Source organism: Mercurialis annua, linkage group LG5, assembly GCF_937616625.2.
Source record: "Mercurialis annua linkage group LG5, ddMerAnnu1.2, whole genome shotgun sequence".
NCBI lineage: Eukaryota > Viridiplantae > Streptophyta > Magnoliopsida > Malpighiales > Euphorbiaceae > Mercurialis > Mercurialis annua.
Genome location: NC_065574.1, coordinates 13374754 through 13515739, shown reverse-complemented (window position 1 = coordinate 13515739; position 140986 = coordinate 13374754). Strand labels below are relative to the sequence as shown.

General features: G+C 36.3%; 15 protein-coding genes across 24 annotated transcripts in view; 5 read left to right on the top strand and 10 right to left on the bottom strand.

Moving 5' to 3' along the window:
* Positions 1-2995, top strand: part of LOC126680327 (probable galacturonosyltransferase 3) — a 4916-nt gene extending 1921 nt beyond the window's left edge. Inside the window, exons 4-9 of one of the 3 annotated variants that reach the window (XM_050375440.2) lie at positions 232-288; positions 357-494; positions 765-875; positions 966-1300; positions 1399-2344; positions 2645-2995. In XM_050375440.2, coding sequence (XP_050231397.1) covers positions 232-288; positions 357-494; positions 765-875; positions 966-1300; positions 1399-2344; positions 2645-2920 — 1863 coding nt within the window. In that variant the 3' untranslated portion in view covers positions 2921-2995. Of the gene's footprint in view, positions 1-231; positions 289-356; positions 495-764; positions 876-965; positions 1301-1398; positions 2345-2644 lie in introns of those variants that run through there. The other 2 variants (XM_056105762.1, XM_050375445.2) reach the window with 2 other exon arrangements.
* Positions 2996-3092: 97 nt separating this feature from the next.
* LOC130014723 (pentatricopeptide repeat-containing protein At2g17210-like) lies at positions 3093-5361 on the top strand. The gene has a single exon (XM_056105761.1). The coding sequence runs from the start codon at positions 3097-3099 to the stop codon at positions 5317-5319; it is 2223 nt and encodes a 740-aa protein (XP_055961736.1). The 5' UTR covers positions 3093-3096; the 3' UTR covers positions 5320-5361.
* A 454-nt stretch (positions 5362-5815) lies between these two features.
* On the bottom strand, positions 5816-10183 carry LOC130014551 (uncharacterized). Its single transcript, XM_050375447.2, has 9 exons — positions 9679-10183; positions 8887-8935; positions 8713-8779; positions 8572-8617; positions 8381-8479; positions 7889-7957; positions 7500-7809; positions 7234-7385; positions 5816-6821 (listed from the first exon to the last, which is right to left on the bottom strand). Exons 1-9 carry the CDS (start codon positions 10144-10146, stop codon positions 6102-6104), a joined length of 1980 nt encoding a protein of 659 aa, XP_050231404.1. The 5' UTR covers positions 10147-10183; the 3' UTR covers positions 5816-6101.
* Positions 10184-16775: 6592 nt separating this feature from the next.
* LOC126680332 (uncharacterized) lies at positions 16776-21125 on the bottom strand. The gene is made up of 5 exons (XM_056105861.1): positions 20662-21125; positions 18779-20498; positions 17589-18692; positions 17318-17512; positions 16776-17221 (listed from the first exon to the last, which is right to left on the bottom strand). The coding sequence occupies exons 1-5, from the start codon at positions 20667-20669 to the stop codon at positions 16928-16930; spliced, it is 3321 nt and encodes a 1106-aa protein (XP_055961836.1). The 5' UTR covers positions 20670-21125; the 3' UTR covers positions 16776-16927.
* A 5163-nt stretch (positions 21126-26288) lies between these two features.
* Positions 26289-29112, bottom strand: LOC126680333 (EC protein I/II-like). Its single transcript, XM_050375455.1, has 3 exons — positions 29014-29112; positions 26691-26943; positions 26289-26610 (listed from the first exon to the last, which is right to left on the bottom strand). The coding sequence occupies exons 2-3, from the start codon at positions 26771-26773 to the stop codon at positions 26442-26444; spliced, it is 252 nt and encodes an 83-aa protein (XP_050231412.1). The 5' UTR covers positions 26774-26943; positions 29014-29112; the 3' UTR covers positions 26289-26441.
* A 1842-nt stretch (positions 29113-30954) lies between these two features.
* LOC130014550 (probable galacturonosyltransferase 3) lies at positions 30955-35466 on the top strand. Of its 5 annotated transcripts, none has more exons than XM_050375442.2 (9): positions 30955-31175; positions 31360-31418; positions 31654-31711; positions 32706-32762; positions 32832-32969; positions 33240-33350; positions 33441-33775; positions 33867-34812; positions 35119-35466. In XM_050375442.2, the coding sequence occupies exons 2-9, from the start codon at positions 31363-31365 to the stop codon at positions 35392-35394; spliced, it is 1977 nt and encodes a 658-aa protein (XP_050231399.1). In that variant the 5' UTR covers positions 30955-31175; positions 31360-31362; the 3' UTR covers positions 35395-35466. The 5 variants fall into 5 exon arrangements, with proteins under 5 accessions (XP_050231399.1, XP_050231398.1, XP_050231393.1 ...); XM_050375441.2 differs by having other exon boundaries at positions 30955-31178; XM_050375436.2 differs by having other exon boundaries at positions 30955-31242.
* LOC126680326 (pentatricopeptide repeat-containing protein At2g17210) lies at positions 35435-37847 on the top strand. 2 transcript variants are annotated; one of them, XM_050375435.2, is made up of 2 exons: positions 35435-35736; positions 36124-37847. In XM_050375435.2, the coding sequence occupies exons 1-2, from the start codon at positions 35541-35543 to the stop codon at positions 37761-37763; spliced, it is 1836 nt and encodes a 611-aa protein (XP_050231392.1). In that variant the 5' UTR covers positions 35435-35540; the 3' UTR covers positions 37764-37847. The 2 variants fall into 2 exon arrangements, with proteins under 2 accessions (XP_050231392.1, XP_050231389.1); XM_050375432.2 differs by having other exon boundaries at positions 35435-37847.
* Positions 37848-38247: 400 nt separating this feature from the next.
* On the bottom strand, positions 38248-43696 carry LOC126680329 (uncharacterized). Of its 2 annotated transcripts, none has more exons than XM_050375450.2 (9): positions 43190-43696; positions 42418-42466; positions 42240-42306; positions 42099-42144; positions 41916-42014; positions 40316-40384; positions 39933-40236; positions 39661-39812; positions 38248-39253 (listed from the first exon to the last, which is right to left on the bottom strand). In XM_050375450.2, exons 1-9 carry the CDS (start codon positions 43637-43639, stop codon positions 38534-38536), a joined length of 1956 nt encoding a protein of 651 aa, XP_050231407.1. In that variant the 5' UTR covers positions 43640-43696; the 3' UTR covers positions 38248-38533. The 2 variants fall into 2 exon arrangements, with proteins under 2 accessions (XP_050231407.1, XP_050231405.1); XM_050375448.2 differs by having other exon boundaries at positions 39927-40236; positions 43190-43695.
* Positions 43697-54344: 10648 nt separating this feature from the next.
* LOC126680331 (uncharacterized) lies at positions 54345-55470 on the bottom strand. The gene is made up of 2 exons (XM_050375453.2): positions 55228-55470; positions 54345-55147 (listed from the first exon to the last, which is right to left on the bottom strand). The coding sequence occupies exons 1-2, from the start codon at positions 55468-55470 to the stop codon at positions 54470-54472; spliced, it is 921 nt and encodes a 306-aa protein (XP_050231410.1). The 3' UTR covers positions 54345-54469.
* A 6672-nt stretch (positions 55471-62142) lies between these two features.
* On the bottom strand, positions 62143-65628 carry LOC126681503 (uncharacterized). The gene is made up of 4 exons (XM_050377045.1): positions 64700-65628; positions 64273-64483; positions 62923-64134; positions 62143-62802 (listed from the first exon to the last, which is right to left on the bottom strand). The coding sequence occupies exons 1-4, from the start codon at positions 65626-65628 to the stop codon at positions 62143-62145; spliced, it is 3012 nt and encodes a 1003-aa protein (XP_050233002.1).
* Positions 65629-73043: 7415 nt separating this feature from the next.
* LOC126680334 (EC protein I/II-like) lies at positions 73044-73670 on the bottom strand. Its single transcript, XM_050375456.2, has 2 exons — positions 73471-73670; positions 73044-73402 (listed from the first exon to the last, which is right to left on the bottom strand). Exons 1-2 carry the CDS (start codon positions 73551-73553, stop codon positions 73234-73236), a joined length of 252 nt encoding a protein of 83 aa, XP_050231413.1. The 5' UTR covers positions 73554-73670; the 3' UTR covers positions 73044-73233.
* A 9595-nt stretch (positions 73671-83265) lies between these two features.
* LOC126682323 (protein EXORDIUM-like 5) lies at positions 83266-84631 on the bottom strand. Its single transcript, XM_050377968.2, has one exon. The coding sequence runs from the start codon at positions 84434-84436 to the stop codon at positions 83390-83392; it is 1047 nt and encodes a 348-aa protein (XP_050233925.1). The 5' UTR covers positions 84437-84631; the 3' UTR covers positions 83266-83389.
* Positions 84632-91073: 6442 nt separating this feature from the next.
* LOC126682997 (amino acid transporter AVT3B-like) lies at positions 91074-92684 on the bottom strand. The gene has a single exon (XM_050378806.2). It carries the CDS (start codon positions 92577-92579, stop codon positions 91284-91286), a length of 1296 nt encoding a protein of 431 aa, XP_050234763.1. The 5' UTR covers positions 92580-92684; the 3' UTR covers positions 91074-91283.
* A 22698-nt stretch (positions 92685-115382) lies between these two features.
* On the bottom strand, positions 115383-118192 carry LOC126682617 (UDP-glycosyltransferase 92A1-like). Its single transcript, XM_050378354.1, has 2 exons — positions 117602-118192; positions 115383-116416 (listed from the first exon to the last, which is right to left on the bottom strand). The coding sequence occupies exons 1-2, from the start codon at positions 118190-118192 to the stop codon at positions 115484-115486; spliced, it is 1524 nt and encodes a 507-aa protein (XP_050234311.1). The 3' UTR covers positions 115383-115483.
* Positions 118193-127788: 9596 nt separating this feature from the next.
* On the top strand, positions 127789-136632 carry LOC126680808 (alpha-1,3-mannosyl-glycoprotein 2-beta-N-acetylglucosaminyltransferase). Of its 2 annotated transcripts, none has more exons than XM_050376006.2 (19): positions 127789-127969; positions 128073-128123; positions 128247-128334; positions 129094-129156; positions 129575-129603; positions 129699-129775; positions 129860-129905; positions 130720-130782; positions 132874-132940; positions 133011-133079; positions 133154-133223; positions 133336-133397; positions 134131-134221; positions 134323-134416; positions 134738-134800; positions 134894-134932; positions 135015-135185; positions 135547-135679; positions 136179-136632. In XM_050376006.2, exons 1-18 carry the CDS (start codon positions 127901-127903, stop codon positions 135661-135663), a joined length of 1329 nt encoding a protein of 442 aa, XP_050231963.1. In that variant the 5' UTR covers positions 127789-127900; the 3' UTR covers positions 135664-135679; positions 136179-136632. The 2 variants fall into 2 exon arrangements, with proteins under 2 accessions (XP_050231963.1, XP_050231962.1); XM_050376005.2 differs by having other exon boundaries at positions 127790-127969; positions 136104-136632.
* The last annotated feature ends 4354 nt before the right edge of the window (positions 136633-140986 follow it).

The following is a 140986-nucleotide window of genomic DNA, read 5'->3' as shown; positions in this document are numbered from 1 at the left end:
AATTTACAATGCATTTATTAATTAAGAGGGTTATACTAGTATTTACTCTTACAATTTAAGACAAAGCACCCACTATCTTAATATGTACAATTTTGGCTAAATTGACAACTAAAAAAAACGGAGGGAGTAGTATATTTGGATAAATACAATTCTGTGTCAATTGACTATCTAGATTTATTGTGGGTGGCTGGGTGCACATTTGTTCCAATTTGTTTTTTCATGGGTGCACAGGATCAGGTCCGTCCTTCTGAAGTCAGAGTGGGAGCTGGAAATACTTTGGAAGATAAGGTAATTACTAGTATTTTAGCCGTGACTAGCTGTTAATATTGATACTTATTTGTCTTAGTTTTATCCAGGATATTGACATTATTGCAACATACAGTGACACTTCCGGTAGCATTCAGATAAGGAGGGTGAAAATGAAGGACCTGTCTGCTTCATGGATCCTGAAAAACCCTATAACTAATAACAATGGTACGCAAAAGGCATCCCAGGTAAAACATAGTGATTTTATCATTGATATTTCAGTAGAAACTATTGAACGAATTTACAGTGTATATCGAGTTCAAGAAATCTACAATGATTTTGTGACATAAGATGAATATCAATTTAAATAGTTTTGGAAGCAGTGTCTGAAAGATGATTAAATGAAAAGCTTCAATAATTATTCTGTTATATAATTATGGTTAATGGATATCATTACTTAAATTTTCAATTCATTCATCTTAATGGGCTTTTTATCTTTTACCCCTTGCTTCTCACAGATTGTGGAAAACTCGTTTGCATCTGATAATAAAATTACTGATGACGTCGAGGATTCTAGGATCCACCATTTTCCTAAGTTGGCAATAAGTCCAGTGAAGCTGCAGCGGAGGGTGAACTATCAAGCCTTTTCTTAAATTCTGCTTACTATTTATGATAACTGTAGTTAAATCAGCTGTTTGACAATTTTTCATGTGCTTCAGGAACTACGAAAAAGGAGAAAGGACCTCCGAACTGCTTTGCTACTACAACAAGATAAGGAAGCAGACAACCATGCACGAGCATCTGCAATAAAAAGCTCTGAAAGCCTGGATACCACTGTCAAGGAAAAGTACAGTATATGGAGGAGAGATTTTGAGAATCCAAATTCTGATTCCATGCTGAAACTGACACGGGACCAGATTATAATGGCTAAAGCATATGCGAATATAGCCAAGTCCAATAACGAGACCAGTCTTTATGACTCACTTATGAAACATTCTAGAGAAAGTCTACACGCAATTGGAGAAGCTACATCAGATGCCGAGCTTCACCCTAGGTACTATAGCTACTCCATGATTCTTGCATTTATTTTCTACCAGTCACGCCTCAGTATTTGGTTTTCATGCAACTTATGTTTTTTTTCTTAATATCCAGTGCACTTGCTCAAGCAAAAGCAATGGGTCATGTGCTCTCTATAGCAAAGGATCGATTATATGAATGTACTACTATGTCAAGGAAGCTGCGAGCCATGCTTCAGTTGACTGAAGAGAATGTTAATGCTCTGAAGAAGAAGAGTGCCTTCTTGATTCAGCTAGCTGCCAAAACAGTTCCAAAACCATTGCATTGCCTTCCATTGCAACTTGCAAGTGAGTATTTCATGCAAGGTCATCAAAATAAAGATTATACAAACAAAGAGAAGCTAGCTGATGCTTCTCTTTACCACTATGCCATCTTTTCTGATAATGTACTAGCTACATCTGTGGTTGTCAATTCCACCGTGCTTCATGCATTGAATCCCGAGAAGCACGTTTTCCACATAGTCACTGATAAATTGAACTTCGCTGCAATGAAAATGTGGTTTATTATGACACCCCCGGCAAAAGCAACAGTTGAAGTTCAGAATATTGCTGATTTTAAGTGGTTGAATTCATCTTACTGTTCCGTTATACGTCAGCTTGAATCTGCCAGGATTAAGGAATACTACTTCAAAGCAAATCATCCTTCATCTCTTTCTGCTGGGTCTGATAATCTAAAATACAGGAATCCAAAATATTTATCTATGCTCAATCATCTCAGATTCTACCTCCCTGAAATTTATCCAAAGTTAGACAAGATCCTCTTTCTGGATGATGATATTGTAGTTCAGAAGGATTTGACACCACTTTGGTCTATTGATCTGCAAGGAATGGTTAACGGTGCAGTGGAGACTTGTAAGGAGAGCTTTCATAGGTTTGATAAGTATCTTAATTTCTCTAATCCAAAAATCTATGAGAATTTTAATTCGGACGCTTGTGGTTGGGCATTCGGCATGAATATTTTTGACTTGAAGGAGTGGAAAAGGCGAAATATCACTGGCATTTATCATCATTGGCAAGATCTGGTAAGTATTTTTTGTTTTTTCTTGTCTGAAATACACATATGAGCATTTTATGTTGGGGTTTGAAATACCAATAGTATACAGTATCACGGAAGCATTTTAGATATTAGTAAAATCCTTCTTGTTTAGTTCTATTTAACTGAAGGAGCATTTTAGTTATCTAATACCTAAAAGTCATGGAATCAGCGAGTTTTAAAATTCACTAGGAAAATGATTACTTTACCGTAACCTCAATTTCCGTTTTTATTAATTTAGCTTCCAAGTTACTTGTGTTAACATTTGATGGATGTTGTGAATTTGCAGAATGAGGACAGAACACTCTGGAAGTTGGGGACATTACCACCAGGATTGATCACTTTCTATAAGCTAACTTTTCCATTGGATCGGAGCTGGCATGTCTTGGGACTTGGTTATGATCCTGCTCTCAACCAAACCGCGATTGAGAATGCTGCAGTAGTTCATTACAATGGAAACTACAAGCCATGGTTGAATTTAGCTATTGCTAAATACAAGTCTTACTGGTCTAAATATGTACCGTTTGATAACCCTTATCTCCAACTTTGTAACATAAGTGAATAATTTCTCCCGTAGATATTAGAATCAAATTATCATTTTCAATTTCTTCAGTAATCAATTCTTTCCATTTTAGATTTTGCTTCAGTACTATTATTGTGGCTATTTCATACTTAAAGCCAATATATATAGTGATTATTACGGTATGATAACGAGCCAATCAGTGCATCATCTTGACAACAATGCGTATTCCCGCATTTCTATCAAATCCAAAGCTATCAAGTTGGATTTCAAGAATCAAAGAGCTATCATCCAGTGAAAAATGGCATGAAGTAATCTCACAGTTTCATGTAATAAAAAATGCAGAACCTCATCTGCTTGATGTCACTCTGTTCCCTCATATTCTCAAAGCATGTTCCTATTTGTCCATGAACAATGGTAAGTGTTTTCATGGTTGTCTGATCAAGACAGCATTTGATTCATTTACTTCCATTGGTAACTCTATTATGAGCTTTTACCTTAAATGTGGAGAGCTGGAAACTGCTGTGAGTGTGTTTGATTCCATGAGAAGCCGAGACTCGGTTTCTTGGAATGTTTTGATTCATGGGTATCTCCATCATGGTCATTTCTTGGAAGGGTTGTGGGAGTTTAGAAATGCTAGGGTTAATGCATTTGAACCCAATATTTCTTCCTTGGTGCTTGTTATTCAAGCTTGTCGTAGTCTTGGAGCTAAGCCAGAAGGGTGGCAGATACATGGTTATGTAATTCAGAGTGGTTTTTGGGCTAGTTGTTCAATTCAAAATTCATTTTTGTGCTTTTATGTAGATATTGATATGGGATATGCGCGAAATCTGTTCGATGAAATGCCTGAGAAAGATGTCATCTCTTGGAGTGTGATGATTAGTGGCTATGTCCATAGCCTGGAAGCTCAGGGTGGATTGCAGATGTTTCAAAAGATGTTATCCATGTCTGGGATTGAGCCAGACGGAATGATTACGGTCAGTGTTCTTAAAGCCTGTGCTAGTTTAGTGAACATAACTATGGGAAGGTTGGTACATGCGTTGTCTATTCGAAGAGGTTTAGATTGTGATATGTTTGTGGAGAATTCTTTGATTGATATGTATTCTAAGTGTAAACATGTGGATTCTGCATTTGAAGTTTTTAACGAGATGTCGACAAGAAATAATGTCTCGTGGAATTCTATGATATCTGGATTAATCCTTGATGAAAAATTCCCGGAAGCTCTATCGCTGGTTTATTCTATGGAAAAGAAGGGTATAAAAGCAGATGAAGTGACATTGGCAAATTGTCTTCAAATATGCAAGTTCTTTGCTCTACCTTATCAGTGCAAAGCAGTTCACTGTGTAACTACCCGCTGTGGTTTTGAATCGAATGATATTGTGATTAGTTCGCTCATAGATGCTTATGCCAAGTGCAATCTTATTGAACTTTCATGGAAAATCTTTTCTAGGACGAGGAGAAGAGATGTAATCCTGTGGAGCACCATGATTGCTGGGTTTGCGCATTGCGGGAAGCCTGACGAAGCGATAGCTGTCTTTAGAAATATGAGCGATACAACAGAGAATCCTAATGTAGTTACTGTCTTAAATCTTCTCGAGGCGTGCTCAGTTGCAGCCGAATTAAAGAGATCAAAGTGGGCGCACGCGATTGCGATTCGAAGAGGTTTGACAGAAGAAGTGACAGTTGGAACTGCAATTCTTGACATGTACTCTAAATGTGGGGAAATAGAAGCCTCAAGAAAGGCATTCAATCAAATTCCCCAGAAAAATATTGTGACATGGAGTGCCATGATAGGTGCTTACGGTATAAACGGTCTTGCTCATGAAGCCTTGGCTTCACTTTCTGAAATGAAATTGCATAAATTCAAGCCCAACGCCTTGACTTATCTGTCAGTGCTTACAGCCTGTAGTCACGGTGGATTAGTCGAATCAGGGCTCTCTATTTTCAAATCAATGATTGAGGAAGACGGGGTTGAACCCGGGTTTGAACACTACTCGTGTGTGGTTGACATGTTAAGTCGTGCAGGAAAGCTCAATGCTGCATTGGAATTCATCAGGATCATGCCTGAAAGTTTCAAGAGTGGTGCAAGTGTCTGGGGTGCTTTATTGAGTGGTTGCAGAAACTATGGGAACACTAAGCTCGGTGAAGGAGCTGCGTTCCGTGTTCTTGAGGTTGAACCTCTAGACTCAGCTGGGTATTTACTGGCATCAAGCATATATGCGGCGAGTGGCTTGTGGGATAATGCAGGTAGGATAAGACTATTAGGCAGGGAGAGAGGAGTAAGGTCTGTTGCTGGTTACAGCTTAGTACATATTGGTAGCAAGGCGCATAGATTTGTGGCTGGAGACGAGTCTCATCCTCAAGCAGGTGACTTGTATTACATCCTCAATCAACTACATTACTGTATGAAGATTAGTAAAATTGACAACATATGTTTATGCTGATGTTAACTTAAAATTGGACGTGAGATTTGTTTTTTCTTTTAATTCATTCTTTTGTAGATAAACAACGCCATTTTTGGAAAACTTGCATAACAAGAAAATTCAGTATTGAGGGTGCAAAAGCAAAACCCTCCCAATCACAAAATATATTCACCCAAATCAGCAAGAAGCTAATTAAACCCAAAAAACAATCAATCAGCAATCAATCTTTGGAATTCTGTTTTGTAAAGTTACTACTCCATGAACCAAAAGCAAGGAATAACTATTCTATACGAAATATCTATTCTATTTCGGATCTATTCCATCAACCAAATATAGCCTAAGATCTGGAATCGTACCAATAAGAATATTGGTTCGGTTTTAAAAATGTCAGTGGTCAGTATATACTTTTTAATTCTGAATTCTGTTTTCAGTTGGGGTTTGTGGATCTCCAAGACCCATACAAAGCCTTAATTTGTAGTACATTTTTCTGCAAGGTTTGCCAAGCAATAGACACATCTATCAAATAAAAGTTATATTTATGTATTAAGGTTACAAGCAAATGGACATGATACATCTAATTGCAGAGATGTGGAAGTCAATGATAACTATTTTAGCCCTATAAAAATATATGAGTTAGTTTTCTGCAGAATTGTTTTACCGGATTTCTGCAGAAATTAATTCACAACACTTGTACACTTCTGCAAATATTTTCTAAGCGCTTCAGTGTATCCTAAAGGTAAATAATAGCTTTAGGATAGTGGCAATAGATACATGCCTTGGAACAGATTATTATCTTCACATATTTATCTAACACTAGGAGAACCTGGAGACTGTGATAGTGCATTCAGGTCAGGTAGGACTTGCTGTGGCGACAAACCTGAAACCGATTTTGGCTGTGGTGATGATCCTGGCCGGAATGGTCTTACAACTTCCATTTCCTCATTCCTACCATTAGGTTGTGCACCACTGGAGGGCTCTGAGAGCTTGAAATCTTCCGAGGTTCGAGTGTTTGCAGTCGGTGGATGGACAAAGTTAGTATTAGCTTTAGAGATTCTGTCAATCATCTGAGCTGATGTAATGTTGTTGAAACCGTTAATTCCAGGACGAATCTGAGTGGAAAGCCTTCGCCTGATACTAGCACTGCTGTTCACCACATTAGAACCACCTTGAGAGTTTAATCCGTCAAGTGCTTCTGCTCTTTCTGCTAGAGGTTCAGATTTAATATTCCGTGTCATGTTATTTTCAGGCTTTAGTGACAGTTTTTCTTTTGATTCAACAATGGAAGATGTAGCACCCATATTTACAGGAGACGATGGTGATGGTAGACCTGAGGAGTTCAAAGAAAGAAGCAATGTCCTCTGAGGTGGAATGTCATTTTCTCCAACCCATCCAGGCCCAAATTTTAACTCAGGTGGCAAAGACCTCTCTATCCTGTTTGAAGCAATTTGCCAAGCAACAGTGCCAACTTTTGCAGCAAATCGAGCTAAGCTCCATGCATAACCATACTCTGTCAGAAGTCCTACCTGGTTCATATGAAAGCAACATCGATCACTTAAACTACTAAAGCATGGACCGTTTCAAATGATTTGGCAGCGTATAATGTGGCAGTTGCGGATACTTGGATGATTATATTCAAAAGGTAAATTCTTAACAGAAATGCTTGGCAAATTTTCTTAAGAAATAATGTTACAACTATTACTTCTTGTCCCAGTCATTTCTTTGAAACTTAAGAATTAGCATCAAAGGTGATCAGAATCCAGTACCAAGCTAAATAACCTATATTTCTTTATTTTGCTTGTATTTTTCTGATGATGTATGGGTCACATGCATGGCTAACTTCATTTTGTATTCTTATATTAATATTAAATCATACGCAAAAGAACATAAATAATGATATATATGACTTAAAATAATAATAAAAAATGATATACATACAGCCATTAGCTGCTTTCTCTCTGAATCGAATGTAGTCAGCACAGATGGCTCTCGTCCACCAGCTGATAGTAGCTTGTATGTGTTACGCCTGCTCTCATCAACTACAACTTGCCTTTTCCCAAACTCCAATGAGTTACCCTTTACCATAGAACCTGCAATACAAGTGAAATCAAGACTCTCTACTTTGAAACATAAGGTCCTTTTTCTCAGATCATATGACAACAGATGAGGAATTTAGGGAGAAATCCAATGTGAAAGTTTCAAACCTGTAGCTTCGTCATTCCTCTCATCATTGCGAGGACCATGAGATCGTCCTGATGAATCTGGAAAGCCATACTTGTCTGAAACATGATGCCCTTTTCTAAGATCAATAGCGCTCTCTCCCCCAGTAGCAAGAGTTGCATCCAACGAATACTCTGAACCAGCACGATCCTGTGGAGGCCTGCCAAGTGGTTTTTTCAAATTTTTGGTTGGTGGTCTACCTCTCCTCACTACTGTAGGTTCTGGTTCATTATCATCTCTGTTTTGCCTAAAATTTTCAAAATTCCTTTTCGCCAACTCTTGTATAGTTCGTGCCTGACAACAGCAGCAATAATTCAGACAAAACTTCTTTAATATTCAACAATGAAAGAGAACGTTTAAGGGCTGAACGTACCTGTCTAAAGTATATGGTATCTGGGGCATTATACTGCATTGCGTTGGAACTTATCAAGTGGACATCTTTCTGCAAGGGAACGAGACAAGATTTCAATCTGTACTCCACAAATCAAAAAACATTTAAATCATTTTTCAGGCCATCTTCTCAAAGCATGTGTTTTATTTCTTTTCAGTATGTAAAGGAAGAGAAAATTCAAAATACTTCACTATCAAGAATAATAATAAAAAAAACATCTATATCATTTGTGTCAACATCAACTTGTCTCTGAATCATGGCAAGGAGTAAGAGTTTATGGTGTAAAAGGTGTAGACAAATGGATGATAAGTAATCATGAAATCAATTGTTAGTACATATCATGTATTCATTGGAGAATTACGCATCAACATCTTTAAGATTAAAGATGCTAAAATAAGCAAATAAGGTAACTTATAATTCTAACAAAAGGAAATAGTAAATTATATAAAGAAAAAAAAGGAGCTCTAAACAAACCTCAAACTGTTCCAAGTTTCCATAAGCACCACTGGAAAGTTTCTTCCTAACAGTCCCAAAATCCATAGGCTGTTCAATAACTTCAAAGTAATCTGGAAGCTACATAAGTATCATAAATAGTATGAGATGGTTAAAGATAGTAGTCTTACATTCAAAATATATAAACCCAACAGATTGTTTTTAATACAGACCTCGTCTGGGTCTACAGGTTCAGAGTATACACCATATGTGTCCTTCCTGCAATCGTGTTGATATTCCAAAAAACACATCACTTCACACTAATAACTAACACAAAAAAGAGCCATATTGAACGAATCAACAACAAAACATACTTTTGAAGTCTATCAAGGATGAGTACTAATAGCTTATTATCAGGTAAAGGAGTCGAGGATCCCGAGTCTGCACATAAATGAACCATAAAAAACATTTACACCACAATCTTTTGTTTATATAAATTTACCACTTTTAAGCAAATGGGCATTGAAGATTATCATCTAGTAACTGACCTTGTACATTATTTGTTGGGTTGGCAGCTGAAACAGTCTCATCATCTTCCTGAAAAATTAATTTACAAAAGCAGAAAGATCACTTCTTTTTTCTTTTTACCATAGTAGTAATAATAAGTGACCAAACATCCATATAAGCCAGTAAAGCAGCTATTTAAGGCCAAGTAAAGTTGAGTTCAAAGCGCCAAAAATGAATATAAAAAAAATTATTAAAGAAAATTAGAAAAAATAATATAAGAAAATATAAGTTTATTAGTCTTTTTATTTAGGGTTGTTTTTACTATATATCTCCACCTTTCGCATTTTTTTTTCCTATTTAAGCACAGTCTAGAAAACGTAGCACCATATATCTCGCCATTTTATTTTTTTGGCATATCTAGTCTATGTATCTTATACGATATCGTTTTGATCACACGGCCAAAAGCCACATCATTTTTATGGAAAATAACGCATTAAACGCAAACAACGCGAGATGATATTTTTTTAGATTGTGCTTAAATCGAAAAAAAAACACTAAAAATGAAGATATACAGTAACAATAAATTTTTATTTATAATTTAAAATATCTGACAGTTTAATCTCATTTTTGAAAATTACAAAGGAAGTTGACGACTAAGTCAACGCACTTATTATTACTGAAAATCTGAAAAAATATCTATTATTACAAGGAGTTGGTTAATCAAAGTGAAATGAATAAAAAGCTGTCCTAAAAATTACAAAAAGTTTCGCGCTTTTTCCATTTCCAAATAACAAAATTAACTGAAATTTAAAATCTACAAAAAAAAGAGTTACCTTTTTAGTGACACATCCATCCGCGACGGAATTAACTTTCCTCTGTCCATCAACCGACGCCGTTTTATCCTCATCAGGCTCCAAATTATCATCATCATCATCATCACCACCATCATCATCATCATTAAAAACCTCCGATTTAGAAGGAGGCAATTTGACTACAAGCTTGAGCTTCTTCTCACGACGTCGTTTCCCATTTTTCAATTCAACATCTTCCTCAGACTCCTCCTCGTCCTCGTCCTCGCCGCGTTCGCTTTCGGCAGAGGAGGAACTGGTTTGTGGCGGTGTTGTCGGGCTGTGGCGAGTGGATCGACGGAGAGATGGAGGAGGAGTGGCAGAGTTGTAATTATGTGAAGAATGAAGGGTTTTTTGCTGCTTTTTTCGACGATCTAAGAGAGAGAGACGGCCCTTCTTCTTCTTGTTGGTGTTAGTTTGGTAATTGTTAGTCTTCTCCACTATCTTCCCCATCTTTTTTCTTCTTCTCTTTCCTTTTCTTTTTTTCTCTCAAACATGGTGTTATTTCTTTTTCTTTTTTCTTCACCAATTTACTTTTAGGCTAATTCTCCATTTAAGTTCTTCACTTTTATATGTATTTCTCTTCATATCCCTAAGCTTCTAAATTATACTCTAAAACCCGGTTTACTACTAATTTTATGACTAGTGGGTCAAACCGGTCTTTCAACTTGTGATTTGGAATCAAATAACTCATTTTCAAACATTTTCATTAATTAAATACAATTTTCTCTATTTTTCGATTAATTAAATACAATTCTTATTAAAAATAACCCAGTCGTTTCTTAATTTTTTTGTCGTAGTCCTCCGACTTCCATCACCACCGTTTTTCGGCCGCCTTCACCATTTTTCGACCGCCCCCACCACCGCCACCACTAACTATCTGTATTCTCCTAACGTTCTTAGGTCTTCTAGAATATTCTTTCTGGACCTTTTGAAAAAAGAATTCGGCGGCGGTCGTGGGACGACCGAAAAACCGGGGTGGCGGCCGAAAAATTGTGTCGGTGGTGAGAGTTGGAGGGCTACGATAAAAAATTAAGAACAAACCAGGTAATTTTTAATAAATTTATTTAAGTTTGAATGAATTATTTTTTTAATTAATTTTAAAAGTTAAGTTGAAACGATCTAAAGTTTGAGTTTATATATATTTTGTAAAAAATTTAAGAATTTATTTGCACTTTTAACCTAGTGTTTTCCATGATGGCATATGTTGGCATGCCACGTCAGCTTCACATAGGCGGCATATAAGCAAAAGTGTGTGCCTTTTGAGGGTGGGATATTATTGAAATGAAATGCTGCGTTTGAGGACGATACAAATAAAATTGAAGGACTTGTATGAATTGTTTTCAAAATATTGATATTTTTTCGTCATTTGTCCTTTTTTTATTATTGTATACTTTTTAGAAAGTACATACATAGTGAAACAATTAATTTAATTAATTTTTTTAAAATATTTACATTAACAATTATGAAATAAGATTAAATTAATAAAAAAATTATAAAAAATATAGAATAGATTTTTTTTTCTTTTGCCCTTTTTATATTTTTCTATAGAATTTCAACTTGCACATAAGCCTTAATTAACAGCAAAAAGAATAGATCAAAATTTATCCGTGAATTTTAACAAAAAATTAAAAAATTCGTATTACGAATTGAAATTTAAGAACATTGGTGAGAGAGGAAAAAAGCTTGAGAATTTTATGTTTAAGAACATTGGTAGAAGAGGAAAAAAATTATTTTAAAATACTTAAGAGAATGAATTTATATAAATGTCTCATCATATATGTTTTTTTATTTTTTAAAACAGTTAGAAAAAAATTATATCATTTATGCAAATATTTTAAAAAGACTATGAGAAGATTATAAAAAAAATTAAATTACATAAAGAAAATTATGAAAAGATTATAAAAACGATTTGAAGATTTTTTATATGCCTTTTATAACATGTTTTTTATTCTTATTTGCAAATCAGTTACTTCATTATTATATGAAACTAAAATGAAAATATTATAAAAAATACATTTTTTTTCTTATACAAAAAATATTTTCCCTACATAGAATTATTTTTGCTGCAAACTTGTAAATTTAAAATTGAAATAATCATTCATAATTAATTTCGAACTGAAACGGATATTATAAATTTACATCCAAAATGGTTAATATGAAATTATTAGAGAGACAAAATTGCAGAAACCAGTTTTGGAGCAGTTTTTTTGGATATGTGATTATCACAGGTTGAGAAAATCTCTACTAGAATTAAGTCGGAACTAAATCAAAATTGTTATGATTAAATTGTGAGATAGAAGACAATTGAAAAAATTGTATTGAAACTTTATAAGATAAATAAAGTTGACAAAATAAATTTTAAGGTGTAAATTATGTATTTTAAGGTTGATGTCATAAAAAATTTACCAACTTTATACGTTTTCTCAATTTAATCACGTTCTTTAAAACTTCTCATAAAAATATACAAACTTTTATTTTTTTCTCAAATTCATAAAGGATGCTGTGCTGACGTATCAGTCATTCATTGATAAAAATAACTTACACCTTAGTAAGTTGCACGAACAAATGTGTGACACGTCAGCACCGTGTATAAATTTGGGAAAAACGAAGGTTGGTGTATTTTTATGAGAAATTTTAAAGAATATGATTAAATTGAGAAAACGTGTAAAGTTGGTGAATTTTTAACATTACTTTTATATTTTAAGGTGACAATATTATATTTTTCAATTCCATATTAATATTTTTAAAGAGACTCAAAATTATAAGGTGGGCAATTGCCGACCATACGTTCTTCCTAGGGACTCAAAAAATATAATTGATTTTTCAAAAATAGCTAATTCCTATAGTTAGAGTAAAAATTTAATTTTTTAATAAAAATAATAATAGATTTAAATAAAGAAAATGTGATTTTTTTTAAAATTTTAATTTAATACATATTTGGTTCCATACACTATAACAAAACAATTACTAAAATAATTTCCGTATTTAATCCCTACATTATTAATTTCATTCAAATTAGGTATTTTCCTCCAATTCTTACGGACAAATATAGGGAAGGACTCTTTATTTGCAATTGATAGTATAAGGATTCAGTGTGGAAGTATTTTACTATAAAAATTTAATCATTACAAATGTGATAGTGTACGCAGATATACATTATGTCAAAAAAAAATTATATCAAAGATATGTTTTGTTAATAATTTATAAGTAAATATGTAAAAATCTCATCTAATTTTTATAGGGAAATTGCAGAAAATACTCTGTTTTTTAAAAATATTTGTAAAAATATTCCGTTTTTGAAAATGCAATTTTTTACCTTTTTTTTCTGAAAATTTATTTTTTTGCTCTGAAAATTTGTAAAAATACTCTGTAAACTGTTTGAAATTGTATTTGAAACTGATCTTTAATAACCGTTTGAAACTCTATTTGAAACTGTTTTTGAAAACGGTTTTAAATTATTTTTAAATAAACCGTTATAAACCGTTTGAAACCCTATTATAAACTGTTTTTGAAACGGTTTATAAAACAGTTTTAAATTGTATTTTTTTTGAAACCGTTTGAAACTCTATTTGAAAATGTATGCGAAAAGTTTTGTAAAACGGTTTCAAATTGTGTTTTTTAAAACTGTTTGCAACTGTTTAAAATTGCGGATTTAGGTACGTTTGGAAACTTTCACTTTATGAGTTAAATTTTGCAAATATTTTTAATTTTTTAAGATATTTTGCTAAACTACCCATTTTTATAATCAAAATCAGCCTTAGATATTGAATATGTGCAGAATTAGGTCATGTTTTTGGGTTTGAGAATTTTTAAGTAAAAAAGTATACCTAATATTGGCTTGGGTTTCGGCTAAATTTGACGGGCCAAGTACACAAATCATCCAAATAGGTCCCTTTCTTTCATAAATACATCAGTACATAAAAAAATGCAAGAATCTCCCAAAAAATAAAAACACTTTTCATAAATACATAAAATGATAAAGCACGGAAGTTTCATTTAAAAATAGGACAAGAATATCCTTTTTTAACTATAGTCAATTATGAATGAGGAACTTCTGACTCGTGATTATCTCTGAACTGTTTTGTTATCTGCAATAATTCCCTTGTTTGATTGGATTTATTAAGAGAACTTACTTTTTTTTTCTTCTCTAATTTATTAACTATGATGGTTTGGGAGCGCCTTGATTTTTCTTTCAACTACAAAAGCTATTCTTGAATTGGACAATCTCTTGAATGGGGAACATCAAATTTCATTTATCATGAAAATTAATTTCTGTTGCATTTTCTGGACAAGTCAATATGAGATCTTCCGATTCGCTCACTCTCATTTCCGTCTTCTTCTTCCAGTTCATCTTCAATTCCTCATCACACACAGTGAAAGAGGGGGAAGAGATTGCAAACTCTAACCGCCATAATTCTTAATGAGAGATTGCAAACCCTAACCGCCATGATTTGCCATCATCGTCATCGGAAAAAACTATGGGCAACGCACAAATACCAATTTGGTGATGGACTGAACTGAATATTCTGGCCCTACTCAATCCCAATCAGATGAGTTTTCTTTGCCTTTTCATTTTCAATGGTTTTGAAATTGTGAATTTAAATATGCATTGTGTTAGATTTCAAAACTTTATTCTGCATATTTCGTTAAAGCACAATTACATTATTTTCTTTTGTTTCAAATTGTATTACTTATTTTGAAATAGTTTAATATCTCCAGTAATGGACAAGATCAATGGTCTAATTAAGATTTTTTATAATTATTTATTGAACAAAAAATAGATAAATTTATCATAAGGAAATTGATCAATTTTTTTTGGTAAGATGGAGACCATATGAACACAAATTTAAAAGGATATAGCCTTTTATCATTATTGAATGGCAAAAATCATTCGGTTTTTAATGATATCACGTGATATAATCAAAATCTCATCAAGTTCAACAATTAACGATGATGGCAAGCATGTGGGTTTCATGCATCCTTTGTGTTATGTAATGGAAGTGTTGAAATTTAAATTGAATGTTCTAGTTATTGGATTGTTTGTGCAACTCCCTTTAATTGATTAAATTATATTTCTGACATACTTCCAAATTTAAACGTTTTAAAAGGGTTTCATTGATGTCAAAAATCCTATAAATTTAGTGATGTTTATTTAGGTTCCTTAAATTAAAACTGATTATTTTAAAATTGGTTTTGGTCGCTCATTACAAAAATGGGATAGCCAATTAGGTACATAAAATTTGTCATTTCAATTTGTGAGGTTAAAGTACTCCTTGTGAGGTTAAAGTACTCCTTGTGAGGTTAAAGTACTCCTTGTGAGGTTAAAGTACTTCTTGTGAGGATATTGTACTCCTTTTGAGGTTAAAGTACGTTGATGAAGGCCTCTACCGTCTGCAATGTTCAAGATAAGTTCTGATGCAGTTATAATATAGTAACAGTTGTTGGTATAATTTGTATGGATATTTCGAGTTTTATCACTTATTGTAGTTCTCGTTGTCTTTCAGGAATAATATCACCCGAAGTTGCGAAGACACTGGAATAAGTTGAGAAAGATATTCCTTCAATAATAGAAGTCATAATTTTTATACCGTTCGCTTACTTTGCATATGTTAAGCGAATGTGTACTTGGATGGCCCATGAAGTGGCTAAAAAGTCCTTAAAGCCTCCTTTTTAGGAGTTATTATTGTAATTTCTGTTACCTAGTTCTCACAAACATTATGTACTTCTATTTACCGAAATTAATAAAATTGCTATTTTGCCAAAAAAAAAATTATGAATGAGGAAATAATTCATTTCTTACTAAGTATCATTCTCAAAGCATAATCACGTCAATTTTCTTATTACTATTTCTCTCAAATTATATAGATACATGTTTCCTTTCTTCAATTTCGTTTATTTATTTATTCAGTTTGCTTTCTTTCCGATTCATAGATCCTATTATTTTTGTTTGTTGTTGATCTTTTTTCATTTTTAGGGTTATAGTTATATAAACTTTCAATTCTGTTATTTTAAAGAGGGATTGTTGCCTGATCTGTAATTTTAAGCTTATATATTAAATTTTTCGAGGTAAAAATTGTCGAGGTTGTTTTTTTTTTATTTCTTTGAAATTTTGAAAATTTACATTTCGTTTAATTATGATTTTTATAGGTATAACTAAACTTTTGGTGTCTCAACTTTTTAAAATATGACATTTTGGTGTCTAAACTAAAATTTATCACAAAGAGGTAAGCTAACTTGTTTAAAAATTACTAGTTAGTGTTTATTGCCGGTTTCTAGCAGGTAGCCATTAAAGACGTGGGGTATGTGGCAGGTATCATTTTACACGTGGGCAATTTAATTAAAACACAAAATGACGTGGATTTTAGGGGTTGGGTAATTTGAAAATGACAAAAGAAACCCTTGCAACGGTAAAAAAATTTAGGGTAAATATCAGACATTCATAATTCTTTCTCAGCCAATTCTTCTTGTGGTGAAGCTCTTCTTCTACCTCTGCAATTCTTCACTTTCTTGTTACCTCAAAAAATGGAGCTTTGTTATTGTGACAGAAGAACCATAGAGAGAACTTCATGGACGAATAAAAATCCGGGTCGGAAGTTCATGACATGTGAGATGGGAGATTGCAGCTACTTCAGATGGATGGATGATGAGATGTGCGAGAGAGCTACTCGAATTATACCTGGATTGCTAAGAAAGATTGGAAGATTGGAAGCTGAACTTGCCAGTAGCTGGAAAAGGGAGAAATTTTTATGGGCTTGGGCAATTTTTTCTATTCTTGTTCTTATATTTAAGTGATCTGTATTGTGGTGTGTTGAAGTATGTAGTATTGTTAGATTTGTGAAATGTGTTGAACTATGTAGTATTTTGGGTGTATCAGATTTTGTTTGCTGAAATTAATGGAAATTTGCTTTGTGTAACTGTTTTTGGTATAAGTGTTTGATGAAATGTCTGAATGAGATTATGTTAGCAATAAACAGATTTCGAAGAATTAACAATGTAATGCGTGGAAAAAAAGGTACAAAAAGCCATACAACAAAATCAAATTACTCACATAATTCATTTAACAACTGCAGTTTCACATTTGAAATAATAAGTAGTGAAGTTTAATACAAAAGAAGAATGACATTTGCTGTTTGTAAGCAGTCACAACAAAATCAAAATACCTGGACATATACCCAAGGTAAGCAAAAAACTTAGCAACAACCTAAGCTAGATAAAATGGTTCAATACATAATCAAGCAATGGAGTCTTCTGGCAAAGTATCTGGAGGTGGTTTAGACCTGGTACACTCTTCAGCAGTCACAGTTGGGTTTGAAGCACTTTTTTTTGACTTCTTGTTGACTCTTGTTGCTGCAGAAGCATGTCTTTTAGTTTGTGTACTTTTCTGTGATGCTTCACTTGTAGTTGCAGCTTGTTTACCCCATTTCTTAAATGCCAGATTTCTGTTAGTCATGAAAAGAGGCTCAGGTTCACCTCCAACCCTTTTCACTCCTTCCTTATAAGTTACCCTTTGACTGGTTGTTTTTGGCTGCAAAGACATATACATTTTGCACATAATAAGTCAAGTACAGCAACAAAACACAAAAAGTTAAAGCAAATAAGTAACAATAAACAAGATAATTACATTTTGCACATAAGTGTTTGTGTGAAAGTCATTGTATACCCCATATCCCCTGGCAGGCTGTGTATGTATTCCTGGAATATAAGTTGGAGTCTTCCTCTGAAATGTTTTCACATGTTTGCCAAAATCTCTAGGAGTGATGGTTGGATTGGTCTGTGATGCTTCATCAGGGTGTGGCCTATTTCCTGCTCTCACAAACTGCAAAATAAAGAGTCCATATCAATAACACATAAAAAAGGTATAAACTACCAATTAAGCACCAAAAACAACTTACAGGTAACTTGTCAACCCTAGAGGGTAAGGTAGGTTCTGATGCACCAGTTCCTTGTGTTTGAGCCCCTGTATTACAGTCTACTGCCCCTGTACCAGATTCTTGAGCCCATGTACCAGCTTCTTGAGCCCCTGTACCAGCTTCTTGAGCCCCTGTACCAGATACTTGAGCCCCTGTATCTTGTCTTTGAGGGCATTTTTTCCTGTTATGACCCTTCCCAAAACAGACTTGGCATGTCATCACCCTACCCTTTCTAGACAATTTAAACCCACTGGATCTCTCACCCTCTTCTTTTCTTCTATTTTTGGCAGGTCTACCAGGCATTTTTTTATATGGAGGGGGCTGAGGTGGGTCATAAGGACTCTTGTTCCAAAACTTCCTACCATTCATGGGTTGCATCATATACATATAAGCCTTCAAATAAGTTTCCTTTGTAAACCACTGATCAATGTAGTTGTAAGGTGTGATGTTGGGTTTGTCCAAGTACTCTATGGCACATACTGCATGAGGGCAAGGTATCCCTGTCAAGTCAAACTGCCTACAAGCACATGTCCTAGTTTTCAAATTAACAATATATGTGTCTCCTAGGTGGCCTATTTCAAACCCATCCTCTCCATTCCACAATACCTCACATGCCTCACTCTGAACTTTGCTGTCATGTAGCTTCTTCCTAATTCTATTCCCAAAGTTTCCTATCCAATTAGATGCCAAGTCTCTATTAGTATGCAGCCTATTCATAACCAAAGACCTTATGTCCTCTAACATAGAAATAACATTTTTTGTCCTAGCTTCTATGATTTTCCCATTAAATGCTTCTATCAAGTTATTGTCTACAATGTCACACTTTACCTCAGTTGTAAAGTATGCTCTGCACCAATGCCTTGGATGTGTCACTAGCATGTCATCAAACCCCTTCTGTGTAAGAGCTCTCATTGCCTCCATGTTTTTGTCAAAATCTGGCATATTAGAGGATTTTGCACACCTCCACCACAACTTCTGCAGATCTTCTCTTCTTCCATTTTTCTTCTTCCAGTTGGCATATAAGTGTCTGGCACAACACCTATGCTCAGCTCTAGGCAGCAAATCAGCAACTGAGTCCAGCAGTCCCTACATATAAGCATATCAACACAAATAAGCATATAACACAAATAAGCATACAAAACAATCAGTAAGTCAAAGGTTAGAATGAGTACCTTTTGTTGGTCTGTGATAATGCACCATCCTGCTCCAGTACCCAATTCAAGACCATCAGCAAGCAATCTGATAAACCAATCCCATGTCTCCCTCCTTTCTGTGTCTACTAAAGCCCATGCCACAGGAAACATTTGATTGTTTCCATCCCTCCCAACAGCAGCTAAAATTTCTCCTTTGACAAGGCCTTTCAAAAAGCAACCATCCAGCCCAATCACCCTTCTACACCCATGCAGCATTCCTTTCTTCAAGCAATCAAAAGAAATAAACAGCCTCTTGAAAACTGGTGGAGACTCTGGCAAAGGTCTTTCAACCTTCATTAATGCTGTGCTTCCAGGATTAGACCTAATAATCTCCCCAAGATAGTCCCATAGCACAGCAAATTCTGCCTTAATCTCACCTTCCTGTAATATCTGAGCTTGAGAAACAGCCCTTGAAACCTTGGTCAAACTCATGTCTAGCTTAAGATCTGTCTTGATAAGGGATTTTAAGTCAACTAACCTCATGTGACCTATACACTTGTACTTATTCAGGTAATTCTTAGCCAACCACTTGGTTCCAACTCTCCTATTCTTGAATGTCACCAAACAGGTATGGTTTGGATTGTAAGTTTTCACTAAGAAAGCTTTGGTTTCTGTTTCTTCTGATGCATATATGTTCCAAGGACAAGAAGCTCTAGCACATCTAGCTCTAACTTCTGTTCTAGTGTTTCTGACAAGCTTCAATTCTCTTCTCTCTTGGATTGAAAATTTAGTAAGGGCCTCCTTAAACTGTGCTGGTCCAGTCAGTTTCATACCCAATGAGAATGATAACTTAGCTGCATTGCTCTTGAACACAGGATATGCAGATCTTCTTCTCTGTGCATGATCACCATCTTCCTCATCTGTGGTCACTGGACTATAACATTCTTCTTCTGAATCTGAATCCCAGTAGTCAGTTTCATTTCCAGTTTCCTGGTCTGCTACTTGATCCTCAGCTGCTGCTTGAACTGATGGTTCCCCCTCTGAATTGGTGTTATTTGCTTTAATTTTATCATAAATCTCCTTCTTCTTGTTCTTGAACTCCCTTAGCTTTGCTCTAGAATCTACTAACTCTTCATCACCACTGGACATAAAAGCACAGTCCACAATCTCCTCGTCAGAAGGCTCATCATATTCCACATTTTCAACATTCTCATCATCTCCAATTGCTTCACCATCTCCTACTACCTCTTCATTCTCCTCTAATCTAATAGTTGAGCCAACTTCATGGTGTTCATTCTCAGTATTAATACCCTCATTAATAGGTCCAACCTCCACATCTACAAGCCTTATCTCTTCTGCTTGGCTTCCCTCTTTGTAAATGTCATTTATGCCCTCATCATTAGGTACATTACCTATACTACCCTCTGGTCCCCCACCCTCTGGTCCCCCTTCCTCGTGATGCTCAATGTAAACCTCTATACCTTTATGCTTAAATAATAAGCTTTCCATGTCAACAAATGACCATGAACTCACCAGCCTCAACCCATGTGCCAAAGATCTGCCAGGATACCTAAAGTGCATCTTGTTCATTTTTTTTTCCTCTAACACTGTCTGTGCAACATCAGTCAACCACTCAAGAGAGAATATTCCAAAATCTACATCCACATGCCACAATTTTCCCCCAACATAACCCTTTTCACTACCCTTCAAGTCCCCAACAAAATGACCCCCAAAGTTAAGATCAACAACACCCCTACCACTGAAAAATAAAAAAGCAATTCAATATAAAATTACTGTAAATGGGTTTTAAAATACATATATTCACACATTTTCCAATCCCATTCGAATAAAACAACTATAAACACAAACACTAACATTTTTTAATTCAGAAATTCTTTAAACTACATATAAAATCTACATACCTCGTCATTATAGGAGACAACTCATACAAGAACAAGAAATTGTTCCCAAAACGCGCACAACAATTCTTCTAAGAACCCAGAAAACGCGGTTTAGTTCCTGTTCAATCTTCGTTCTTCTTCAATTTTTTGGTTCAATTCAGACAGTAATTTTAACCTAATTTTCACTTCAATTTTTTACTCAATCAGAACGCAGTCCCGTTTCAATAGTTTAGGGGTATAAGAGGTCATTTACAAGGTCATGTGTTTGTCACATGTCTCCATAAAACGAAAAATAAAAATTACAATTCCATGTCATCTATTTTTCTCTGCAACTAAAAGCCACGTCGTGCTCCAGGTCACCTATTCTGTCAGAAACCGGCACAATACACTAACTAGTAATTTTTAAACAAGTTAGCTTACCTCTTTGTGATAAATTTTAGTTTAGACACCAAAATGTCATATTTTAAAAAGTTGAGACACCAAAAGTTTAGTTATACCATTTTTATACACCAAATATTTTCTTTTTGTCATTCAGTTGATAGATAATTTTCGAACAAAGGATCAAATCGCCCCCTCAACTTGGCACGAAATATCAAATAAGTCATTCTCGCCGCTTTTGGTACAAACAAACCCAAAAGTTGCGTTTTTAGCTCAAAAAGCTCCTCCCCCACTCTCACCCAAGCAAGTGTGTTACACTCTCCATAAAAAAAATGAAAAAAGTTTAAAAAGACCCTTAATATTTAATTTATCTCTTAAATTAATTCTCAATAAATTTAATTTTCATTTACATCTTTTAATTTTTAAAAATTCAGTAATTAATTGAATTTTTAATAAAAATTTAAGGGATCTTTTTTTCTCTTTTTCCCATTTCTTCTTCTTCCCCCTTCTTCTTCTCCCTTTTTCTTCTTCTTTCTCCTTCTTTTTTCCCTTCTCCGGCCACCAACCACTAACCTAAAACAGATTGTTCATCTTTTTTGGGATGAACAGATCTGTTCATCCCAAAAAGGATGAATAGCTCGTTCATCCCTCTTGGGATGAACAAACGAGCTGTTCATCTCAAGAGGGATGAACAGATCTGTTCATCCCTCTTGGGATGAACAGTTCGTTCATCCCAAAAGGGATGAACAAAATGAGTTCATCCCTTTTGGGATGAACTCACGCTGTTCATCCCAAAAGGGATGAACAAAATGAGTTCATCCCTTTTGGGATGAACACACGCTGTTCATCCCAAAAGGGATGAACAAAATGAGTTCATCCCTTTTGGGATGAACACACGCTGTTCATCCCAAAAGGGATGAACAAATAGATCTGTTCATCCCTTTTGGGATGAACAAGTAGGTGAATTTCGGTGGCGGCGGGTGGCGGTTTCCGATGTGTTAGAATTAGGTTTATTTAGGTTTAATTAGTGTTAAATGGGGTTTAATTGTATTTAATTAGGATTTAATTAGGATTAATTACATTTAAAAATTATAATTAGTAAATCCCACTCTCTTGAGGGATCTTTTTGATATGAAAATACAAGTTGCGGGTTTTTTTGATACGAAAACGCAAGTTATGGGTTAGTTTGTACCAAAAGCGGCGAGAATGACTTTTTTGATATTTTGTGCCAAGTTGAGGGGGTGAATTGATCCTTTGTTCGATAATTTTCACTATGTTGCTGCAATTAATTTCATGAATTTAATTGCCTTTTGCTTTAGTTATCTATGGTTTTGTTCTATTTCAAATTTGGCTAATGTCTTTTAGAGGCGTGAGCAGTGGCAGTGACAAGTTTATTGGACATTCTTCTTGTTTATAGTGATATTTTTCTTGTTCTGGCGTTTTATTACTGAAATAAAGGTCCTATGCAAATGGTGTCCATAATGTGAACAGTTTTCAGAAACATATGACATAGTTTTATTTTGTGGTTGCTTTTATAGAATGGATGATGAAGGGATTGTGCATTTTTTCCTCTTCAGAATATTCGCAAAGAACAAGTTACATGGACTAGAGAAATTTAATACAAATTTTGTAGTAGGTTCAACCAAATCAAGAAGTTGTATTTAGCATAACAATATTAGAGATCAAGTTGTAAATAGATGGAAAATGATGGCTTAATTTAGCCTTGTCTACTTATTGTAATTGTTGTTCATTTGTTTGGTTCAGATTTTGTATATTCTGAAGAGTGTTTTGGTCCTGAACTGCTTCCATTTCTAGCACCAAGCTGTAATCTAGTTTTGAACTGTTTCATGTAAAAAAAAAATCAGGTACTTGATTGATTTTTGGGTGACATTTGGTTGATTTTAATTGATATTTTATTGATTTTCAATTGACATTTGACACTTGTCGATCTTATAGTTTATTTTTTGAATTCACTGTAGTAGATCAAATACAAATTTTAGAAATTATAAAAGTACGAAATCCATTTTATTCTTTTTTGTAATTTCTTAATAAAAGGAGTCCATTAAAATTGAAAAACGATGACAACCATTTTGCATTATGTTACAAAAGAAAAATGAAAATTTAATTTATCGATATTTGGTCGATATTTAGTTAATATTTAGTTAATTTTCGGTTGATATTTGGTTGCTTTTAGGTTGATTTTTAATTGATCTTACAATGATTAAATCCACACTATTAATTTACTCTCAAAATATTAAAGTTGCACAATCCAAATTGAAACCAAATCGTGTCCTCACTTCTATACCAGTGAAAAAATTGACACTTGATTGATTTTCAGTTTGACATTTAGTTGATTTTCGGTTTATTTTCGGTTGATTTGGCAAGAGATATTCAAAGATACTTTGTTGTTAGTTCAATCAATAATTAATTATGTGTTTTGATATTTTCTAGCATTGTTTGTGAATCGTGAGAATTTTTTAGTTTATTTTGATATTTTGTTGATATTAATTTGATATTTAGTTCATCTTAAAATTCTCTAATGTGCACTATTAATTTTCTATCAAAATATTAAAACTGTATAATTAAAGTTGAAACTGGTTTGAGTCCTCACTATTGTTAGTGAAAAATATTTGACATTTGGTTGACTTTCAGTTGACCTCCGATTGATTTGCAGTTGACGTTTTGGTTGATTTTCGGTTGACATCCAGTTGATATTTGGTTGATTTATAATTGAAATTCAATTGACATTCAATTGATTTGTAAAATTACAAACTCTTATAGATTTTTTAAGATATATGTAAATTTATGAACATTCGCCAATGGAGTTTGCAATTTAAAAAAGATAATGAATAACAAAGGCAACAATATAATGAATATACTGACAATCAACCACTTAAAGGTGAATGCGAGAAATAATGAATACATTTATATTTAAATTTAAGGGTTAATTGCAAATTAATACACGAACTTTACCCTAATTTGCAATTACAACACGAACTTCGAAACTTGGCAATTTAATACACCAACTTTCATTTTTTTGGCAAATTAGTACACCGACCAATCATACAACAACACGTGGCTGTATATGACAATGTCCACGTTAGTGTTTTTCCAGTTCGGTGTATCAATTCGCCAAAAAAATGAAAATCGGTGTACCAATTTGCCAAGTTTTAAAGTTCGTGTTGTAATTGCAAATTGGGGTAAAGTTTGTGTATTAATTTGCAATTAACCCTAAATTTAAAGTTGATAACAGGTTGATTCATGATTACTTAAAAATATAATGAATATACTGACAATCAACCACTTCAAGATGAATGTGAGAAATAATGAATACATTTATATTTAAATTTAAAGTTGACATCGAGTTGATTCATGGTTATATTACACATGATAAATCTTGTTTAAAATTTAAAGTTGACATCGAGTTGATTCATGGTAATATACATATGATAAATTAATATATATAAATTTAAAATTTAATACTGACATCGAGTTGATTCATGATTATAAAAAGACATGATAAATTAATAAGTGTATATACAAAATCTAAAGTTGATAAGAAGTTGATTCATGATTACATCAATATTATCAAAATCTATTTTAGAGTAGACGATGAGTAGTTTCATCATTACAAACACACATGATAAACTAGTAAATGTATATTTAAAATTTAAAGTTGACCAAGAGTCGATTCATGATTATATAAACACACGATAAATTAATAAAATGCAAATTTAAAAGTTAAAGTTGATAATGAGTTGATTCATTTTTATTTAAACACATAATAATTTAATAAATGTAATTTAAAATTCAAATATAACGCCGAGTTGATTCATGGTTATAAAAACAAATGATAAACTAATAAATGTATATTTAAAATTTAAAATTGACAATAAGTTGATTTATGATAACAAAAACACTATCAATATTTATTTTGGAGTTGACAATGAGTCGTTTCATGATTACAAAAACACATGATAAATTAGTAAATATAAATTTAAAATTGACAAAAAGTCGACTTATAATTACATATACACACGACAAACTAATAAATATATATTTAAGAGTTAAAATTGACACTCCGTTGATTTATGGTTATATAAACTCATAATAAATTAATATATATATTTAAAATTTAAAGTTAATAATGAGTTAATAAGTTAAATAAATAATATCAAAAGTAGAGAACGAACAACCACCATAAACAAGGAACGAAGAGAGAATTAACAAATTTTGTTCCAAATTCATATTTGCTATAAATTCAAATCATCAAGTGTTCTTTTTGTTGATATCATCGGGTATAAAAAAACCTTAAAATAAAATAAAATGTTGTTGAAACAACAAATACTTTTTAATGTTAACTTCATGTGGCAATAAAATTGAAAAACCAAGATCAAACTAACTCAAGCATTACCATTATAAAACTGGGTTTAGAGTAAATCTCAGAATCATCAACATTTGCAGATCGATAATTTTAAAAATATAGATAATCATATAATATATTATCTACACTATCCATAAAACAAACAAAAACGAGAGAAGAAGAAAAATAATTGAGAATCATAGTAATATCCAGATCCATAAAACAATAAGAAAGAGCCACCGCGATTCATAATTGAACGATGATTCGAGTTTCGAGAGCCACCGCAATCCACCGTCCGATGTTGATTTGAGCTTGAAGAGAAATCGGCGATTCACCATTAGAAGATGATCTGAACTTCAAGAGCCACTGTGATTCACCATTGGACGCTGATCTGAGTTAACTTACTCCGCCATCCATTTCGCCGCCTTCTGCCGCAAAACCGGAGTTAGTTTCGCTCTTTCTCCGCCGGTTAGTAAGAAATTATAACCTTCTCTATACAGTTAGGGATATGTTCTTGGTGAGTCACATGTAATGTGAAGAGAAGAGTATTAGCAGGTGTATATCGTGTCAACGTGAGGGTAAAATAGAATTAAAAATGTTTTTAGGTATAAATGAAAACACTTAAAGATATTATGAGAGATTTTTGCATAAAAGAAATTTATGAGTCACTAACGTATAACTTTATAAAAAGAAAGTGAGTCATATAGAGTGTAATTTCCTCAAGTTTGATAGTGCAACTAAGTGTTCAAATCTTGTCTAAATTGGACAGGTATTCGGCCCATTGAACAGGTGCATGGTGTGGTGTGCTTGTGCTTGTGCTTTATGTGTGCAGCAAATTTCTCATTTTAATCCCAATTTCCAGAGGCCTATAAGTTAAAGGCTCAAACGATTCTGATGCTGCTACGCATACACATAACTGTCTCGTCTAATTAGAATAAAAATATGATTATATAATATTACAAAACCAAATTTTATTTTATTGATCTGGTAGTTGAAAACTAGCTAGAGATTAACTCTATTGTACACTATACATATATACGAGGGGTTTGATTTAAAGCAGTTAAGCGGCACAAGTAGCACAGGTGCAGCCAGGACCACACTTGCAATTAGCCTTCCCAACTCCGACTGTCTCCGACGCCCTTGCGCACGAGCACGGGTTGCACCCGCAATGCTCCCCGCATCCGCATTTTTTGTGGTCATCTCCCGCTCCACTTCTCATGGTTGAGCACCTGCATCCAAGCAAACAATTTTCACAAACTCTATTTAAGCTAGTAACAAAATAATGATGATGATATGTAATTGTAACAACCTGCAAGCAGTACCACCGGGGCAAGGAACGGGGCATCCGCACCCTTCATTACAGGCCATACCACTAGGTTTAATATCAGCCATTTCTCTGTTTTCAGTTGCTTTGCGTTTCAGAATTAAAAGAAATGGGCATTTTGATACTTCTTATGCAACTCAGACTGAGGGTGGGTCGCATGACACATACACATTTATATGGTGCATGTTTGCCTCGTTTATACACTTTTCAGCTGCCACGTGTACTATAAAAACAACATCTGTAAACGCAAAACAAATAAATTGAGATAGGCTTGGTTTTAAATAACAAATTAAATCAATCAAATTTTATTTGTTTGTTGAATTTTTTCTATTGTTTTTAATTTTTTAAATTAAAGAGTATAATGTATTTCTAATGAAATTCTCATGTCTTCTACTTTCATTGGATGTTGTATAGTTTTAGAAAACATTTAAATATTTAAATTTTAACTGTTTAATATTTAATTTAGAATAATTTTTTTAAATATGAAAAAAAATGTGCTAAACAATGTGGGAGACTGATTTGAATCGGTTCAATATTTTTTAAAAGCGGAACCGTCAACGATATCAGTTGCAAGCAGTATGTTTTCATAAAATATATTTTAAATTATCTACTATATATATATATATATATATATATATATATATATATATATATATATATATATAATTAACTAATCACTTACATAAAATTTATTTTTTAATTCTAATTAAATTAAATTTTGTCATGATTTTAAAATGGTCCGAAACCATCTAAGTAGCAGCTCGGTGCCAATTCAAGTGTTTCTTGAGCGTACAAGTAATGGTTACATTTCTTTTGCAACTATTGACAGGTTGAACCAAATTGTGATGTTGTTGAATTTTTAAATTAAAATGTATAACAGTCTTTGGAATCGTCAGAAAAAAAATTTAATCAGAGAATTGTGTTTTTGGAAAGCCACTTTCAATAAAGAAAAAAAATATCAGAAAATGTTTTTTTTTTGTGTTCTTCGACTATAAATTATAATATGAAAAATTATGAAAACAATTTAATAATTTTAAAGTCGGAAAATATTATAACTAAACACCAAATTCTGATTTTCAATTTTTTTTCGATTAATATTATGAAAACATGTATTGTTTACCATAATTAAATAAGGCTTAGTTGTAAACATTGTAATTTTTATGCAGATTTTTAAGTATGCGCTAATGCCCAATGATAATAGTTAAAGAAAAATTGTCCAACTTAAAATAAATGGTTTTCTAAAAATAATTTAAATTGAACTCAATTGAATATTTTCAAAGTTTCACAATCATTCACAAATTTACAAAATGATTTGATTTTTTTAGAAAAGTTAGAGATCAAATTGCAATTTTGTGCATTTAAATGCAAATTTTTTTCAAATTGGAGTCAATTTGTAACTAACAAGCTTTAAAATATTTGATGGGTCAATTTTAAAAGCATCTATTTTTTTATTTTTATTTTTATTATCTAATTACTTTTATTGATTAATTAATTAATTAAGTTAAAATTAGGTTGCTTTTAAAAGTTAAATAAAAAAGATTATCTTTAATTTAGTTTTTTGAAAGGGTTTGTTTTTTGTTGAAAATATTTTCTCAACAATTTTTTTTTAGTATTATTAAAAAAATATCTCACAACAATTTTGCTACGCCCCAAAATTATAACTCTATTTGAAACTGTATACGAAAGAGGTAGCATTCCATGTTGGGAAGGACTTATGCATGCCTAAATTGCCTTAGGAAATGTAAATGATCAAGCTTATGGAGAATTAGGTGGAAAGAAGCTGCACAAGCATTTAGCTAGGCAAAAACCCAATTAGACTAGGAGAAATTCTTGTGTGAATCTAATTCGCCACGTAGGATTATGAACTATCCATTAAATACATGACATGTGGCGTTATTAAATGTTGTATCCAATCAATAAATATCACATTAATTAATGATATTTTAATTAGAATTAAATACACTTTATTGATTGGATACAACATTTAATAACGCCACGTGTCATGTATTTAATGGTAGTTCATAATCCTACGTGGCGAACTAGGTTCACACAATAATTTCTCACTAGGATAGAGAACCCAATTTGGCATTAAAACTTTCATTTTAAGCACAATGTAATACCAATATGGTGGCACAATACAGGGATGTTAGAATGCATTCACTATAATAAAAGGATAACAGCATGACTTAGACATAAGAAATATCACAACCCAACATGTTCCCTACTTACAATACAAGAGCAACCAACCAAAAAAATTAAAGAGCATTTTCCAGCAATATATTTGAGTTGAAGATAGTTAGAGACTTACCTCTTTGTAGACATCAACCGGAAGTGGTAGCCTAAGAAATGAAATCCATACCTTAGTGAACTTTAATTTCATCTTTTTGCTGATCTTGACAGCAGATAAACCCTGAATGTATTGAAGGCACAAAAGAATTAACACAACAAAGTACATACCTAGGACCTTAACAGAACAATTATTTTAATTGCATTAGAAATTGCTGAAAATCAGAAAAGAGGAACAGAGTAGAAAAGGAGTCACCTGAGCTGCTCCACATCTCATAAACAGAATTCTCTTTTAGGGTCATCTAGTGCGGGGACGCATGATAAAATTTGCTGTATCTTGTGAATACATTGATCCGTGCTGCAAGAAAACACAAACTGTTGAGTGTTCGCTAATGCAAACGATGGTCCACTGGGAAAACACAAACGATGGTCCACTGGGACAATCGTCCCTGATGGCGATGGCCCTTAAAAGAAATAAAAAAAAAATTCTTTTTTATTAAAACAGTTAAAAACGAAAAAAATTAATTATTGGAGGTTCCCATCTTTTATCTCCCGTCGATTGCGACATAAATCGGCTCCGGTTATCGTCGTGATTTTAGGTTGAGTTTGAGAGATTTTTGAGTTGAGATGATTTTTGTTTTTTTGTTTTTGAATTGAAAATATGATAGGGGCATTTCAGTCAAAATTTGGGCCTAACATGGATGTCTTGTACAGACTTAAAAACAATACACATTTTTGTAATGACTAAAGTACCCTTCAGCTAATAAAATAATGGGAAAAGGCTCATTTATACCCCTAAAGTTTGGCTTCGGGATCAAGTACGCTCTCAACGTCCGAAAAGGTTTAAATTTACCCTCAAAGTCTTAAAAAGTGAACAATCGGGTCTTTCGATTTTGACAATTAGACTTCAAAGTCTCATTTAGTCGTCGAAATTGGGGCTTGGTTGTTTACTTTTTAAAACATTAGGGACATAACTGAACCTTTCCGGACGTTAAAAGTTTAGTTGATCATAAAGTCAAATCTTAAGGGCATAAATGACCTTTTTTTAAAAATAAGTAAGGCAAAGGAACAAAAAGAACTTCATGTTTCTCTAAAAGGACAATTAGTCCCTAAACTTATTTTGGACTCAAAAAAATCCTCTTAATTTTTTTATCGAACAAAAACCTCTTCCGTCCATGAACTTCCGTTAACGTGCTGACATGTCCGTAAAATGCTTCCCTCTTTCATCTAACGTTAACATTTTGTTGACATGGCATAACAATGAATGTATTGTTAGCAAAAACATTACCGTTGGATAATAAAGACAAGAAAAATCAATTTTCACTTAATTCAAATCCTTAATTTTCCTCTTTTCTTTCATCTCTTTCTTTTTGGTTGATATTTAACTAGTGAATGCCCTAATTCGCTGCCTTTCTTTACGATATTAGGAATAGAAGACCGATCGACTCCCTCGGAATAGATCCAGATGGATATGTTCATCTTCTTTGTTGAAGATGAACAGACCCGCCGAGCATGTTCATCATTTTCTTGATGAACAGACTCAGATGGGGTTGTTCATCATTTTTATGATGAACAAACTCACCCATCTTTGGTTTGGATCTGCTCCTCGTTTTGGCGAGGAGCTGTTGCTGCTCCTCTGAGAATAGGAGCAACAACTCCTCTTCGAACTAGAAATTTTTTTTTGGAAAAGATTTAAAAAGACTCTTAGAATAATTAAAATTTAATTATGATTAATTAGTACTTGAATATGATTAATTAGAGTAAATTATGATTAGTTAGAAATTTATTCTTGAATTAAGGTGTCACGTCAGAATAGGAGTATTTTTAACCCGGTCAAATTCAAAATATAAGTGATCCAATTTTTCAGTTTTGGACTTTGTTAATATTTTGTGCCAAGTGGAGGGGGTAAAATGATTCTTTGTTCATTTTAAAACAAATTAAGACTAAGATGATTAAAATAATTGAAAACAAATTAAGCAGTAGAGAAAGAGTAAAATACGGAATCGGAGAAAGTAGGAGGATCAGTGGCGGTGATCGGAGAGAATCGAGGCGTCAACGACAAATACCACTTTATCGGCGCTCTAATTACAGCAATCACTGATTTTAGTTTGCAAAGAAATAAGAATTGTAAGGCACCGGAGAAAAACAAGATCACAAAACTCACACATACGGCGATTCCGAGTTGTAGTATAATTCAGTTTTAATGGAAGTTAGTAATATGCTATTCCGTTCTCTTCTACTAATCGCACTGGTATATATCTCTGTTTTTTTTTTAAGTTATTTGTTTCATTTTAACTTCCATTTCTGATCATTACTTTGAATCTTCAATTCTGAATTGTTCTTGTTTGTTTTTCTTTAAAATTTACAGGTTATGCTTCATTTGCTAACACTTGCTGCAACAGAAGAGTCATTGCTTAATCCACGCATGTATGATTTTTTTACAGTAGTTAATCTTTTTTTTTTCCTGGTAGCAGATTTCACTGTATAGATTTCTAGCATTCCTATTTGGAATTACATTCTTACATTTTAGACTGTCCGAACATACCGTTGTTCTTTTCTGATACACGTAGGGCGAGATGGATTTTGTTGTATTCTTGGATGTTTACTTTCTTTACTGTTTACTCTAGTGATTATTTTTTTGGATTATTGTTCTCTATTTCAGTCAAAGACAGCTACGAGTAAACCAACGTTTGCATGATTGCGACGGTGATGATGAAAAGGTTGGAACATGAACCTTATCTTTGCTTTTATTCATTTGCATAATCTTTTTTTATCTTTTCAATTCCATTATTTGGTTCGATAGTTTCTAATTTTTTTGAATGACACGAATTTCTGCTCATTTTTGTGTTTCACTTTGTATCTTGTATTTTCGCTTTATTTGAATGCCTTATCTGTGACTCTACTCATGCTCTGCTCTTCTTGTAATGCACATCTTGTTTTTCCTTATCAGTCCTTTTATCAGATGTTTTGTGTTAGTATTATCATTTAAAGGGCTCATCATATTAATGTTAGATATAATTTCTTTGTCAAAGCTAATCTTTTCCTTGGTTTAATCATAGACTAGTTGTTTTGGTGATGCGAGCTGGATAGGGCGGCATAGAATTTCTTGTGTGTTTTGTTATAAAGAGCATTGGACTTGTTTATAGCCTTTGGGAACCTTTGTTTGAGGAAGTAGAGAGGTCTAGGTGGAAAAGTTAACTTCTCATAAATTCTGCTTTTTTGTGATTTAATCGAGTTTTTAGAGGGGATGAAATTTGTTTTTTTTTATATCAGAGATTTCCTTTCATTCTATTTGCAAGTGTGAGCTTTTGGAGGAGTATCTTTGTTATCAACTTGAAAAACTTTTTGAAGACCCTTTTTTGGTTCTGTTTGTATATGTTATTTATTTCTTCATGCTGGATGGATAAATCTTCCACCTTTTTCTCTATAATGTAATACCCTTCCTAATAAACTTCCTATTTTCATATCAGCTGGATATTACCATGATTTAGCTAGTTGGCTCTGAACTCTGAAGTGAATGTAGTTGCAAAAGAGAACTTTTTTGTGGCTGTATCTATATTGACTTGTTAAACATTATCAAGCATGCATCTTATTTAACTTTTAAATGCTTTTTATCTGAAAGTATATTTGGATAAATACAATTATGTGTCAAATTGACTATCTAGATTTATTGTGGTGCATATTTGTTCCAATTTGTTTTTTATGGGTGCACAGAATCAGGTCCTTCCTTCTGAAGTCAGAGTTGGAGCTGGACATACTTTGGAAGATAAGGTAATTACTAGTATTTTTAGCCGTGACTAGCTGTTAATATTGATACTTATTTGTCTTAGTTTTATCCAGGATATTGACATTATTGCAACATACAGTGACACTTCCGGTAGCATTCAGATAAGGAGGGTGAAAATGAAGGACCTGTCTGCTTCATGGGTCCTGGAAAACCCTATGACTAATAACAATGGTACGCAAAAGGCATCCCAGGTAAAACATAGTGATTTTATCATTGATATTTCAGTAGAAACTATTGAACAAATTTACAGTATATGTTGAGTTCAAGAAATCTACAATGATTTTGTGACATAAGATGAATATCCATTTAAATAGTTTTGGAATGAGTGTCTGAAAGATAATTAAATGAAAAGCTTCAATAATTATTCTGTTATATAATTATGGTTAATGGATATCATTACTTAAATTTTCAATTCATTCATCTTAATGGGCTTTTTATCTTTTACCACTTGCTTCTCACAGATTGCGGAAGACTTGTTTGCATCTGATAATAAAATTACTGATGATGTCGAGGATTCTAGGATCCACCATTTTCCTAAGTTAGCAATAAGTCCAGTGAAGCTGCAGCGGAGGGTGAACTGTCAAGCCTTTTCTTAAATTCTAATTACTGTTTATGATAACTTTAGTTAAATCAGCTGTTTGACAATTTTACGTGTGCTTCAGGAACTACGAAAAAGGAGAAAGGACCTCCGAACTGCTTTGCTACTACAACAAGATAAGGAAGCAGACAACCATGCACGAGCATCTGCAATAAGAAGCTCTGAAAGCCTGGATACCACTGTCAAGGAAAAGTACAGTATATGGAGGAGAGATTTTGAGAATCCAAATTCTGATTCCATGCTGAAACTGACACGGGACCAGATTATAATGGCTAAAGCATATGCGAATATAGCCAAATCCAATAACGAGACCAGTCTTTATGACTCACTCATGAAACATTCTAGAGAAAGTCTACATGCAATTGGAGAAGCTACATCAGATGCCGAGCTTCACCCAAGGTACTTTAGCTACTCCGTGATTCTTTACCAGCCACGCCTCAGTTTTTGGTTTTCAAAAGGTATTTTCTTATGTTTTTTTCTTAATATCCAGTGCACTTGCTCAAGCAAAAGCAATGGGTCATGTGCTCTCTATAGCAAAGGATCGATTATATGAATGTACTACTATGTCAAGGAAGCTGCGAGCCATGCTTCAGTTGACTGAAGAGAATGTTAATGCTCTGAAGAAGAAGAGTGCCTTCTTGATTCAGCTAGCTGCCAAAACAGTTCCAAAACCATTGCATTGCCTTCCATTGCAACTTGCAAGTGAGTATTTCATGCAAGGTCATCAAAATAAAGATTATACAAACAAAGAGAAGCTATCTGATGCTTCTCTTTACCACTATGCCATCTTTTCTGATAATGTACTAGCTACATCTGTGGTTGTCAATTCCACCGTGCTTCATGCATTAAATCCCGAGAAGCATGTTTTCCACATAGTCACTGATAAATTGAACTTTGCTGCAATGAAAATGTGGTTTATTATGACACCTCCGGCAAAAGCAACAGTTGAAGTTCAGAATATTGATGATTTTAAGTGGTTGAATTCATCTTACTGTTCCGTTATACGTCAGCTTGAATCTGCCAGGATTAAGGAATACTACTTCAAAGCAAATCATCCTTCATCTCTTTCTGCTGGGTCTGATAATCTAAAATACAGGAACCCAAAATATTTGTCTATGCTCAATCATCTCAGGTTCTACCTCCCTGAAATTTATCCAAAGTTAGACAAGATCCTCTTTCTGGATGATGATATAGTAGTTCAGAAGGATTTGACACCACTTTGGTCTATTGATCTGCGAGGAATGGTTAACGGTGCAGTGGAGACTTGTAAGGAGAGCTTTCATAGGTTTGATAAGTATCTTAATTTCTCTAATCCGAAGATCTATGAGAATTTTAATTCGGACGCTTGTGGTTGGGCATTCGGCATGAATGTTTTTGACTTGAAGGAGTGGAAAAGGCGAAATATCACTGGCATTTATCATCATTGGCAAGATCTGGTAAGTATTTTTTGTTTTTTCTTGTCTGAAATACGCATATGAGCATTTTATGTTGGGGTTTGATATACCAATAGCATACAGTATCACGGAAGCATTTTAGATATTAGATTACTGAAATCCCTCTTGTTTAGTTCCATTTAACTGAAGGAGCATTTTAGTTATCTAATACCTAAAAGTCATGGAGTCAGCGAGTTTTAAAAATTCACGAGAAAAATGATTACTTTGCCGTAACCTCAATTTCCGTATTTATTAATTTAGCTTCCAAGTTACTTGTGTTAACATTTGATGTATGTTGTGAATTTGCAGAATGAGGACAGAACACTCTGGAAGTTGGGGACATTACCGCCAGGATTGATCACTTTCTATAAGCTAACGTTTCCATTGGATCGGAGCTGGCATGTCTTGGGACTTGGTTATGATCCTGCTCTCAACCAAACCGCGATTGAGAATGCTGCAGTAGTTCATTACAATGGAAACTACAAGCCATGGTTGAATTTAGCTATTGCTAAATACAAGTCTTACTGGTCTAAATATGTACCGTTTGATAACCCTTATCTCCAACTTTGTAACATAAGTGAATAATTTCTCCCGTAGATATTAGAATCAAATTATCATTTTCAATTTCTTCAGTAATCAATTCTTTCCATTTTAGAATTTGCTTCAGGTACTATTAATACTGTGGTTATTTCATGCTTAAAGCCAATATATAGTGCATCAATTTGACAACTATGCGTATTCCTCCATTTTTATCAAATTCAAAGCTCCCAAGCTGGATTTCAAGAATCAAGGAGCTATCAACCAGTGAAAAATGGCACGAAGTAATCTCTCAGTATCATGTAATGAAAAATACAGAACCTCATCTGCTTGATGTCAGTCTGTTCCCTCATATCCTCAAAGCATGTTCCTACTTGTCCATGAACAATGGTAAGTGTTTTCATGGTTGTCTGATCAAGACAGCATTTGATTCATTTACTTCCATTGGTAATTCCATTATGAGCTTTTACCTTAAATGTGGAGAGCTGGAAACTGCTGTGAGTGTGTTCGATTCCATGAGAAGCCGAGACTCGGTTTCTTGGAATGTTTTGATTCATGGGTATCTCCATCATGGTCATTTCTTGGAAGGGTTGTGGGAGTTTAGAAATGCTAGGGTTAATGCATTTGAATCCAATATTTCTTCCTTGGTGCTTGTTATTCAAGCTTGTCGTAGTCTTGGAGCTAAGCCAGAAGGGTGGCAGATACATGGTTATGTAATTCAGAGTGGTTTTTGGGCTAGTTGTTCAATTCAAAATTCATTTTTGTGCTTTTATGTAGATATTGATATGGGATATGCGCGGAATCTGTTCGATGAAATGCCTGAGAAAGATGTCATCTCTTGGAGTGTGATGATTAGTGGCTATGTCCATAGCCTGGAAGCTCAGGGTGGATTGCAGATGTTTCAAAAGATGTTATCCATGTCTGGGATTGAGCCAGACGGAATGATTACGGTCAGTGTTCTTAAAGCCTGTGCTAGTTTAGTGAACATAACTATGGGAAGGTTGGTACATGCGTTGTCGATTCAAAGAGGTTTAGATTGTGATATGTTTGTGGAGAATTCTTTGATTGATATGTATTCTAAGTGTCAACATGTGGATTCTGCATTTGAAGTTTTTAACGAGATGTCGACAAGAAATAATGTCTCGTGGAATTCTATGATATCTGGATTAGTCCTTGATGAAAAATTCCCGGAAGCTCTATCGCTGGTTTATTCTATGGAAAAGAAGGGTATAAAAGCAGATGAAGTGACATTGGCAAATTGTCTTCAAATATGCAAGTTCTTTGCTCTACCTTATCAGTGCAAAGCAGTTCACTGTGTAACTACCCGCTGTGGTTTTGAATCAAATGATATTGTGATTAGTTCGCTCATAGATGCTTATGCCAAGTGCAATCTTATTGAACTTTCATGGAAAATCTTTTCTAGGACGAGGAGAAGAGATGTAATCCTGTGGAGCACCATGATTGCTGGGTTTGCGCATTGCGGGAAGCCTGACGAAGCGATAGCTGTCTTTAGAAATATGAGCGATACAACAGAGAATCCTAATGTAGTTACTGTCGTAAATCTTCTCGAGGCGTGCTCAGTTGCAGCCGAATTAAAGAGATCAAAGTGGGCGCACGCGATTGCGATTCGAAGAGGTTTGACAGAAGAAGTGACAGTTGGAACTGCAATTCTTGACATGTACTCTAAATGTGGGGAAATAGAAGCCTCAAGAAAGGCATTCAATCAAATTCCCCAGAAAAATATTGTGACATGGAGTGCCATGATAGGTGCTTATGGTATAAACGGTCTTGCTCGTGAAGCCTTGGCTTCACTTTCTGAAATGAAATTGCATAAATTCAAGCCCAACGCCTTGACTTATCTGTCAGTGCTTACAGCCTGTAGTCACGGTGGATTAGTCGAATCAGGGCTCGCTATTTTCAAATCAATGATTGAGGAGGACGGGGTTGAACCCGGGTTTGAACACTACTCGTGTGTGGTTGACATGTTAAGTCGTGCAGGAAAGCTCAATGCTGCATTGGAATTCATCAGGATCATGCCTGAAAGTTTTAGGACTGGTGCAAGTGTCTGGGGTGCACTATTGAGTGGTTGCAGAAATTATGGGAGCACTAAGCTCGGCGAAGGAGCTGTGTTTCGAGTTCTTGAGGTTGAACCTCTGGACTCAGCTGGATATTTACTGGCATCAAGCATGTATGCGGCGAACGGTTCGTGGGACGATGCAGGTAGGATGAGATTATTAGGCAGGGAGAGAGGAGTAAGGTCTGTTGCTGGTTACAGCTTAGTACATATTGGTAGCAAGGCGCATAGATTTGTGGCTGGAGACGAGTCTCATCCTCAAGCAGGTGACTTGTATTACATGCTTAATCAACTACATTGCTGTATGAAGATTAGTACAATTGACAACATATGTTTCTGCTGATGTAAACTTAAATTTGGACATGAGATTTGTTTTTTCTTTCAATTCATTCTTTTTGGAGAACTTGCATAACAAGAAAATTCAGTATTGAGAGTGCAAAAGCAAAACCCGCCCAATCACAAAATATATTCACCCAAATCAGCAAGAAACTAATTAAACCCAAAAAACAATCGATCTTTGGAATTCTGTTTTGTAAAGTTACTACTCCATGAACCAAAAGCAAGGAATAACTATTCCATACGAAACATCTATTCTGTTCCGGATCTATTCCATCAATCAATTATAGCCTAAGATCTGGAATCGTACCAATAAAAATACTGATTCGGTTTGGTTTTAAAAATATCAGTGGTCAGTATATACTTTTTATTTCTGAATTCATTTTTCAGTTGGGGTTTGGTGATCTCGAAGACCCATACAAAGCCCTAATAACAAGCACGTTTATTTGTAGTACATTTTTCCGCAAGGTTTGCCAAGCAATAGACACATCTATCAGATAAAAGTTATATTTATATATTGAGGTTACAAGCAATCGGACATGATACATCTAACTGCAGAGATGTGGAAGTCAATGATAACTATTTTAGCCCTATAAAAATATATGAGTTAGTTTTCTGCAGAATATTTTTACCGGATTTCTGCAGAAATTAATTCACAACACTTGTACACTTCTGCAAATATTTTCTAAGCGCTTCATTGTATCCTAAAGTTAAATAATAGCTTTAGGATAGTGGCAATAGATACATGCCTTGGAGCAGATTATTATCTTCACATATTTATCTAACACTAGGAGAACCTGGAGACTGTGATAGTGCATTCAGGTCAGGTAGGACTTGCTGTGGCGACAAACCTGAAACCGATTTTGGCTGTGGTGATGATCCTGGCCGGAATGGTCTTACAACTTCCATTTCCTCATTCCTACCATTGGGTTGTGCACCACTGGAGGGCTCTGAGAGCTTGATATCTTCCGAGGTTAGGGTGTTTGCTGTCGGTGGATGGACAAAGTTAGTACTAGTTTTAGAGATTCTGTCAATCATCTGAGCTGATGGAATGTTGTTGAAACCGTTAATTCCAGGACGGATCTGAGCGGAAAGCCTTCGCCTGATACTAGCACTGCTGTTCACCACATTAGAACCACCATGAGAGTTTAATCCGCCAAGTGCTTCTGCTCTTTCTGCTAGACGTTCAGATTTAATATTCTGTGTCATGTTATTTTCAGGCTTTAGTGACAGTTTTTCTTTTGATTCGACAATGGAAGATGTAGCACCCATATTTACAGGAGAAGATGGTGATGGTAGACCTGGGGAGTTCGAAGAAAGAAGCAATGCCCTCTGAGGTGGAATGTCATTTTCTCCAACCCATCCAGGCCCAAATTTTAACTCAGGTGGCAAAGACCTCTCTATCCTGTTTGAAGCAATTTGCCAAGCAACAGTGCCAACTTTCGCAGCAAAGCGAGCTAAGCTCCATGCATAACCATACTCTGTGAGAAGTCCTACCTGGTTCATATGAAAGCAACATCAATCACTTAAACAACCAAAGCATGGACCGCGTCAAATGATTCGGCAGCCTATAATGTGGAAGTTGCGAATACTTGGATGATCATATTCAAAAGGTAAATTCTTAATAGAAATGCTTGGCAAATTTTCTTAAGAAATAATGTTACAATTACTGCTTTCTCGTCCCAGTCATTTCTTTGAAACTTAAGAATTAGCATAATCCAGTACCAAGCTAAATAACCTATATTTCTTTATTTTGCTTGTATTTTTCTCATGATGCACTAGGTATGGGTCACATGCATGGCAGACTTCATTTTGTGATCTGATATAAATATTAAATCATATACAGAAGAACAGAAATAATGATATACATGACTTAAAAAAATAAAAAATAATGATATACATACAGCCATTAGCTGCTTTCTCTCTGAATCAAATGTAGTCAGCACAGATGGCTCTCGTCCACCAGCTGACAGTAGCTTGTATGTGTTACGCCTGCTCTCATCAACTACAACTTGCCTTTTCCCAAACTCCACAGAATTACCCTTTACCATAGAACCTGCAATACAAGTGAAATCAAGACTCTCTACTTTGAAAGGTAAGCTCCTTTTTCTCATATCATATGACAACAGATGAGGAATTTAGGGAGAAATCCAATGTGAAAGTTTCAAACCTGTACCTTCGTCATTCCTCTCATCATTGCGAGGACCATGAGATCGTCCTGATGAATCTGGAAAGACATACTTGTCTGAAACATGATGCCCTTTTCTAAGATCAATAGCGCTCTCTCCCCCAGTAGCAAGAGTTGCATCCAACGAATACTCTGAACCAGCACGATCCAGTGGAGGCCTGCCAAGTGGTTTTTTCAAATTCTTGGTTGGTGGTCTACCTCTCCTCACTACTGTAGGTTCTGGTTCATTATCATCTCTGTTTTGCCTAAGATTTTCAAAATTCCTTTTCGCCAACTCTTGTATAGTTCGTGCCTGACAACAACAGCAATAATTCAGACAAAACTTTTTTAATATTCAACAATGAAAGAGAAAGTTTAAGGGCTGAATGTACCTGTCTAAAGTATATGGTATCTGGGGCATTATACTGCATTGCGTTGGAACTTATCAAGTGGACATCTTTCTGCAAGGGAATGAGACAAGATCTCAATCTGTGCTCCACAAATCGCAAACATTCAAATCATTTTTCAGGCCATCTTCTCAGTGCATGTGTTTTATTTCTTTTCAATATGGAAAGAAAGAGAACATTCAAAACTTCACTATCAAGAAGAACAATGAAAATTTCAGGATGTCGTTTTCTGTGGCAACTACTCCGCCAAATTAATGGCCTGGGGACACGGATTCATTGATTTAGTAAATTTTTGCTCTAATGTAAGAACAAGAATAAACAATTAAGCATTTCTAACAGACCAACAATAAAACTATGGAATGCAGCAGGTGTAATCAAATTGAAATCAGTAACAAGATTAATAATACATCTATATCATTTGTGTCCACATCAACTTGTCTATGAATCATGGCAAGAGTAAGAGTTTATGGTGTAAAAGGTGTGACAAATGGATAATTAGTAATCATGAAGTTAATTGTTTGCACATATCATGTATTCACTGTCATACTACTCCTGGACTTGCTCAAGCCAAAAAATGACGCAGTGATAGATGGAATTACTGAATCTATTATTGTAAAACATTTTTTTTTGAGCATGCAAGCACAAAAGCGAAGGCTCTAGATAGTCTGCAACTCTATCAAGGACACTAATAATCTAAGCACATGTTTATCCCTTTAATATATTAGCTAAAGGTTCAACTATCCTTCATTAACATCCCTCCAAAGCCCAATTACTGAACTCAAGCATCACAACAGTACTAAAAGTTAATGGCAACAGAGGTTGTGATTCCGACGGTTCAGTAAACTCCCTCAAACAGCATCGATAATGACATTAAAAAAATAGTAAGCTCAAACTTTGTATTTGATTAAAAAAAGTTTCAAACATCAGGAGTGAACTTTCCGTCAACTGGCTAAATATAGAATTGAAAGTACCAACCATACTATGATGGCTAAAAAGGAAAAATCTTCCATTGCTTAGTTAAAGTTCAATCATCCAGCAATTAGTTAGGCGACATACGAATTCTGAGATCGAGAGCCCAAGGCATTCATTACCACGAGCTCAAGAAAAATAAAAAATTCTCGAGTCCCCATAGCATTGCACCATGGCTCATCCTAAATGCAAACCTAGTTAAATCCACACCACACCACATCTTCTGATATTCTGGCATTTATTCGTGTAATTAAGCAGATGAGCTTCTCCAATCATCTTAGGATGTTTATGTTATCATACAAAAATCAATTCCGAAGCTCAATAGAACCAAAAATTCTCTACTTAATTTTTTACGCAAATGTAAGATTTCCATCATTCTACCGGGGAAAAAGTACTCGAGCATCACTTTGGGTTTCAGAATAAACATGTCTAACATATATATATATATATATATATATATATATATACGCACACACATTCAACTCTCATTGGAGAATTACGCATCATCGTCTTTAAGATTAAAGATGCTAAACAAAGGAAATAAGGTAATTTATAATTCTAACAAAAGGAAATAGTAAATAATATAAAGGAAAAAAAAAAGGAGCTCCAAACAAACCTCAAATTGTTCCAAGTTTCCATAAGCACCACTGGAAAGTTTCTTCCTAACAGTCCCAAAATCCATAGGTTGTTCAATAACTTCAAAGTAATCTGGAAGCTGCATCATAAGTATCATAAATAGTCAGAGATGATTTAAGTTTGTAGTCTTAAGATCACCCGACTAAAAGAATTTGATACAGACCTCTTCTGGGTCTACAGGTTCAGAGTATACACCATATGCGTCCTTCCTGCAATCAAATTGATATTCCAGAAAACACATCACTTCACACTAATAACTAACACAAAAAAGAGCCATACTGAAAGAATCAATAACAAAGCATACTTTTGAAGTCTATCAAGAATGAGTACTAATAGCTTTTTATCAGGTAAAGGAGTCGACGATCCCGAGTCTGCACATAAATGAACCAGAAAATAAAAACATTTATACAACAATTTTTCGTTTACATAATGTTACTACTTTTGAGCAAATGGGCATTGAAGATTATCATCTAGTAACTGACCTTGTACATTATTTGTTGGATTGGCAGCTGAAACACTCTCATTATCTTCCTGAAAATTTAGTTCACAAAAGCAGAAAGATCACTTCTTTTTCCTTTTACCATAATAGTAGTAATAAGTGACTAACCATCCATATAAGCCAGTAAAGCAGCTATTTAAGGCCAAGTAAAGTTGAGTTCAAAGCGCCAAAATTGAATATAAAAAAAATTATTAAAGAAAATTAGAAAAAATAATATAAGAACATATAAATTTAGTCTTTTTATTTAGGGTTGTTTTTACTAATATATCTCCACCTTTCGCGCTTTTTTTTCTTATTTAAGCACAGACTAAAAAAGGTAGCACCAAATATCTCAACATTTTATTTTTTGGCATATCTTAGTCTAAATATCTTATACGATATCGTTTTGGTCATTCACACGGCCAAAAGCGACATTTTTTTTTACGGAAAATGACGCATAAAACGCAAACAATGCGGAATGATACGTTTTTCTAGATTGTGCTTAAATCGAAAAAAAAAACACTAAAAATGAACAATAAGTTTTTATTTATAATTTAAATATCTGACAGTTTAATTTCATTTTTGAAAATAAAAAAGGAAGTTGACGACTAAGTCAACGCACTTATTATTACTGAAAATCTGAAAAAATATCTATTATTACAAGGAGTTGGTTAATCAAAGAGAAATGAATAAAAAGCTGTCCTAAGAAATTACAAAAAGTTTCGCGCTTTAACAAAATTAACTGAAATTTAAAAATTACAAAAAAACGAGTTTACCTTTTTAGTGACAGATCCATCCGCGACGGAATTAATTTCCCTCTTTCTATAATCCGACACCGTATTATCCTCCGAATTACCATCATCATCGTCATCATTGTCGACCTCCGATTTTGGAGGAAGCAATTTGACTACGAGCTTAAGCTTCTTCTCACGACGTCGTTTCCCATTTTTCAATTCAACATCTTCCTCAGACTCCTCCTCCTCCTCCTCGTCCTCGCGGCGTTCGCTTTCGGCAGAGGAGGAACTGGTCTGTGGCGGTGTAGTCGGGCTGTGGCGAGTGGATCGACGGAGAGATGGAGGAGGAGTGGCAGAGTTGTAATTATGTGAAGAATGAAGGGCTGATTTGGCGGTGTTCTGGTTTTGTTTTTGACGATGTAAGAGAGAGAGACGGCCCTTCTTCTTCTTCTGGGTGTTGTAATTGTTAGTCTTCTCCACTATCTTCCCCATCTTTTTTCTTCTTCTCTTTCCTTTTCTTTTTTTTCTCTCTTTAACTAACTACTACTGCCAGGGTTTTGCTAGGGTTACTTTGTTTTTAAACAAAGTAACATATTTTTGTTTTTTAATCCAATGAAAAAATTACGTGTGTCTTGAATTTTTAAAAGCAACTTGTTGACCTGTTTAATAGATTTTGTAAAGACAAATAATCTATTTAGGTCACTAATTTTTCATATAAGATTTATTTATATTTTTAAATTTATTTTTAATAGTACAAAAGTTTAAATAAATATATAACATAAAATTAAAATTTATGTAAGATGTTATTATAAATTATAATGTTATCATGCCATAAAATTAAAAGTGTTTGAATATCATAACACTGCAATATGATAAGTAGATGAATAAAGTATGATAAAATTAATGATAATTATATGATAACTTATGTGAAAAATAAATTACAGAAGGATTTATAATAATTAGATGATAATAGAGCAAAATTATAAATATTTTAATACCCAAAGTAAAAATATAAATTTGAGAAAAAATATGAGATATCTTTGTAACTTTTCTAAATTTCTAAATTTCTCTAGAATTTTGGCTAATCACCTATAAAACTACCGACCTTTCAATTTTTTTCAATAACACCCTCACCTTGTAAAAACTTCAATATCACTCTATTTCGTATTTTTACGTTTCAATAGCACCCTAAATTTGAAAAATAGATAATTTTATTATTGTGAGGATTAAATTTTGTAAATTAACTAAATAAAATGATCATTTTATATCTTTTTTTAATTGAATAAATACAAACAAATCCCTTAACTTAAAATACATCCAAATAAACCCTCTTCTCCACTAATTTAAATAAAAAACTAAAAAATTATTAGAACTTTCTTCCCTACTTTTATTTCGGAATCATACTCAACCCGCTGCCGCTTCTCCTCCATCGTCCTCCATGGAAGGACGAGATTCGTCTTCCATGGGAGGACAAGAACAGCTCGTCCTTCCATGAAGGACAGATTTTTAAGGAAGAACAACAGGTCTTCCTCAAGAACAAGGAAGAACTGTTGTTCTTCCTCAAGAACAATGTTCTTCCTCAAAAAAATATATCGAATCGTGGTGGCGATGGGTCCGAAAGAGTCGGTAACGAATTCGAGGGAGGTGGCGATTGGTCGGAATTTAATTATTTCAATCAAATAATTTTTTTTGTTGTTATTAATCTTTAAATATTGAAAAGATAGTTTTTTCGTAGTATTTATAACATTAAATATTATTTAAAATATGTGGTAAATATAAAGGACTTATTTTAAATTTTATCCAAATAAAAAAAATCAATTTAATGCTTTAGGTTCAGGGTGCTATTGAAATGTAAAAATACGAAATAGAGTATTATTGAAGTTTTTATAAGGCGAGAGTGTTATTGAAAAGAAGTTGAAATGTCAGTAGTTTTACAGGTGACTATCCGAGAATTTTTATGTGAAAAAGTGTACCTAATATGGGCTTGGGTTTCGGCTAAGTTTGATTGTGCAATTAAGTGTTGGGCTAAGCACACAAATCTCCTAAATAGTCAATTGGTTTTCATTTGTACCTCACATATTAAAAATATGCAAAAATCTCTCAATTTTTTTAGAGATTTACATAAATACATCAAATTATAGAATAAGTTGATTTAATATTATAATAGGACAATTGTGCCCTTTTTCTCAACACGCATCAAATTTTCTAAGTCTTCTTCTAATTTTTCTTCTTTTCACTGCGTTTGTAATTGTTTGTGGGAATCGGCAAGTAATGAATCAAAGGTGGAGGCGGAGCATAAATTTCTCATGAGACGAGTGATCGAAACAAGACGGTGTGTTTAAAATCTTTGAGAGAAAGCAAAAGTGACAGTCCGGTGCGGTTGTAATGAAAGGCACAATGGAGATCCGGCGACAATCTGATGCTATTGTTATGGAAGATGCGGCGGAGATCGGCGACAATTCGCTTCCTACTTGTTGTCCCTTAGATTCCTACTGAAACATGGAGGACGAAATGGGTAGCTAAGGCTTCATATTTTGGTATATCGAGAATGAGTCCGACTAGTAATTTGAAATTCGCGTTAGCACTATGTTCGCCTGGAAATATTCCGGACTCGAATCTTTGAATTTATAATCGGGATCGGTTTGAGGTTTGATACTTTAACGAACCTATGCAGATATTCACAGGGCTTGTTTGGTTAAAGACACTTAACCACGTGATTTAAGAAGTAATAATCTGGGAGTCACGGACTCAGGCGAGATTAATACCGAAAACTACTCCTAAATTAAAACAATCCGGAGATTGCGGGATAAAAGCACTGGGCTTGGTTTTTGATTGATTGATTTGTTGATACAAAAATAATGAAGTTCTGAGCTATTTATAGCTCCTCATAACTAAGACTCCTAATTCAACTAGGACTAAAATTCTAAAAGATAAAATACTCCTAATGAGTTACAAACTCCTAATAAGAAGAAAAAGCAATAATTAAAAGACTTTTCGTTGGGCCTGAATCCCTTGTAAGCCCACATGAAGCTCCTATCCAACAATTATTTGGACCGGTGTAAACAATGCCCCCAACAAGCTTAAAACATTTATTTTTGGGCTTGTTCTTCACTTAATCTTTCTTTTGACGCGTTCAAGCCCATTTCTGAGGCCCAAATCATTGCAGAGAAACTCTAAAGGGGTGCGCATCTATCGACGTTTCGGTACTCCCTTCATGCCACGTCATCACCAACTGTCCCCACGATGTGACCTCCACGACCTTTCGGCTCCTTTTGATTTTCACTTTTAAGAAAAATACCATCTCATTTACTCATTCACCTACTCTCTCTGCATTTTGCCAAGCTTTCTCTCTCTTCAGCAACTCCAAGTCTCTTGCAAAACTTCCCTGGTAAGCACTCGCCTCTCTGACCTCGCCTATTTACTTTATTCGCCCGACCTGACCGATCCATTTCAGGAATCATGGCTGCTCCCAATAACCTCGCCGAACAAGTGACCGCAAAAATAGACGAAGTCCGAACCAACGCACCGAACACAGAATTTAAGGTAATTACTGATGCGGGTTATGGCCAAATATGCGTCGGTCCTGATAACGTAGCACATCTAGTAGGGGCGAAGCAACCTCGCCAGGAACGAACATCGCTAAGTCAAGCATTTCACTGACCTGGTAACAATGCCCGACCTTCTTGAAACCATAGAACGCATGACTTGGGGGGTCACCGGATCGATGGGAATTCAAACATCATCTGAGACAATCATGCCTGATAAGGTCGGACCAAGAATCTCACCCGAGCTCTGAAGTATGTCTAATTCAGACCTAAGCCGAGCTCCGAGCTCCTGAGCCCGAAAGACTGGAACATCTGGTCGGAGCTCCGAGCTGCTCTCAGATACAGGAACCATGATAACTTGACTCCCAAGTTATCCGGGCTCCGAAGTCCTGCCCGAGAACGCTCACTCGTGTACCAGATCCTGGGACCACAGAAGATCTTCTGACAGGTACGTGAGGAATGTTCCCTCTGACACACCTAACAACCCGTGCCACCCGCAAGGATATTCCACCACGTCAGCATAACTGATTCTTGGGACCACTGGGCTCACAGCCTGCCAGCAAGGCAGGTTTGTCCTTGAACCCTAACTATAAATAGAGGGTTTAAGGACAAACCCTAGGTAATTTCTTTTTCTCTACTCTAAGCACTCTCTTTTCTCTTCTTCTTCTTCCTCTACTTAAAATCTTACTTGAGCGTCGGAGTGAACGTCCGGTGACCCCCACCGGAGTTCTTTCTGACCTCCGTCTGCTTGTGGTGTGCAGGTCACTACAGCTCGGATCTATTTTGGTGATTCATCACTTGGCGCCGTCTGTGGGAAACGTTTTGTATTCCCTTGTTCTACTCTGGTTCTCTTGACGTTGCTGATCAGATCTTGACAAGAAACAATGGCTGATGATCCTGTTTTGGACAGGGTAGATCCTCTGGGAACTACGGTTGCCGACGCTAACTTGGTTGGTGGAGTCTCTGCTAGTGGTCGGACCTCTGTGATCACTGGCTTAACTCCTCCGGCGAATGCTCAGGTGGGAGGATCCAGGGCTTCCGGCAGTGGAGCTGGATTTGTGCCTTTATATGGGTTGGAAAACTATCCAAGGGCGAACCCTTTTGCTTCAGATCCAAGTCACACCCACTTATCAACCCCAGGAACCACCGTGCCTCAGAGTTTCCTCCACAATACCTTGTCTCCCACTCAACTCAACTTCCCGGTAGACGCTACACTGGTGGCTACGGGAACGGGAACAACTTCTGGGCAGGATATACCTCCGGCGGTCTTACAAGCTCAAGAATATTTAGAATACATGGCTCGCCAGCTGCACCAGGCGCAGCAGATGCACTTTGCAGTCATGTCCCAGTATTACCCAAGTTACAATCCCTCGGCCACCCCTGTGGCCCCGCCGCCCCGGGCTTCTGAGTTTCAGGATGGTCGTCTTCCGAGAGAAGAAGGTCGGAGCGATCACCCACGACCCAGACCTAGGGGTCCCACAGAGCATCAAGCACCCAGAGGCGAAGATCATCGTGACACTAATCTGCCGAGAGACGAAGGTCGGCATGATCGCCCTTTTCCGAGAGACGAAGGTCGGAATGATCCTCCTCCTCCTCGAAGGGAGGGGGTTCAAGACGAGAATCTACCACCGGGGACACAGCGCGGTGACGCTGGTTTGGGGAGGGGAGACCCAGACCCGGAGGCAGATCCTCTGCGGACCGCGAGGGCAGGAGTCCCACCGGTCAGGAGAAACGGGGCAGAGAGTGTTCACAGCTCGGGGGCAGCATCTCAGCATCAGAAAACTTTGCATGACGAAGTTACTCGTCTAGTCCAGGCCGAGCTGGATAGGCATAAAGGGCACAAGGCCGAATCTCGACCTTTTACTACCTGTGGCATTGCTAGCCCTTTGTCAAAGGCTATATGGGATGACCCATTTCCAGATAAGTTTAAATATCCGCCCATTGACAGATATAACGGTAAATCCGACCCGATGACTCATTTAAGTTGTTTTCAGGTTGCCATGGGAGTTCAAAGTGTCTCGGACGCAACAGTGTGCAAAGTGTTCCCCTCGACGTTGAGCGATGCGGCGCAAAAGTGGTACCAGAACCTCAAGGAAGGCTCTATTACTAGTTTCAGGGAGCTTGCTATGGCTTTCAAAACTCATTTTGCCCCGAGCATCGAACGAAAGAAAAGATCCAGTGATTTGAAGAAGTGTTTTCAAAAACCGGGAGAAAGTTTAAAAGCTTACATTGCTCGGTTCAATGCCGAGGCAATCATGATAGAAGATTTGAACGATGATACCGCCATCGATGCTATGAAAGATAACACCAGCATGCAAGTCTTCCGAGACAGCCTGATCACCAACCCGGTTGACACTTACACCGAGTTGATGGACAGGGCTTGGAATTATATCAATCTTGACGAGGAAAGGCAGAGGAAGTCTTACGGGACGGCTAGCCCGGTTCCCAGCAAAACGCAGAATACTCAGGGATCTAACCGTAACCAAGATCGGTACCGACCTCTGAACGAGACTTCGGGGTACAGAGGAAACAAACCATTCAATGCTCAGACCAGTCCGCCGAGTACGGGGCCTGGTACTAAGCCAAGTTTCAGTATTGGAGGAGGAACGGAAGGATATGTAGATCGAGCAGGAGTACCGAGACAGTATGTACCACTCAATACTCCGAGGGAACAAATTCTATCCTGGATCAAGCACAACAACGAAGAGATTCGTTACCCGCCGAGGCTAGTGAAAGATGGAGACCGATCCAAGTTCTGTGATTTTCATGATGGTTATGGCCACGAAACAGAGGAGTGCGGACGTTTGCGAAGTGAAATAGACAAGTTGGTCTGCCAGGGGCGATTACAACATTTTGTTGTGGCCAAGGAGGGCCAAGACCGAGGAAATACGAGGGTCAACTCGGTCAGGTCGGAGCCCGGGGGGAGTAGGGAGGCCCAATCCCCATCAAAGAAAACACAAGTCACGGGGGTAATTAACACAATCTCGGGAGGAACCTCAGAGTCCGAATATGGTCGCAAGCGCAGAAAGAAAAAGCAAAAGATGGTCATGTCGGTATCTACTGGGACGCCATGGCCTAACATTGTTTTCGGGCCAGAGGATGCGAAAGGAGTAGATTTTCCTCATGAAGACGCCTTGATCGTATCCGCCATCATTGGATCGAAATGGGTAAAACGATTGCTGGTAGACGATGGAAGCTCGGTTAACTTGTTGACTCTGTCAGTCTTTTTGACAATGGGAGGATCCAAGACTGACCTCAAGCCTGTGAATATTCCTCTCCTGGGGCTGGGGGGAGCTCCAGTTACCCCAGAGGGCATGGTCGAGCTGGATCTGGAGCTCGGCATCGAAATACCCCAGGAGGACGGAACAGAGGGAATCCTGGCGGAACCAACACGGAAGGTACGTTCACTGTTCATGATAGTTGACATGCCTCTTGCTTATAATGGTATTCTTGGTAGACCTATGTTGTATAGCACAGGTGCAGTGACTAGTATTCGTTACTTGATGATGAAAATCCCAGTGGAAAACGAGGTCATAACTATCAGGGGAAACCAAACCCTATCTAGGCAATGTTACATGGCCACTATGGGCAGCACGGTGGAAACGATGAACATCGATACACCCGAGCTGCTCATCAGAGAGAAAAAAGCTCAGAAACCCCGAGAAAACTTAGAAACGATTGAACTTACAGAGGGATCCGAGATGTATGTAAAGCTGGGGGTAGATTGGCCAGACGAGCACCGGGAGGCTATCATAGCTCGGATAAAACGGTACGTGGAGGAGTTCACCAACAAGCCAGAGGATATTGGGGGGGTAGACCCTAAGATCATCTCGCACAAGTTAAATGTGGATGCGAAATGCAAACCTGTCAAGCAAAAGAAAAGAACTTTCTCTCTAGAGAAACAGATTGCCATCCGAGATGAAGTGGAGAAGCTCTTGAAAGCCGGGTTCATCAGGAAAGTGGACTACCCTGAATGGCTGGCTAACGTAGTCTTGATCAAGAAGTCCAACGGTAGATGGAGGCTTTGTATAGATTTCACAGATCTAAACAATGCCTGCCCGAAGGACAGTTTTCCTCTGCCAAACATTGACCAACTGGTGGACGCAACATGCGGGTTTGCGGTCTATGCCTTCTTAGATGCTTCGCAGGGATATCACCAGATCCCGATGAGTAAAGATGACGAAGAAAAAACAGCTTTCACAACGGATCTGGGGACCTATTGCTACAAGAAAATGCCTTTTGGTTTAAAAAATGCTGGGGCAACCTATCAAAGACTCATGAATCATGTTTTTAAAGATCAACTGGGCAAGAACGTCGAGGTTTATGTGGATGACATAGTCGTGAAATCTAGAGGAATCGAGGAACATGCAGCGGATCTGGCAGAAACTTTTGAAAAGCTGAAAGGTTTTAACCTTAAGCTGAACCCGGAAAAGTGCGTTTTCGCAGTACGCTCGGGGAAATTTCTAGGGCATCTCATCTCGGAGAAAGGCATTGAGGCCAACCCGGAGAAAATCGAGGCAGTAATGAGCATGAAAGCACCCAGCTCGGTAAAGGAGGTACAAAAGTTGAATGGGAGAGTAACGGCATTGGGCAGATTCATGAGTTGCTCGGCCAAACGATGTTTGCCATTCTTCAAAATCCTGAAGAATACAAAGAATTTCAAGTGGACAGAGGAGTGTAACGCAGCTTTTGAAGAGCTGAAGGTTTACCTCAGCACACCCCCGGTGTTGGGTAGACCTGAGCCTGGGGAAATCTTATACTTGTATCTCTCGGTGAATGACGAGACAGCAGCGGCAGTCCTGGTGAAGGAGGATAAGGGTCTGCAAACCCCGGTTTATTATCTCAGCAGGGTCTTGAAAGGCCCGGAGGTCAGATACCCAAAAATTGAGAAATTTGCTTTGGCATTGAAGGTGGCGGCGGAAAAACTAAGGAGATATTTCGAGGCTCACATCATCGTAGTACGTACAAACCAACCTCTGAGAAAGGCGCTGCAGAGGCCAGAGATGTCGGGACGGCTAGTTAGCTGGTCGGTCCAGCTGGGAGGATATGACATCCGGTACGAACCAAGACCGGCTCTGAAAGCACAAGTACTGGCAGATTTCATAGCTGAGACCACTGCAAGCGACCAACCTGAAGAACCTGACGAACGACTCCTACGGTGGGTCTTAGAAGTCGACGGGGCATCAAATCTGGATGGATCGGGGGCAGGCGTAGTTTTGAAAGGCCCTCACGGAGTCACACTCCGAAGCTCGGTAAAATTTGATTTCCCGGCATCCAACAATGCCGCGGAATATGAAGCTCTGCTGATCGGATTGAGAATGGTAAACGTGGTCAAAGCCGAACACGTAACGATAAGGAGTGATTCTCAGTTAGTCGTTTGTCAAACTCTGGGTACTTTTGAAGCTCGGGATTCGGAAATGAGGAGATACGTGGACAGAGTCAAGTTCTTCTTGAACAAGATTCAGGAGCTCGGAGGAAAATGGGTAATAGAGCAAGTTCCTCGTTTGGAAAATCAAGAGGCCGATGTATTGGCCAAAGCAGCAACAGTGAACGAAAAGATGCCAGGAGTCCATTTCTCTGTTCAAAAGCATTCCAGTATCGACAACTATGAAACCATTTTTCTAACTCAGCCTTTGGAAAACTGGATGCAAGGTATAGCCCACTACCTGATGGATGGAACTCTGCCAGAAAACAGAGATAAAGCCTACAAAATCTTGCGACAAGCTCCGTACTACGCGTTCCTCGACGGAGTCTTGTACAGAAAGTCATTCACCCACCCGTGGTCGAGATGCTTGACAGCTGAGGAAGGAGAGTATGTGTTGAGAGAGATACATGAGGGTATTTGCGGGGCACACATAGCTCCTCGCATGTTGGCCAAGAAAGCAGTGTTGCAGGGCTACTACTGGCCCCTGATGGTTAAGCAAGCAGAGGAGATAGTAAAGAAGTGTGAGAACTGCCAGAGACACCAGAATATCCGACATGCTCCTACTACAGAGCAGTGTCCTATTACAAGTCCTTGGCCATTTGCAACATGGGGAATTGACATCCTGGGGCCTTTCACGCCAACCACGGGGCAGAAAAAGTTCTTGATAGTGGCAGTAGATCACTTTACTAAGTGGCTCGAGGTAGAGGCAGTGAGCACCATCACGGAAGCTCGGATTCGGGATTTCTTCTGGAGACAAATTGTGTGTCGTTTTGGTATACCCAGAGCGTTGGTAACTGATAACGGAAAGCAGTTCAACTGCCGAGCCTTCAAGGAATTTTGCAACGACTTGCACATTGACCTGCGCTTCACGTCAGTAGTTCACCCGCAGAGCAATGGGATGACTGAAGTGACCAACCGGACGATCCTAAAAGGGCTTAAGGCCAGACTAGGGGAGTTCGATAGACAGTGGCTGGAAGAGCTACCGAAGGTCATTTGGGCTTACAGAACCACGCCAAGGGCAGGCACAGGAGACACCCCTTTTTCTCTAACATATGGGTGCGAGGCAATGATACCGGTGGAAATTGGGATGCCAACTCTAAGGGTCCAGTTCTTCGATGAGGCTAAGAACGAGGAAGAGCAGAAATTATGCCTAGACCTACTGGAAGAGCGAAGAGAACAGGCAGCGCTAAGAATCGAAGCATACAAGCAAAGAATGGCTAAGTATCATAACAAGAGAGTTAAACCCTTGAGTTTCCAAGTCGGCGATCTGGTCCTCCGACGGGCAGACATTGCCAAGGGAAATGCTGGAGTAGGAAAGCTCGAACCTAACTGGGAAGGCCCCTATCGAATCACGGAGGTCGGACGAGCTGGAGCTTATAAAATAGCGCACATGTCGGGCAGAGTGCTCCCGAGAACTTGGAACTCCCAGGTTCTTCGGAAATACTATCAGTAGTTACTTGTTTTCATTTTCGAGGTACCTAGGGGTTTTTTCACTTATGTTTGAGTTAGGCTTTTGTAAAACTCAAACATAAGTTTTTCCCCTCAATGAATAAAAAAGATTAAAAAGAATTCATGTCTTTTTTAAAACCCGAGCACTTTACTCGGTAAAAAATCCACGGGCTATGTGCCATCTACGGGCTATGTGCCATCTACGGGCTATGTGCCATCCACGGGCTATGTGCCATCTACGGGCTATGTGCCATCTACGGGCTATGTGCCACCAGCGGGCTATGTGCCATCCACGGGCTATGTGCCACCAGCGGGCTATGTGCCATCCACGGGCTATGTGCCATCCACGGGCTATGTGCCATCTACGGGCTATGTGCCATCTACGGGCTGTGTGCCACCAACGGGCTGTATGCCACCTACGTACTACGAGCAATTCTCGACCCCGAGCTATGACAATCCCGGCTCATCCCAAGACAATAGGCTATCTACGCCGAGCAACTTGCTTAAACTTGGTCCATGAAAAACTAAGAACCTATCCTCGCATTTTTTAATCCCACACCTAAGTCAAGAACCAACATATGAAAACAAGAGACTAGGAAAAAGCCCACACTACTGGAACCAGCTCGGAAACTAGTCTGAGTCAAGTATGCAAACGTATTGTCACATACTTAACCAAAATTTTCAAAGATAAAGAACAAAAACATCATTCAAAGAAATTACACAAGTATAACAAAGAAAACATAGGCAAGTAAAGATCAAGATATATATACACAAAGGAATAATTCATTCAAGGAAGAAGAAAATATTCAAACTTACAAAGAGAGAGCTCGAGGCTCAATATCCCAAAAATTTACAAAGGAAAAGAAAAATTGTTCAAACTATTACAAGAAATTAACTGCTGCATCAGTTCGGCCCCTGGTCTTGATCATCAGCAAGATAATCTTCGATATCTGCTGGCATGTCGTAATCTTCAGGCAGCTCTTTGGCACGGCGGTGCAACTCAAGAACGTCCAGCTTAAAATCAGAAACATCGACATTAGCCCCGAACCGACCTCTCACGAACTCGCCCACCTGGACCTCGCCAACATACAGCATCTTCCGGAAGTCCTCATATAAGTTCTCTTCTCGGACCGTGCCTTCCGCGGCTTGGGCCTCAGCTTTCTCGGCTCGCTTCTCGGCCTCAGCCAGTTTCTGTTTCAGGACCTCCACCGAATCCCGGAGTCCCTTGGAGGCCAGCTCATTCCGGCGAGTGACATCAGCGAGCTGCTTGGAGAAATCTTCTTTCTCAGCAGCCTTCTCAGTCTCTAGACGACTGATGTCACCCCTCAGCTTCTCCAGCATCTCCAGGTCTTCCGACCGTCGATCCTCGGAGTTCTTCAGCTTGCCCTCCAACTGAGCTACCAGCGAAGCCCCGTCCGAAGCCTTTTGTCCGGCCTCCGAGGCCCTTTGCTCGGCTTCGCTGGCCCTCTTCTCTGCATCCCGGGCTTTGGCCGCCTCAGATAACATTAGCTTCTTGGCCAGGAGCAGGTCGTCCTCGTTCTGACTAGCACGCCGGTCAGCCCGGTAAGACATTTGAGCCGCCTAAAAAACAAACAGCAAGTTATTTAAAACAACAAGGGAAATAAAGCAAGTAAAACAAGATAAAAAGTCGAAGAGATTACCTGGATGCAGAGAGCGGAGACCGTTGCCAGCAAGTTTTCGGGCTTGTAGGTCTTGTAGTAGGCCTCATCCTCGGGTAGTGTGGTTACCCGAGCAATATCCCCAGCAATGGGCAGCTCGTGAATTGACACTCGAACGCCCGGGTTGTGCTGCCCAACCCACTCGGCAAACCTTGCCCGAGTTATCCCCTGAGGGCAGGAGGCGGTCGTGCTGGAATCCGAGGACACGTCCGGCAGATCCGGCATCCGAGATCCCACTGCCCGGGCGCTAGGACCCCCAGCTTCAGGAGCAGCCCGTCGAGGAACATCCTCGGGTTGTCGAGGTCCCACCACGGTCTCCGCCGAGTCCAGGTCCACGAAGGGAACGTCCCTTCTCGGTTCGGCAGCAGGGGGAAACTCCACCTCGCCAGGTCTTTGAACTCGGAGTGGAATGGCATCCAACCCCGTTACTTGAACGCCTTCCGGAACCTCCGGAGACTTGGGTTTAGCAGCAGCCTCGCCCGCAAGGGAAGGCCGGGGAACAGCCGGGCTCACAGCAGGTGCCGCCCGCGGGACTGTAGGGGTCGCAGCCCGGACAGCGGGCCTTTTCCTCTTCTTCCCGATCAGTTTGGCGGGATCCAGACTATTCACTGCAATCACATCAAAACATAAACAAAGTTAAAATATAACACAAACAGTAAGCAACCCCTTCACATAACAGATAACAACAAACAAGAAGAGAAAACAGCAAACAGACCAGCGCTAGCCGCAGCTGTGCCCTTCCAGTAGTCAAACAGGAGTTTAGGGCACAGGTCGTCAGCCTGTGCTTTCTCCCCAGCAGGAGCAGCATCCCGGAGCTTGTACATACTCTCCCACTCCAAGGGGCCAGGGGTATGGAACCACTTGTCGGGCTTATAACACTCAGCAACCCAAGTGGTCACCATCCCCTGGAAGGCAGTAGGGTGAGACACTTGAAAGAAATCCTCCTTGAAGTCCCTCAAGGAGTCAGTTATCCCTGACACCAGTCCTCCAGCCAAGTCTTTCCTCTCACCCCGGAATCGCAGATAGGCGAAATGACTCTGGTCCTTCAGCGACATCAGGTACATACAGCAGAAGATTCGCATACTGTCGGTCACCCCAGTCTGTCGACACAGCTCCAAGAAACAGGAATAGTGCCGAACTCCATTAGGATGAACCTGGGATAACGGCACTTCAAAGTAGTTGCTCAACCTCTTGAACTGCTCGGATAGGGGAAAACGGATGCCGGACTGGAGATGCTCCAGGGTGAGCATAATCGTGTTCTCGGGTGGAGCGTCATTCAATCTCTTCCCCTCGGGAACCAGTGACAGCTCGTACTCCTGCGGGATGTCGAAAGCTTTTCGCACGGCCCTCAAAAAACCCAGGGTGCACCGCGACGCCTTGAGGTCCCGATCGTCAGGTTTATCACCCACAGTTTTCCTCTTTTCTTTCCCTTTCCGGGAAGGACCAGCAGGTACCGAGGTCCCCACCTCTCCCACCTCGGCAAATTCATCAGGTCAGGGACGAACCACGTAAAACTCAGCAGACGGCTCGTCCGTACCCACATTGTCATCATCATAACCCACCCCTTCCTCGCGATCTGATGGATCACCCGACATACCTAAGGACAGGGAAACAAGCTCGGATGAGACGAGTTCCACTAGACAAACAAGACAAATTTACTAAAACTTGAAATTGCAAATCAAAACAGATTTCCTAGGGGTGAAACCATCAGAACACGAAGAACACCGTAAAGAATTTCCAGATTTCTGGAAATTCTTTTCCCAAACGAAGAACACAAACAACAAAACAAAATCATGGAATTCAATTAAACAGTTCATAGCATATACATTGAAAATGAACAACGATCAAACATTTTTGAAACAAAACTCTCCGAAGCAACATTGCACAAAAACAGAAGTCAAGCGTACCAAACACACATGAAAAGCTTGAAAAATAAAACAAAATCATTGAAAACAGAGGACACTTACTTGTAGAGAAATGCAGAAATATTCCTGGAAAGATATAGAAGAAGATTTGACACACGCAGCAAACACAGCAACCAAACTCTGAGACACAGAAACCTCAGGGAAACGAAGAAATCTGGAGAAGACGAAGAACAGAGAGCTTTCCCTTTTCTGGTGAAGACGAAGAACAGAGAGCTTTTTCTTTCCTTTTCTTTTCTTACAATTCAGTGAGAAATGAAAAGAGAGAAAGCAAACGAAGAGTTTTGTAAGGTTTGAAAAATGAAACTTACAACTGAAAAGAGAGGGAAAATGAAAAGCCACGCTTTTAATTTTCTCTCTCATCCCACTCAAAACGCCCCCTGGGAAAGCGCTCACGCTTTAACTGCTAGACACGTGGACCCAGAGTAGACAACAAGCAACCGCCACATAGGACAACGGCTACAACAGCTGTCAGACAGGACATCTCGACAGTCACGTCCTTTCACATACCATTTTAGCCCACCATCCCTCCTGACAAACGGCTCGGTGTCAGAGACCACCCAAAAACAAGACAAACACACCAAGGCTCACACGATAGATTACTTCGGAGAACCCCACCACCTCGGACATAAATATCCGATAAACTAGGGGGGGACTAGTGATAACGTAGCACATCTAGTAGGGGCGAAGCAACCTCGCCAGGAACGAACATCGCTAAGTCAAGCATTTCACTGACCTGGTAACAATGCCCGACCTTCTTGAAACCATAGAACGCATGACTTGGGGGGTCACCGGATCGATGGGAATTCAAACATCATCTGAGACAATCATGCCTGATAAGGTCGGACCAAGAATCTCACCCGAGCTCTGAAGTATGTCTAATTCAGACCTAAGCCGAGCTCCGAGCTCCTGAGCCCGAAAGACTGGAACATCTGGTCGGAGCTCCGAGCTGCTCTCAGATACAGGAACCATGATAACTTGACTCCCAAGTTATCCGGGCTCCGAAGTCCTGCCCGAGAACGCTCACTCGTGTACCAGATCCTGGGACCACAGAAGATCTTCTGACAGGTACGTGAGGAATGTTCCCTCTGACACACCTAACAACCCGTGCCACCCGCAAGGATATTCCACCACGTCAGCATAACTGATTCTTGGGACCACTGGGCTCACAGCCTGCCAGCAAGGCAGGTTTGTCCTTGAACCCTAACTATAAATAGAGGGTTTAAGGACAAACCCTAGGTAATTTCTTTTTCTCTACTCTAAGCACTCTCTTTTCTCTTCTTCTTCTTCCTCTACTTAAAATCTTACTTGAGCGTCGGAGTGAACGTCCGGTGACCCCCACCGGAGTTCTTTCTGACCTCCGTCTGCTTGTGGTGTGCAGGTCACTACAGCTCGGATCTATTTTGGTGATTCATCAGGTCCTATTGTCACCTCTCCGAGCCATTTATGCGACCTAGCCTCTCCCTTTCACGATGCTGCTCCCCCCAGATTTTCTTTACCCCATCAATCGTCGGTTTGGGTCGGCACTACATTCAGAAACTGGCCGATCGAACATCCTGGGTTCTCTCAATGGGCTGTAAGACTTTCACCACACTTTCGACAATCTTGGATCGACACTGGCATCCATGATCTGATTGAATTGTGCAAGGCAAGCCGGCCGATAGCAAAACACTACATCATGGGGGCCTCTCTTTTCTGGTCGAGCGCCATCAACTGCTTCTGCTTCAAATCTGGGCCGATGACAGTTACCTTGCTCGACCTAGCTCTCATGCTCAATGTTCCCCTTGACGGCGAAAGGATCAATCCGAATCTCCGTGCCGATGCTCCACAGTTTAATTTAACTAAGGCGCAGAAAAGTTATGGTGCTTTCGTGAAACTTTTCATGGGCGAGGAGCCTTACAAGCCCGACCGTAATGAGCATATCGCCTTCCTGGCCTTTTTCATCGCCAAATACATATTGTGCACTTCATCTTTCAGAGTGACCGAAGACTGTTTTCTCCTAGCTACTGCGCTTGCCGACGGTCGAAGATGCAACCTGGGCGAATTCATACTGGCACATCTATATCGTTCTTTGGGCGATATCGCACCCCTGAAAGACCCAAGAACCTTCAAGTGCCCAGGAGGCCCACTTTGGATTGTCCAACTGTGGCTCGCCCTATACTTCCCCGAGCTTTTCGAGGTCGGTCCTCCTATCAAAGCCGAATTATGTGGGTTTCAATTGATATCGGCCGGGACTCGCCTTCCTCATGTGCTTGACGTTTTACAAGTCTTCAATAATCATGCAATAAGGTCGCCCGAATTGATGTGCCCTGCTCTTCAGCTCACTTACCCACCGTCATGGTTACTCGCCGGATGGGAAGTAGAAGACTTTGAAGAAGCAGTACAAGCCGATCCGAGACTAAAACTTGGTGGTCCTTACTGGGGAATCGCCCTAAAGTGCAGAAACTTGGTAGCTGGGCTTGATTATGATCGGAGTGGGGTTGAACCATACTGTCCGAACTTTGTGTCTCGCCAATTTGGCTTTTGCCAAGGCCTTCCCTGTCCTTTATTGATCGCCTTCAATAATCGCGGGACCCATAGAACCTCCATAGAAAACTACTCCAAACTCCAGTACATCATTCGCCTTAATAAAGCCTATCTTCCTCCCTTGTCCGAGCTATCTCGCCCTATCATCACTTCTTCCTGTACTCCGGAATTCACCAACTGGTGGACTTCCACCGTCCAAACTTTTTTCGACCTATCGCCTAAAGAAATCCTTTCTCTTCATAATTTTGATTTACCTCCTTTAAACAGAAAACCTACTCATGCCGATTTATTTCTTTTGCAGGCTCCGAAACGCCAAACTTTCACAGGTATTATTGGCTATCATTATGAAATTGCTCGTTTTGAACGCTTTTATAAATTCAAATTTGACCCTCTAGATCGCCCAGGAATGAATTTAAAAATGCAAAATCATAGGAGAATAGCTCGGCAAAACTTTTATAAAAAATGGGATAAAATATGGGAGGAAAAATATAAACACCTGCCCTATCAACTCTTCTTAGAAAAAGTTCGGCCGAAGTTTAAGTATAAGTCCCCAATTGTCCCCAAATGTAACATGACTATCATCGCCCCAATTAAAAAACCCAAGAAAAGAAAGTCTAAAAAACTTAAGGTAGATCTAACTGATCTAGGAGTAACTTACACTGGCATCCGATGTCCACCTGATGAAGAAGCTATAAATGAGCTGGTGCGCATCGGTTACCAGAGAATCCCAGGTACGGGCGATCATCAATTTTTTACAGTTTACTGACCTCATATATGTACTAACTTTGGTTTTCCTTCAGTTGGCATTCCTCACTTTGAGAAGGAGGACAACTGGGAGCACGATGATGAAGAGGAGAACCCTGCGGCCAAGAAGGGCAAAAAGAAAAGATCGGCCAAAACTTCTGACAAAGAACCGAAGGCTAAGAAAGGAAGAGCCGAATCTTCGAGAAAGTCCGGGAAGAAACCTTCTGAGCTGCAAGGTTCGGCCTTGTTCAATCCATCCCCTACGCCGTCTCAGAGCTGCCAGTCCTCATCTAAGGGAAACACCCATATCGAAGGCGATCAGCAGAACATGGGCGATTCCCAGGGCGCCGAAGAGGTTAACAAAAGTTCTAAGGCGACCAGCTCCCAGACACCTAATGTCTCGGAGATCCTCAGAAGAATGGAGACTCCTGCTCTTCTATCGCCCCTGGCCTCCGAATTCCTCAACCTTGGGGCTGACCAAACTCACTCTCCAACCTCTAAGGTAAGACCTTTATATTTTCTTCCTCAGAACATATCGCCTAGCAGCTAATCTTTTATTGTGGTCGAACTTGGCAGATTCCAGTCTCTCCACCCCACATCACCGATGTGGCGGCCAAGGCGGCAGCTTTTCTGGATTCGGACAGTGACAACGAAGAGCCTCTTCCTGTTCCTGAAACCGAGCCGGTGGCTGAAATGATCGTCCAAGTCCCGAACTGGGAAGGTTATCTCGCCGTGATGGCCAGTATGAAGAACGAAGGCATCCAGCTTTTCAAATCCCCTGAGAGCGTTGAAAAGTTGAGGAAGGCGACAGCTGCTCTGGCCGAGGCCCCTGTTAAAATTTTAACGCCAGATGCTTGCTCTGCTGTAGCGAGGCTCTCGGCTTCCCTGGAGGCTTTTCAGAGGATGTATAACGAGTCGGTCTTGATTCAGTCCGAGCATGGTGAGCTGGTTCGGCGGGAGCTTGAGTCAAGGGAAAAACTGGACTCCTTGAAGGCCAGTGTTAAGACTGCTGTCACCACCCTTCAAGGCCGCCGATCGCGTGTCAAGGAGCTGGAAGAGAAAATCGCTCTGATGCAGCATGAGTTGCGTTCTGAACAACAAAGCATCGGCGATCTCGAGGTTTCGATGGACAAGGAGATGGCTGAGGGGATAGAGGTGAAGAAGCGTCGGAATCTGCTCAAGGGGGATCTTTCAAAGATGAAGCCGAAGTATGATACGGCGATGACCGAGTTCAATCAAGTTCGTAGCGAACTGGGCGCTTGTTTCCGCCATTTTTAAATTTTTACAAGTTCAGAACAATTTCTAGCTTTTCGCAAGTCCAGAACAATTCAGTTGCTTTGTGCGTTTTGTAATGGCTCCGAATTTTAGTACCATTTGATCGGTCGGGTGGCCGTATCTTGTCTGATTTTTATCAATAATCAATGTTTATTCGGCCAGAGAGCCGTAAATTTCACTTGCATTACTTCAATGTCTGATTATTCTCATATTATCGGTCCGTAATTGGTCCGATACGAAATAATGTTATTTATTAAAAAAGATTACAATATGTTGAGAAAAACGGAGAACCCGTCGAAAAAACTCAACGGATGTGAAACGCCGAAACATAAATGGTACTACCAAATGATCGGTGTTTACATAGTGTGGCCGAACACCCCATGAATTTTCTCACTCCGGGATGTTCGGCGGAAGTTTATAACCGATATTATTATTCTTCGGTGGCTCCAAACAACCGACGGTCTACGCCCTCCCAACAGCTAGGGACGTATTTTTTCAGGAATTGGCCGTTGATTGCCCTTTCGTGTTCTTCTCCATCAATGTTTGCCAGCAAGTAAGCACCGCCTTCTAACTTGTTGACCACAATAAAGGGGCCTTCCCAGTTCGGACTCCATTTGCCAAGCCGAGTGTCTTTATGGCCGATAGGCAAGACTGCTTTCCATACTATGTCGCCCACCGTAAAAACTTTTCGTTTTACCCGTTTGTTGTAAGCTCTCTCGACCCTTCTTTTCTGGGCTTCTAAGTGATCTAACGCCGTCAAACGTTCTTCGTCAAGGTCGAGAGAATCTATCACCATTTTGTCAAAGTAGTCCTCTTTGGACAATTCGCTCTGGTATCTGCGGCGAGTGGACGTGACGGTCAGCTCCATTGGCAACATCGCATCGTAGCCATAAACCAGCCTGAAAGGCGAGGTCCCAGTAGCCGACTTCTGACTGGTTCTATTCGCCCAAACAGCTTCTGATAAAAGCACATGCCATTGCCTTGGGTTTTCTTCAATCATCTTTTGAACTATGAGCTTGATGGCTTTGTTCGTGGCTTCGGCTTGCCCGTTGGCCTGGGCGTAGTACGGTGTTGAGTGCAACATTTTTATCTTCATTTGGGAGGCCCACCAACTTATATCGCTTCCTGTGAACATCGTCCCTTGATCTGTGGTTATGGACTCGGGCAAGCCGTGTCGGTGGACGATGTATTCTTTGAAGAACTTAATCACCGCTTCTTGTGTCGGCGACTTCAAAGGTTTAGCTTCGACCCACTTGGTGAAGTAACAAGTGGCGATAATCACAAAAGTATGACCATCAGACGAGCCGGGGTATACTTTCCCTATCAGGTCGACCGCCCATCCTCTGAATGGCCATGGCTTGATGATGGAGTGCAGGTCTTCGGCCGGGACGTGTTGTATTGGGCCGAATTTCTGACAAGCTTCGCAACCTTTGGCATATCTTATGCAGTCTTGTTCCATTTTCGGCCAATAAAAGCCGTATTTATGGATAAGCCACCTCATTCTGGGGCCCGCCTGGTGGGCGCCTGCTATACCTTCGTGTACCTCGGCCATAGCAAGCATCGCCTCTTTTGGACCGATGCATCTGAAGAGTATCCCTTCAAAGCCCTTCTTATATAATTCGCCGGCTAAGACCACGTAACTAAGGGCTAAAGTCCTCAACCTCCTATTCGTGGCGTCTGGTTTTTCGAACCACTTCAGGAGCTCGTCCCTCCAATCTTGGGTGACGTCCAGCTGGTAAACCGAGAATTGTCTTTCGTCGATTGTGATGCCCCCGGTGTGGAGGTTCGGTGTTTCCCTCTCTATAGCGTCGAACTCTTGGTTTACCTTGTAACCACTACCGTGCTGAGCTAGGTCGTTTGCAACGCCGTTATCGGCCCTCTCTGTGTATTCTATCCTTGTATCCTGAAAGCCTTCGATCAGGTGTTTCGCCTTGTTGCAATACCTCACCAACAGCTCGGACTCGCATTTGAATTCTCCTGTCACTTGTTTAATGACTAGCAAAGAATCTCCTTTTACACTAATCGCCTTCGCCCCTAGCTCGGCTAAGATCTCGAAACCGAATATGAGGGCCTCATATTCCGCTTGATTGTTGGTACATTCAAATTGGAGTCTGAATGACAACTGGTAGGATGCCCCCAAGGGCGTAACGATGTGTACTCCCGCGCCTGCCCCCTGGCTTGTCCTGGATCCGTCGAACCACATCTTCCACACGGCGATGTCGAAGGACGTGATGTCTACTCGACCAGGTGTCTCTTCCATGAGGGTAATACCAGGGTGATCGGCCAAGAAGTCTGCCAACACTTGTCCTTTTACTGCTCTTTGAGGAACGTACACCAGTGTAAACTCGGACATTGCAATCGCCCATTTTCCAATCCGATTCCTCAGGTATGGCTTCGATAAGATATACTTGATGATATCGGTCTGGGATAATACATACACAACGACCGGCAACATATAGTATCGCAGCTTGCAGCATGTGAAGTACAGGCATAGACACATTTTTTCTATGTCGGTATAGCGAATCTCTGTGTCCGTCAATCCTCGGCTTAAGTAGTAGACTGCTCTTTCGACCCCATCGTCCTCTTGGGCGAGCATACATCCTAGGGACTCGTGTGCAGCCGATAGGTATAGCAACAATGGCTTGTTCGGCTTTGGAGGGGTCATAACAGGAGGTTTTGCCAAGTAACCTTTCAAATCGTCGAAAACCCGCTGTTGCTCGTCCGTCCATATCCACTCGTCGGTCTCTTTTCCTCTTAGCAAAACACTCCAGCTGCGAAGTCGGCCCGCTGTGTTTGCTATGAATCTTCTTAGGAAATTGATTTGACCGATGAGTCTCTGGAGCTGCTTCTTGGTTTTGGGTGGTTCAGCATTGATAATCGCCTTGGCTTTGTTCTTGTCTATTTCTACTCCCCGCTGGTGAACCAAGAAACCCAAGAAGTTTCCAGCCGAAACGCCGAACGCGCATTTCAGAGGATTCATTTTTAACCCATTACGTCGTATACGCTCGAAACCTTTCCGGAGATCGGCCAAATGAACTTCGCCGGTATTTGACTTGATTACGACATCGTCGATGTAGACCTCAAGGCATTCAAGGCCTCTGAACATCTTGTTCATCGCCCTCTGATATGTTGCCCCTGCGTTTTTTAAGCCAAAAGGCATCACGACCCATTCGTAGGCTCCGATCGGCCCGGGGCATCTAAAAGCCGTTTTGGAGATATCTTCCTTGCTGATCGGAACTTGGTTGTACCCGGAGTGTGCATCGAGGAAACTGAGTATCGTGTGTCCTGCTGCCCTGTCTATCAGCATATCGGCCACAGGCATCGGGTACTCGTCCTTAGGTGTAGCAAGGTTGAGGTTCCGAAAGTCTACGCATACTCGTAGCTTCCCGTTTTTCTTCATCACTGGCACGATATTGGAGAGCCATTCGGTGTATTGGGCTTCCCGAATGAACTTGGCATCTTCCAGCCGCTTAATCTCATCTTGTATGAGAGTATCCACTTCCCTGGACATTCGCCGGGGAGGTTGCCGAAATGGCCGAAACCCACTCTTTAATGGAAGCTTATGTTCGGCGATATCAGGATCAAGGCCCGGCATTTCCTCGTACGACCAGGCAAAACAGTCGCGGAACTCAATGAGTAAGGCGATCAGTTGCTCTCTGAATCCCTCGTCCAATCCTGCGTTGATATATATAGGCTTAGGTGATTTCTCTGTCCCTAGATTGATTTCAAGGAGGTCGTCCTGTACTTGGGCAAGGTCGTCTTCTAACTTCCCGGTTGCCAATCGTATGTCCCCGATCCGCAGCGATCCTGTTGGATCTTGCTCCTGGTCCTCATAGATGCATTCAGCCGATGTAATATCATACAGCGAGGTTAACTGTCTAATTTTCTCCCTCAATTCGTTATGCCGTGCTATCATTTTGAATCTTTGAGGATGGTGGATCGGCCTTTGCCCCCGAGGGTCACTGATACCGGCCGATCCGAGTTAACAAGTAAGCGAGGAACGCTCGTCTCTCCTTTCGAACTAAGGGATTGTATGTTGCGCACCTCTTCATCGTATAAACGTGCTTCGAGTACGTTATGGTCCTCGCCGAAGGGGTTGGGGTCACCCTGCACAACTTCGGCCTCGCCGTCATTTCGCCATATGAAGAGCATTTGATGCATAGTCGACGGTATACACATGTTGGAGTGTATCCAATCACGGCCGAGCAAAACGTTGTAGTTGCTCCGGGCGTTGACCACGAAAAACCCTTCTTCGGTTTCTACTCGCCCTACCTTAATTCTGAGGGTAATGTACCCCTCGGCCGGCGTCTCGCCCCCTGCGAAGTCAGTCATGTAAACATCGGTCGGGTCAAGCTGATCCCGCGTTATGCCCAATTTTTTGAGCATTTTCGCCGGTAGTATGTTGACGCCCGCCCCGTTATCGATGAGGACTCTGTTAATCGATACCCCATTCAAATCGGCCTTGATATATAACGGCCGAATATGCCTAGTCATCCTTGTTGGAGGTTTGCTAAGAGATACTACCGCGGTATTGTCGGCGCTATCTCCTTCCGGTACGATTACATCGCCTTCCAACGTTGCCTTTTGCCCCGGTCTACTTCTGTAGGAGTTGGGGAGCGTGACCACTTTTACTCCGTATTCGTCCCTTACCACCGGGACCCAGGCTTTCAACATGCCTTTCTTGTGCGAAACGACGACCTCGCGGTCTTTGGGCAATCTTGCTTTAAGCTGGCCATCGTGGTGCGACACCAGTACGTCCTTGTAGGACGATCGGCCGCTGGAATCTTCGTCATCCTTGTGAACTACTGCCGCAGCAGACACATCGGCCGCTTGTTTTTCGCTCTTCGGCATCCATACCTTCCTTGTCTTGGCATTTCGCCTATCAGGTGACTTGGCGTCCGCATCGGCCTGGTTCCTTGCCCCCAGTCTCTCAGTTATTGACCTGCTTCCGTGCTGCTCTCTGGGAGCTGACTCTGCCCCGTGATTCGCCCGCGACTCTTGTCGCAGCCTTTGCATTCGCCTCTTCTGGGTTTTCGTCATACGAGGGGTCTCCTCCGTTGGCCGAAATATCCTCTTGAATACATTAGTGGCAGGCCTCCGTTGTGGCTCATGCCTCTGCCATTGTTCTGTGGGCGATTTCGGTTTAAAGGTCTTGGGATGCTTCCTCGTGTTATCGCTTCCCCTGACCTTAAAACACGTACTGCATGATGGGCACGTCATATCTGCAGTAGGCGAGTTATACCGCTTCCTCTTCTGTTGTTGAGGTTGCCTTTTTTCTCCTCGCCACTCAGAACCGTCTGTCTCTACCCTCGGCTTGGGTCTTCTTGGATTCCACTTACTCCGTATCTGCCCTTGCTCTAGGTAACTATCGAAGTGAGGCCGAACGGTGTTAATGGATACGCATTTTACATCGGCCTCTTTCTTCGTTGGGAAGAGAAGTTTCCCTTCGTTAATTGCCTTCTGGATCACATTTCTGAAATTTACGCAATTGTTCGTACTGTGCCTCCAGGAATTGTGGTACTTGCAGTAATCTTTACCGACCAGCTCCTCCGTCGGTGGAATCGTATGACCTTCGCTTAGGGCGATCTGCCCATCCTTCAACAGGGCATCGAATATGTCGTCGGCCTTAGTCAGGTCGAATGAATACTCTTTTTGTACCACCGCGGTCTTATTCCTTTTAACAAAGCCAGGCTTTCGCAAGGCCGAACATTCCAGGGGTTTCGTTCCCAAAAATTCGGCCATGTTGACTTCATCCTCGGAACCACTATCCTCGCTATCGGACACCACGGCCACGTCAAGCTGGTCTTTGTAATAGGTCCCTTTGGATGCGCCTCTCCTCTGTTCTTTCTCCTGGAGGAGTCTTTCATAGCTCGTCACCCTGTTCGTTAGCTCGAACAAGTCCCGAAACCTGTGGCCCTCGAAATGCTCCCTCATGGCGAAACTCATTCCTCTTACCACCATCGGTACGCAATCGGCCTCTGACATTTTGGTGGAGCACCTAGTCCTGAGATTTCTAAATCGGCCGACATACTTTTCTGCCGACTCACTCGGTAGCTGTGAGATTCGGGCGAGGTCGGCCAAGGTGACATCAGGTGGTGCCCTGTAAAACTCTTCATGGAAGAGGATTTCGAGGTCCTTCCATGTGTCCACCGAATTGGGCGACAATCTAGAATACCATGTAAACGCCATCTTTGTCAAAGAGCTGGCGAAAAGCCGGAGCTTCCAGAAATCATGTGCGGCTGCTTCGCCGCACTGGGCTGAAAACCGGGCGACATGTTCAACCGTCGATTGGCCCTTCTCCTCGCCCGAAAACAAACTGAACTCTGGCACTTTATACCCCCTTGGGAAAGGATATAACTTGTCGATCCAGTCTGGATACGGTTTCATGTACGATGGGCGAGGCATAGGTCGCAGATCCACTCCGAGCCTTTCTAGCATGTCCACGAGTTGCCCTTGATTGTATATACTTGGATCGCCTCCCTCGGAATACGGTCGTTCGCCCGTGTTGGGCTCCTGGGTGTTGGCTCCAGTAGCTCCCCCTTGTGGTCTCGCCTCGCCTTGTGGGTTGGACGAGCTTGCTCCCGGGTGATCGGCCCTTCCTGAGAACTCGGCCTCATTCCTCGTTAAGAGCTTAACGGAACCATATGTATACCCCATCTTGTTGGGTTGTTGTTCGGCCGAACCACCTGGTTGACCAAAACGGCTCGGTGTTTGGTTCTGTTCGGCCTTTCTGTACCCTTGATCGGCCGCGGATTGCCCAGAAAATAATCGCCCTAGGTTTTCCATTGCCTTGTTGAGGCCATCTAGGTTCCCTTGGATCTGCCTCTGGACCGACGTTTGGTCGGCCATGATGTTCCTCATCACTTCGGACATCTGATGCATAGCCCCGTCGAACATTTGCTTGTTCTCTTGCGCTATTTCGCCCCTCATGGCCGAGAAGTCGGCCTGTGATAAAGAAGGGCGAGAGGGAGGAAGCTGGCGCGAGTAGTCTATCATGTCATCGGTCGCGTCGTCGACCTTGTCCTTAGGTAGGCTCCCCTCGGTGTCCGCTGTATTCGGCGCCTTGCTTGATTGGTTCACCTGTTTGTCCTTGGCCATGGTCTCTGATCTATCCGAATCTGATTCGTCTACTATGTCACCTTCCTTCCGTTGTTGTCGGCGTATGGACCGAGCGTGCCTGGAATCGTCCTTAAAGTCCGCTTTTGTGCTAACCATAAACTATTCCCCAGTGGAGTCGCCAAAAGATGTTCGCCTGGAAATATTCCGGACTCGAATCTTTGAATTTATAATCGGGATCGGTTTGAGGTTTGATACTTTAACGAACCTATGCAGATATTCACAGGGCTTGTTTGGTTAAAGACACTTAACCACGTGATTTAAGAAGTAATAATCTGGGAGTCACGGACTCAGGCGAGATTAATACCGAAAACTACTCCTAAATTAAAACAATCCGGAGATTGCGGGATAAAAGCACTGGGCTTGGTTTTTGATTGATTGATTTGTTGATACAAAAATAATGAAGTTCTGAGCTATTTATAGCTCCTCATAACTAAGACTCCTAATTCAACTAGGACTAAAATTCTAAAAGATAAAATACTCCTAATGAGTTACAAACTCCTAATAAGAAGAAAAAGCAATAATTAAAAGACTTTTCGTTGGGCCTGAATCCCTTGTAAGCCCACATGAAGCTCCTATCCAACAATTATTTGGACCGGTGTAAACACACTATAATCAGAGGCAACTTTGGGTGAATTGATTTTTATTTACTAGTGGGTGAATTTTGTAACTGAGATATGCAAATTAATTTGATTTTGTAACTGAGATATGCAATTGGCTTTTGAAATGTAATTGAGATATGTAAATTTGATTTTGTAACTGAGTTATGCAATTGGCTTTAGAAATATAACTGAGATATGCAAATTCGATTTAAAAGTGCTTCTTGATTTTTGTTGCTGATGCATATAGGTGGATTTTGTTGTTTTAGGTTAATTGAGTAAACTATCATTAAATGAAAGTTTTTAGGTGTTTAGCATTTGGAAGTAGCTATAAACAAATGTTGTAACCATTTTATAAATTGATTTAAATATTGATTATGAAATCATGTGTTGGATTTTAATGGGAACAAAGAGTAAAAAACAATTGACTCATTTACAGTGGTTAACCTGATAGAACCATGTGGATGAAATGGATCTGCAATAAATTTAAAATCAACCTGAAATGAATTCTATATAAACTGTCTAATAATAAAGCAATTAAAAATTTGTAGTTTATATAGTTTTATATTTTTATTTTTGACTATACATTGATATTTTATAGTAAGAATGTTTCTTTAATATGCATAAATAAAAAGTTAAATTAAAGCATTGTTGATGTAAACTCTACATCAACCCGATGTAAATTTAAATTGATAAAATTTTATTATTAGTTTAACTGATAATTAATTATGTCTTTTGATATTTTCTAACATTTATTATGTGAATTGCTAGAATTTCTTACTTCATTTTGATATTTGGTTGATAATAAATTTGTTTTAAGTTGATTTTTGGTTGATTTTAAAATTATTCAATCTGTATTATTAATTTCTTCTCAAAACATTAAAATTGTGCAATTCAAGATGAAACTGATTCGTGTCCTCATTTATATATCAGTGAAAAATATTTGACATTTGGTTAATCTTCGGTTGACATTCAATTAATTTCTAGTTGACATTTGGTTGATCTTTGATATTTGGCAAAATTACAAAAAAAAAAGAGCTCCAACTTATATATAGAAATCATTATAATAGTGGAAATCGACAATTGTCAACCTTAAATTTAGCCAAATTATAGAATAAAAGGTTCAACATATTAAAAAGAAATCAAAAAATTTAAAATTAATATTTGTCGACCTTATAGTTTATTTTTTGAATTTACAGCTTTTATAAATTATAAAAGTTCGAAATCCATTTTCTTCTTATTTATAATCCCTAAATAAAGGGAGTCCATTAAAATTGAAAAATGATAATAACCATTTTGCACTGTGTTACGGGAAAAAAATGAAAATTTAATTAACTGATATTTGGTCGATATTTAATAAATATTTAGTTGATTTTCGATTTACATTTGGTTGATTTTAGGTTGATTTTTAATTGATCTTAAAATTATCAAACTCGCACTATTATTTTCCTCTCAAAATGTTAAAATTGCACAATTCAAATTGAAATTGAATCGTGTCTTCACTTCTGTATTAGTGAAAAAAATTGACACTTGCTTGATCTTCAGTTGACATTCAGTTGATCTTCAATTTACTTTTGGTTGACATTTGCTTGATATCCGGTTGACATTCAACTGATCTCTAAAATTTTCCAAATTACAAAAGAAGAGTTTGAACAGAAACTCATCAAAACAGTCAAAATCGACACTTGTCAACCTTAAAAAGAGAGGATTATAAATGTTGAGTAATTAAGAGTTGATTCATAGTTACACGAACACTATCTATGTATATTCTACGGTTGACGTTTAGTTGATTTTCGGTTGACATTTGGTTGATTTTCGGTTGATATTTGATTGAATTTAAAATTTGTCAAATTACTAAAGAAGAGTTTCAACAGATTAAACATAACTCATTAAAAGTCCAAATCGGCACTTGTCGACTTTAAAAGGGGGGACAATGGCAATAAAAAATTTAAGCTGTGTCGCGGAAGAAAAACACAATTGGTTGACATTTGGTTGACATTTAATTGATGTTTAGTTGATTTGAAGTTTATTAATTAATTATAAATTTTAAATAATTAAGAGTTGATTAGAATTTTTTTTACGGTTGAGAATAAGTTGTCCATCTTTAGGAAAAAGAAATTGTAATAGGAGTATTATGTACTATCATGTCTAATTCATTCTAATTATTACCCAAAAAATTATAACTACTAATGAACTTGGCATGACTCACGTCCCCCATTCTAACCATAATATTCAATTTCTCATGACCCATTCCAACATTTATAAAGCCTAAAATAAGAGTATTAAGAACAGAGAATTGAGATTCATATTTGCAGTGATTATTTCATTTCATCTCCACCAACGGTATACTCCAACCAGCCCCAATTCTTTGAATAATCCAAGAAACAAATTCTTGTGCGAGTAACTGGAGATTTTCAGTCACCAAGCGGTGACGACAAGACAACAACTATTAAACGACCGTCGTCTCCTTTCTTCAGCGGCGGCGCTCTGCAACTCCTCCTCCATCGTTGTTATCATCATAAGATGAATAATCTTTTAGATTTGATTTGAAATTATCCAAATTTTCACTAAAACAGCAGTCATCGGAACATAAACGACGGTCATTGGAGCGTAGGCTATGGATGGCGACCGTCATCTCCTTCCTCCAATGGCGGCGACCTCAGTGGTATGGTTGGTAGTCGTCATTTATCCAGTCATTATGTTGGATTATAAGGTCTGAGGAAAGTTAATGGGTAATGTGAATAAGTAATGAAGGGTAAAAAGGGGACATAAATTATAATGAGGTATAGATGAAAAGTATTTAAAGTAAATGAGAGAATTCTGCACTTTTTAATATGTTGAGTCATTAATGTATACATTTAGGGAAATTGATGTATAGGGTGTAATTTCTTCTTAAGTGTTCAAATCTAATCCAAATTGGACAGGTATTCGGCCCATTGAACGGGTGCATGGTGTGGTGTGCTCGTGCTTTTGTGCAGCAAATCATACAAGTGTGCTAACATGTTTTGGGATTATGTCATCTGCAGATGGAAATGTTGTTGGAAAAACGATCATAATTCAAGCCAAAGGACCAAATCGACGTTTTCTTTGAATAAGTTTTTATGGTCTCTTAAAGATTATTTTTGTTTTCTTATTGATTTTATGTTTCAGATACCTTCTCCGTTTCAATAGAGTTGTCCACTTTACCTTTATCACACAGTTTAAGAAAATCAATTATTGTTATGATTTTTATAAACTTTTCTTTGTTTTTTTTATCATACCCCTATTTAATATAGGGTTCACTTACAATTTATTTTTATTAGTGGATTTTAAATATGGATAATATAGGAAAATGAGTGTAAAAGTTATTTATTTTTTAAAAGTGGACAAAAATTTTGAGACGAAAAATTTCTCAAAGTGGACAATTCTATTGAGACGGAGGGAGTATAATAATATAAAAAAATCATATGACTTATTTACGGATTTTATTGATTTTTTGTTGAATTAGTAATTGTTACGATTAGAGAATAGAACAAAAAGTTAATGCTATATTTATAATATATGAAATGAACACTTACAATTAGTGTAACATTAAAAAATAAAATTTCTCATTTTAATCCCAATTTTCAGTGCGCGTATAAGTTGGAGGCCCAAACGATTCTGATGCTAGGCATACACATAACTATCTCGTCTAATTAGAATAAGAAGTATGATGCATAAATATATTACAAAACCAAATTTTATTTTATAGATCTGCTAGCTGAAAACTAGCTAGAGAGTGACTCTAGTACTGTACACTATACATAGATCCGAGGGGATTGAAGCAGTTAAGCGGCACAAGTAGCACAGGCGCAGCCAGGGCCACACTTACAATTAGCCTTCCCAACTCCTACCGTCTCCGACGCCCTTGCGCACGAGCACGGATTGCACCCGTAATGCTCCCTGCATCCGCATTTTTTGTGCCCGTCTCCCGCGCCACTTCTCATGGTTGAGCACCTGCATCCAACCAAACAATTTTCATAAAGCTAGTAACAAAATATAATGATGTTGATAACAGCAGCAACCTGCAAGCTGTACCACCGGGGCAAGGAACAGGGCATCCGCACCCTTCATTACAGGCCATACCATTAGGTTTAATATCAGCCATTTCTATGTGAATACAAAAAATTGGACAGTTTAATCCTTCTTATGCAACTCAGACTGAGAGCGGGTCGCATGACACATGCACATTTATATGGTGCATGTTTGCCTCGTTTATACACTTTTCAGATGCCATGTGTACTATTCCCTCCGGTGCATAATATTTGTCGTATTTGAGAATTTGTTTTGGCCCATAATATTTGTCATGTTATAATATTAAGAGAGAATTAATTGCTATCTTTTCATATTTGCCCCCCATTAATTTTTTGAAAAAATATAATAAACAAATGAAAATGGTAGTTATAAATGTAAACAAGTTTCTAGGGTTAATTTAGTAAAAATGTTTATAAATTAAGACATATTAATTGTTTTCTTAATTCTTGTGTCAGCCAAATGCGACAAATATTATGGACCGGAGGGAGTATAAAGACAACATCTGGATACGTACAACAAAATAAATTGAGATAGGCTCGGAGTTCTGTTTTTTCTTTTTTTAATTTTCTTTTTTCTTTTTTTATTTTTAAAACAAATTAAAAAATCAAAATTTTGATTGTTTGCTGAGTGTTTTTTATTGTTTTATTTTTTTGAATGAAATAGTATAATGTTTCTCATATCTTCTGTTTTCATTGGATGTATAATTTTAGAAAATATTATAAAAAATTTAAATTTTAACTATTTAGAATAAATATTTTTTAAATATAAAAAAAACATGTGCTAAACAACATGGGAGACCGGTTTCGAACCGGTTTAACATTTTTTGAAAACGGAAGCATCAACAGTTCCAATTCCAAACCGATATTTTTATAAAATATATTTTAAATTATCTACTATATATATATATTTATATATATAATTAACCAATCACTTACATTACATTTATTTTTAATTCTAATTAATTTTTATAGAACTTAAATTTAATTTAATTTTGTTTGATTTTATGAGCCATAATTACAAATGTTATGGAACCGTCAAAGTAGCAGTTCGGTGCCGGTCCAAGTGTTTTTTGAACGTACATGTAATTGTTCATTTCTTTTGCAATTATTGATAGAATGAACAAATTGTAACGTTGTTGTATTTCTAAATTAAAGTGTACAATAGTTTTTGAAATCGTTAGATAAAAAATTTAGTTGGAGAATTATGTTTTCAAAATGCTGCTTTTAATTAAAAAAAATCATAAAAAGCTTTTTTTTGTGTTCTTCCATTAATTATAATATGAAAAATTATAAAAACAATTTGCTAGTTTTAAAAATTGGAAAATATTATAACTAAATACCTAATATTCTAAAAAGTTTGCCATAATTAAACAAGGCTTAGTTGTAAACACTGTAATTTTTATGCAGATTTTTAAGGATACGCTAATGACCAATGATAATAGTTAGAGAAAAATCGTCCAACTTAAAATAGATGATTTTTTAAGAGTAATTTGATTTGAACTGAATTAAATTGAATGTTTTTAGAGTTTCACCATTTGATTTTTTCGGGAAGGTTAGAAGTCAAATTGCAATTTTGCGTACTTAAATGCAAATTTTCTTTCATTTTTATACTTATTATCTAATCACTTTTATTGATTAATTAATTAATTAAGTTAAAAAGTAGGTTGCTTTTTGAAGTTAAATAAAAAAAGATTATCTTTAATTTTTTTTTGAAAGGGTTTGTTTTTTTGTTGAAGATATTTTCCCAACCTTATTTTTTGGTTAATAAAAAAATATCTCACAACAATCTTGTCACGATCCAAAATTGTGAATTGAAACCGGCGCTAAAGAATGAGAATAATAGCTCCTAAATCCACAGTAAATCTGAAAATAACTATGGCACCGTTTGGATTGAGGGTTTTTAAAATCCATAGATTTTAACAAAATCGATGGATTCTAAATCAATGGAATTTAAATCCATTGATTTTAAAATTCCATCGTTTGGATTGAAAATAAAATCAATGGTTTTTAATATTATTTATGGAAAAAAATAAATAATATAACAATCCATCATTCATAAAAAATGGTGGATTTGGACTTTCCCACCTAGTAGGTGGGAAATCAAAACCCTCAAAAATGATGGATTGTAGAAAATGAGGGAATTTATAAATCCATGGATTCTATTAACTTTTTTTTGAGGCAAACGATGGATTTTGTCCAAATCCATTGATTGTTTAGAATCCATCGTTTAAAATCCATCAATCCAAACGGTGCCTATAAGTTTTTCTCTTTAGAAATGGTAAGAGTAACAAGTTACAATGTAACGTTCGAAAACAATTCATTATAGCTCGTTAAAAATACAATTATTTAGCGGTGGATTTTTGTGCTCGTATAGTAAGTTTTTTTATAAAAATTAAAATTTAAAAGTGGAAAATAAAATCCTTAGATTTCAAACTATACCTTTGGTCTACAATCGATTAGCATAAAAGAACAAACCTTTAATATTTACCCTACCTACCACTAAAAGGGACCGCCCCCACCACAAAGCAACAAGGCATGACCTGAAAAATAAGGGCAATAATTAACCTTTTAGGTGGTTCTTATATGAGGGTCCCAATATTAGCTGTTGAACACAAATTTTCAATTATAAACTTTATTTTTGTTTTAATTTCGATGTGCCCTCTCAAAACTATATCCCCACCTGGACAAAAGGACAAGAATTTGCTCACCATCATCTCATAAATATAAATATAAATTGTAAGTACTAACCTTTCATTTGAAAAGGAATTAAATGTATATTAAAACCCTTCCCCAAATGTAATGCAAATAGTTATAGTCATCAATCAATTGTATATCACACAAGGGATAAAAATGAGGAAAAAATGGCTACTCAAAATAGATTGTCCAGTTACTGATTACTTCTCTCTCTAAAAAATAAACTCTCTCCCTTCTCTCTAAAACCCACAAAACTAATCCCATAGTTTTGAGGAGGTGGTTTCGGCCTCTTAGCCGGAAAACCACCTCCTCCATACTCTCAATATTTATCTTTCCTGTTTAATAAAACTCCACATGACACTCTCATTTTAGATGTTTGAAAAATCCTAGATCTAGTGGTGATCAGAAAACCTACGTCATCTTCATTTAGTGATTTTTTTTCCAAATCTAATGAGAGAGTTATCTCTCTTTTTCTTGTGTTGTTTTGAAGGATTTTCAATCCGGTTAAGAAGTTTAAAATATTTCTTGATTGGATTTATATCTCAAACTAAAAAAGAAGTCTTTTAAAAAAATTTGAGTTATTTTTAATAATTTTTCTATGATAGTTGTTCTTATCTTATTAGATAACTTTTGGGATCTATAATGGAGATGAGCCTTGAAAAACTTAAAGTTTCTGGATCGAGCGGTTTCAAGATCGTAGTTCAATATTTGAATCTTATATGTATTTAGGTAATTTTTTGATGGTTAGAAAAGCTCTAATCGATGACTGTAGTTACAGCTGTATTTACAGCACTCATCATTATCTTAGAATAGTTCTTTCAGATTGTTGAAGAACCGTTCATTTATATAATTTTCATTATTATTAATGAAAGTTTTAGCCTTTGACAAAAAAATGAAGAAAAAGGTTCAATTTTAAACTTAATATTTATGTCAAAATATGAATAAACTTCTCGTAGTTTATTTAGTTGAAATATATCTTTAAAATAAAGGAAAAAGGTGCAAAAATGACCCTCATGTATAGCCCGAGTCTCTTGTTGGCACCTCATGTTTTTTTTTTGACAATCGAATAATCTTTCATTAATAATAAAGAGCAGTTACAGGTGTAAGAATTCAGAAAGGGTACAACCGTTTCCAATGACCTGACATGGAACAAGATATAAATCTTGATTCGCAGATCGCCTTACAAAACAAAATCAAAATTACATAACCGCTCTAACACAATAAGATCCAATCCTTTTCTGTCTAACAAAAGACTCACAAACTCTTCATAAAAAACAACAAATCTTTCATATAGAAAGAACAACAAAACTTTCAAAAAAGAAAGACAATCACTGTAAAATAGTTATAAAAAAAACTAATATAACCTATAACGATTTCATCTTCAATCTTGAAAGGGTTTGATCCATCTCTGATTTTTTATTTGTATATCTATTGAAATTGATGCGCCTCGTCGATAGATTTACCAACCAAAATAAAAAAGATGAAAAGGAGTCGGTCATTTATTTAATTCTAAAGCAATAAAAAATAAATGGCTACCGCCAACGGCAAAAATAAACCATTGACTGCAGCCAAAGCGAAAAACAAAGGAGAAACGCTTGACGGCTAGGGTTTTCTATTTGAGAGGAGAAAACAAAGGAGAAAAGGCACCTCATGTATTTCATATCTCAAATATGACCTTAACGTCTTAAAAAAATATCAAAAAAACACTACAAACTAACGGAAGTTAGTTTTATTGTTAAGTGTGTGACGTGTCAATTCATTTGCACATATAAGCATTAAATTAATTTGAACACATCATCATTTTTAAATTAATATGACACATAAGCATTAATTATAGTTAACTAACATCCTAATTAACTTTAATAATTTTGAAATTAACTCTAATTCATCTAAATAACCCTGATTAACCTAAACTAAGTTAAATTTACTCTAAATCGCCGCCTTTTACTTTGTCCAAATCAGCAAATCAAACAACCTTAAAACCACATTATCTTCATCTTCAGCCTTTTTTCTTCATCTGGACATTCTTTCCCCAAGTCAAATTTACATTAAAATTTTAAACTTGATTCTCCATCCAATCTTGCTAAACACAACAACAGATTTCACTTGAAAATAAAATTCCTCTTTAAATTCCACATATTTGAAACATATTTATTCACCATGTGTAAATTCAATCCCAATACATTAATTCAACACAGAAATTAAAACAGAATTGATAGAAAAATCCATTTTAGAAACTTTTCTACACACCATCAATTAAGAATCCAATATTGAAAATCCCCAATACACAGCACAAATCCATCACCTCTCCTCCGCTGCAACTTGTCTACCCACCATCACCACAACAACTGAACGCGAATCTGTTTTCACCTCCGTCAAGTCCTTCGCACCCGCCACCATCTGCAGTTTGGGTCCCAAGTTCGTCTTCTTAGGATGCGCAGTAGACAGACTCGGAAACTTTGTTTTCGTCACCATCGATTCCTGAGTTCATCCGGGTGAGATATCGATCTCCGAGTTTTGCGAAACTCATGCAAGTGTAGCTTGGATCCAGTGCTGCAACGGCTGTAGTTGCGGTTTTCGTTCGGAAATTAGACGTTAAGGAGTTGGTTCTTGCTGGGAGGTTGTATTGAAGGTACATGGAGCAATCTGAAACAGGAGAAGGTTGTGTTGAAAGAGGAGGTTGTGTTGAAGGGCGGCGGAGGCTGGGTAAAGGTTGTGATTTAGAGTTAGTTTAGGTTAAGTGGGCTCATTTTAGGTTAATCAGAGTTACTTTAAGAATAATTAAAGTTAATTGGAATATTTAATCATTATTTTTATAATTAATTATGTGTGAGTGATGATGTGTCAAATTAATTTAATGCTTATGTGTGGAAATGAATTGACACAACACACACTTAACAATAAAACTAACTTCCGTTAGTTTATAGTGTTTTTTTGATACTTTTTTAAGACGTTAGGGTCATATTTAAGATCCGAAATACATAAGGTGCCAACAAGAGACTCGGGCTATACATGAGGGTCATTTTTGCACCTTTTATCTAAAATAAAAAAATTAATTTTAGACACCTTTTTTTTCTGGACAAATAGAAAAGTGATAAATGAATACAACGTCTGATGGTGATTTTCAGAGACACTCGTCCAAGTGACGAGCTAGTGATTTGCTTGTTAGAATTCAAATGGACTAGATCTTTATGTAGCGATAAATTTGAAGGATAAAAGCGTAATTATTGCAAATAACTTATAAAAGTCTAAAGGATGATGATTTAAGTCTAAGAAACATGACAAATTACAATGCCTTAAAAGTTTATGGAACAATTTTTAGCATTGACATACTAAGTTGCTCAAAACATAACCTTAATAGCTCTATAGGCCTTTTAACACTTTCACAAACTAAAACAGTCCGTTTACCACTTTTTTTCGTGGCATGTACTAATTAATATGAATTTAATTAAGGCTTAATGGCGTAAAAAATCACGAACTTTAACATGTTTTGCAAATTTAACATAAACTTTCAATTTTGTCAAATTAATACATCAACTTTTGATTTTTCGCAATTTTAGCACCGATCGTCAGTAAAATGCTGATATGGACGTCGGAACAGTAGTTATTCTGGTGTACACATCATCTTTTTCTCTATTTTTCTGAGGAAAATTTATCGGTGCTAAAATTGCAAAATATTGAAAGTTGGTGTATTAATTTGCCAAAATGAAAAGGTTGTGTTAAATTTGCAAAACACGCTAAAATTTGTGATTTTTTACAATATTAAGCCTTTAATTAATAAGTAACCTGAGATTCTAAACTAATGTTAACACCTAAGACCTAATGCTAACCTTAATTCTACCTTTATAAATACAACTACATTTTATTATCAAATAATCTAATTATTGATTATTAAAAGGTGAAGAAGTTGATTAATTAGAGATTATTAATTTTTGAATAAATATAAATATTTAGTTTTACTAAAACAATAAAAGTATAAAATCTCTTTCATATTGACTTGATGTGGGAAAAACAATTTAAATTTATTAAAGATAAAGGTTTGATGGAAAAAGTTAAATATTTACAACTTGTTGCAATTTCAACCAAACTTTTAATTTTTATAAGGGTTAATGTTATAAAAATTCACCAATTTTACACATTTTCTTATTTTAATCACGCTGTTTAAAAATCGTTATTTTCATACACGAACTACCAATTTTTCTCAAATTCATACACCGTTCAAAAATTCGGTAAAAATTGTTGAGTTGACAAATGAATAGCGACATGCCTTAACAAATTAGATAGTGACACGTCAATAATTTTCGCCGGATTTTTGAACGGTGTATGTATTTGAGAAAAAAATGGTAGTTGGTATATGAAAATGACGATTTTTAAACTGCGTGGTTAAAAATGAGAAAAAGTATAAAGTTAGTAAATTTTTTATGACATTGCCCCTTTTTATGATAATAGCCAAATTGTATTTTTTTTGTTGCTATAATAATAGCCAAACTTGGATTTTTTTGTTAGGCTTAATTACTTAAAAAAACCTCATATTGATTTTTTTTTTCGTTTATACCCTGACCTTGTAAAAAAAGGTCATTTGTACCCATTTTGAGTTTTTAGGTTTCATCTCTACCCAAAAATACTAAAAGTGCCTCTTTTCAATTAGAAAAAAGTTTAAGATAATCCTTCAATTTATATTAACATACTAATTAGACGTTTGATATAACCTTTTATTTAATTGTTTTTAATTTTTTCATCTTTTAATTTATTAAATTATTAATTATATTTTTGTATTGGGTAGAGATGAAACCTAAAAACCTAAAATTGGGAACAAATGACTTTTTAACAAGGTCATGGTATATATGAAAAAAAAATTAAGGTGGGATTTTTTTAAGTAATTAGACTTTTTTGTTATAAGTTTGACAATAGCTATTCTTCTAATAAAAAAAATGCAATTTGTCTATCATTACAAAAATTAAAAATTTGGTATAAATTGCACTATGTCATAAAGTTTTGGCTTTTCTTCACTATTAGACCAAAAATAAAATCATAAAATCCAATTTAGATAATATAAAAATATAGGGACCCAATAAAAAAAGGTAAAACATGCAGATATTTAAATTTGCATTTGAGGCAAACGTTGATGCTTTGGCCTTTATGATTATGAAGCTGTGTATAATAAAGATTTTCATATCAAGTGTCCAAAAATGAACATAAAACAATGAACACCGCCAATTTTATACATCGCTTTATCATTTCTTTTATTGGAATTCATTTTATTGTTTCTCTTTTCCTTTAGATCATGAGGCAGAAATATGGTAAACAGGGAATTTTGTATGGTTAAATTAGGGGGTTTACTATTCGCCGTCCCAAATTACTATCCACCGTCCAAGTTTTGACTGAAATGCCTTAACATAATTTCAATTCAAAAACAAAAAAATAAAAATCCTCTCAACTCAAAAATCTCTCAAACTCAACCTAAAATCCCGACGATAACCGGAGCCGATTTATGTCCCAATCGACGGGAGATAAAAGACGAGAACCTCCGTAATTAATTTTTTTCGTTTTTAACTGTTTTAATAAAAAAGAATTTTATTTTTATTTTTTTAAAGGCCATTGCCCGGCAATGGCGATGGCCCTGTAACATCGCCTGGCGATGGCGATGGTGCACAGGGACAATCGTCTCCGAGGGACGATTGTCCCAGTGGACCATCGCCAAACAGTGGTGATGGCGCCTATGGGCCATCGTCATCGTCTGGCGATGGCCCATAGGCGACATCGCCGTTGTTTGGCGATGGTCCACTGGGACAATCGTCCCTCAGTGCACCATCGCCATCGCCAGGTGATGGTGCACATGGCCCTTAATATTTTTTTTATTAAAACAGTTAGAAACGAAAAAAATTAATTAACGGAAGTTTCCGTCTTTTATCTCCCGTCGATTGCGACATAAATCGGTTCCGGTTATCGTCGTTATTTTAGGTTGAGTTTGAGAAATTTTTGAGTTGAGAGGATTTTTGTTTTTTTGTTTTTGAATTGGAAATATGATAGGGGCATTTCAGTCAAAACTTGGACGGTGAGTAGTAATTTAGGGCGGTAAATAGTAGTCCACTTAAATTATCACTTGGGAATGACAATAAAATCCCATCCAGGTCATAACTTTCAAGCAAAGAATCCAACCAAAATAATTTCATACCAAATCCAAACAAATAATTTTATATCAAAATCCAAACAAAATAATTTCATGTAGCCAACCCTCAGCCTTACTAGAGTTATTGACAGAAAGGGTTAAGCAAGAGAAAACTCTCTATGTAAAAAAAAAGGAAAATATCTAAATTTACACGTAATGTATAGCTTGGGTATAGATAATTTTTTTTATTTCAGGTTAATTATTAAACATTTTAGACCGATTCAATTATTGGCGATGCTTCAGGCTTATCCGTTACAAGTTTCTTAAAGAATTAAAACTCTAGCACAATTACGAAGTTATTTTCTTTTTAAATTGATAAGGCAATCTGCAATTAAAGAGTTTATATTCTAATGTAAAAAATTATTGCACGCAACCGTTCCGCCATGTCATTCGTGCAACAAGCCAATGATGCGTTAGCCATGTGGAAAAAGTGATAATAAAAAAATTAAATGATAATTAGAAGATTTTCTATCGCAAATGCTCATTGGCTTGTAAATATGGTATGGCACAACCAATGTAAGTTTATTGTTTTAAGTCTACACTTGTAATTACTTAAACACTTAAGTAGCAATTTACCCCTTTAATTTATAAGCAATGACAATTAACATATAAATTAATTTTATGGCCAAATTAGGCACGAACATATAAATTAATTTTATGCCCAAATTAGACACGAACTTAATGATTATAAACAGTTGACTCCATTATTTAGAAGTTGAATAGCAAATTGCTACTTAAGTCATTATTTAAAAGAGGAGCATAATGAAATCATTTTAAAATTTCATAGGTGTTTGAAACAAAAACAAATTATAAATAATATACATTTTATGAAATCAAATAACACAAGTCCAAACTCTTCTTTTTACATCTAAAAACTATAATTTAACTATAAAAATATTTAAAAAAAAATTAACAAATGAGGAGAACGATAAATGTCATCAACTTATCCCTATTTCAAGATTCAAAAGCATAGAATCTTGAGTTAAAAAAAACCCCATAATATATCTTGTTTTTTAAACTAAGTAAATTTTACAAACATCTAAAAATTTAATCAAGAGCATTAGGACCAGCACATGCCTTCAACACATGGCTCCAAATCCACTGCACCAAAAACTTTCTCCCATTTTTACCATTCATATTAAAAGTCCGTCCTTTTCTATCACTCATCACCTGCCCAATGTACCCACCACCGCCACCTGTCCCGTACAACCCCTCGCATAAATCGCCGATCTCAGTCGGAGCGGTCGGGTCCTCACCCGCATACCAAGCGTTCACTAACGGGTTCGAACTCAATTCCGCAAGCTCATGTGCTATCACGCTGATCATCCCGTCAACACCCACGTCGCCGTTCGGCGGTTGCAACGCCCCCGGCCCGCCGCCGCCCATGTAACCCGGGATTGCAAACGGGTAGGCGCAGACTTCCGGGCATTGCTTCCCGGAGTTTCCGACCCATGCGTAGGGTAATGTGTAGCCCACCATGGAGGGGAATGTGAAGTAATGGAACCCACAAACTGCTCGACAAAATTCCTGAACGGTCACCTCTTGGGCAGTCAGGATTAGGTAGACTCCGTTCTTGTGATCCACCGGAAATGGAGCGGATTTCACGGCGGTGGCGATCACTTGCTGGATGGAGAGACGGGTCAAGTGGGTTCCGTGAGAGTAAGTTGTGTCGGTATGTTCGCCGGCGATGAGGATGGAGCGGGAGATGTTGGCGCCGGTTTGATCGGTGTATTGTGAGACGGTCTGCCACCAGTCGGAGACGGAGGGTTTGGCGGCAGGGGTGGTGGGGGAGATGGAGTTGATGAAGTCTTTGATGAGGAGCTTCTGGGAGTTAGCCCAACGGCCGTACCATATGAGGTAGACGTTGATAGGGGCGGAGGAGAGAACCGGGCCCATGTGGTACCGGAGCTGGACTAAATCCGACGAGCCCTCGAACTTTTTAGATGTGGAGAGGGTCCGGGGCGGGAGCTTTGGGTTGATGTAGGTTGGTTTGGTGGTTAAGGTTTGAATCTGTGGGTTTGAAGCATAGACATGGTGAGTGTTGCTGAATAAAATGAAGAACCCAAGACTTAGTATGAAGAAATGGTTCAACATTTTGAGCTGAGGGGCTGAGGGGGGGCGGCAGCGGTGGCGGAGGTGGTGGTGGGTGGATATGAGAGGGTGGTGCGAGGTATATAAAGAGATGGGGGGAGTGAAGGGTAGTGGAGAAAAGGGGAGGGAAATGGGCTGGAGACAGCTGCAATGTGTGGGCACAACACAACACAAGTTCAGTCACTCATAGAGAGTGTTTTTCTTCACTCTCTTTTCTACTTTTTCTCTTTCTTATGCTGTTTCTTTGTTTTTTCCCCATCATTCGGTTTTTATTTCATTAGAGTTTATTTTTAAAAATTCAAATTCGACCTTGTACGATAATTAAAACTATGTTTGATTGGTTTGGATATTTTTTAATAATTGAAGAAAGAGAGTGTTTGCGAGATATTTTTAATCTCCCATTTCTGTAAAATGTGGTCTAATGCTTATAACATTTAAGTTCAGCTGTGTTGGTTGATCAAATTTAGTTTAACTATATACATATAAATATTTTAAATTTATTTTTAATATAAACGTGAATTATAAATTAAAATTTAATTAGATTTATAGATCTATTGAACTGATTATTTTGACATTTGAATCCGATTAATTGACTTGACTATCTAGTTTAAATTTTATTATTGATTCAGGTAATTTGACCTTATTTTAAATATTTTACTTAAATTAAATTTGAATAATTTGTAAGTCGATTCGTTTCTGTGTAATATTTAGTAAGTAGAGGGAGTTCACTTTAGTTGAAAAAAAGAGTAATATTCTCATTCCAAAATACTACAAGAATAGCCCTTTACGTTTATATTTTTCTTTTATTTATGTTTAGTTACCGTTAGTTCCTAGGTGCACTAAAACCATAACACTGTCAAATTGAATATCCATTCGATGCAGATTAGATGAAGCCTTATTTTCAGAGATCAGACGTGACTTTATTATTTTATTGCATAAGTTCTATAGAAATTTGAATCCAGTTAGGGTAGTTGCTTTATTAAAATCAATTTTGTTAACTTCAACTGGGTAAATTTAATGAAATAACGTATTATTATAAACCCATGCAAAAAAAAAAAATCACTTTCATTCATCTCCAGTCTTTCTAATTCAAATTTATCAATTTTTTAATATTTTTTTTGGTTTTTAATTTAAATTAAATCTCACTTTTATTAATTTATCTAAATATAAAAGTTAATTTTAATCTTGTGTTTTGGTTAGACTACAATTGATCTAATATAACTTAAGAATAGTCCTATTCTTCATATTAAGAAGTGTCCATGTTGAATTCTGCGGTTTAAGCAAGTAAAATCTCTGTAATAATTAAACTCATCATTTTACAATGTGTTCCACCAAATATACGAGTGTTTTGTGTTATTGTGGATGATAATTTAAATATTAAAGAGAATAAATATATTACAAAAAAATGTAATTAGAGACTAAAATGATGAAGTTATAATTTATAATTATAACAATCAGAGATAATATTATTCGTTCCTGATTATAAAAATTAATTTAAGACTCTTTGTTTAAAAATTATAATGGATACATTCACCAACTTTTTTTTTATAATGTTATTATTTTGATAGCACGTGATTTAGTTTGACAAAGAGTAATTTGTATAAAAAAAGTATAAATCTGCTAATAAAAACTTTATTTGATAGCTCATGCTCTAGTAAAAAATAACTTTTATTAAATTTTGTATTTTGTTTAGATGGACCAGATATGTAATTATCCAAATTTAAATAATAGTTGATCAATTAGCTTTCATTTAATAATTTTTTTACTATTTTTTTAAATAAATATGTATTTTAAAAATTAAAGCAGTAGTCAAACTAATATAGCTATCTACTTATAATTCCACAGATTCAATTATTGAACAAATTAAATAAAAATTTAAATATTTATATATTATTCGAATATATATCAGAAGACTTTTTTTTGTCCATCTAGTTTTCAAGGCTCCGTCCTGACTAATTCGGATCCGATCCGCGTCGTGCACATGGCATGGCGGATGAGTCTGTCAGCGGAAATTTGATGCATTCACAAAATTCGAATCCAAAACCTTAACTAATAACAAATCACTTACTACTTGAATTGGTTCAGAAGACTGTTTTTTATATCTAATTAGAGAAGACTTACTTATCCTCTAATTAGTGAGAAATTTATAAGTAGACTTTGTCTAGTCTACTATATGACAAAACCATACATAAATAAATTTATAAAAATAACGCAATGAACAAAGTTTATTTAAATTTTTTTTCTGTTCGGTTCATTATTTTTCAATATTTACAGTTTTTTGAGTTTACAAATGTTGAACTGTATTTTTAATTTTTAGTTAAGAATCTAACCAGGATAATCTATTGTTTGCGGTCGAGCCGACTGGTCCGGTTCATTCTCAAAACACTGCTGTAAATTAATGTAGTAGTAAAATGATTATCCTCTCAGGCTCCCTAGATATTTATTTTTCTTTTTTGGGAAAAGCAGGGTCCCTTAGATATTTTGGTACTCAGCTTTAGCTCTGCTACTCAGCTTTAGACTTTTCACCTACTTGAATAACTGCCCTTAGATATTTTGTCACTCAAATTTAATACTCATATTTTCTAATTTTCTAGTCATTAATACAATTAACTCGATCATAGAGAAATTCGTAGTTAGACTCGGTCATATTATATTACAATTAAAAAGTAAGATCGTAGCCAGGAAATTTAGGATAATTTTTCTGATGGTCCCTAATTTTTTTCTCTTTTATTATTGTCCCAAAATTTTAATATACATCCATATTGTTTCCTGACTTCAATTTAATAATTATATTATTCATACCGTTAGTTTTTAGCATCATTGAAGTTGGCTGATGTCGCCTAACATAACAATATACATGTCTTAAAAATTGAGATTTTTTTTATATGAAATACTGTTTTTTTTATAATATTTATTTTTTTCTATCATTTCAAAAAAAAATATTTATAGCAATTTCTTTTCTTTTTATACTTAAAAAAAATAATTATTTTCTATACTTACTTATTTTTCAACATTATTTATTTTTTTTATTTTTTTCATCATTATATTTCTACATTTAATATTTATTATATATTTAAATTTTAATTTTTTTTGACTTTTTTTGTATTTTGACTGTTTACGTTTTTCGTCAGTTTTAATATCAACAATATTTAATAAACTGAGTAATATTAATTTTTAAATATATTTTTTATACTAATTTTTTTATTGCTGCAGTTGATTTGCTTGTTAGATAAGTGAATTTCAATTATAAGGTATAATAATTTTAAGAAATATTGGTATTTTGTTATATTAGCTGAGATTTTATGATCTAACATAACTTTAAGTTGGCTGATTATGGGCTTAAGTGGCAATATGCCCCTTAAACTTGTGGACAAATGTACACGAACTTAGTGATTATGAACAATTTGCCCCAATTTGGCAATTTGCCCTTTTAATTTGTAAGTTAATTGTATCCTAAATTGGCAATGTGTCCCCTAAACTTGTAAGTTAATTTGCCAAAATGGGCTAATTGCCCATAATCACCAAGTTCGTGTATTAATTTGCCAACAAAGTTAATTTATGTGTTAATTGCCTATTAATTACAAGTTGAAGGGGCAAATTGCTACTTAAGTCGCTGATTATGTGCAACAGTGCTAAGAGCTTCTAAGGAGCAAACTGATACGATAATGCCATTATTTTAATGACGTGTCATAATGTGATAAGTTTAGTTCATGAATGACGTGGTAAACTGACTCTACCTAAGAATTTCTCCTGGGTTCAGATATCAAACCAATAAAAATGCAAAAACTGAACTTTTAGAATCTAAGCGAATCAAACAAAATTAATTTGATGTGTAAATAAATTTTCTATAAATACAACAATTCAACAAATGAAGAAATTAGTAGATGGATAAAGAACTTTGTGCCGCTCGACCTTGACAAAAAAAATTAAAATTAAAATTAATATTCAACCAATTCAAATTATTTGTTTTTCGAATAAAGGATCACTTTCACTCTTAAACTTGTGTCAAAGTATCAAAAAAGTCCAAAGCTGAAAAATGAGATCACTTATACCCTGAACTTATGTATTTTGGGTCAAAAACACCCCTCACCACTCTCACCTCTGAGAATGAGGTACACTCTCCGGTTTTAAAGAGTGGTTTTGTTGGCAAAGTGGTTTCTTATAGTAAAAAGGTTTAAAATGGTCCTAAATTTTTTCTTTTAACACATAATAATTACAAAAATATAATTTAAACCTTTTAATTTTAAAATTATATATATTAAATTAACACTAACTAAAAAAATAGGGAACCTCTTTGCATTTTTAACAAAAAAAAATCAATTTCTTTTAAATTTTTTTAGGTCTCAGTCCTCCTCGCCTCGCCGGAGCAGCAGCTCCTCGGTTCTGAGGAACAACGAGGAGCATCTGCTCCTCTAAAAAACGAAGAGCAGCTCCTCGTAAAGAACAGACCCAGCTGGGTCCGTTCTTCCTTTAAGGAAGAAACACTTTCTTAAAGGAAGAGGAGACCCAGCGTTGGGTCACCTCTTTCTTTAAGGAAAAATAATCTTCCTTTAAGGAAGAACAGACCCACCTGGGTCTGTTCTTCTTTAACGAAGAACAGACCCACCTGGGTCTGTTCTTCACGAGGAGCATCACCTCTTTCTTTAAGGAAGAATAATCTTCCTTTAAGGAAGAACAGACCCATCTGGGTCTGTTCTTCTTTAACGAAGAACAGACCTAGCTGGGTCTGTTAGAGCTCCTCGTTTTTGCGAGGAGCAGATGCTCCTCGTTGGTCCTCGGAACCGAGGGGCTGCTGCTCCTCACCGGAGCAGCAACTCATCGCCTGAGATCTATTTTTAAAAAAAATTAAAAAATTAAAAAATTAAAAAATTAAAATATTTTGAACTTAATTTATTTTAATTGAGATTAACTAGTATTTAATTAAAGTTAATTAGTATCTGAGTATGATTAATTAGAGTTAATTGTGAGTTTTATAAATCTCACTCTCACAAGTTCAAGATATAAGTGATCCGGTTTTTCAGCTTTTGACTTTTTTAATATTTTGACGCAAGTTCAGGGGTGATCCTTTGTTTTTTGTTTTTCTCATTGCAGAAACCAACATCAAACCAAATAGCTTAAGAATTGAACCGAATCTGTATTTTTGGTTCGGTCAAATTCAATTTAGTATGGTTCGGTTTTGTTTTTGAACACTCAACTGATTGAGCTATCACGCAAAAAGCTCGCATAGTACGAATGGAACCTGTTGTGCATATATAGCATCAGTGACAGATTGCCTTAACAAAGCCCGGTTCTGAACTGCGATCGAGAACTAATAATTCGATGTCCTGAACATGCAATTCGAAATCAAATAATTCACTCTCAGCTATTTTGATCAATAAGGATAATAATCCTCTCTATTTTTAAGTCAATTAAGGACAACACTCTATTTTTTTAGTTCAATTAAGAACAAAATTGGATAATCTCAGCCCCCGAACTTATTCATATTGTATAATTTGTCCTTAATTGATCTAAAAATAAAGAGCATTGTCCTTAAATTATGGCTGAAATGAGTTGACCCCGAATAACACGTCAGGAACGGAGTCGACCCTTTACTCAATGTTTTTTAGGCACTGCAATTATCTGAACAGCATAGTAAGTGGAATCATAAAGAATACTGCAGAAACTGTCAAATATAGTAATCAAACATGCAGAACTATGAAGATCGGTGATGATAGCTACCGTTTACAGCAAGAAAGGAAAGTCCAAAGATTTTAAAAAAGATTATGAGTCACATAACAACGGCAACTTAATCTAGCTTAATTAAACTTCCACATTAATCTAATAAACCATCTATACTTTATCATTCTTACCCTCCGCAAAAATAATCAATATGATCTTGAAGGTTATAAAATTATGATGCTTCATATGTAACAAAATTGTTCTACCAATCTCTTAAACACTGATCCCATAAATGATTGTGCTTTACGGTATAGAAGCAGGCCAGGACATTCATTATTCCGACTTACAGTACATGTTAAACTAGGAGTGCAAAAACTAAACTAACAAATTCAATTCAATTTGATTAAAATATGCTACATTCTTGTAAATTCAGTTTAGCTTGATCTAAAAAGAAATTTAAAAATTCAATTCGGTTCAAACTTCAACCTGAATCTAAGCCCCTATGTTAAACTATGGGACTTTTAAGTGATCGGCTCGTAGTTTGTTATTCTACAGTTTGCACATTAGATTTAACCAGATTAACGCATGCTAAACTAAAAGCAGCTAATATCATCCGATGAACTTCAAAAGACAGCATTTAACATTAGCTATAGCACTTAAATACAAGGTCACGTAAACAAGAGAGGAAAAATACCTGATTCAATGGAACCTAAGCCAATAGAATTAAAACTACAACCAAAATGAAGTATTAAGAACATGAATGATGCAGGATCGTGACCATTTTCTTTTTCGATCACAATTCACTAGACTGTATTCATTGCAAACTGCAAATTTCAATCATCATGTAGAATACATTATACAACAACTAGCACAGAGCAAACATTCTATATTTGCTATCAAGAATATATAGATTCCTGTTTTTCTTAGCCAACATCACTGAATTGACTAACTATGCCTGGACAGAGTACTAGAATTAATCATATGCAGAACAAAACTTTTATAACTTAATTGAATTTCAGTTTACAGCAAGTAGAAAAAATAACTAGTCTTAATAGTTTGTTTTCAATCAAACATATTGATCTCAAAATGAATAATTACATTTAAGAAATAGCACAATTCATCCACAGTATAAGCGCGTGTGTGTGTGTATGCTGACTACTACAAACTCGTAATATATATAACATTGTCAAATCTATAACACATCACTAACCTTCACAGAGAAAATTTCCATAAGAGCATACCAAGTTCCCGAAACAGCAAGAACAAAACCAACAGCAACAACCGCCACATCTACAACCCACCCTTTCCACCGCATCTCTTCTTTAAACACAAGCAAGTGAAACAAAGCCGGCAAAACAAATCCCAGTCCGCAGCACACACTACTTCCAACTAAAGACATAAAATCAGCAAAATTCGGTACCGACAAAGCCACCAAACTAACTACCAAAACCAACAACCATCTAAGCCACAAGCAATACCGTCCACTCCAAAACCGTCTCTCCACAATCTCATAAACCGGGTTCATCATCAAAGGAAACGTGAAAAACAGATTAACACAAAGACCCAACTGAACCAACATGCTAATAACCCCGACACCTAAATTAGCCGTAATTATATCTTTCGTTTCGTCGCCAAACGCAAAGTAACCCAACACACCAAACGAACCGTAAAGCAACGAAATGAAACCCATACTCAAACCCAAAGTTCTACCAAACTTTTCCTTATCCTTCATCTCTGATTCCAAAGGCAAAACCATACCAATCCCCTCAAAAGCATAAACAGCAACACCCATACCATAGAAAAACACAGACAACCCACCAAAGGCATTCACTTGTGGCCTATTTTTCAACATAATAAGCACATCCTCAATCATAACAACCCCCATAGCACCCAAATCAACCACATCCGCAAAAATACTCAAAGGAGCCAAATGAGTTAAACTAGCAATAGAATTCAACCCTAACTGAAAAGGAAAACACCCCCATAAGAAAAAACTCTTACCAGACAAACCCGAAATCGAACTCGAATTTTTCGGGTCATACAAATTAGCTAAAGTATTAGCAATAAAGATTAAATAGCCAACACAAAACCCAGCTTGAGACAAAACGATCATAACATCAACAACAAACCGGCCAACAGAGCCGCAAACGGAGAAACCCAGATCGCCAAAGGAGTGAATATTTGGAAAATTAGAAGCGTGGAGCTTGCGGCGAGTGTGGACTAACAGCATCATGCAGTACTGAGTTAATGCGGCGACGGAGAAGAGCATTAGGAGGCTCATGATCCAGCCGGTGCGTTTGAATGCGTACGGGAGACCCAGTACGCCGGAGCCCACTATGGCTATGAAAACATTGGCGAATGTTTTTGGTTGGGAGGAAAGCGGCGGGTTGAGATCAGTGTTGGGTGGGGGTTTGATGGTGGTTATGAGAGGTGTGTCTTCTCTTGATTTTGATGATATTGCGGGTTCTTCATTGTTGTTGAATCCCATGGTTATGTAATTGAAGAAGAAGAAGAAGATGGTAATATCAGAGAAGAAGATTCAGAAAAGGTTGAAGGAGATGATTTATTAATTAATTATTTTAGACTTTTAGTAATATCGTTATCGTTATGAACTAATTGATCTAGTATTAATTTTGGCTTAATATATTGTTTGACCTCTAAACTATAAATTTTTATTCACTGTGACTCTTAAATTAATTTGATATTCTATTCGACCTTTTAATTTTATTTTTTGTTCTACTTAACCCGTCAACTGCAACTTTTTTGCCGATCTGACCTTTTTCTTCCAACATGGCAAAAGCGCGTGTTTTGAAACGCTTTAAAGCGCGTGAAGGATAATTAAAATGCATAAACTGTTCTATTGAACCCCCGAACTACACTATTTTGTTCTATTTGACCCCTGAACTTATTTTATTTTTCTATTGCACCTTCAAACTTTTAATTTTTACCTATTTAACCTTCTCAAAAATACAATTATTTAATTTTTATCCATTTAATCTTCTAGAAAAATAAAAAAAATATTGAAATTTAGTCAAATAATTACATAATATAGCTTCTTGTACATGTAAATATTTGTTTACATTTCAATAATGATAAATGAAGTTTGTCTGTTTTAACAATATTATAAAATATATAAATTTACTATACTGTGATAATATTAAAAAAAGACTAAATTTTTTTTAAAATTTGAATTTTTAATGTGTTTCACGAATTTCCAATTTTAAAATTTTTAATACACCAGCTTTTAATTTTTTGCAATTTCAAACTTTTCAAATCAATTCTAAATTTTTAAAATTTATGTTAAAATTGGAAAACACGCTAAATTTCATGATTTATAAAGCCTTAAATGATTTTTTCAAATAATATGTAAAGTACATCACTTTTTATTTTAAATTAAAAAAATATTTAGGCTTTGTATATTTTTTGACCCCTAAAATCTTATCCTTTTATTCTTTATGACCTCTAAACTATTTTTGTGTTCCACTGGACCTCTTAACTATTTTTTTTATTCTATTTAACCCCATGTCAGCAAAGTCATGTCAGCAATTTTATCCACGTCATCGCGCGTGGTGTGCACATTCCGAATGAGGGGTTAAATAGAACAAAAAAAAGAGTTAAGAGGTCTAAAAGAACACGAAATTAGTTTAGAGGTCGCAGAGAATAAAATGGTATAGTTTAGGGGTTAAATAATATATTAAGCCATTAATTTTGGCTAATGTGCAAAAGAAAAAAAGAATGTTTAGAGATGATTATAATTTAAGTCCCTGAGGTCTTATTCCAAACACTTAAGCCCTCTTATTTCTTAAAATGGTATTTTTTCTCTTTCAAAAGATAGATTGAATAAAGTATTTTATAGACAGTTACAGATTTTGCGAATACAGCCGTCTGACTGAAGCAGCCAAGTCATAAGCTTCCGAATTAAATTGTATGTTAACATGGATAACTAAACAATGAAGAAGCGAAAATCTGAGACGCCAAATATCTTGACAAAATTTTCATGTTCTGTAATTCGAGATCACTCTCGAATTAATTACCTGTGAAACCTGAAGAGCGTCACCTTCCACAATTACACGATTCCGCTGCCGAAGAGTAATCCAATTTTGAGATTCTCGTAATATTAAGAACTCAATAAACCCAAGTATAAAATATGTCAAAATTGTACAGTGAAACGACTGATAACTAATCCAGTTGAATTTTGAGGAATAGTCGCAACAAAACCACACTGATAATAATTAAAGAGGCAACATCAAAATTTATCTTCATAAGACAAACTGGAAGAGGAACCCAAGCATCCTGCAATATCAAACCAAAATCGGTAGATCCATGTGGACTTAGATCGATTTGATAGTGAGAAATTCATGAACGGCTTCAGCTACTGCATTCACAACCTTTCCTTTCAGACTACATTTCATTTTGAAATAGAAGCTTATTACGATATTTTCCTATCAACCAACCTATAAAATAACATAAACCTAAAGGTTATTTAGACAAATCCATATAAAGAAGATCCAACATTATATGTTTCCATAGCAAAGCAAAAGGCAGTTGAGGAAAATGCGTCGTTTGTAAATCCGAATGTGATAAAAACCAAACTTTCTCAACAGAAGGGACAAAGGAACAATAAATGTTCTAATGATTCAATTGCACCATAATGAACACATCATAAGGTAATACTACATCTAATAGCTAAATTGACACTAATTGAAAGAGCTCTATGAATAGTGCCCTATAAAACACCTTAATCCTCGAAGAAATTTGGTACAACCATAAACATTGCTAATCATGTTTAGAATAGCCTAAAATAGATGCTTGCACAATAGGATGTCTCAAACTAAATGCAATAAATTAACCAAACTTTCGAGTGTAACAGCCAGAAGAAATATGCACCCAAAGTAATCTATCTGGTACTCCTTCCGTCCCATTTTGTTTGTCCATTATATTATATTTAGATGTCCCAAAATGATTTTCATATTGTATTATATACTCTTATTTTTCTCTTTTACCGTTAATATTAATGAATATTATTTTTACTTTTGTGTTGGCATTTAATGTTATTATTATTGTATTGACTATTTTTCTTTTTTCAATATAGTAATTCTAAATTAACTCAAGAATCAAAAATGGGTAAAAAAGAAAGAGTTGTTAGTATTTAATGTTTTTTTAATATGTGCGAAAATAGAAAGTGTACAAACAAAATGGGACGGAGGGAGTATAAAACAGTAAAGCACGTGCATGAATAAAATAACAATAACATGATAAAAAAATAAGAAGATAACCGACCAAATTCTCATTCCCGGTAAAAGTCATTGTATCTAATAACCTAGAAACATGCAAACCTCATCAGACTGGATACTAGGATTCAAAATAGGCACAAAAGAATCAACATCAGGTATCTAAGGATCTTGAAGATTTAAAAGATTGGTACCTAAATTACTTGCCATATTAAACCCCTTTTAATTAAAAAAAACCCATATATTAAACTATCCATCCCCAAGAAGGAGCGTATCCAGTGGTAGCCTGTAGAACATGCATATGAGGAAAATGACCTTTGAACAATTGAAATTATAAAGATTCAAATTTTTGGATGAGTCTCCACATTTATTTAGCTAAAAGAGATTGATTAAACAATTGTAAGTCCTTAAATCCAAAACCTCCACTCCATTTACTAATACATAACTTATCCCAAGCCAGCCAATGAATTTATGTTCCTGGTCTCGTTGTTCCCACCAAAAATTAGGTATTAAACAACTTATAAATAGATAATGGTAAACTGAAGCGCATCAGTATAAATTGGGATAGTAAATGCAACCACTTTTAATAAAAATTTTTTAGCATTTATTGAAAGAAACTACTCCCTTCAACCTAGAAGCCTAGATTTGATTTTGGAAGTAATTAAGACAAAGGTAGTTGTTTTTTACCTTATTATGACAGTAGTAAACCCAGATAAGACTTGGACATATCCAGAGGAACATTTTGAGTATTGTTGGCTAAACACCTTTATACATAGTCCTTAGTTTTGATGATAACTAAAGCCCACTAATTTTATTTGTCCAAGTGTTGCAAGTCCCATGTTCTAGAAGCATCTTGAAAGTTCTTTTTTTATTCAAGCAAAAATGGATGGAGGGCTTTTTGATCATTAAACTAATATTTACAGCTCAACTTGAGTACCCATCTTGCACTTGTACTACTGTCAAGCTGGCACACAAACAAACAAGAGCAGCAGTGTACTATTGTCAGACTGCTACCAACTAGAATGTCCTCAAGCTAAGTAGGCCAGCTCAGCATTTATAGGCTCCTCCATTTGGCATTTTGCACATCTTGCATTAATGGATAAGAATTAAGGCACATGACTCAGCCCTAATTCTAGAAGATTCTTGGAGTCTATATATACCTCTCCATCAACTATTTATCAAATATGGGAGCATCAAGAGAGAAAATCATCACCACCACCATTGTGCTGCATAAGTTGGTTATCCATCTCAAAGAAACTAGGGTTAGTTTTAAGTGAGAATTTTTACCACCAAATATCTGTAAATACTTGTGAGGATTAGACTAGCTTCTTGGTAGAAATAGATTTACATTCTCAAAGGGAAATAATTTGCTGAAACTAAACAAATCAACTTGTAAGTTACAAACTAGCTTATGGGTAGAACTAAGATTGTATTTTTGAGGCTTTATCTCTAGACCGTAATAGAGATTGAAAAGTGGAATACTTAGGGATGGGGATCCCTAAGGAGTGGATGTAGGCAGTGTTGCCGAACCACTATAAAATCTGGTGTCTTAGCTTTATGCTTTTATTTCTGTTTTATATTAGCTTCACCATAAACTAATTTCAAAAGTATTTTTCAAAGTAAACTGTTTTTCAATCTACTAAGTTTTCATCATTTGAAAAATCTTTACACTTTTATATTGACAACTCTCTAATCATTCATATTTGATTAGCTTGTCTTGACTTGAACTGTATCAACTTAAACTAACTAAATAGCTTATCATAAATCAACAACTATCAAATCTTCAAAATTTGATTAGCTTATCTTTGCCTGAGCTTACCAACTTAAGCTAATTATATAGCTTTTAAGTTGATCTCTCGAAAGTATCAAATCTCTCATATTTCATTAGTTTGGCCTGATTAAAACTCTATCTGCTTAACTTAACTCCATAGCTTATGACATTTTAGCAGAAAAGTTTTAAGTCTCAATTCACCCCCCCCCCCCTTTTGAGCTACTACTGGACCCAACAAGTACATATAGGATCGAAAAGAAAAGAAAAATCGACAAATTCGCACCAAAATTAACTGACGATTTGTCATAATTAATCATATGACTACTAGCAGCATCATAATCATGTAGAATTTTCAAAATGACATCAATTGAATGAAGAGAAACATGCGTAAAAATTATAGCATCATTAGCCAAAAATGAATGAGATATAGATGGACAAAATCCGTTTATTTGTAACCTTTACAATTCATGAAGATGAATAGCTTTTTTTATCATAAAAGAGAGACCTTGTGCACTCAATTAGCAATTTATTTTAAAGAGATGTTTACAATTAGCAATTTATTTTAAAGAAACAATTAAAAAGAACAAAAAAAAGTATTTTTAAACATTTTAATGTTATCTAATTGAAATCTGTTATAAAATAATTTTTAATTATGTTAATTATAAATCAAGCGTTGCCTCCTAGTTAGAGGGAGAAAGCTAACTTTATAGAGAGAAATCTTGGTTTAGAAAGATAACGAGGGTGGGAAATGGTGATTTCGACCTCTCACTACTAGAAAACAGCCATTTAGCGACGGATTTTTAAAAATTTAACGACGGGTTTAAATCCGTCACTAATTTCTAAAAATAAAAAAAATAAAAAAAATAAAAAAAATAAAAAAAATAAATTTTTAATTAAAATCGTAAAATGTAATACTCCCTCCGTCCCATAAAGATAGAAAAAGTACCACCTTTTTTTGTCCCATAAAAATAGAAAAAGTAGAGTTAGTTAAGTTAAAAATTATCAAAATACCCCTACATGCTTATCATAAAACATTAAATGCATATTTTGAAAAGATAAACAAATGAGTTGTAAGTGCTATAATTAGTAGAGTGGCTTTGGAAAATGTACATAACTAATAAAGTACAAAGGGTAATTTAGACAAATTATCACAAATTACCTATAAATAACTACTTTCTTAATTCTTGTAAAATGAGTACTTTTTCTATCTTTACGGGACGGAGGGAGTATCATTTAAACGGTCGCCAACCATCACCAACCCACCCGCGATAGACCACACATTGTCACCGACCCACAATTTTCATAGACTTGCCAACTTCCCAGTAGGTTACCCATCCTCCCATTACTCCACCCATATCTCTTTAATCATAGAGTTCCCTCGCGCATAGCTCCATTTTACCCAACTCATATTTTTGTTATATATCGATGTGTTTTATATTTAAATATAACTAAAAAGAAAAAAATATTTACTCCCACACTTTATTCCCGCATAATAATTAATTTTTATATAATAATTAATGCAATATAATAATTAATTTACTTTTTAATAATTTTATTATATAAAAATAATAAATAATTATTTTTTAAATAATTAAATAATAAATAGTTTTTTTTTAATTTTTTTAGTAAATAAATAATAAATAGTTTTTTTATAAAAAATAATCATATTTTCAAAAACAAATTAATAATGTTTTTTAATTAATTAAATTTTAGCGACGGATTATGAAATCTGTCGCTAAACTCGTCTCTAAAATTGACGAGAATAATTTCGGCAATTTTAGTAACGGATTCAAAATCCGTCACTAAATTTAGTGATGGATTTTGAATCCGTCACTAAAATTGGCGGGAAAATTCCCGCCAATTTTACCGACGGAAAATCCGTCGCTAAATTTGGCGGGATAACTCTCGCCAATAATTTGATGAGATTAGCGACGGATTCAAAATCCGTCGCTAAATCCGTCGCTAAATGTAATTTTAGTGACGGATTTTGAATCTGTCACTAAAATCCGCGCTAAAAGCAGAATTTCTAGTAGTGTCTACCCGGATATCATCGTCTTTTTATTGTTATATTTTCTTTGTTTTCGAATAAATTGATTTGTTTATGAAATTTTTTGCGTGATTTAATAGTGTTTTTGGTTATATATGTTTTTGGATGTGTAAATTAAGGTGGTTTGCTAATCTTTGGTCATTTCAAGATTATTCAGTGATTGTTCAAGTTCAAGTTCAGCTTCATGTCTGTTGATTAATCAAAGTTTTATTTTTTTAGTTCGTTCAAAATTTGATAATATTTGTTGTGATTTCTTGAAGAACCAATATTTTCAATTCAATCAAGCTTTAGCAGTTATTCAATTTTCACTGTTATAGTTTGTAAGGCGATGTGCAATCAAGATTTTTATATCTAGGTATAGAAATTAGTAGAGGGAGCTTATTCTATGTGTGGTTATCACATATATCCTAAATTTTATTGTCACTAACCGTTCTGATTTGAGCTTAATACTAATTTTAAAAAAACAATTGTAATTACTGATGGAGTCTGCCTTCTGAACCGGTGAGTAAGATCTGCAAAACAGGGTAGAAGCTAACCGGACGGTGGTTGTCCGATTAACTCTCCGATGCTAAAGTCAGTTTAGAGCTTTGAGCAGCGTTTTGAGTATATGAATGTAATTGTGATTCTAGGCATACCTCGTGCTCCTTTTATAGTAGTCGAATATACCTAGTAGAGTTGTATTAGGCAGGTGAATCCTACTTTATAGGGATTCGGCAATATTGTAGAGATTCTCCTGATTTGTCGTGATCTACCTTAATCTGATAAGAGTCCTATTTATGAACGTCTTCCTAAATAGTCTTATCTTCCTAAAGTAGAGCTTATCCTTCCATATGTAGTGTTTGTGTCCGAATAGGACAATATTTCCATACTTAGTCGATTGCCCGAATCCCGGACCCGACGCGCTTTCGGCGGATCATGCGGGATTCGGTCTTCATTAGCATGTCACCGAATCTTAAGAGATTCGGCGTCTCCTTCATATCTTCGGATCTTCAGGGGGAGTCCGGTATCACCGGAGAGTGGATCTCCTGCAACTCGGCTCCATTATACTTACAATAAGATTCGGTATCCATCATTAGCCCCCCCGCAAGTGAGCTGATATGCCTTAGTGGATTTTAGCTCTTTTGGAGCTGAGTTCTCTTATACGGGCGAGTCGTTTTGTATTCCGGGCGAGTCGTTTCATATGTTTGTGGGCGACGTTTCATCTTTAGTAAGATTCTGCGTTGCCACATGTCGTCTATTAGTAGAGGGTTATGACTGGATGAAGGACAAGTGTCTTCGTGCGCTATTAGTTGATCCTTTTTTGTAATTATGGGATCTCGTCTTTTCAGTTTCTTTGGTTCAGGCTATATAATTGCTCATTTTCTTTCATTTTTCTTCTTCTTCTTCAATCTTTGCTTTCTCTGCAACTGCTAAATTTTCGATTTCTTCAAGCTTTCTGTGGGTTTCCTTCTTCTGCTGTCAAGATTCCTCGTTTTCAAGTTGCTCCTTATCTTTCTTTCGATCCTGCGTATTTGCTTGCGAGGTATTTTGCCTTTTCACTAATTTAATTTCTTGGTAGTTTTCAGTTTTGATTTTATTCCTCTTGTTCTTCTTGTTCTTCGTCTTTTCCTTTCTTTTGATCTTTTAGAATTTTAATTTCATCATCACTCCGTGTTTCCCCCCCATTTTAAATTTTTTAAAATGTCAGAAGTGACTGAGGGGGCAAAGGGTGCTCGTGACGAGCTAGAATATACCCGGAGCTCCTTGTCGAGGGAGCAGATACTTGGTTATGCCGAGGAATTTAATTTTCCTGAGTCATATGTTATTCTGAGACCGGCAAAATTGTATCGGGCGAATCATAGCACCGATTTGCCTTCCAAGATAGTAATTTTTCATGAACAGCTTTTAGCGGGTCTTAGGTTTCCCTTAGAGTCTTTAATTGTAGAGGTCTGTCATAATTTAGGTGTTCCTTTGGGTCAACTTCATCCGAACGCGATTCGCCTTCTTTGTTCTTTTATGGAATCGTGTAGGGTTCGGATGCAGGAGCCTTCGCTTGCTCTTTTTAATTATTTTTATGTTTTCTCCCGCCGAAAGGGTGAGGAATTTATTTTTGCGGGTGGTCGACCGAATCGGTCTCTTTTTAGTCTTCCATCTTCTTTGAAGGGTTGGACCCCTAAGTTTTTCTTAGTTCAACATTCTTCTTTTTCTTCTTTTTCGCGGAGTTTTACTTCTAGTAAAGTTTTACTTACTGATGTACCTGATCTGGCTGATGGGGAGAGGGACTTCGCCTTGTCTTTGTTATCGGATTGTCGTTTTGATAAGCCCAAGTACAACGTTCTTTTAGAACGATATTTGAGTCGCCGTGAAATACTTTTGGCGGGTCTTCCCTTAGAAGGTATTTTTCTAATCTTTTGTTGTTATGTTTTGTTTTGTAGGATGTCGACTTCTCTTGAACATTTGCTTGATAATTTTCATGTCGATATGACTGTAGATATGGGCGAGGTCACTAGCGGCGTTCCTAATCCGTCTGCGATCGCCGTGCCGAATCCGACACCTGATTCGGTGAATCTTGATCCTGCTTCTGGCGATCAGGTTCCTGCTGCGACTTCCGAGTCGCCTCTGCTTCCTTCGAAGGAATCAGTTCCTTCTCTGAAGGGGTTGCCTACTGCTGGCCAGAAGCGTCCTGCTGAGGACCAGGCTGGAGCTTCTGCCAAGCGTCCCAAGAAGAAGAAATCTTCTGGGGTGTCTATCGAGGAGGCACCTCGGTTTGCAGTTTGGGCGGATGCCCAGAATCCGCCTCGACTTTCAAACGTCGCCATTCTTCATGCTTGCATGGAGAATATTATGATAATAGAGGACATCGAGTCCATTGATCGCGAACATGGCGATAGTTTGGCCGAGTTCGCCTGTCTCGGCGGTTTTTCGGTATGTTTGTCTTCTTTTACTTTATATTATGATTTGCTTTTATATTTTTCTTATTTGTTGTTTTCTTTTGTAGGTGGTCCAATCCATCGCTGTTTTGGAGCGCCGCCGAAGGGATGCGGTGGATCAGTTGAAGAAGCTTCAGAAGGATTCTGAGTCTTGGCTCTCCGAAAAACAAAAGATGGAGGATGAAGCTGGCGAGGCGACTGGTCTGATCCAACAGCTGAGGTCCTCCGTATCTGCCAAGACTCGGGAGATTTCCGCCTTAGAGGCTCGGGTTCGAACTTTGTCCGATGAAGTCGAGTCTCTAAAGTCTTCTTCAGATGCTCTCACTAAAGAGAGGGATGATCTGAAGAAAGAAGAGGGGCGTCTCCGCCGGCGTTTGGGTGACTCTGGGAGTTTTTATTCCCAAGTCATGACTCAATACCGGTTGGCGATCGGGGCAAAGCTGCGGGAGCAGAATCCTGGCGTCGATCTTTCTGGAGTCAATCAGTTGGATCCTGCTTCTTTGGCGAAGGAGGTGAAGGCGAAGCTTGATAAGCAGAAACAAGATGCTTTAAAGAAAGCTTAATTTTTGTTTTCTTCCTTTGTATTTTTGCTTTTGTGTATTTTTGCTTTTGTCTTTTTTTTGTATTGGATCGTAGGCGGATCCTTTGTAATTTCGCTTATGTGAATATAATGATCTTTTGACCATTGCTTTTCTTTAATTGTAGAGTTAATCTAAACTCGTTTGTTATTTTGAGAAGTCAATCTAAACTTCTGCTGTTGTGATTTATTTGTAGGTCCGAATGGATCCTTTTATTTATTTTGACTCAGACAAGTCTAAATTGTTTTTAACTAAGATTCAAACAATTCTTGTTAAATTATATATCTTAGGTCTCGAGCGAACCTATAAAATTTGCTTTTTATCGCCAAATCGCCTTTTATTTCAAAAATGGGAATAAGTACATGCCATTATTCTATTGATAATACTTTCTCAGGTGCTCTATATTCCAATATCTTGGTACCATGGACCCAGTTATTGTCTTTAGTTTATATGCGCCCTTGCCAGTAGTTTCCTCTATAATGAAGGGGCCTTCCCAATTAGCCTGCATTTTCTTTACTCCTGCGTTTCCTCTGCCAACTTCCGCGTTTCGTAAGACCAGATCGCCTCTTTGAAATTCTCTAAAATTCATTCTCTTGTTATGGTATCTTGCAGCTTGCTTCTTGTATGTAGCGGCTCGGGCTGCCGCTTCATCCCTTCTTTCCTCTAGTAGGTCTAGACATAGCCTCGTTAGTTTCTTCTTCTAGATAGTTTACTCTGATACTGGGTATGCCAATTTCTACTGGAATTACTGCTTCTGTGCCGTAGGCGAGCCTGAAAGGTGTTTCGCCAGTTCCTTTTCTAGGAGTCGTTCTGTATGCCCATAGAACGCTGTATAATTCTTCTGCCCAGTTCTCCTTATACTGAGAAAGCCTCTTTTTTATTCCTTGTGCTATGGTTCGGTTGGTGACTTCTGTCATTCCGTTTGTCTGAGGGTGCGCCACCGAAGTAAATTTCAAATTGATCATCAGTCCTTTGCAAAATGCCTTGAACCGCTTGCAATTGAATTGTTTGCCGTTGTCTGCTATTACAGTGTGGGGTATGCCGAATCGGCATATTACTTCGTTCTTGAAGAATTCCTCTACTTTGGCTGCAGTGATGGTTGCGACAGGCGCTACCTCTACCCATTTTGTGAAGTGCTCTATTGCGACGATTAGGAATTTCACTTGATGTTTTCCTGTTTCAAACGGCCCAACTATGTCAATCCCCCATGTGGCGAACGGCCAAGGGCTCTCCATTGATCCTTGAGGTACTGCTGGTACACGACTGATGTTATCGTGTCTTTGGCATTTATCACATTTCTTGACTAATGTTTTCGCGTCTTCTTTGATATTTGGCCAATAGTATCCTTGGAGTATTGTTTTTCTTGCTATGGTGACTGCTCCTTCGTGTGCTCCGCATATTCCTTCGTGGATTTCTTTTAAGATGGATTCTCCTGTCTGAGGCGAGACGCACCTAGACCATGGATGAGTCAAGGAGGTTCGGTAAAGAACCCCGTTGTGAAAAGAATAGTTGGCAGATTTTCTGATAGTACGAATGGCTTCGACTTTGTCTGTTGGTAACTCGCCGCGGTCTAGATATTTGATCAATGGAGTCATCCAGGAGTCGGCCTCCTCGATTGCCATGACTTTTGTTTTTCTGGTGCTTGGCGATTCGAGAATTTCCTTTAACTGCATTTTAGCGAATAGATCTCCGAGTTCTGATGCTGATTTGGCGATGGCGTCGGCTTCGGTGTTTTCCTCTCTCGGGATTTGAATGATTTCCCATTGTCCTCCTTCTGCTTCCAGCTGTTGGAGCTGTGTTTTGACTTGACTTAGGTATTCGATCATCCCTGTTTCTTTGGCTTGATATTCTCCCTTGACTTGATTTACCACCAGCTGGGAGTCGCTATAGATCTTTAGGATTTCCATTCTTATTTCTAATGCGAGGCCGAGGCCTGCGATTAGGGCTTCGTACTCAGCTACATTGTTGCTGGCGGTGAATTGGATTTTTACTTCATATTCGATTCTGATTTTTTCGGGTCCTTTGAGGATGGCTCCTGCTCCCGCTCCTTTTTCATTCGACGCTCCGTCTACGTGGAGTTCCCATACCAAGGCTGGTTTGGGTTGGGCAGTCTCGGTTGGAGTTATTTCTGCTACAAAGTCCGCCAAAGCTTGTGCTTTTAGAGTCGGACGAGGTTCGTATCTTATGTCGTGTTCGCTGAGTTGGATGGACCAGTGGACTAATCTTCCGGAAGTTTCTGGTCGTTGGATCGCCTTTCGTAATGGTTGATTTGTTCTTACCACAACGTTGTGACTTTGGAAGTAGTATCTCAACTTTTTAGCTGTGGTTAATACGGCCAGTGCCATTTTTTCGATCTCGGGGTATCGTGTCTCCGCGCCTTTCAGGACTCGACTAATGTAGTAGATTGGCTTCATCTCGTTATCTTCTTCCCTCACCAGCACTGCCCCAATAGTCTCGTGTGTGGTGCTGATGTATAGATATAGCGTCTCCCCTTTCAGCGGTCTGCTGAGCAACGGAGGGGTGACGAGGAACTTCTTTATTTCTTCAAAAGCACTCTCGCAATCTTTATTCCATTCAAATTTTTGTGTTCCTTTGAGGGCTTTGAAGAAAGGCAAGCATCTTTTTGCTGAGCAAGACATGAATCTACCGAGTGCTGTGATTCGCCCGTTGAGTTTTTGAACTTCATTTATGTTTCTTGGTGCCTTCATGTCCATAATTGCTTTGATCTTCTCGGGGTTCGCCTCTATTCCTCTTTGAGATATCATAAATCCTAGGAATTTCCCGCCTTGTACACCGAACGTGCATTTGTCAGGGTTCAGCTTCATTCCAAACTTATTCAGTATGTTGAATGTTTCTTCAAGATCTTTTGCATGGGTTTCTTCCTTCTCGCTCTTGATGATTAGTTCGTCTACATACACCTGGAATCGTTTTCCTATCTCGTCTTTGAACATGAAATTCATAAGCCTTTGGTATGTCGCTCCGGCGTTTTTCAAACCGAAAGGCATTGCCGTGTAGCAGTAGGTTCCTCCCTCCGTGATGAATGAAGTTTTTTTCCTGGTCTTGCTCCTTCATCTGAATTTGGTGGTAGCCTTGAGCTGCGTCGGCTAGGCTATACATCGCGTGTCCAGCAGTAGAGTCCACGAGTTGATCGATGTCCGGGAGAGGGTAGCTATCTTTAGGACACGCTTTGTTTAGATCGGTGTAATCTACACACATTCTATTTTTTCCGTTGGCTTTCTTTACGATAACCACGTTAGCTACCCACTCGGGGTAGTGGACTTCTCGTATGAATCCTGCTTTCTCCAGTTTTTCTACTTCTTCAGCGATTATTTTCTGTTTTTCTTCGAGAACTTCCTTTTATTTTGCTTCACTGGGTTCGCCGCTTCTGCTACATTTAGATCATGAGTAATGACTTGGGGGTCTATTCCAACTATTTCTGATGCGTTAGCAGCGAAGGTTTTGATGTTGTTTTTCAGCATGGCCGTGATTTCGCTTTCGATCTTTGGGTTCATGTTTGCGCCGAGATTTGCTCTTTTCTCCTTGTCGAGTTGGAGTTTCTTTGTTTCGCCTTCGGGTGCTGTTTCTTTTTCTTCGATGTCGTGATTAAGGATTTCTTCTATTGCCATTGTTTCGCCTGATTCTTTTATTGCTTGTTCGTAGCACTTTTTCGCTTCGGTTCGGTTTCCTTGTATCGTGATAATTCCTTTTTTCGTCGGTATCTTCATGGTTAGTGCCTTTATGCTTGTCACGGAGGCTGAGTCGTGGAGGAAAGGTCTTCCCAGTATCGCGTTGTATGGCAGGTCGATTTCTACGACACTAAACCGTGTAGGTAATTTCTCGCTTTTCCTAGTCCTTCCTAGCTTGACATCGAGTGTAATTGTTCCGTGGGGCTTAATTGGCAAGCCCCCAAATCCTACCATAGGCGTGGCATTTCTTTTTAGTTCCGCTAGGTCTCTTCCTAGGCTTTCGTAGGCTTTTTTGTTATTAGGTTTATCGCGCTTCCTTCATCGATCAGGATTCTCTCAACGTTCCAATGTTCGATGATCATGGCCACCACTAGAGCTTCGTTGTGCTCTTCAGCTATTCTCCCGAAGTCTTCCCCGTCAAAAGTTATTGGGGGAGGAGTTGAGAGTTCTGTTGCTTTTCGTTTTCTCTGTGACGTTTGATTCTTCAGGTTTACTCTTTCAGAAGTCATCTTCTTCAATAAAATTTGTTTTTGAGTTCAGAAAAGCTCCTTCTTTTGAAGTTTAGTTAAGCTTTTCCCACAGACGGCGCCAATTGATGGAGTCTGCCTTCTGAACCGGTGAGTAAGACCTGCAAAACAGGGTAGAAGCTAACCGGACGGTGGTTGTCCGATTAACTCTCCGATGCTAAAGTCAGTTTAGAGCTTTGAGCAGCGTTTTGAGTATATGAATGTAATTGTGATTCTAGGCATACCTCGTGCTCCTTTTATAGTAGTCGAATATACCTAGTAGAGTTGTATTAGGCAGGTGAATCCTACTTTATAGGGATTCGGCAATATTGTAGAGATTCTCCTGATTTGTCGTGATCTACCTTAATCTGATAAGAGTCCTATTTATGAACGTCTTCCTAAATAGTCTTATCTTCCTAAAGTAGAGCTTATCCTTCCATATGTAGTGTTTGTGTCCGAATAGGACAATATTTCCATACTTAGTCGATTGCCCGAATCCCGGACCCGACGCGCTTTCGGCGGATCATGCGGGATTCGGTCTTCATTAGCATGTCACCGAATCTTAAGAGATTCGGCGTCTCCTTCATATCTTCGGATCTTCAGGGGGAGTCCCGTATCACCGGAGAGTGGATCTCCTGCAACTCGGCTCCATTATACTTACAATAAGATTCAGTATCCATCAATTACCAATACTGTCCTAAAAAAAGAGTTAGTCATACACAAGATTATCAAAATATATCTAGAGTCTTATCATATTAATTTTAATTAAATTATAATTTTAATATATAACCTTTATAAATAGAAAATTCTCTTAGGTAATATTTATATAATGATTATGATTTTTATAAATCATTAATATAATATTTTTATATATACATTTCATTGATGACTAAATCCATTTTAAGGTCCCTAAACTATATAATTTTGATTCATCAGATTTCTCAATTTCTATTTGGCTTCATCAAGTCCTTAAACTTTCATTTTTTGATTCATCAGGTCCCCTAATTTCTATTTGACTTCCTGATATTCCTAAATTTTTATTTTTTGATTCATTAGGTCCTTTAAGGGAGATCCATTTAAGAACACGATGAAGTAAAAAACAAAAATTTAAGGACCTAAAAAACCAAAAAACGAAAGTTTAAAAATCCGAGGAAGCCATATAAAAGTTAAGGGGTCTGATGAACCGAAAAAATAAAAATTTAAGGACTTGAGAAAGCTAAATAAAAGTTGAAGGATCTAATAAACAAAAAATGTATAGTTCAGAGACCTTAAAATAGATTTAGCCTTCATTAATTTACAATGGTTTATTTTTAAAAAAATTAAAGAACAATTTAAAAATATTATCACAAATTAACTATAATTTATTAACTTTTTAATTTTTATTAAAGTGTAATTTCTTTATGTGATGCAATAAGTATAAAATTAAAAGAAAATGATAAATTCTAAAACAAGTAATAAATATTTTTTGAAAAAGTCATTGAGAGACAATAATTTTGATATAATATTTAATTATCATTTAATTAATATGCACACATATATTGTACAAATAAGATAAATCAAACTAGCAGGTAGTATAAATGATAAATACATTTAGCGACAATCTTCTACTCTAGCCAAAAGAATATATTAATCTTAAGTTATTGTTTAATATTATAATTTTTCTTAAAACAATAATTATAAAAAGGGATTATTTCAAAACCATTCTATTTTTTGAAAATAATTACACGATTTTTGGCCCTAATTTCCTAATTATATTTGCTATTCACTTTTAAAAAGTAATTTCAAAATTAATCTCTTTTTCTCTTTTTTTTCTCTCGAACACAGCCGTATTTCTCTTTTTTTCTAATCCTTTTAAATTTCAAATCTTTCTTTCTCTTTCTCTCCTTTTTTCAAATTTTAAATTTCTATTTTTTTAAGAAAAAATAACAAAAATGCCAAAAAATTGCTTTTGTTTTCACACAATACAAGACATTATGAAAACATTTCACTTGTACCATTTTTTAAAGTTTCTTTTCACTAATACCATCTGCTAACATGCACTAAGATTTGTTGGTGTACCAAATGCAATGACCCGCGCGTGAAGGGTCATACCTGTTGCATATTTTTTTTATAATAAAACAAAACGTTGTATTATTTGTCTAACATAGAAATTGATTTCCTTTATAATATGTTTATTTAAATTTTAAATTTTAAATTTTAAAATATCATTATTAATTGTAATTTTAAAATATAAATATATTAAATTTTGAAAATATAAAAATACACAAATGATACAATTGTAAAAAAAAAAATTTATAAATTACATATATATTATTGATACATACTAAATACATATAAATTATATATCAGAGATGTATCTATTAAGTACATTTAACAAATGTATATATTATGTATAAATTATGTATCATTGATGTATATATGTACATTTAAAAATTTATATTTTTAAAAAGTAAAAATATATATTTGATACACATTATAAACAACTAAAAAAAATGTATCGATCATGTATAAATTATGTAGTAAAAAACATGTATATATCATGTATAAATTTTGTATCCACGATGAATCTATAAAGTACATTAAAAATATATTTATCATTTGTAACGTATATTAAAAAAATGTATCTATCATATATAAAACTGAAAATATAAAAAAAAACAAAAAAAAAGAGTTCGAACAATTAAATATGTATCAACTATATATCGGATAAATATAAATGGGAATGGTGTGAAGATGTATCAAATATGTATCATAAATATATCAAGGCAAAACTCTTACAGAGGCCCCTGTACTATACCACTTTTGTTCAGGAAGCCCCTACTCCAAACTTGTTCACATTCAAGTCCTTATACTTGCCAAATTCCGATTATAACACCCTTACTTGGACGGAATTCAGTAAGTGTGCCTCACTCTCCGTTAATTAACAGAAAAAACTGATGTGGCATTCATTTCCAGATATTAAGGTATACGTGGCATCAATTTTAAAGACTTATTTCATACAAAATTCCAACTTAATGAAAAACTGTAAATTAAATTAAATTTGATGGCAAAATTATCATTTTTGCCATCATCTTCTTTGTTGATATGTCTCTCCCAATTCATAAAAACCAGTGGCAACTGATTTTTTGAATTTCGTCTTAATTTTTGATATCCTTCACTTCTCTTTCTGGATTATCATCTGAATTTTTCTTGTAAATTCCCCAAAAAAAACTCCTGCTCAAGACAACCCTTTCTTCTTCTTCTGGGTTCTTTTTTCTTCTACTGATTAGTCGATCTAAGATGGAGAATCTGCAAAATAATGTATGAGACATAGCAAGTGTAATATGAAGCCACCGTACTGGAATTTAAAACACCACCTCAAGACAAAATAAAAAGGATTCAAAATCGATAAATTTAATTTCTGCGGTGATTTTGGCATTCAAATACCCAAAAAAGTAATTAATTTAACTAACGATTTGAGATTTTAATATTTCCTCCTTTCAAAAAAAACCAACTTTGGAATTCTCCTTCCTAATAAAACCTTCAAAGTTAATTCTTTCCTATACTATTGAATTCATGATTTTTTAACTTCCAATTTCAATTCATCCGTCTGGGTATTGTTATTTTTTATTGGATTGTTCAATTCTTGCTGATTCATGTAAAATTTAACCCAGAAATTGGTTAAATTTTACAATTTTGAAATTTGGGTTTTTGAGTTTTTTTTTAATTTTAATTATCATGGATCTTCTTCAAGGAAGAGGAGCTCTTATTGTTATTCTGGTTGTGGTTCTTTCTCTTTTATTTGCTGGGTTTATGCTTATCCTTCTACTTTCTTCGCATGTTTTCAATTTGTTTTAGGATAAATGATCTTCAGTTTCTTTTATTACACATGTATATTAAGGCTGAATTTGTTGTGTTCTCCAGAAATTTTATATTGTAGAAGATGAAGTGGAGAAGAAAAGGAAAAATTTATTTAAAGGTCCTTATATTTTATGTGTATTTTATTCATTAGTCATAGGGGTTAAAAGTTAAAAAAACCAGGCAATCTTTTTTTACACTCTCACATAACGTGTGTGAGGCTCACTTGCTGAATTCCGTCCAAGTAAGGGTGTTATAATCGGAATTTCGCAAGTATGAGGACCTGAATGTGAAAAAGTTTGGAATAGGGGCTTCCTGAACAAAAGTGGTATAGTACAGGGGCCTCCGTATGGATTTTGCCATATATCAAATATGTATCTAAGATATATCTATTATATTCTTTTACAATATCTGGATCACAATTAAAATCCAAAGCAAATATATTCCTATTTTAGTTCTGGCTTTTGCATTTGTATAAATGATACTAATATTTTATAAATTTAATATGTATACCATCATTCAATTATAATATTGACCAACAAAACTAAGTTGAGTGATTAGAACCAAGAACAAAAAAAAATAGACTGAAACAACAAATACTCAGAAATAAAATCAGGATAAAAATCAATCTTCAACGACGAGTAGGTTATCTCTATTAAAAAAACTTAAAAACAAATTAAGAGACATTCCAAGTTGAATAGATTATACAGATTACAATCTTTCTAAGTTGAACAAATTATACAAGTAAAAAAACCAGATTTACAATTAAAAAAATAATTTAAACCACACTTAAAAAACAAAGGCAAAACCCTAGTGAAAGCCCTTGTACTTTACGTGATTTGTTCGAGAGACCCCTGAGGTAAAGTTTGTCACTTTTGGATCCCTATACTTGTCAATATTGCAATCTTAAGGCCCTTTTGTGGATGGAAAATGGAAAGTGTAACCCACTTTCCGTTAGTTAACGGAAAAAAGTGTATGGCATCTCTTCCTATTTATTTTGCCCACGTGGCATCACAAATTAAGGACTTACTTTATATAAAATTATAATTTAATAGAAGAGTGGTAAAATACAATAATTTTGATGGTAAAATTATCAATTTTCCATCATCTTCTTCATACCTCAGCTGGGCAAAACTTAGTTCTCTACCATTTTAAGCTAAAAAGTCGATGTTATACAGAAAACAACCAAAATCCATTTCAAAATGGCTGGTTTACACCACCACCATCAATGTCGACAACATCGTCTTCCGGCAGACCACGCACCACCATCTTCTCCACCACCATCAATGCCATAAAAACCGCCACAACTCGACCATATCCTCTTTTTCAACTACACCATCAATTTTGATAGATCTTTAGCATCATATAATCTCTGAAACAATTTGCAATGACGATGGATTTCCCATCTCCGCTAGTACCGACTAGCATCACATTTTGTCCTCCTTCAATTTTTAGATTGAAATCTTTGAATATAATTAAATCAGGGCGAGATGGGTATGTGAATTCAGTTTTGTTGGAAGGCAAAATTTCTCCTCGCAGCGAGATGAGTAAGCTGCGGCAACTGAAGCTTCTGTGAAGTATTTCAGATCTGGAAATGCCATTTTTAGAGATCTGCACTTTATTTTTTGAATTATTTTTGATTAAAAATTAAAGAAAATACTGATAATATAACAATGGAGAAATCAACAAAGTTGGATGCATATAGGCACCAACTGCCAGATGAATACAAAACTAAACTCAATTTGATAAAAAACGAAGCAATATAAAGTAAGTTTATCAGCAGTAAAATCAAATACAAAAGCCAACGTCAACCATGGAAAATGAAAAGAATTAATGCCTATGGTAATTTATTTTTTAAAAGAAATTTTAACTTTTAGAGAAGAAGATGAAGTGGAGAAGAAGAACAAAACACACCGTTTTGTGAACTAGAATTGTTGAGAAGAATGGAAAAAATTATTTAGAGGTCCTTTAATTTTATATGTATTTTATGAGGATTAAAAGTTAAAAAAATCATACCAATTTTCTTTTACAGTCTCACATAACGAGAGTGAGCTACACTTTTCATTTTCCATCCACAAAAGGACCTCAAACTTGCAATATTGACAAGTATAGGGACTCTAAAGTGACAAACTTTGCCTTAAGGACCTCTCGAACAAAACATGTAAAGTACAGGGACTTTTGCTAGGGTTTTGCCAAAAACAAAGAACAACACAAGCAAAAGACATGAAATTTAAATCAAAAAAATCCACCAGCAAGCTTCAAAAGTAAAGTGAAATCAATCAAATAAATCCACCAGCAAGCTTCAAAAGTAAGTGAAATCTATCAAATGAATCCAAAAATTCTAGTATTAATTTTCAGATTTCCTTAATGGGTTTCCATTAGAATTTCATTAAATTACATTACTAACTTAGCTAAACTTTCAGATCTTGGTCTTCGCCGACAACCACTTCTTCAACGGCAGCAATTGGTTCATCCCTTGTCGGAAACAACGGCCATCTCGTCCGTTTGAACAAAAATAGTAGTAAAGTTTTGAATTGAAATTTCATAATCACTGTACTCCGCCTCGACTCCATCAGTAAAAAGCTCCTTCGCTACTTTTGAGCTGTTAGCGGTGGTGAGGCGAGATGATGACAGAGGCGATGGCTAGACGAGGCAAAGGTCACGCCGATGGAGATGGATATGTGGTGGCCGGAAATGAGAATAAATAAAGAAGAAGAAGTGGCGAGGGTAGAATTAGAATTTTCCTATTTTATCATTAATAAGGTCAAAGGAGATAGTGAACGAAATGGATAAGCTCAGGAAGGAAATTGTGGTATTGGTGAAAATTATTAGGAAAAAATGGCACAGAAGTAAACTATTTAAGAAAAATGGTACCGTATGAAAAAACTTTCATTTGTTGGCTTTTCTTGTTATTTTCTCTTTTTTTAATTCATAACATCTGCGAGCACAAAAAACCAGCGTCTCTCATATCGATTAGAGAATGAAAATAAAATTTTATCGTCGTCGTCGTCTTTTTTCCGATGGTGTTATATTCCATCGCCTTCTCTTTTCTTCCGGTGGTGCTATCACGAGCCTGTTTCTTTTACTCTATTTTTTATGGTTGTTTAAATTTTTTGAACACAAATTATTTTAAATCTGATGTTAATTGATATTATATCATTAAAAAAATACTATCTTATATTCCAATTTATTTTGATGCTACTAGTTTTTTACACAATAAATTAATTTATATTTTTTTTAGTAAAAATGTATTATAAATACACTTGTTGGTATATTTATATTAAACAATAATAAAAATACCACAAGAATATTATAAACTACACCATAAAAATACACTATAAAACACCATCAAGTACACAAAAAAATTGATAACAGAAAAACTTTAAAGATAGAAAGTGAAAAAAAATTGAAATTAAAAAACTAAACAGAGTATTGTTTTTGTACATAAAAAAAAGAGTTACTCAAATGGTATAAGCGCTGAGTAGCAAACTGTTAGGTCGTGGGTTTGTTTCCTCTCATAAGCGCTCCCCCTTTCTAAATTATCAAAAAAAAAAGATAAAGAAATAAATAAAGTCTAAAACTAGGCATTCCAAACGATTTTCTCTATGAAAAAGCCAATTACATAATCAGATTTTTTGTAAGCGGATTTCAATTATCAATACTCATTTGTCAAATAATTATTTTTAAAAAATTGCTGTTTGTTTTGTCCTATAATAAAAAAAAAGTAGTGTTACTTTTAAAAAGAAAGTAAGAAATTTTAAAAACAACAATTGAGAGGAACGATACTTTTCAAACAAAGTAATGGGAAGTAACAACAATTTTGATCCCGAAAAGCTTCCAAAATGCAGCCGCCCGTCTTGAACAATTTATTAACGAACAAAGGGTCAACGCACCCCTGAACTTGTGACACGGAGTCATCTAACCCAATTTATATTTTTTTGCGCAACAAACTTCAAAACTCTTCATTTTTGGGTCAAATAACCCATAATTGTATTTTTAAAATGCGTAAAATACAAATCAGAGGTGAGAGATACAAAAATATAATTAGATACTTCCCTAATTGTTGCGATATAATTATTTTAAATTCATTTTTTTAAAATAAAAATATAAATTATTGGGTTATTTGACCCAAAAATGAAGAGTTTTGGGGTTAGTTGCTCAAAAAAGTATAAACTGGGTTAGATGACCTCATGTTACAAGTTCAGGGGGCGTGTTGACCCTTTATTCATTTATTAACTACCCCACAACTACTATACATGTGCATTTAATTTTCAAGTAACACCAAATCCATCAAAAAAAGTTTAACTCAAATAAAATTTTATTAATTGTTTTTAACTTTTGTTCAAGTATATTTTTTTATTTTTACAAAAAATAACTATTATAGAAAAAAGGATAAATTTAAAACAAAAGTAATGGAGAGAAACAATAATTTTGATCTAATATTCAACTGGAGAAATTTTTAGTTAGACTCAGTACACCACGTCATCCATGGACTAAGCCTATTACGTAATGACATGTCATTAAAATGATGGCAATCTTAAAAATTTATTTATTACTTATTTACACATTTGAATAGTAATGTTATAAGATTGTCATCATTTTAATGACGTGTCATAACGTGATAGGCTTAGTCCATGGATGACGTGGTGGACTGAGTCTACCTAAGAATTTCTCATTCAATTGTCACTTCAATGACATGCATCCAATACATTACTCCAATACAAACTAGATAAACCAAGCATAAATTATGAAATAATTATTGAATACAACCGTTGTACCATATCATTCGTGTAACAAACCAATCGTGCGCTAAATATATGAATACATTTAGCGACAATCTTCAACTCTAGCCAAAAGGTTGGTCACAAAATCATCTAATGCTTTAAAAAAAGAACCATTTTCCTCCACAGATTGCCTTATCAACTTAGCAATTTCCATACCTTTTTGCCTCATCTCATCTCCTTTACCTTCCAACCCCATCACTAACTCTATCACATTCTTAATTTCTCCCCACTCAACTTTACTTTGAGTCCCTCGAGTCAACTCAACACTCACACGCAATTCTTCAACTAGCATCTTCGAATCGAAAGCTTGTTCAGCTGCTATAGGCCAGCCTATAATTGGCACACCTTGACTCAAACTTTCCATCACTGAGTTCCAACCACAATGACTCATAAATGCTCCTGTTGATCCGTGTGATAAAATCTCCAACTGGGGTGCCCAGTTTCTCACCAGCAATCCTTGTTTCGTTGCGGTGACTCGCTCTTCGAATCTTTCGGGTAGCCATTCGGGTTTAAACTCGGAGTTTCTGTCGAAACCTACGGGCGGCCTTATCACCCAGATGAATGGCTTCGCACTCTCTTCCAACGCGATCGCTAGTTGCATCATCTGGGATGGATTGATACTGTTTTGCGAACCGAAGGAAATGTAGAGTACAGAATTTGTACCGTGTAGATCAAGAAACTGAAGACATTTTTCTGTTGAAACTCCAAGTTTCTTACCTGCTCGTTGAGTACTTGTCGTAACAATACCCGAACTTGAATTACGAGCCCCATTTTTCAGCAAATCATGTGGAAGCAGAGGGCCAATACTCCAAACAGGAAGATTAGTAAATTTTCTGAATAATTCCAATCCCAATGGCTCAAATTCCTCAACTGTGTTGCATAGAAATCCAAAAGACTTGAAAGAATTTGAGATCTGCGCTTGCATGAACTTGGACCATATATCAGAACCGTCAGCTTCTCTCATAAACTTATGCGGGTTTTTGACACTTTAGTGTCTAGGAGGCACAAAAATTCCATTTTTGTGCCTCCTACCACCGGCCCGCCATCTCATATGGCGGGCTGCACTAATTTTGCACCAGCCCGCCATATGAGATGGCGGGCTGGTAGCTAATTACGGGGATTAACTTAATCCCCGTAATTAGCACCAGCCCGCCATCTCATATGGCGGGCTGGTACTGATCCCCAATCATTGGGGATCAGCCCAATGATTGGGGAGAGAGTTAATTATATTACTCTCTCCCCAATCATTTGAAACTGATTGGGCAATAATTGCCCAATCAGTTTATTTTTTTATAAAAAAAAAATTTATTTTATTAATGAATTGTAATTTACGTTAACTAATTTCGAGTTATTTTCGGAGACTTCCGAGCGTTATTTTATAAAATATATTGTCATTTGTAATTATTGTTTGAACCAATCTAAATTTAAAAATTTAAGTTTGACATCAATTTTGAAGATCTTACAAATGTCGAATAAAGTTCGAGTAAAAATGAAAGTCGTAGATGGTGGTGCAGACTATATTAATATCCAATTTATTTTGAGTTAGATCTATTTTAATTATGTGATTTTAATAGTTAAATTTGCCTAATAATGTAGTATTTGATTAATTGATTATATGTTAAATTTTAGTAATTCACGCTTTTAGTAAAAAACACGACATTGCTATGCTATACTTTTTAAAAATAGATTAACAAATTTAGGGTTTATGATTTTGATTGTTATGAAGTGTTTTTACTGTTTTGTAAATAATTATAAAAAAGCCATACAAAGAAATTAAAATAAGTCAAATAATCAAAAATATATGGACAACAATAAAAAAAGCTATAAAATACAACTACATGTTTGTTCTATCTGGGGTCCGTAAGAGTGTCCTCAAGTTTCGACCCCTGTTCTGACGCCGACTCATCTGGGTATGAGTCAATGGCCGATAAGGTCTGAGATCTGGGCCGGAGCTGTTGTCGTCGCTACCACTTGGACTGACCACATCGTCATCCTCGTCGTCAGGACCCGTAATTAGCTACCAGCCCGCCATCTCATATGGCGGGCTGGTGCAAAATTAGTGCAGCCCGCCATATGAGATGGCGGGCCGGTGGTAGGAGGCACAAAAATGGAATTTTTGTGCCTCCTAGACACTAAAGTGTCAAAAACCCAACTTATGCAGCTGTGTGAAATGAAACCGGTACTGCTCGGGAAATCCCGGGACATGAAACTCGTCGGAATTCGCCCGTTGATAAGGAAGATTCATCCACACGGAAGTATAAGCTAAAGTACCGTAAGCTCCACAGGTAGTGAACGTAACATTAACACTACCGACACTTTTAGCGACATCATTAGCCCATCCGAAGAAAACATCTGATATTACACAAAGTGGTGGCTGACCATCTTTGGCGACAATATCAGACAACAGAGTACGAACGGGGTTCTTGAGAGTGGCTGAGGCAGCAAAGAATTGCCCGATAAGATCTAATGGTAAATTTTCGGAGTTTTCCGTGTTGGGTGGTAATCCGTATTCGGCTGCGGCCGAGAAAGGAAGCTCAACTAGGTTGAAGTTGGTAGGTTTATCTTCATTATGAGTTGAGTTTATGGTTGAACGGATGTATTGAATGTTCAATGGGGTGTTAGCTATGGTGATTTTGAAGCCTGTTTTTTGATAGATTTGTGTTGCTAATGCAAGAAAAGGTATGAGATGACCATGAGCCATGAATGGTAGCATCACTATGTGATGATTTTTACACTTTGATTTCGACTCCATTTTAGAAATTTTAGAGATTTGATCGAAGCAACTATGATCTAAGAAGAGGATTTTTATGTTTTTGATGCTATTCTGACTCTACTATTGTGGCTCTAGGCCATACCTTAAATAAATAATCGGCAAAGTAGAGTTTTAAAACCGGACCGGACCGGCCGGTCGGACCGGTTGAACCGGAAACCGGTCAGCAGTCGGGTCTAAAACTGTAAAAAACTGGATTTTTTAGTTGAACCGGATTGAACCGGTAAAAGACTGGATGTTAAATCGGTTAGACCGGATTGATGTGAAAAACCCGCGAATTATATTGTTTTTGATTTTTTTAAATTTATTAAACCGGTCATTGAACCGATTCAACCGGTTGAACAAGAAACCGGTGGTCTCACCGGTTCGGCCACCGGTTCGATTTTTAAAACACTGCGACAGAAGATCAATTTACCTTTAAATTTAGCAAGAAATATTAAAATAGTTATATTTGTTGTACTAATTTAAAAATTAAAGAACAATCTATCTCCCATACATATAGTTGACATACTTTAATGTCGCGAAGTGGATAGCTATCTGGTCTCTTTTTAATAAAAATAAACCGTTAAATTAATTTAATTTAAATTTTATAGTTTATCTACCTCTATTTTTTTATAAAAGTTATATATTAAATAAATTTGACCATTTATATTTGTTATAATTTGAGATAATTTTTTTAAATACTTTTTTGATAATTAAAAAGAGAAGAGTATTTATTAAAACAATAAATTTACTATCTAGTAAAATCATATTTAGTGTTTTTTTTTTGATAATAAAATCATATTTAGTGTGTATAGCATTTGAACACTATATTTTGTTGGTTTATTCTATAGTCCAAAACTTAAAGTCAAATCTTCCTCAAAAATGACTTGGGTCTTTCTAAAACAATTGCACATGTTATAGAAATCCCAAATGGAGACTTCCGATAATACCAAGGGTTTAATTTTGGCGTTATCCTCGAGCTTCTTTAATGGAGCTAGCTTTATCCTTAAGAAGAATTAAAGAACGGCTGGGACCTCTGGTATTAAGGCATGCATATATTTTTATTACATGATTAAAGTTATCTAACTTTAGTGAAATTAGTGGGTTGTATTATGTGGGATCTATGCGAAATTGCGAATATAGGATTAAATAGGGGTAATTGATTTTATAGGTCACTCCATTTATCTAATTTATTAAAATGATCACTAAACTAAAAACGCTACAAAATAATCATCAAATTTTATTTTTTTGTTTTCTTTATCAAGGAGATAGGCCAAGGCCACAACAACACTAAACTAATCTACAAATTCTGGGCATGGAAACACCAGCAAGATCTTCAAGAATCAAACAAGAGACTCCACTCAGCATAACCTCAAAAGTACTCCGCCCTAAGAGAAGGGAAAAACTATAGTTTGCCATCCAATCCGCACACCGGTTGCTTTCCCTATACGTATGACAAATAGTCACTTGCCAATCCCTTTGGATAAGTCTAGTAATGCTTGAAATCAAACTAGAATTAGCATTGATATGCGGCGGATTATTCGATAAAGCTTCAACAGCAAGCTTACTGTCCATGTGAAGAATCACATTCTTGAAACCTTTCGACCAAGCAATCTCGAGACCGTCGTAAGCTCCCCACAACTCAGCATGTAAAACTGAACATCTGCCAATGTGTCTGCTATAACCAAAAATCCAATCTCCATTGCAATCACGAGCTAAACCGCCAGAAGATGCATCATTAGCCGGAGACCGAACAGTGCCGTCAGAGTTAATTTTGATCCAACTCACAGGGGGCGGGGTCTAATAGATTTGATAGTGCGCCCTTGAACCTCATTGGCTTTACCGAACAAAACCAAGTCATCTGCAAAGAAAAGATGAGACAAATTAGGACCATTTTTATTTAATTTAATGGGCTGCCATCTACCATTATGAATAGATAAATCAATATGACGGGAGAGGCGCTTCATGCATAAAACAAAAATATAAGGCGAAAGAGGATCCCCTTGACGGATACCCCTAGAAGGCTTAAAATCTTGCGAGGTATACCCATTCCAGAGAAGGTTCATATGCAAGGAAGTGACACAATGCATAATCACATGAATAAGCTGATTCGGAATGCCAGCATCAAGGAGGGTGTCCTCTATGAACTTCCAGTTGAGACGGTCATAAGCTTTTTCAAGATCCACCTTAATGGCAAACCAACCAACTTTGCCTTTCTTCGAGCGCATAGAATGAACAACTTCCTGAGCGATGATGATATTTTCCGTGATGTTACGACCCGCCACAAAGCTAACTTGAGTAGGACTAACAATATGGGGCATGATTTGCTTGAGTCTGTTCGTAATGATTTTAGTAACAATTTTGTACACCACAGTACACAAGCTGATGGGGCGAAAATCCTTAATGGATTCAGGGGTATTGGACTTGGGAATAAGGGAAATCAAGGTTTTGTTGATCTCTGGATCCATAACTCCATCCTTGAAAATTTTAAGAACCATATCACTGAGAACCGGACCAACAACGCTCCATTGATTTTGATAAAACCCAGCAGGAATCCCATCAATACCCGACGCCTTCCAAGGATTCATTTGGAAAAGAGCTTGATGGCAATCACTGTGGGTGATCTCTTTATTCAGCGTTAACACCATACTGTCCTCCATCAAAGGGAAGCAATTACGAACCGAGTAAACAGGTCTGGCTACATCATCCTCGGTATAGAGGTCTATGAAGAAGGAGACAACCATAGAACGGAGAGAGTCCTCATCATTACTCCAATTCCCAGCCGCATCCTTAAGAGAATAAATACAATTTTTTTCCCGTCTCGAGATAGTTCTGGCATGGAAATAGGAGGTATTTCTGTCACCAAGCAAAATCCAGTTGCAACGGGATTTTTGAAGCCAGAGAGATTCTTCTCTCAAAAGGATGTCGTTGAGATCTTTTTCAAGCTGAGTTGCCAAATCAGAGAGGAAGTTCGAATGGCGATTTTCTAAGGCCTTTTGAATACCATTAATCCTTTCCATAAGAACCCTTTTTTGTTTAAAAATATTTCTGAAAACTTCCCTGTTCCAAACCTGCACATTATCAGAAAAAACTCTCACATTGTCAGTAAGAGAGTTGTTGTTATTCCAGCAATCTTGAACAAAAACAATAAAATTCTTATGAGTAATCCAAGAAGCAAGAAAACGAAAAAGGCTTTTGAATATGGCTACTAAGCAAATCATTATTCAACTTGATAAGAATGGGTCTGTGATCCGAAGCAATCCGAGGAAGATGATGAGTAATGGCATCCGGGAACATGCGTAACCAGCTATCATTACTAACACATCTGTCAAGGCGTTGAAAAGGGAGCCACGCCGCCAAGTGAATCCAGGACCTACAAACTCAAGCTGCAAAAGAGCGTTAGAATTCATAAATTGAGAAAAAAAAGACACCCAACACTCCTATTACGAGAGCCTCCACTCCTATCCTCCGAGTTGAGGATAGCATTAAAATCTCCTGCGATAAGCCAAGGCCAATTAGAATCGACATTAAGAGAAGAAAGATATCTCCATAAATCATTGCGCTTGGTATGATTAGGGCTGCCGTAAACAGCAGAGAAATAAAAAGAATTATTGCTATTATCACAACCAAGAGACATATGGATAAATTGGCTGTGATTAAAATAAACAGTCACAAACTTTATTTTTTTGTAACACAAGAAAGTCACCCACTGTATTCCGGTTTATTTTTGCTTAGATGGACAACTGAATTTTTAAACCCCTTCTCTCTCCTCCATCTTGCTCCCATCCATTAGCCATGTCATGCGCCTAATCATTTTTTCCATTTAAAACCAAAACTCACCGTTTTGTTTAAACTTCCCATTTAATTAAACTCTCTGTTTATCTATATCCTAATATATATTTTAAACCACCATCCAACATTACCATTACTATCACTAATCAACCTGCTTCACATTCCAAATTCAGAGAAGATGAACACTAATATTTTATATTTCAAAATAATTAATTTAAATATTAAAAAGTTACAATTCATAAAATAAACTATATTTTACAATCCTACTACTACTATCCACATTATCAGTCACTGTCATCCGCCGCAACAAACTTTATAATTTATATATCTCACAGATCTATGATATAACAATAAATCTAACACTGAAAGTAGCCTTAATTTAAAGCAAATTTAACCTGAAAAATAAATCTCACATTATTACATATTTAAATATCTTAATTAAATTTTAAATTAAAAGGTTGGTGGTTTAAGGCGAGGATGGCGACTTGGACAGAATCTTGCGACGGCCAGAAGAGAAAAATTGGCGGCTGTAGATGGCTGAAGGAGTGAAGAAGACTAGCGGCAGTGAGATATTAAAAGGGTGGAGGAGACTCTGGCGCGAAGGATCTCATCGGAGTTAAGGAGCTTACGGCGGTACAGAGAATGAATGGTGGTATGCGTTGTGAAGACTGCTAGCGCGAAGGATCTCATCAGAGTTCAGGAGCTCGCGGCGGTGCGGAGAATGAGCGGTGGTTGGTTGGCTAACAGTGAAAAAATAATAGTGAAGATAAATCATGAAAGATAAGAGAGAGAGAGAGAGAGAGAGAGAGAGAGAGAGAGAGAGAGAGAGAGAGAGAGAGAGAGAGAGAGAGAGAATGAATTAGGGTTTTGAAGGGAAAGAGAAGAAAAGAAAAGGGGAGAGAAAATTACATATAAGTAAAAATAAGTCGGAATATAGTGAGTGACTTCCCTGTGTTACAAAAAACAAAGTTCGGTGATTACTTTGTAGCGTTTTTAAGTTCAGTGATTATTTTGTTACAAAATAAAAGTTGAGTAACCTACAGAATCAAATACCCATTAAATAGATTTGGATTATTCGTGACTTTTTTTTGTTTTTGCTAATTTTATGAGTTGTCCCGAACAAGTCCCAATTATGAGACGACACTTTTAAACCTTTCACATTCAAACTAATCCCTACTCGAACTGGGTAGGTCCCTTACGGGAGGAAAAAATCTGTCTCCAAATTTTCAACGACTGCATACATGAGTACGGTTCGAACTAGCGACCTCATTTAAATTAGGGGAATGTCTTACCAACTCACCTGCTTCTTGGAGTTTTGGTGACTCTTTTTCAAAACACGTACACTTTCAAAAGTGAATTTAAATGATATGAAAATATAAGAGGTGATTATTTTTAATATATTTTCACTAAATATGACTTTTCGTGAAAATATAAGGGGTTTCCGTTCGACTCTCGGGATTCGGGATCCGCCTATAAACTCTCTAGGTATAGTGACAATCATGGTTAGACTAGAGAAGGGAGTAAATAAAAAGACTGTGACACTATTTACTATGGTGGATATAAATTTATCGTATAATGGAATCTTAGGGAAATATTTTCTCCATGATTTAGCCACCATCATAAGGGCTTTGACCATGAAATTTCCGATTGAGAAAGGGGTCATTATGATCAAAGGAGATCAAAAGATAGCTACAAAATTCTATGATCTATTAGTGGAAGAATTACATTAGTCGATACCGATAGAATTTTTTTCGAACCATGATATAGATGAAAAAGAATGCAAGCTAGAAAGGCGAATGTTGCTGCTAAAGCTAGAAGAAAAGAAGAAAGTCAACACTAGGAAGAACCTAACCCTAAAACTACGAGCAGATTCCAAGACGGTTCTACGAACAAATGTGGGAACCTTCGCCTCTAAGGCCTCGAATTTTATTTGGATTGGCCCTCACGTCATTACCCATGAGCTCAATATGGCGGGAGTGGTAGCGGCAATAAAGCAAAAGAAAAGAAAATTCTCAACATAAAAATAGAGAATAATATCAGAAGAGGTGGATGAATTGCTAAAGACAAAGTTTGTCGGGGGGATTCACTACTCTAAATGGATTTCCAACGTAGTGATCGTAAAGAAGGCGAATGGGAAGAATATAATGTGTGTTGACTACACAGATCTAAACAAAGCATGTCCTGAATATAGCTATCCACTACTAGATATCGATCAATTAGTGGATTCGACAATTGGACATAGCTTATAAATAGCACGGCGGATGCAACTCAGGGCTACCACCAGATCCTCATAAAAGAGGAGGATTAATAAAAAACCTCATTCATAAACTAGGGGGACATATTACTATGAGGCAATAGTCTGAAAAATGTTGGAGCCACATACCAAATACTCATGAATTTCATGTTTAAAGTTGAAATTGGAAAAAAGGTAAATATACACTTGGATTACCAGTGGCGGATGTATCCTTTGCATGATGGGGTCCATTAGCCCATCCTTTTTGTAAAACAAATATCTTCTTTACATTCATATAGGTGAAGGAAAAATTCTTAAGTATGAAAGATACAACTAAACTAATTCTAATTAATTAAATTTTGTGGTACTTATGTGTAAAAGTTAAAATTACAAAGGCTTAAACGTACAAAAGATCACAAACTTCTGCGTATTTTTAATTTTTAACATAATCTTTTAATTTTGGCATATTTAACATGAATTTTTCAATTTTTTGCAATTAAGACCACGTGTGTTTTCTTTCGAAAAAAGTGTCATTTTACATCCAAAACGGCGCCGTTTTAATCTAATATGGTGCCGTTTTAGATCCAAAATAGTGCTCGTGTCTTTAATTGCAAAGTTTTGAAAGTTCATGTACTTTTTTGCCAAAATTAAAAGATTATGTTAAATACCAAAAACACGCGAAAGTTGCTGATTTTTTGTGCATTTAAACCAATTACAAACTTAACTATAGAAAACAATAGGCAACAACAATGTACAAATATTTACTATTTTTATATTTCAAATTAAAAATTTATAATTAAAATTCTAATCAATTCAATTAAAATGAGTAAATGATAAAAAAAAACCCTCAATTTGGCACGAAATATCAAATAAGTTCAAATTTGTGAAAGTGGATCAATTTAACCCACAACTTGACAAAATAAATTGAAACTCAATATTAAAATTGAAACTCACATCAAGGAACATAAATTACAAAAGAACCAATCGTTACAATTTCTTTTGTAAAAAAAAATTACCTGTGATCAAGAGTGTTTAAGTTTCTTTTTTGTTGAATAAACAAAAGAATCAAATGAAAAAAGAAATTAATTGTGATTATTGTGAACACAACACCATCAACAAAGGAGGATTTCCATAATAAGAAAAAGCAAACTTTTTTGATAGAGAGTCAACCAGAAGCAACGACGACAGTTCAAGCGACGACGATTCAAGCGATGGTCCTAGTGGCTACAACGGCTATAATTGATTTATTAGAATTAGTGATGGCTGCTGTAATGAAATGTAAAAAATAAAAATAGGATTAGGAAAATTTGATTTAGAAAATGAATGTAAAAAGTGTAAATGCTTTGCAGATGATTTGTTCATCTTCTGTAAATGCTACATGAGCAGTGTGGATCAAATTTCCAAAGTTTTGGATCATTTTCATGATGTTACTGGTTTGGAAATGAATGCAAATAAAAGTTGTATTACTTCAATGGGGTGGAAGAGGGAATTAAGGCTAATGTTTTGCAGAAGATTGGCTTTAAGGAGGGAACCCTTCCCATAAAGTATTTGGGAGTTCCTTTGATCAACAAAAGATTAACCAAAGAAGATTGTAATGGATTAGTGGAGAAAATCACAAGAAGAGTATCAAGGTGGACTGTCAAACATTTGACTTATGCTGGAAGAGTGCAACTGATATATTTTGTTTTATTTAGCTTGCAAGTCTACTGGAGCTTAATGTTCCTGTTACCTCTATCAATAACTAGATAAGTTGAGAGGATCTGTAGGAATTTTTGTGGAAAGGGTCATCTGAATTTAAGAATGGCAGCCTAGTAGCTTGGGAGGAAGTGTGTAAAAAGACGTATGAGGGTGGTTTGGGGATCAAGAGCATGGTCTTATGGAATAGAGTGGCTATCATGAGACATGTCTGGGATTTAATTGCTGAGAGGAAGTCCTTGTGGGCTATGTGGGTGATTAGAAACAAATTGAAGTTTTTTAGCTTCTGGGGTATTACAATACCCTCAGTAGCTAGCTGGAGCTGGAGAAGTATTCTCAAAGTTAGAGATGGAATGAAAGAATGTTTTGAGTATACTTTGGGGAAGGGGGAAATATCCTTCTAGTTTGATCCATGGATTGGAGGTAAAGCATTGAATGATATGTATCCTAATATCTCAATTGCTGATTCTGATATAGCAAAGCAAGCTCAAGTCAAGGATCTTTGGAGAAGGGGTTGCTGGAAGTTCCCTGATCCATTGATGACCAAAGTGAAGAAGCCTGGAATATGATACAGATCAAATATACAACATAAACTATGTCAATGTAATGTAGTTGGACTCTTATAGAGATTATGTATAGCAGGAAGAGAGAGATGATTGCATCAGATGGAAACTCAATAGCTCTGGTAAATTTTCAATAAAGTCTGCTTGGGAGTACTTTAATGTGCAAAATGGTGATGTTAGCTGATGGAGAATTATGTGGAGTCCAGGCAATATTTCAAGGCACGGTTTCATTTCCTAGTTGGCAATCAGACAGAAACTAAGAACTAGAACTAAATTGAAAAGATGGGGTTGCATTGACACTGATGTGTGTGTGATGTGTAGCAGAGAGGCAGAAAGCACTAAGCACTTATTCTTTGAGTGTTGCGTGTCTCACAAGGTGTTTGAGAAAAAAATTCAGAATTGTTTGATTAATAGAGAAGTCTGCGCTTGGAGGAGAGAATGCTCATGGTTCAGCAAGAAAGCAAGGGGTAACATCATGCTGACCAAAATCAGAAGAGTTATGTTTTGCTGCACTATATACAATATCTGGAGAGCTAGACATAGAGTGATTTTTAAGAATGAAAGATTAGACGCTGAGTTGATTTATCATTGGATCAGGCAGGATGTTCTGCTTAAACTATTTTCCTATAGATGTAATTCTGTTAGCTACTTGAGTTTGTATCAGAATTGGCAAGTTTGTAGTCTTTCTGATTGATTGAGTCTGAGTCAGACTCTTGTTGTAATTGTTGTTTGCGCTTAATAAAATTTAAATAATATATGAAATTTTAAAATTATAAAGATATTTGAAATTGTGAAGTGATAAATGAAAAAAGACTTAAGTGGCAATATGCCCCTCAACTTGTAAGCAATGGGCAATTAACACATAAATTAACTTTGAGTGCAAATCAGTACATGAACTTGATGATTATGGGTAATTTGCTCCATTTTGGCAATTTGCCCCCTCAATTTGTAAGTTAATAGTTCATTCAATTGGCAATTTGCCCCCTTAACTTGTAAATTAATTTGCCAAAATGGGCTAATTGCCCATAATCACCAAGTTCATGTATTGATTTGCCAACAAAGTTAATTTATGAGTTAATTGTTCATTGCTTACAAGTTAAGGGGGCAAATTGCTACTTAAGTCAATGAAAAAATAGGAGTATTTAATTCGGGAGTCAAAGCGTGGAAGAGGGAATTTGACACCATTTGGACAAGTTTAAAATACAAATGATATATCTTTACAAACCTGTATTTGTTTGATATTTCGTGCTAAGTTGAGGGGGTGAAATGCTCATTTATTCATTTTGGAGTTAACAAGAAAAAACAGAAAGAGAAGCGTGAACTTCACTCACTTTCCTCATTGCTTTGCTTGCTGCTCCTTCTCTGTGAATCAGTTATGAAACTTTACTAAATTATAGTTTAAGTAATTCTAATCATAAGATTAAGATGCCTAAATTATCGTGTGATTTTAGATGCCTTCTGATTCCTGCTGCCATTGCCTTCTTCTACGTTCAGGTAATTTTATATCTCTGCAAATTCATTTGATTTGTTTATTTTCTTCTGTCAACCTAATTTAATGTATAATTTTTGAATTTAAATTTTTTTGTTTGTGTAATAGATGAGGCTTTTTGCTACGCAATCAGAGTACGCCGATCGTCTAGCTTCTGCTGTGCGTTTTTTCTTAACTTAATTGATGTTTTGATTCCAGTTTTTCTGTAATTTGAAAATTTGAAATGAAAAATTGATAAAAAAAAAATTAAGTAGTTGATTTATTTCCTTTATTAATTTACAGGTTGAATCCGAAAGCCATTGTACAAGTCAAATGCGGTTGCTGATCGATCAAATAAGTTCGCAGCAAGGACGGATTTTGACTCTTGAAGGTTTTTCATTGCTGCTCATTTTTTGACCTTTTATTTTTCTGTCATTAGTATCTCTAATAAGGAAATGGTTTTCGGAGGAACTTATCGAGAAATTAGGATTGCTAGACTGTAATTAGGGCGTTATAGAATGGAGTCATTTGAAAGTTATTTCCTGGCAGATAAAGAAATTTTTTTGAGACTTGCTACAGTCATTGAGTAGACTACCAGGTGTTCTTACTCATTTCATTTTCATTTTTTGTTTATTTCATTTGGATGAAAGTTTGAGTCTCAGTAAGATGTAAAATGTTATATCATGACTCATTGTTTTAAATCATCTACTATTTGCTACTCCCTTTGTCCCAAATTGATAAACAGTTAACTTGATATGCAGTTTAGGACAAACACAAGTATTGAGAAATTTAGGTTCTTTAGATAAAATGGGTTAATTTATGAAAATATACCACACTTGCCCTATTTTATGTAGTAGTAATTTTTGTCTATTTATGTTTTTTTTCTTTCCAAGACATTATAGTTAGATATTGCCATCAATTTGGGACGGAGAGAGTATATTAGAACTTGTAGCCTATGGCATTCTATGGGTTTTTAGAAAATAACTTTAAAAGAAGATACAGCATTGTATTTCCTTTTGCTTGCAACTTCTTCTAGGCTAAGAGAGAAAATGTTACCCTTAATCTTTTTGTGTATTTTTTCTCCAATTGGAAAGTGGATAAAGAGACTTTTAATAATTCCTTTGCTTAGACCTTGCCATAATTATTTCAGAAGAAAGAAAACGTCAAGGTGAAGAGTGTAGACAGCTGAAGGCTCTTGTTGAAGATCTTGAAAGTAAGTCCTTTTGTTCGTTATTTTTAATTTAATTTCTTGAACTAAAACAATATCTGGTGGCTGTTCATGTTTTAGAAAATGAGACAAATAATAGAGTTCGAAGTACCTAGTTTCCCAGTGGCAATTCATGTACCTTCATTAAATAAAATGGGCTTTTTCAGAATCACTTTGAGTTTTGGACTTAGCCTAAAAGCTTTACTCTTTCTTAGAGAAAATAAAGTCTATGTTGCAATTTTTATGGGCTTAGCTGGAGCAACTTGGTTGATTCGTCGATCAAATTTTGTACTTGTTTATTCCTTGATACTATTTATTATTTTTGTTTATTTGATTATTTCTTGTTCATTTTCTGTCCATGTGGGTGTCTTCCTTTTTTCCAGTATTAGTTTCATGTGTTGAGACTTGGCTGTTGATGTTTCAGGAAAAGGCCTTCGAAAAGTGGCTGACAAGGTATAACTGTGGAAAGTATTTGAAGCTTGTTCACCTTTGCCTTATTGTTAAGCTCTTTCTAACTTTTCAAACCAATTTTCCATTTTCATTCTCAGGTACCGGTAGCAGCAGTTGTGATTATGGCTTGCAATCGTGCTGATTATTTGGAAAGGACTATTAAGTCTGTATTGAAGTATGTATCCTGCTGGGCCTTCCATTTTTCTGGGATTGTTCCTTTGACACATATTTAGAAATTCAGCTAACAGCAATTCAACAGGTACCAAAGCTCTGTGTCTTCAAAGTATCCAGTTTTTGTGTCCCAGGTATTTCTTTTAAACATATTATAAATGTTATATCGTAATTCATGATTTAATTTGTCTTTTTATCTGAGTTTTACATAGTATTATTGTTAGATGTATTGTATATAACAGTGACAGATGCAGCCTATAATATTTATAGGACTTAGGTGAGATGGATGAAATTTAGGATGGGGTGTAGGAGTAGTTCACCTGCTTGGACAAATCTTGAAGAGAAAAACCATGGGAATTGCTTAACTAATTTCAGAAGTACAGACACTAAACAGAACCAGTTTATTCCTAATCCTAGAAGCCACAAGGACATCTTTTTTCCCAGAAATTTCAGGCCTTAGCCTAATAAATGCAAATATTAAACAGAGACAAAAGTTAATATTTGAGTAGTCAAATAATTAATTAAGAACTTTTCTAACTGACATATTTTAGAGAGTAGAGACTATATAGTAACTCATTTGATAAACTTTATTAACAATAAACCCTAAGCCTATTCATATTTCACATTAAGGAAGATTCTAGTGTTTGTTGTCCCAGTAGTGAAATAGCTTTTCAATATCACAATACTTGAATTTGGCTTTTCCTGACATGTAATGAATCCTCTGGCCCAGTAAACCTGAGGGCTTCCTGTCCAAGTCGAGCTGTTGTCTAATTGAACATCTTTGGGATGCCCTATTAACCATCAAATAGTGATTCTAATTTCATCTAGAAAATTTCTGACCTATTTTTTAACGTAGAAAATTTCTGAACATCCTATGAGTTTGTATTAGCTATATTTTATTTTCTGTTGTTTCCTTTGGTTTATTTAGTAATTTTCTCTAATCTTTAGGATGGATCTAATGAGGATGTTAGAAGCAAGGCTATGAGTTATGATCAGCTATTATACATGCAGGTAAACTCGATTCCGTACTGCCTTAAAATTCACTTTAATTCAATTTTATCCCAATGTGACTTTTCTCATTTGAATTTGAATTTTCTTTATTCATTTATTGGCATGCGATTGCTTTGATTTACTGGACATGCTAGAAGTGTTTTATTTTCTTACTCTTTTCTGATGTTAAGATGTCAGTATTACAATTTATAAGAAGTTGTGCAAAGAGTTGAATGTCAGTCACTAGCTTAGCTGATTTATTGTCTTGCATTTGTGTCAATTAAACATTTTGCTATACTGTATGGCAATGAGTGCTAGGTGGCCAAGGCTAACATGATAATTATTTATGACAAAGATGATTCTGCCAAAGTAGATGAGTGGAATAATAAGGACTAGGTAAGAAGTGAGTGTGTGCATATGAAAATAGGATGGCACTCTTTAAGAATAAATACACAAGAGTAATAATTGAGTTGGTTCGGCTTTGTGCAGTGTGGAAAGAGGAACATTGAGTATGTTCCTCTTTGCAAAGATGAAGAAGAAAAGGCATAACTTTAGAATGAAATTTCTGGAGTTTTATTGGATGTCTCTAAATTATTGCTCTGTATTCATTGGTATGGAGAATTCATAAACCCAATCCAATTAAATCTTAGTGAATTTGAACTTGAAAGTTTTGTTGAGTTGAGTAGTGTGTTGCATACAAAAGCCTCTCTTCTGATAACCCATGCTGTTGCTGCAGACTTTGTTGTGTATTTCCTTTTCATTTTTTTAAGAGCAAATTACTTAAAGGTCCCTGAAGTATACCATAAGTAACAGTTTGGTACCCTTTGTTTCAAAAGTCTACTTAATGGTCCCTCAGTTTTAATTCTGTTAACTCAGAGATCCTTCTGTTAATTTGAGGGACTAAATCGTTTAACGGATTGAAACTCGGGTACTAAAGCGTTTAAAAGTGAGGGACCAAATCTTTTAATATAATTAAAAATGAGGGACCAAATCGTTCACAAAACTAAAGGTGGGGTAGCAAATAGTTTGAAAATAAATGTCGAAATTAACGGAGGGACCTAATAGTTAACGGAATTAAAACTGAGGGACTATTAAGTAAACTTTTGAAACAAGAGGTACCAGACTGTCAATTATGGTATACCTCAGGGACCTTAGCATAATTTGCTCTTTTTTTTAATGTAACGTTGTCATAAGAGATTTCTAATAACACTGTAATATTCTGAATCCCAACTAAACTTTAACCCTACTATATTTGGATCAGTTCCTCCATGTCACTCGATTTAGAGCTATACCATTAGCAGCAATTAGGGTCCTAAAAACTTTCTCATTACTTCTTCCCATGTCATCTACTCATCCTACTACGTGTCTTGCTCTTTTTCTATTTGGAACTGCAATTGCTCAATATTCAGTACCAGCATTGGAATTCCTTCCAATCCAAATATTTCGACATTTAGTTAATCTAAATAACAATTTAATTTGCCCCGACTTATTTTCAGAATTAGAGTTCGACCGCAGCTGCCTCTTTCTTGGGGAGGACTGGCATATGATTGCTGGTCCACAGTTCAATTTCCATAGCATTCGGCTATTCCATTATCTAATCTCTCACTTATTCTTTACTACGCTATCAATACCTTCTCAAAAAAGACATTGTTTTCCACCAATTTCAGAGTCAATGGAAAAAAGTGAGAGTTAGGAACTTCACTTATTTATTTGGTTTACAAAATCTATAAGAAGATACATATTATGAAAATGAGTAAACGTGGACTCCTTTTTTTTAATGGTTGCTGCTCCAAGAAGTGGTACATGTGGATCATCTCATGCCTGAGTAGCAAGAAGCCACTTGTGCAATTGATAAACGTCATAGATGATTTTGCAAATTTATAGTGTCTTAAATGGTTTTCCTGGAAGTATCAAAACTTGGGGAACAAAGAATGGGATGCTTTTGGCTTGCTGATAGATGCACATAAAAACTTTGAGTTCGTCTTTCCGTTAAATAGTTAAGAAAATTCTCATAAGGTTACAGAATAAATTTTTCGATCGAAAAGAGTTTCTAATTTTATGAAACATGTCCTTTTGAATTTCTTAACAGCAGAGTCGATCTTTTGATTGCAGCACATAGATTCTGAACCTGTGCATCCAGATAGGCCTGGAGAGTTGATTGCATACTACAAGATTGCAAGTAAGGAATGCTTTCTTCATATATGTTGATTATTAGAAATTCCATGCACTCAAATGGTTTCGTTGCCTAGGTCATTACAAATGGGCATTGGATCAATTATTCTACAAGCACAATTTTAGCAGAGTGATCATACTTGAAGGTAGATATTATCCATGAAACCTTGTATTTATTTTCCTAGGTAAGAGAGATGTTACAATTTTACTTTCAACACAGATGATATGGAGATTGCCCCTGATTTTTTTGATTACTTTGAGGCTGCGGCCGCTCTCCTTGACAAGGATAAGTAAGTTCTCTGCAGTCCAAGATGTATTAAATTTCATTAGAATAAAGTTGGAGAATCGGAGATTGACTTTGCTAGTGTTAATTTGTTTCTCAATCGGAATTTGATGTTATAGGTCCATCATGGCTGTTTCCTCATGGAATGACAATGGACAAAAGCAGTTTGTGTATGATCCTTGTAAGTTTTTTTTCTTTTGTTAATCTTGTTCTAAATGTACAACTGGTAAAAGTTTCATTTTTTTTTTGTGCATAAATGAGAAGCACCTTTCTTTTGTGTGAAAGCATTTGTATGTGTTAAGCAATAGTGATCATAGTTGTAATACCTTCTATATTCAGTCTCCTGTCAGTTATTCCTTTAATACACAAACTACTATCGATTTGGCACTTTTGATGAAGGTTGCCCTTGTTGACATGACTTGGTAGTGTAGTTCACCCTCTTTTTCTATTGATCATGGGTGGTAGCGCCAATGTGGGCCTAGCTTGGATGGCTAAGGCATCTCTAAGTGCATTGAGAGGTTGTGGGTTCGAACCCCGCCTCCGTAATTAACAACTAACAATTGAGACTTTAAAGAGTCGATTACCATCTTTGACAAAAAAAATCATGGGTGGTAGCTACAGTTTTGCTATTCACTCACGCAAATATAGATAGATTAATAGGGGTTTGGTTGTATGAGAGGGACGTAGTTTCATTTGCACTATGCTGTTGATCTCAACATCTTAATTTTTGTTACATTTGTTCTCAAGGCATATGGTGTCATTTCTCATCTTTCTAAATTGTATTCTCCTATTCATGTAATGATAAATTCCGCTTGCAATGAGCTTCGGCAGTCATTGTTTGGAACATTGTAATTCAAGAATAACACGTAGTTGCTTTTTTTTTTGTCGGATCTTCTATGCCATGCATTCTGCAGATGCACTTTACCGATCAGATTTCTTTCCTGGACTGGGATGGATGCTTACTAGATCAATATGGGATGAACTATCCCCTAAATGGCCAAAAGCATATCCTTTCAGTTTTTCTGTAATATTTTATGTTTCTTAGATCAAACTTATTGATGTGACTTAATGTATTTTTTCTAATGTTCTCCTTGACAAAACTCCACTTACTGGGATGACTGGTTAAGGTTAAAGGAGAATCACAAAGGTCGGCAATTTATTCGTCCAGAAGTATGCAGGACTTATAACTTCGGTGAGCATGTATGTTATCCATGAACATCTTGAGTGTATTTCTTATTGCAATGTATTGGACTCAGGCTTGTGTATTACAGTTATACCTGTGCGTTATTTAATATAAGTGTGAATGTTAATAAAGATTGAATTTCCAGACCCCCGAAGTTCTGACTTCTTTCACAATGCTAGATTGTCATTGACTCTCAAAGTAGTTCATGTCCTTTAAATAACAATAATACTTATTTTTTTATCATGACTTATGCCGTAAATTAAAGGTCATTGCAGCAAGTTGGCTTGCAAATATAGCATCATTGTCTCACTATTTGAATTATTGATTGCTAATTGCAGGGTTCTAGTATGGGGCAGTTTTTCAAACAGTACCTTGAGCCAATTAAGTTGAATGATGTCCGGGTATTTACCAATTTCTATTCATTTTCTTATGTCTAATAAATTCATCTTTTTCAAGTGATAAGAGATGTTTGGCTTTTCATCTTCTTTCAAAAGGTTAACTGGAAGTCAATAGATTTGAGCTACCTGATGGAGGTAATAGACTTGTTATTTGATTAAAAATCAAAGGATACCATTATTTAGTTCTGTTTAAGAAACTATGTATTGCTCTTCTTAGGAAAAGTTTCCAACATATTATGCCAACACATTGAGAAATGCTAAGCCCGTTCACGGAAATGATGTTGTTTTGAAAGCTTATAACATTGAAGGGGATGTACGTATTCAGTACAACAACCAAGCAGACTTTGAGATCATTGCACGCCAATTTGGTATTTTTGAAGAATGGAAGGTACTTGCTGTTTGTTAGCTCTTGCTCATGATGAAAGATGCACAAATTATTAAATCATATGGCTCAATGACTTCACGGTCAAGTTTTTATGTTTAATGCTTTTAGTTATCAATTTGATCTTCAAAATTGAACATTGATTACGGTTTTTGGGATTGAACATAAATAAATGAACAGAGATCTTATTTTAACATCATGCCAATTAAAGGTAAAAGATTAGTAAAAAATTTCTCTCTTACCCCTCTACTTTTTTTGTTTATGCAAATTCTGGATGAATTCTATTTCTAGTAAATTGACCTCCAATTTAAAGTTCTTTTCCTATTTGCGCTCTGGTAACCTAGCATGCTGTCTTTAATGTTTTTAGGATGGAATACCGAGGACATCATACAAGGGAATAGTTGTTTTCCGATATCAAACAAAAAGACGTGTGTTCCTTGTTGGTCCAGATTCATTGAGACAGCTGGGTATTGAAGATGCTTGATTTTAGCTGATGACAGGTAACATCAGTTGCTTTATCGATATTTGCATCTCCTTTTTAGAGTGTAATTTGGCGATACAACTATGGAAAAATGCATCCGGAGGCCCCTGTACTATACCATTTTTGTTAGGAAGTCCGTGGACAAATTTTTAGTTCATCCAGTCCCTCTACTTACCTAATTTTTGATTTTTATGCCCTCTAAATTGTAAGTAGAGGGACTGTAAAAAACTAAAAAAGGACATGAAAATCGAAAACGAGGCAAGTAAAGGGACTCGTAGAACAAAAAAAAAGGTACATGGACTTCCTGAACAAAAATGGTATAATACAGGACTGGGTTTAACTTTAGCCTACAGCGATTTACTAATTATCAATGGCATAGTTTGTTAATTTCATGTTCTCTTTAATATCAAAATTCATAAGTACTTTTCTATCTTAATCAACAGGTCTTTTAAAGAGTTACAAACTAGTTTGATCAGACAAAAACGGATGACATGATTAGTTATTCTTGGGTTTATCAGATTTGAGCATTATTTCATCCCGGATAACATCAAGGAGGTAGCTGCAATCGTTACAAGCTCTCCAGCACTAATTGTTACCAAATTTTGCCTTCAACTTACATCAGCAGCTAAGTATATTTACACGCTAACTTCTACGCTATGATTGTGATCATTGCATATCAAAAAGAACTGCCTGGGGATTTTGTTATCGTTATCACCTATATGCTCGGTCTTCCTCTAACACATATGATGTATTATTCGTTCTCAACATAGGATACCTACGAAGGTGAATTAAATTGTTGCATTTGAGTGAATTTCTTCTTATTTTTGTTTAGGACAGCCTTTTAGTGGTTCCGATATTTAAATGAGCTCGTCTGAAGCAAACATATCTTTAGTCTACTGTTGGCCTCCATATATGCTCCATATGTGTAACACTTCGAGCGGGTATTTTATTTGTTGCATAGTTTAATTGTCATTCACATGTAAAATTTGTTAGGTTTAAAATAATTTCAGTGTCAAACTTGGTCTTTTGATTTCGTACAATTTAATGTATCCAACTATGCAATGCAAGTTGTTGGCATGTCAATTTTATAAATCTAGCCCATTCTTTTCAATAGTATTATAAAAGTCAAATTAGGAAAATCAGATTAATTTTAGTCAATTTCTTTTCCGGAAAGCATAATATCATATTTCTTTCAAAGATTGTATAATCATATATCTACAACATCATATTTTTTGTGGTCCAATTTTGATTTAAAGGTTTGAATTTTTGATGTAATTTGGCTAAATTGAAATATTATCTTAATAGTTAAGGATATGAATTTTCTGTTATTTTAACATTGTTTTATAAATTGATATTTTTAGTTTCCAGTTTCCAGTTTTCAACATTTTATAGTAGTGGTAAGAATGGCAAGTTAAATTCTTTATTATATTGTTACGGTTGACGGATTCAAAATATACCAACATTTTCATTTAGGTTAAGGTTTTATTATATTTTCAGTTAACTCTTTGCAAAAATACGTTTTGATTGTTTCTTTTGAAAGAATGTTTTTTTTTTTGCGAAGGTACATTTTTGGTAGATTATTGGTAAATTTGGAAAAGAGCATATTTCTACAAATAAAGAAGTTAAAAAACATATTTTTGCAAAAAAAAAGTGATATGTGTTTTTGTAAAAATTTCTAAAAAAGCGTACAAGCTTAATTTCCTTTTAGTTTAATCATTTAAAAAAATTTCATTTTTTGATTTTTTATTTATATCTCAAATTTTAAAAAATTTAGATTTTGTTCTGTTTCTCAATTTTTAATTTTAGTGATATTTATTTTTTGAAATTGAAAATTTTCCACTTTCAAAATGGTTCTGATATGTCCATATTTGACACATGATAAAAATAAAATTTTAAAATTTTAAAAAGTACTAAAATTGAGGCTATATGTCAAATAAAAAAATTGACTTTTTCTTAAGCAAAAAAACCTCCAATTAAAAAAAAATTGGTACAATTAAAATTGAAAAAAATGAAAATAGAAAATATTTGATGATTTTGAAGGTTTAAAAATAAACAGAAAAAAAAGTTGAAAAGATGGAATATTTTGACTATTAATCACCCATGGACCCTGATCTTTAGGGGTACGTGCACAAAATCTCCTGAAGTTTTAAAATGGGCACCAAACCCTCTGATCTTTGTGGCGGCGCTCACAAAATCCCAAATACGACCAAAATACCCTTGGCGCCGTCTTTTTCAGTCAACTGTCAGTCTTAAAAAAAAAAACTTCGGCGCCACATCAGCTACCACGTCATCAAAATACCATAAAAATTTCAAACACCCAAAATACCCCTAATTTAATTTAAAAAAGGACAAAAAAAAAACAACTCAATCTAATCTAAACCAATCGATTAACCACAACTAACTCAACCAACCACCATCACCCAACCACTGGCGGAAAATTTTCCGGTCATCTTCTCCAAACGAATGATGACCGGAAAATTTTCCGGTCATTTAAAGATGGTGGATCTGTTCTTGAAACACATCCATTCTTGTAACAGATCCGCGCGGATCTGTTCTTGGGACAGATCCTAGATCCTCGATGGATCTATTCCAAGAACAGATCCGATGGTGGATCTGTTTCATGAATAGATCCACCATCTTTGGATGACCGAAAAATTTTCCGGTCATCATTCACTCGGAGAAGATGAACAGAAAATTTTCCGGCGGCGGTGGTTAGATCGGTGGCGGTTTGGGTTTGAATGGGCGGTTGGATTTTGGGTTGGGTTTTTTAATTTAATTAGATATTATATTTAGGGGTGTTTTGGGTATTTTTTTTGTCTAAGACGTGTCAACTGACACATGGCGCTATCAATTTTTTTTTGTTTTAAAAGAGAGCCGCCAAACAAAAGACGACGCATGGATATTTTCATCCATAAGGACCGTGGTGAGCACCGCCACAAAGATCAGGGGGTTTAGTGCCTGTTTTTAAACTTCATGGAGTTTTGTGCACGTATCCCTAAAAGTCAGGGGCCATGGGTGATTGTTAGCTAAATATTTTGGATGCTTGAACATTTTCATTTTGGGCAGTTCCAATTTGTTTTGCAGAAGTAATTTGTAGCTAACAGTTATTTGGTCAATCTGTAAATCAATTATGAGTAAAGTATCAAAAACTCCCCTGAGATATAAAAAATCAAATAAACTCAAGTTCGTAAAAGTGGATAAAAAAAACACAACCCCCCCCCCACCCACCCACCACGTAAAATTTACAAAATTGGATCATTTTACCCCCTCATTTCCACTGAAAACCGCAAAACCCGCCGGAAACCGCCGTCAACTCCGCCATTGACGCCAATTTTTTTAACTCCGGATACCAAACTAACCCGCGCACCGGAAAAAAATTCCGGCGGCCACCACCATTGATGAACAGATCCCACATGGGATATGTTCTTCAAAACGAAGTAAGGTGGGATCTATTTTTCGTTTTGAATAGATCCTTGTGGTTTAGCGTTTTGAACAGATCCTAGGTAGGATTTATTCATCTTTTTGAAAGATCCCTAGGATTTATTCTTCAACGAAAAAAAATTATGCCAGAAAAAAATTTATTTAAAACGTCTCCGACTCCGTTACCGTCTTCCTCAAACCTGCCGCCGCCCTCGCTATTAGATTCATCTTCTATGGAGAAAGACAAATTACATGGAAGACAAACACCACATCTCCTCTTCCATGGAAGTTGAGACTTGTTCATCTAATGTTTTATTTTTGTAGTATTCTCCACTTCCATGAAACTCGAGACCGGTTCGTCTATGTAGTAGTCTCATGATGGGTCTTTCAGTGTTTATATAACGCACATTGTTTGACTTAATAATTCACATAGTAGTCCTAATTTACTATTACAACTAGGGATAATTTGAATATAACTCCTTAATAAATTTAAATGTTCTACTATCAAGTACCTACTTGATGAATTTAGACATAATTAACTATTTAAGTAATCTATCATAATATAAAATAATAATTAATGCGCCACCTTATCAATAACAAAAAGAATCAAGATGATTAAAAAATTAAAAATGATAAATTAATATACGGTCGAATATGATTGACCTGTTATATATTACTAATAATTTTTTTTAATAAAAGTTGAGCTAAATAAGAAAGAATTGTATTATTTTTTTTTTGTCTAAAATCTCTCTTCCACATCTTGTAATCCAATTTAGAGTGAATGATGGTTTGGCGTGACACTATTAGCGTGTGATTTCTAATCGGAGAGAACAAACAAGTTCATTGCTATTTTGTTATTGAAAACTGTTACATTGTTGGCAAAAAAATTTAAAAAACTACCGACCTTTTAATTTTTTTCAATAGCACCCTCACTGTCACGACCCAAATTATTGAGCCGAGACCGGCGCTAGGGAATGGGAGTGGTTGCTCCGAAACCCGTAGCAAGCCTAAAACCGTTATAAATTTTTTTTCGCGATTAAAACATATTACTATATATAATACATTTATTAAAACATCGTATTTCTTTTCTGAAAACATTCGCGAACACATTCTTAGAAACCAGGGTCTTACCGAGCGATATCTCATATCCAGCACCGCCCTGTTTCTGATCACAAACATAACCAATTCCTCTTAAGGCAATTGGTACACAATTCAAACGGATAAAACACCATCTTTATAAACAACTTATATAAAACTATATCAGAGTTTATTTTTCCAATACCGTTTGGAATTAAATCATAAATCTTATACTGACACCTATTGACTACTGCAGCTCTATAAAACTCATACTTTGTGTAAGCCAAAAGGCTGCCAACACAAAGGAGATGGTTTGTCTGATCCGACTTCCACTACCTGCAAACATCAAAGTGAGGGGTCAGTATTTGGGAAATACTGAGTGAGTTTGCATTTACTAACAGTATTACATTAAAGACACAACATCGCATTTTAAGAAAACGATATTGTAAAACATATAACATGTATTTGATCCGTACGAAACTAATATCCTAGCATGCGACACATCTCTCGAATAATCATATATATTCAACCCAATCATAATTATCAATTGCGAGTCCAACTCGCTAGTGGCCCAGCCACTAGATACGGGGACTTCCAGGCTACACCGTAGCCGAGTTCACTCTGCGTATCTAAATCATAACCCAATCGTAAATATCATATTCATCATCAGCTTCCAGCTGAGTTATATCAATTCATCACTCATATGCAAACATACTAGACCGACTCGGTACTGGTGATCACACAGCCTATTGACACCCAATAGGTAGCTAGTTTCTTCGGATCGCATACTAGTTCTCGTATATAGAAATTAAGTAAACATATAACATTT

What these genes read in the sequence shown, in the direction of transcription:
- LOC130014723 (XM_056105761.1), top strand. Translation starts at nt 3,097, where the DNA reads ATGCGTATTCCCGCATTTCTATCAAATCCAAAGCTATCAAGTTGGATT.
- LOC130014551 (XM_050375447.2), bottom strand. Translation starts at nt 10,146, where the DNA reads ATGGGGAAGATAGTGGAGAAGACTAACAATTACCAAACTAACACCAAC. An exon ending in ATCCTTGATAGACTTCAAAA is followed by an intron (nt 8,618 to 8,712) that starts GTATGTTTTGTT and finishes ACACGATTGCAG; the next exon opens with GAAGGACACATATGGTGTAT. An exon ending in GAAACTTGGAACAGTTTGAG is followed by an intron (nt 7,958 to 8,380) that starts GTTTGTTTAGAG and finishes GTTCCCTTGCAG; the next exon opens with AAAGATGTCCACTTGATAAG.
- LOC126680332 (XM_056105861.1), bottom strand. An exon ending in TTATCACAGACCAACAAAAG is followed by an intron (nt 18,693 to 18,778) that starts GTACTCATTCTA and finishes GCTTATATGTAG; the next exon opens with GGACTGCTGGACTCAGTTGC. An exon ending in CTAGGGTTGACAAGTTACCT is followed by an intron (nt 17,513 to 17,588) that starts GTAAGTTGTTTT and finishes TTTATTTTGCAG; the next exon opens with TTTGTGAGAGCAGGAAATAG.
- LOC126680333 (XM_050375455.1), bottom strand. Translation starts at nt 26,773, where the DNA reads ATGGCTGATATTAAACCTAGTGGTATGGCCTGTAATGAAGGGTGCGGA. An exon ending in CCCGGTGGTACTGCTTGCAG is followed by an intron (nt 26,611 to 26,690) that starts GTTGTTACAATT and finishes GCTTGGATGCAG; the next exon opens with GTGCTCAACCATGAGAAGTG.
- LOC130014550 (XM_050375436.2), top strand. Translation starts at nt 31,195, where the DNA reads ATGGAAGTTAGTAATATGCTATTCCGTTCTCTTCTACTAATCGCACTG. An exon ending in GATGCCGAGCTTCACCCAAG is followed by an intron (nt 33,776 to 33,866) that starts GTACTTTAGCTA and finishes CTTAATATCCAG; the next exon opens with TGCACTTGCTCAAGCAAAAG. An exon ending in ATCATCATTGGCAAGATCTG is followed by an intron (nt 34,813 to 35,118) that starts GTAAGTATTTTT and finishes GTGAATTTGCAG; the next exon opens with AATGAGGACAGAACACTCTG.
- LOC126680326 (XM_050375432.2), top strand. Translation starts at nt 35,541, where the DNA reads ATGCGTATTCCTCCATTTTTATCAAATTCAAAGCTCCCAAGCTGGATT.
- LOC126680329 (XM_050375448.2), bottom strand. Translation starts at nt 43,639, where the DNA reads ATGGGGAAGATAGTGGAGAAGACTAACAATTACAACACCCAGAAGAAG. An exon ending in AACCTGTAGACCCAGAAGAG is followed by an intron (nt 42,015 to 42,098) that starts GTCTGTATCAAA and finishes CTTATGATGCAG; the next exon opens with CTTCCAGATTACTTTGAAGT. An exon ending in AGAGAAAGCAGCTAATGGCT is followed by an intron (nt 39,254 to 39,660) that starts GTATGTATATCA and finishes CATATGAACCAG; the next exon opens with GTAGGACTTCTCACAGAGTA.
- LOC126680331 (XM_050375453.2), bottom strand. Translation starts at nt 55,470, where the DNA reads ATGCCGGATCTGCCGGACGTGTCCTCGGATTCCAGCACGACCGCCTCC. An exon ending in TCTCCGCTCTCTGCATCCAG is followed by an intron (nt 55,148 to 55,227) that starts GTAATCTCTTCG and finishes TTTGTTTTTTAG; the next exon opens with GCGGCTCAAATGTCTTACCG.
- LOC126681503 (XM_050377045.1), bottom strand. Translation starts at nt 65,628, where the DNA reads ATGATAGCACGGCATAACGAATTGAGGGAGAAAATTAGACAGTTAACC. An exon ending in ACGATGGGGTCGAAAGAGCA is followed by an intron (nt 64,135 to 64,272) that starts GTCTACTACTTA and finishes GTATTATCCCAG; the next exon opens with ACCGATATCATCAAGTATAT. An exon ending in AGTCGCCGACACAAGAAGCG is followed by an intron (nt 62,803 to 62,922) that starts GTGATTAAGTTC and finishes TCCCAAATGAAG; the next exon opens with ATAAAAATGTTGCACTCAAC.
- LOC126680334 (XM_050375456.2), bottom strand. Translation starts at nt 73,553, where the DNA reads ATGGCTGATATTAAACCTAATGGTATGGCCTGTAATGAAGGGTGCGGA. An exon ending in CCCGGTGGTACAGCTTGCAG is followed by an intron (nt 73,403 to 73,470) that starts GTTGCTGCTGTT and finishes GGTTGGATGCAG; the next exon opens with GTGCTCAACCATGAGAAGTG.
- LOC126682323 (XM_050377968.2), bottom strand. Translation starts at nt 84,436, where the DNA reads ATGTTGAACCATTTCTTCATACTAAGTCTTGGGTTCTTCATTTTATTC.
- LOC126682997 (XM_050378806.2), bottom strand. Translation starts at nt 92,579, where the DNA reads ATGGGATTCAACAACAATGAAGAACCCGCAATATCATCAAAATCAAGA.
- LOC126682617 (XM_050378354.1), bottom strand. Translation starts at nt 118,192, where the DNA reads ATGGAGTCGAAATCAAAGTGTAAAAATCATCACATAGTGATGCTACCA. An exon ending in ACCGGTTTCATTTCACACAG is followed by an intron (nt 116,417 to 117,601) that starts CTGCATAAGTTG and finishes AGTGTCAAAAAC; the next exon opens with CCGCATAAGTTTATGAGAGA.
- LOC126680808 (XM_050376006.2), top strand. Translation starts at nt 127,901, where the DNA reads ATGCCTAAATTATCGTGTGATTTTAGATGCCTTCTGATTCCTGCTGCC. An exon ending in ACGGATTTTGACTCTTGAAG is followed by an intron (nt 128,335 to 129,093) that starts GTTTTTCATTGC and finishes TAATTATTTCAG; the next exon opens with AAGAAAGAAAACGTCAAGGT. An exon ending in GCTCTCCTTGACAAGGATAA is followed by an intron (nt 133,224 to 133,335) that starts GTAAGTTCTCTG and finishes TTGATGTTATAG; the next exon opens with GTCCATCATGGCTGTTTCCT.